This window comes from Oreochromis niloticus, linkage group LG3 (assembly GCF_001858045.2).
Source record: "Oreochromis niloticus isolate F11D_XX linkage group LG3, O_niloticus_UMD_NMBU, whole genome shotgun sequence".
NCBI lineage: Eukaryota > Metazoa > Chordata > Actinopteri > Cichliformes > Cichlidae > Oreochromis > Oreochromis niloticus.
In genome coordinates, this window is record NC_031967.2 from 58,083,322 (window position 1) to 58,227,500 (window position 144,179).

Consider the following 144,179-nt stretch of genomic DNA (forward strand, 5'->3'; position numbering starts at 1 on the left):
GGCCATCTATGGATCATTTTTGCTAACTGTTTATTCAGCTTAGGCTCACAGGGCTGCAGCCTGTGCCCTAGCTGTCATAGGGCAAGAGGCGTGGTCCACCTGCACAGGTGAGCAGTCCATCACAGGGCCAACAGAGAGAGACAGAGAAGCACTCTCTCACATCCACACCTACAGCCAATTTAGAAGCACCAGTGAACCTAAGCAGCATTTCATTGGACTGTGGGAGAACATCCAACCTCCACAGAAAGGCCAACAAGCTTCAACCTACAACCTTCTTGCTTTAAGGCACTAGTGCCAACCACTTTTCCCCATTTCAGCCCAAATCCTGCATCTTCCTGTTTCTGACTCCAGGCCAGCTCCACTAACACTTTCTCCTCAGACACTGCCACCTAGTGGAGGAAGTCTTAGTTCCATTTGAAGCTTTAGATTACAGTTAGTTCCTTTACAAAGAGGTGGAGGTGGTGGGGCCACAGCACCATCATCACTGAGTGCCATAGGACACTTAACCTTTGTTTCCATATGCTGGGAACTTCCTGTTGTTCCAAGGAGGACTGGAAAATGTGTGAAAACCTCCCAGTCAGTTCCTCACAGCACACTTCAATCATTTCCCTCCCACAGCATCAGGACCAGGGCTTTTTCTCTCTTTGGTCCCACTAAGAGATTTCCACACAAACACCTCATCAGTGGGACTCTCAGAGCTACCAGCCCTTTGTTACAATCACAAAGCTCTTCATTGAAATCAATGATATCAAAGCTGGAATCCAATGAGTCCAAGTCTTCTGCTGATTCAGCATCACATTCATCTTTGCTCCTTGTTCTGCATCCCCACCATGGACTTCATTCTTTTCCAAGCCAGCCTTGAGTGTCCTTCATTCAGCTCATCCTCTGCTTTACTTTTACACCTGATTTTAGCTGCTTTATCTCTCTTTCAACAAGTTTCTGTGCCTCAATCTTTTTCTTCTCTCCCTCATAACAAGACAGCTTCTTCTGCCTGAGAACATGTTGGAGTGATTTACTAATCCAGGGCTGCTTATTGGGGAAAATACTTCCTGTTTTCAAAGTAATCCCCATTTTTCCCAGAAAGAAATGTCAGTAGAAACCGATCATCTAAGTGAGAACATGAGCCTTTAAAAAGTCCCAGTGGGTGCAGTCAAAGCAGTCCCTCAGTCCCAGTATAGAGTCTTTGGTCCAGACTGGAACAACTGTGTGCCCAGTTTGAGCTCTCTTCAGTCCTATGACCTGACAGACCCAGAGGGGCCATCACATCACATGTAGAAGCTCCCCTAATGGAGCCACAGCACATGTCCAATACTTAGTCTGTCTTGTTGGACCAACTGGAAGAAATAATTCAAGGACTTAGTCACAGAACAGAGATTCAAATCTCCAAAATCCAACTGGCTGCATCAGGACATATAGTCTGAAACTCTGCACAGTTTCCTGTTTGAAGCTGCTTCCTGTTGGCTTCAGCTGTTTGGAGTTTCCATTTTCTAAACTTCTACATTCTGAACCTACTTCAGCTCTGAACAGATGATGAAACACTGAATGATTTCAAGCTCACACTTTGTCTAATAAACTTCTTTCATTCTTTATACAGATTAGACGACTGTGGTTTGTCAGAGATCAGCTGTGATTATCTGGCAGCAGCACTGAAGTCCAACCCCTCCCATCTGAGACAGCTGGACCTGAGTAACAACTACAAGCTGCGGGATTCAGGAGTGAAGCATCTGTGTGGTTTCCTGGAGATTCCAGGATGTGGACTTGAAACTCTGGGGTCAGTCAGCATGTTTTAGTTGTGCTGAGATGAATATGATGTGAAAGTTGTGCTGACACTAAACTGCAGACATCAGGCTGATATTATACTGATCCACACTGAGGATCTTCATGGCAAAGTCTGTTTTCTTCTTCTCTGGTTTAGTCCATTGACTGCAGCAGAACAATGTTCACATTTCAAACAGTGAGACTCAACGTATGGCCCGCGGCCCACACGCGGCCTGCCCACCTTTCCTGATTCAGAGAGAGGGGACCCTGATTAACTGTGTAGTGTTCTTCCTCACAGTTCTAAGTATCAGACACAACAATGAATAATCCACAGCTGACTGTCTTTAGCAGGTCAAAGGTCACGGCACACAGCAGACAGTGGGAAATATTCTAATTCTGATCATTTATCAGCACATATCCATATGTATAAAAACAAAGCTGACACTGTGAGACTTGATCAGAGGTGTGATCATCACAGCAGAGGCCTTTGTGTCAAAGTCACTGAGGATCAAACAGAAACACATGAAGCAGATTTTCCTCTTCTGGCTTTTTATAGCAGATAACCTTCAAAATCTTCTGCAGTCGATCAAAAACTGAAGCAAACCATGAATCAACATGTGAACATGAGCTGATGCTGCTGAAGTGAAGCAAAGTTACAGAGGTTTGATTACAGACACAGCTGAGAGTTTGTAATCTGTCAGCATTTTAAAAGGTTTCAATTTCTTCAGTATTGAACAGCAGAAATGAGGCTTTGTTTTCGGAGGCCGACAGCAGTGAACACAACAGCAGACTGGTGCGTAATAAGCAGTGAATAATGCAGAAAACAGATTTTTGAAGGTAAACTGTTCTTGAAGTACACTGAGAGAGAGAGAGCTGTGCAGGAAGTAAAGGTCAAAGTCAGAGAGAATTCATGACGATGTTCATCAAACGTAAAGCGTAGTTTGGATCTTCTTTTGCTGCTGGTTCACTCAGTTTTGGTTGGAGACAGATGAAACCTGCAGCTTCAGGATCTGTGAGCTGTCCACTTTCAGCCCCGACGGCGTGTCCGTGTACGTGCCGTCGAGTGAATGATCCACGCTCTGTGTTTCCATCTTTGTGTGTTTAGCTGCTCTCATTTACTGTTTTATCTGTTTGCTTGTTGTTGAAATACTTTTGGGAGCTTTAACCTGAGATTCTGGCAAAATACATTTATATTAAAAATCCATTCAGGATTGAATGAATCAACATCGCTTTATTCAAATTAAAACCATTTAAATAGGAAAATCCATTTTTTTACAGCCGCCTCTAATGCTGGGTAATGTCAGCTGGTCCATGTGCAGCTGGCTGTGAGGCTCAGGGAGCGTCTACAAAGTGCAACACTGAAAGAACATCATCCATAAATATTGAGGAATAACTGGACTCTCATACAGCGAGACTCAAATGCCTTTAAACATCAGCTTATCCTGCTGATCCAAGTCCAACACTGAGTTTGTAAAAACATGTTTGTCAATCATTTTGTTTGGTTTCTGAGGAAAATGATTCAATAACTTGCTGCTAATACACAACATTTCATCATATTTCCTCATAACCCTCTTTTGTCTGACTATTTGATCCCATTTGAATTTGCAATAAAGGATCCACAGAGTTTGGTGACAATAATGACAGTAGATGTTTGTGTGAAAGTGCTGGAAGCAAATGAGTGTGTGATGTTCTTTCAGTGTTGCACTTTGTAGACGCTCCCTGAGCACTGGTCTCACAGCCAGCTGCACATAGAGACCAGTGTTGTTAGTCCAGGTCAGAAGATGACTTGTTGGAATGAAAATGAGCTTGTAGTTTGTCTGCTTTAATCATGTGACTGGAAAAAGGTGTTGGACTTCAAATATGTCCATTTCTTTCACACTTCACCTTTAAAAGTGAAGCCTTGTGGTTCCTGGAAGGAAAAACACGACTTTTTCAAGTCTTTGTCCTGTTTTTATGAGAAATGTACGACTTTAATGTGAAACATTCAGAGTTTTTTCTCTTGTTGTGTTTGTTTGAAGCTGCTTCCTGTTGGCTTCAGCTGTTTGGAGTTTCCATTTTCTAAACTTCTACATTCTGAACCTTCTTCAGCTCTGAACAGATGATGAAACACTGAATGATTTCAAGCTCACACTTTGTCTAATAAACTTACATCTTTCATTCTTTATACACGGAGTGCAGAATTATTAGGCAAATGAGTATTTTGTCCACATCATCATCTTCATGCATGTTGTCTCACTCCAAGCTGTATAGGCTTGAAAGCCTACTACCAATTAAGCATATTAGGTGATGTGCATCTCTGTAATGAGAAGGGGTGTGGTCTAATGACATCAACACCCTATATCAGGTGTGCATAATTATTAGGCAACTTCCTTTCCTTTGGCAAAATGGGTCAAAAGAAGGACTTGACAGGCTCAGAAAAGTCAAAAATAGTGAGATATCTTGCAGAGGGATGCAGCAGTCTTAAAATTGCAAAGCTTCTGAAGCGTGATCATCGAACAATCAAGCGTTTCATTCAAAATAGTCAACAGGGTCGCAAGAAGCGTGTGGAAAAACCAAGGCGCAAAATAACTGCCCATGAACTGAGAAAAGTCAAGCGTGCAGCTGCCAAGATGCCACTTGCCACCAGTTTGGCCATATTTCAGAGCTGCAACATCACTGGAGTGCCCAAAAGCACAAGGTGTGCAATACTCAGAGACATGGCCAAGGTAAGAAAGGCTGAAAGACGACCACCACTGAACAAGACACACAAGCTGAAACATCAAGACTGGGCCAAGAAATATCTCAAGACTGATTTTTCTAAGGTTTTATGGACTGATGAAATGAGAGTGAGTCTTGATGGGCCAGATGGATGGGCCCGTGGCTGGATTGGTAAAGGGCAGAGAGCTCCAGTCCCACTCAGACGCCAGCAAGGTGGAGGTGGAGTACTGGTTTGGGCTGGTATCATCAAAGATGAGCTTGTGGGGCCTTTTCGGGTTGAGGATGGAGTCAAGCTCAACTCCCAGTCCTACTGCCAGTTTCTGGAAGACACCTTCTTCAAGCAGTGGTACAGGAAGAAGTCTGCATCCTTCAAGAAAAACATGATTTTCATGCAGGACAATGCTCCATCACACGCGTCCAAGTACTCCACAGCGTGGCTGGCAAGAAAGGGTATAAAAGAAGAAAAACTAATGACATGGCCTCCTTGTTCACCTGATCTGAACCCCATTGAGAACCTGTGGTCCATCATCAAATGTGAGATTTACAAGGAGGGAAAACAGTACACCTCTCTGAACAGTGTCTGGGAGGCTGTGGTTGCTGCTGCACGCAATGTTGATGGTGAACAGATCAAAACACTGACAGAATCCATGGATGGCAGGCTTTTGAGTGTCCTTGCAAAGAAAGGTGGCTATATTGGTCGCTGATTTGTTTTTGTTTTGTTTTTGAATGTCAGAAATGTATATTTGTGAATGTGGAGATGTTATATTGGTTTCACTGGTAAAAATAAATCATTGAAATGGGTATATATTTGTTTTTTGTTAAGTTGCCTAATAATTATGCACAGTAATAGTCACCTGCACACAGATATCCCCCTAAAATAGCTAAAACTAAACACAAACTAAAAACTACTTCCAAAAACATTCAGCTTTGATATTAATGAGTTTTTTGGGTTCATTGAGAACATGGTTGTTGTTCAATAATAAAATTATTCCTCAAAAATACAACTTGCCTAATAATTCTGCACTCCCTGTACAGATTGTGGGGCTGTATTTTGTCAGAGATCAGCTGTGATTATCTGGCAGCAGCACTGAAGTCCAACCCCTCCCATCTGAGAGAGCTGGAGCTGAGTAACAACTACAACCTGCTGGATTCAGGAGTGAAGCATCTGTGTGGTTTCCTGGAGAGTCCAGGATGTGGACTTGAAACTCTGAGGTCAGTCAGCATGTTTTAGTTGTGCTGAGATGAATATGATGTGAAAGTTGTGCTGACACTAAACTGCAGACATCAGGCTGATATTATACTGATCCACACTGAGGATCTTCATGGTAAAGTCTGTTTTCTTCTTCTCTGGTTTAGTCCATTGACTGCAGCAGAACAATGTTCACATTTCAAACAGTGATACTCAACGTATGGCCCGCGGCCCACACGCAGCCTGCTAGGGCTGTTCGATATAACGATATATATCGGATGACGATATAAAAACGTCTATCGTTTCATTTTACGCTATCGTTTGTTTCGTGGTGTCGCAAAATAAACTGTTTACGGCAATATTTTTTCATTATTTTGATGGTCACTGTAGTGGCTATATTAATTTCCTAAAGTTCTCTCTTTCTCTTATATTTAATATAACCACACTACAGACGGACAAGCGCTTGTTTTTATGCGTTGTCGTTAGCAACAACGACGGTAAAACCACCTCGTGTCCGCTTGTTTATTTTCTACATAAACCTTTCACAATAAAGCTCAAGATCCTGTTGAGACTTTTCAAAATAAACTGAATCACGTGAAAGATGCAGAGTATTTACGGATGAGAAGCAAAAAAGAGCCGTCAGGTGCTAAAAAATAAACGTTAGCCTCAAACGTTAGAACAGGCTTTTCCCCGCAGCACGCCGTGTAATAAATACTCACAAAGAAAACGGCGGCCGTTACGTCTAAAAATGTATCGTTTCATGCATCAGTTAAAACACTCGATTCCAGGTACGCGACGCCCAGCTGGAAACACTTCACGCAAGTCGAGCTGCCCGAGATTCACAGAATTTACAGAAAATGTTACATTTTTGTGATTTATATCGTTATCGGACGATAGATGTGTTAATATCGGGATATGAGATTTTGGTCATATCGCACAGCCCTACGGCCTGCCCACCTTTCCTGATTCAGAGAGAGGGGACCCTGATTAACTGTGTAGTGTTCTTCCTCACAGTTCTAAGGATCAGACACAACAATGAATAATCCACAGCTGACTGTCTTTAGCAGGTCAAAGGTCACGGCACACAGCAGACAGTGGGAAATATTCTAATTCTGATCATTTATCAGCACATATCCATATGTATAAAAACAAACACTGTGAGACTTGATCAGAGGTGTGATCATCACAGCAGAGGCCTTTGTGTCAAAGTCACTGAGGATCAAACAGAAACACATGAAGCAGATTTTCCTCTTCTGGCTTTTTATAGCAGATAACCTTCAAAATCTTCTGCAGTCCATCAAAAACTGAAGCAAACCATGAATCAACATGTGAACATGAGCTGATGCTGCTGAAGTGAAGCAAAGTTACAGAGGTTTGATTACAGACACAGCTGAGAGTTTGTAATCTGTCAGCATTTTAAAAGGTTTCAATTTCTTCAGTATTGAACAGCAGAAATGAGGCTTTGTTTTCGGAGGCCGACAGCAGTGAACACAACAGCAGACTGGTGCGTAATAAGCAGTGAATAATGCAGAAAACAGATTTTTGAAGGTAAACTGTTCTTGAAGTACACTGAGAGAGAGAGAGCTGTGCAGGAAGTAAAGGTCAAAGTCAGAGAGAATTCATGACCATGTTCATCAAACGTAAAGCGTAGTTTGGATCTTCTTTTGCTGCTGGTTCACTCAGTTTTGGTTGGAGACAGATGAAACCTGCAGCTTCAGGATCTGTGAGCTGTCCACTTTCAGCCCCGACGGCGTGTCCGTGTACGTGCCGTCGAGTGAACGATCCACGCTCTGTGTTTCCATCTTTGTGTGTTTAGCTGCTCTCATTTACTGTTTTATCTGTTTGCTTGTTGTTGAAATACTTTTGGGAGCTTTAACCTGAGATTCTGGCAAAATACATTTATATTAAAAATCCATTCAGCAAATGAGTGTGTGATGTTCTTTCAGTGTTGCACTTTGTAGACGCTTCCTGAGCACTGGTCTCACAGCCAGCTGCACATAGAGACCAGTGTTGTTAGTCCAGGTCAGAAGATGACTTGTTGGAATGAAAATGAGCTTGTAGTTTGTCTGCTTTAATCATGTGACTGGAAAAAGGTGTTGGACTTCAAATATGTCCATTTCTTTCACACTTCACCTTTAAAAGTGAAGCCTTGTGGTTCCTGGAAGGAAAAACACGACTTTTTCAAGTCTTTGTCCTGTTTTTATGATAAATGTACGACTTTAATGTGAAACATTCAGAGTTTTTTCTCTTGTTGTGTTTGTTTGAAGCTGCTTCCTGTTGGCTTCAGCTGTTTGGAGTTTCCATTTTCCAAACTTCTACATTCTGAACCTTCTTCAGCTCTGAACAGATGATGAAACACTGAATGATTTCAAGCTCACACTTTGTCTAATAAACTTACATCTTTCATTCTTTATACAGATTGTGGGACTGTGGTTTGTCAAAGATCAGCTGTGATTATCTGGCAGCAGCACTGAAGTCCAACCCCTCCCATCTGAGACAGCTGGAGCTGAGTAACAACAACAAGCTGCAGGATTCAGGAGTGAAGCAGCTGTCTGATCTTCAACAGAGTCCAGACTACAGACTGGAGACTCTGAGGTCAGTAGAGTGATGGAGTGAGTGGGTGGTGCTGTCAGCAGTATTGTACTAAACACAGTCAGTATGAAACAAAGATCCAGTGTTTCCTGTAAAGCTGCAGCTTCTCAGTGAAGCTGTGAGAGGAGAATGGTGACAGGCTTCAGGATTGGACACAAACACTTCCTGTTTCTGACCTTTATGGTCACCATAGTAACGGCTGACACGCTCTGATCAAACACTGTCAACAGCCAATCAGCTCTCTGAACAAAGCAGCACGCAGACCAATGACTGCATTCATTTCCAAGTTTAAAGCAGTGAAGAACACAGTCTGTAGGTGAGGAAGAATTTAGTGAGAGCAGATGTTTGGATGGAATTCCTCCAGTTAACAGCTGGAACCGTCCATCTGGATTGTTGGGCTTGTTGTTGGGGTTCCTACAGAGCTCAGAGTGGACACACCAAGCTTCTTCTAATGAATGAAAGTCCAAACTCAAACTAGGAGGGAAAAACATTTTCATCAACTTCAATAAAAATCCAAAGATTAGAAAAAGTGAAGCAACAATGAGTCCTAGTACAGTCCCAGCACTGAAGTCCCTGCTGCTCTTTATACTGGATGTGCTGCATCACTGACTGACAGCTGATGAAGAGTCTTTGGAAACACTCGTTTATCTCCTCTGCTCTTCCTTCTTCTCTCTGCAGGTGGAGGTGATGATGGTAAACAGGACGGTGTGTGTGCTGAGAGAGGAGCAGCTGTGTCCTGATGATCCAGAGAGGTTGAAGCAGCAGCAGCTTGTGTGTAGAGACGCTCTGACTGGGCCATGTTACTGGGAGGTGGAGAGGAGAGCTTCATCCAGCAGTGACTGACAGAGGAATGAAGTGCAGATGACTGTCAGTGCTGCAGAGTGAACTGCTCTGAGAACAGCTCCACTGTCAGACACAATGTAGAGTCCAGCATCATCCCTGTGTGTCCCTCTGGATCTGACAGAGGATCATCAGTGTATCTGGACTGCTCTGCTGCTGCTCTGTCCTTCTACAGTCTCTGCACAGTCTCTGTCTGACTCTGGCTTCAGACCCACCTGGATCAAACTCACCTGGAAAGACTTTCAAACATCACTCAATAGATTTGAATACAGAATAGATTTGATATATACTGTAGATGTACTGTAGAGTTGCAGTTTGTCACTTGTAAATACAGTCTGTGAGCAGCTATGAGCTGAAAGATCTTTCTAGAAACACCAAATGTTTTCACTCTTCTGTTGCTTTTTCATATATTTCCACAACATTAATATTGATCCCACCTGTCTCACCTGTTTCATGCTTTTATACATAAGAACAGGACACGTGTGATCTGAGCGCTGCTGTGGTTGCTGTGCTGCACGTCTTCATTTAGATAACAGAGACATCTAGTGGTTCAGAGGGAGAACTGCAGGAGGTGGAGCTGTGTTTTAGCATGGAAAACTTTTTATCTTTTAGGCGCAGATACAAATATGACAAGTATCAGTGTAAGATACAAAAGGTCACATCAGTCAGCAGAGGGAACAGTGATCACACAGCAATGTAAGAATAGAAACATAACAGTGAATCTGGACATGTGTACAGATGGAAGCAAACAAACAGGATGTAACACTACATTAAAGCCACAAATGGGAAGAAAACAAAGCCAAAGGAAAATATATTTGATCTCAGGAATCCAAATCAGATGCTTTAGAGCAGGGGTCGGCAACCCTGGAGGAGCAGAGACCCGAGGCGGCCGCCGGTCCGACTGAACTTCAGGTAAGAAGTTATGACCTGCAGTCTATCCGGGTCAGATATAAACCAAGTTTAGGTGGAGTTTATTTTCCTTGTGCTGACTTTTTATGGTCAGTTACAATAACTCGTACTGCGTACTAGCTAGCATGACGGAGTTTCTATACAGCTGGGTGGGTGCTATGATGTTACTGATAGTGAACTTTACAGTGGCTGCAAAAGTATTCGACCCCTTGAACTTTGTCACATTTTGTCACATTACAGCCACAAACATGATTCAGTTTTATTGGAATTCCAGGTGAAAGACCAACACAAAGTGGTGAACACGTGAGAAGTGGAACGAAAATCATACATGATTCCAAACATTTTCTACAAATAAATAACTGCAAAGTGGGGTGTGCGTAATTATTCTGTCATGGAAAAACACACTGCCATCAACTTCTGTTTTGTTTTTGTCAAAATCACTGTAATATAATCACTGTACCTTTATATACACGTGACTTATATTAATGCTGCTGCCCTCTTGTGGCTAAAGTGTAATTATGTTATTGTTATTAGGGAAAACATTTGAGAGTAACATGCCAAATGAGTCAGCACTTTGGCTTTAGCTCAAGAAATCCTCATTTTTATGTCATCAGTTATAGTTGCATGTATTCATTATCATAATTTAACCTTTAATATTGATGTCTTAAATTGATTTTACGTAAACTAGCAATAATTTTATGGTTCTATTAAATAAATACGTCACTAATGAATTATTTATTTCAATAATTCATTAAAAAATGTACATAATCAATTAAAGAATAATATTAATAATGAATTATCCATTAATTTCATTTAAAATGTTTCATTCTTTGTTTAGTTAATTAGTTAATTACATATTTAATCAATATTTAATCAATTATTGGTTTGTTTTCTATTTTAATTATTTTACTGACACATTTAATGAATTATTTAATGATGTATTTATTTAATTCACGTTGCTACTCCTGGCCCTGCATCGATGTTCATAAATACACTTTATTTGTCAGCTTCACCCATCAAAGTCAGGGGGCGGGGTTAATGCTGATCAAGTCAAAACCATTGCTTTGGTCTGGTGGGCGTTCTTTTAGTGGGCTTTTCTGTCACGGCCTGCGTGGCAGACTATGATGAGGGGAAGGAGGACCCAAATGCTGGACTCTTTGATGAGGTCAGTGCATTTATTTACAGTGATGCAAAATAATCCAAACAACAATAAATCCCCAGTGCGTTCCCGACTCTGACATGTCCTCTTGCCAGTGTTAGTGTTCTTTGTCTCCGCCCCTCAGTGTCTGAGCTCCCCGTGCTCGCTGCCCTCTCGTCTCCACACTCCTCCTGGGGAATAACAAAGAGGCAGCCGTCAGCAGCACCACAATGCGCCAGACTAACCTTAACTAACTCGCCAAGAGACTAACGTGAAGTTACGCAATGATCCAGCATCGGAGAGAGCTCCACCACACTCCTAAGTAGCTCCTCTGACGAGGCTTGATCAGCTGCAGGTGTGAGTAATTCTCCTCCGCAGGTGTGGCCAGGCTCCTGGCTGACACACACACACACACACACACACACACACACACACACACACACCTAGATACACAAACATGGAAACAGGAGACAGCAGCACCAAAGACACACATGTCCATAACTTCTTACAGGCCCTGGGTCACCCAGACCCCGGTCCCATGACAATTTCTCAAAACTAAGTAGGCCCACACACCAGGGTTTGGACATGTGTGGACCCAAACTATACTTAAACTTTACCCTTTTTTGTGTGTCACCAAATACACTTTAATATCTTCTAGACAAGAATGTAGTGGCATCATCTTTAACCTCCTAAGACCCGAACTCCTCCGTGGCATTCATTTTTAATTTCTCTTTGATATTTGGGCTGATTGGGACCTGATGAATGTAAAAACAAAGAATTACCAATTTTTATTTTTTTATTTTTTATTTTTTTTACCAATTTTTTGTTTCTAAGAAAAATGAGAGCCATATATGAGGATACTGGTCTGAAATTTCGATAGCACAGTGGCAGTATAACATCCTCATAAGTGGATATCAGGCCCTTGTAGAGCAAAATGTAGTATTTTGGTCTAACCAACCCAAAATGTGATGTCCACATATGTGGACGCCAGGTCCTAGGAGGTTAAATATCTGCTCACTTTGTCAAAATGAACCTAATCATCTCTGATGAATTCAGTGATGTCTGCCAGCTCACCTCACAAGTGGTCGAGCTTATACCGCCGACAACGCAGCACACAACTTGTAATTTTGATAATCGATTTATCGATTAAAATCGATTCTCGCTTGGATAACGTGATATCGATTCATTAAAATCCTGAGTCGATTTTTTAATATAAATTTATTTTGGCCAAAACGCCAGAATCTCAGGTTAAACCTCCCAAAGTTTCAACAACCACCAAACAGCTAAAACAGTCAATGAGAGCAGGAACACGGATTCTGCACAAAGACGTAAACACAAAGCGCGGAGCCGCCGACGCATCAGAATCAGTGAGATGTGACTTTCTCACCTGACTGCACGGACACGAGCTGAAAGCCGACAGCTCGCTGATTCTGATGTTTCGGCGGGTCCGCGCTTTGTGTTTACGCCCTTTTTGCGCTGATTCTGAAGCTGCAGGTTTCATCTCTCTCCAGACAATATTGAGTAAACCAGCAGCAAAAGAAGATCCAAACTACGCTTCACATAAACATCGTCATGAATTCCCTCTGATTGTTTTGCTGCCACCAGGATAAAATCACACTTCATGCACAGCTCTCTCTCTCTCTCTCTCTCTCTGTTTCCCGTCTAAAATCTGTTTTCTGCATTATTTGCTTGCTTGTTACGCACAAGTCCACCGTTCTTACAGCCTGTCGGCCGCTGTTTTTTTTCTTTTACTTACTTCTGAAAACAAAGCCTCATTTCTGCCGTTCAATACTGAACAAATTTAAACTTTTTAAAATTATGCAAAATTGCAAAACGCTCAGCTGTGTCTGCAATCAAACCTGTGTAACTTTGCTCTGCTTCACGTCAGCAGCATCAGGTAATGTTCATATGTTCATTGATGGTTTTCTTTCGTTTTTGATGTACTGCAGAATATTTATATAAAATCTCAGGACAGGAAAACCTTCATGTTTTTCTGTTTTATCCTCAGCTACTTTGACACAAAGGCATCTGCTGTGATGCTCACACCTTTGATAAAGTCTGACAAGTGTCAGATTTCTTTTTATAGATATAAAAATCTAGAAATGTACTGATGCATGACCTGAATTATAATATTTCTGACTGTCTGAGGCGAAATTTCCCCGAATCAAATTGAATCAAATTGAATGGAATCGTGGATCGAATCGATTCAGTCCTAATATGCATGTTTTAATAAAAGAGATAATGTTGGTGTTTCAGGCATGTAGTAACTGTTAGCTTTAACTGTACCAGGCTTGTTAGACATAATGAAACACATCGTACAGATTTCTGGATGTTAGACTATAATTTTTATTATGATTATTAATCTTGAGTCTAAAAAGTCAGTCAAGTATATCCAGGATATCTTTCTGTTAACTGGAGTCACTGACCCTAACACTGGGACCAGGATAAGCGGTCGCATGAAGCTGGTTATCAGCTGACAATCTTATTATTTAATTAATTTCATTAAGTTATTTAATTTTTCTATTTTTTCCTCTACATTTCCCCTGAAATGAAGGGATTGTGTTAAACATGCTTTAGTTCCTCACATTTTTCTGCAATCTCTTTGTTCAACCCCCTGAATTAAAGCTGAAAGTCTGCACTTCAAACACATCTGAGTTGTTTCATTTCAAATTGATTTTAGTGTATGTACAGAACCAAAATTAGAAATTAAGTTCTCTCTGTCCAGATATTTATGGACCTAACTGTATAATCTATACAGCACGTAAAAATGCTATAAATAAAGAAGTCTGTGAAAATGTGGCGCTTCCAGGTCAATTTAAACTGAAGTGATATAATCTTCTCCTGTCATGAAACGCTGTGTGGCAGGCAGAAGTTGGACCCAAGATGCAGGCACTCAGACTCGAGGGATGAACTCAAAAAACTCAGCTTTATTTGCTGACAGGGGAAAAGCATACAAAACTAAACTACACAGGGAGAATATAACCTTACGCTTTGCAGAGAGCCACACAAGGAAACACACAGCTTGAGGAACGACGCAACACTGACACAGACACACTGGGCTTAAATACACTGAGGCAGTAATCAAGGGATGAGAGACAGGAGGGAGACACAGCTGGGAGAAATTAGGCTAACGAGACAGGGGAGAGGTGAAACTGAACACACTGACATGAGACAAAGACTTTCACAATAAAACAGGAAACATGAATTACCAAACAAGCACGCAGACTTGACACTGAGAGACAGAAAATAACACATGGAACTCAAACAATACATGAAACCATAAATCCTTAAGCACGGATAAACAGAAACAAGAAACTAATAATAATCATCATCACTACGAGAATAAGAAAACAATCCATGAAGCAGAATTAAACCAAAATATCCATCCATCCATTCGCTTCCGCTTATCCTTTCCAGGGTCGTGGGGGGCACTGGAGCCTATCCCAGCTGTCATAGGGCGAGAGGCGGGGTACACCCTGGACAGGTCGCCAGTCTGTCGCAGGGCCAACACACAGGGACAGACAACCATTCACGCTCACATTCACTCACACATTCACACCTAGTGACAATTTGGATTATCCAATTTACCTATCCCCTCAAACCCTTTGGTTTGAGGGGATAAACCAAAATATAATAAACTCAAAATACTGGGTCCAACGGACCCAGAACCGTGACATCTCCCCACAGTTTGAGTTTGTATTGTCTCAGCTGCAGACAGACTCTGATATAAATTTGGAGGTGCCAACCACTATTAATATTATTAGTTATAAAGGACACCTTCCTGCCTTTAGTCTTATTCATGATGATTATTAGTTGTCTTCTAATGTCAAGAAGTCTGTATGATGTGTTTCATAGTTTCTAACAAGCCTTTTAAACTTAAGTTACTGCATTGCTGAAACATCAACATCTGCTTATTGAACAAAAACAACCAAAAGACCACACATCTGATTTTATTTTTATTTTAATAGACTTCCAAACATTATACCAGATAACTGGCCTCAGAATATAATTGAATAAACATGTTTAAAAACGATAACCTAATCCTGTCTTGACAGGCTGAGCTCTTCAGTATCCACCAACAGCATCGTCATGCTGAGTCAGACGTTTCTGCTCCTGGTGGAAATACTCTTCCTCTTTCCACATTGTACCATCCATCCATCCATCTTCATCCGCTTTATCTGAGGCCGGGTCGCGGGGGCAGCAGCCTAAGCAGAGAAGCCCAGACCTCCCTCTCCCCAGCCACCTCCTCCAGCTCATCCGGGGGAACACCAAGGCGTTCCCAGGCCAGCCGAGAGATATAATCTCTCCAGCGCGTCCTGGGTCTGCCCCGGGGCCTCCTCCCGGTGGGACATGCCCGGAACACCTCACCCAGGAGGCGCCCAGGGGGCATCCTTGTCAGATGCCCGAACCACCTCAACTGGCTCCTTTCGATGTGGAGGAGCAGCGGCTCTACTCTGAGCCCCTCCCGGATGGCCGAACTTCTCACCATATCTCTAAGGGAGAGGCCAGCCACCCTTCGGAGGAAGCTCATTTCTGCCGCTTGTATCCGCGATCTCGTTCTTTCGGTCACTACCCACAGCTCGTGGCCATAGGTGAGGGTCGGGACGTAGATCGACCGGTAAATTGAGAGCTTCGCTTTTACACTCAGCTCTCTCTTCACCACGACGGACCGGTGCAGCGTCCGCATCACTGCAGCCGCAGCACCAATCCGTCTGTCGATCTCCGGCTCCCTTCTCCCATCACTCGCGAACAAGACCCCGAGATACTTAAACTCCTCCACTTCAGAAGACCCGTATGAAAAGAACATCGAGGGAACAGTTTACCCTGCCCGGGATAGGGTTACCGGGGCCCCGCCCTGGAGCCAGGCCCGGGGAGGGTGCCCGAGGGCGAGCGTCTGGTGGCCGGGCCTTAGTCCATGGGGCCCGGCCGGGCACAGCCCGAAGAGGAGACATGGGCCCATCCTCCCGCAGGCCTACCACCCGCAGGAGGCGCCATAGGGGTCGGGTGCAATGTGTGTCGGGCGGCGGCCAGGAGCGGAGGCCCTGGCGGACCGATCCCCGGCTGCCAAGACTGGCAATAGGGACATTGTACCAAATGTTTTTAAATGTTAGTTTCAATTTAAAATGAAAGATTAAAAAAGTGTAACACATATAAACATCAGATAATTAAGACAAGCGAATGGTTCAGTTCCACATGTGCTCCGCTGAGACATTAAACTTCAGTAAAATTATGCAGTTATGAAACAACTTTAATCTAAAACAAACTGATTTGCTCAGGAGCAAAAACAGTGAAGGAAGTGAGTGTAAGTGAGTGAGCTGTGCTGGTGACTGGATATCAGATTTCCAGTCATTAGAGCAGATAAGTGGCAGAACTATATTACTGAGGTACACGTTTACTTATTTAATTGATGTCTGTCAATAAATCTATTTAATTTAAATGCAAATAGCCCAAATCCTTATTAAAGCAACAGGTTCACTTATAAAGTATTCTGTAGTTATCTTAGTGTCCATCGCCCTTCCCGACATGGGAATAAAGCAGCTGTGAGAGAATTAAACATTAATGAATCAAAGGTACGGAAGTGGAGGAAGCAAGAAGAATGAGCTGAGTAAAGTTTGACTTATTAAGTTTTGCTTAATGCGCCTTATAATCCTGTGAGCCTTATGGTCTGTAAAAGATGGTGCATTTGCAATACCAATGTGCACAATGTTGGAACTAAATTATTTTATATTGACAAACATTAAACTGTGACTGTCACCAGGTAATGTGGGCGTGTTTCCTGAATAAGCAGCAGGTGTTAAACAGCTGACAGGTGAACAGGATGCATGCAGGTAAACTCGAGGGCCCTTCGAGCTGATCGGTGGTGTCGTGAGGAAAGTTTCAGCTCATTATTCATGTTACAGAAACACAGAGGTACGAGACCAGGCAGAAGACTTTCTGATTATTTGTTTTTAATTAAAATAATTCCATTGTTGTCTAGTGATGGTGTGGTAAAGCTCTGTGAATGTGTCCAATTTTTCTGATCACACAAAGCCTCGTTTAACTGCTTATTATGAAGAACTGACATCTGCTGGTCATTTAATGTTCAGCAGCACTGCTGTGAGAATACCTGCAGGATACATACCAGTGGATATGTAAGCACATGCACAGCTGCAGGGCTAGAAGGGCCCAAATGAATTAAATAAATAGATTCTTAAATAATTAATTAAATGTGTCAATAAGTGATTAATTAAATATATTTAAAAATCAATAAATTTTCAATTAATTTATTGTAAATGTTGGAAATGAAATTACATGGCATTAAATCAATTATGTATATATTTAATTTATTAGGTATTTTGAACTTAATCCATTAATGACATTTAATTAATTATTTAATGATGACTAATTGATTAATTGTTGATGATTAATTAACCCTCCACATGATTTATCCTCTATAGAGATGATATTTTATCTAGATCATGTATTTTTCAAAGGTTCAGACCAGAAAGTTTAACATTATTATTTTTCTTAATTGTCTCTCAGATTGAGTGTCTGTAATCTCTCAGAGAGAAGCTGTGAAACTCTGTCTTCACTACTCAGCTCCCAGCCCTCTAGTTCGAGGCAGCTTGACCTGAGTAACAATGACCTGAAGGACTCTGGAGTGAAAGTTTTGTCTTCTGGACTGAAAAGTTCATATTGTGAACTGGAAACACTCAGGTCAGCATTCTTGAAAGCATTCTAGATGAGGTGTAGAGGTTTACAATCTAAGGTTTAGATTGACTAATGGCCATTTTAAATCCTGTTTCATTTTTGGCTGCAATTTCCTGTAAGCATTTAGGTCTGTGAAGGTCAGTTATCCAGGTCATTGTAGTCAAAGGAGCTTGGAAAGAAAAGCGTCTGGACTTCTTGAGTTGCTTGAAGACGTTTCACCTCTCATCTGAGAAGCTTCTTCAGTTCTAAGGATCAGTGGTGGAGAGTCCCAGATTTAAACCCAGTGGGAGTTTCCCCCCAAAAAGGGACAAAGGACCTCCTGATGATCCTCTACCTAATCACATGCGCCAAGGTGTGAAAGCGGGTGTGGGTCCCAATCAGCCAGGGTTTCGGGTGAGCTCATTGTGAAACCTGGCCCCACCCTATCATGTGATTTCCTGAGGTCAGATGGCCCAGGATGTGAGTGGGCGTTAAGGCGTCTGGGAAGGGATCTCAAAACTGGATTATAGATGGCAGACAGTTGGTGTCGTAAACCCCCGCCTCTGTTCAAAGATGGTCGCTCACAGTGGACGTAAATGGCTTCTTTCACTCCTCTTTCAAACCATCTGTCCTCTCTGTCCAAAATGTGAACGTTTGGCATCCTCGAAAGAGTGACCTTTGTCCTTTAAATGCAGATGAACAGCTGAGTCTTGTTCCGTGGAGGTGGCTCTTCTATGTTGTGCCATGCGCTTGTGAAGTGGCTGTTTGGTGGTGGGTCCTCCCGTACTTACAGAAACAGTGGGCACTTCCTACATTCACTGGTTCATTCATTCAGTGGACTTTGCATGCACAGTGCAGACAGTGTGAGCTTCCAACACCAGGATTATTCATCTTCCCTTCTAATGAGTAATAATCACTGACTGGACTCTTCATGGATGTTTCTGCTCAACAAGCTGATAAAAGTTCAGAAAAATAGAAATATTTGTTTTTTCAGTCACATCACATCTGACGGACTTGTTAAGATAAATGATTGCACTTTGTAGCTTTGCAGTGATGAAGCCTCAGCTCGACGCTCCACTGAGTCCCTGTTTCTCCAAAAATCAGCAGGAGTCCAGTTTTAAATATTTCCGTACAAATGTCCAGAGCAGCTACACGTGACTGAATCTAGGGCTGGGTATCGTGTGTGAGTGTTACTTAGAAAGCACTTAGAACAATGTGCTTGTGCGAATGGGTGAAAGCACAAGTTGTGTAAAGCGCTTTGAGTGCTCTGAAGAGTAGAAAAGCGCTTATAATATAAGAACCAGTCCATTTACCATTTACCAGAGCAGCTACACGTGACTGAATCCAGAATGATCCAAGTCTGACAAAGTTCAGGTCAAACAGAGAGACTGAGAGGCAGCTCCACTCGCCTCTCGCCTAACTTCCTGTCTCTGCCAGACTATCAAAATAAAAGTATACATTTAAAGCAAAAGAAATCAAACTATTATTATGTCAGTCTGTAAGCATTGCTTCCCATATAATACAACTCTAAGCAAGTGAGCCATAACTTTATAGTTTTAACCTTTAACTCAAACTATGTTGATCATATAAACTCCACAAACTGCATCCAGGCTCCTGCACACGTCCTTTACATGTTAGCTGTTAGCTAATGCTTGTCAGTTTTTGTAAACTGGCCTTTATGTGTGTTGATGAAATAAAAAGATGATTTTATTTGATTATTTCCTTTGTTCTAACGAGCTGGTGCACACTGTCCATCGTCCCGGGGCCTGTTACACCTGCTAACATGTGCATGCAGCTTCTTTAGCCAGCATTAGTGAAAACCTGGGAAACCCTCTGGATGGATGCTACAGTACAAATTTAGAAAATCATTGAGCTGTTTCGTTGTTTTCACAAATGCTTACGTTTGCTTTTATTGTAAAACATTTGCAGCCATAAGAGTTTGCAGTGATAAGAAGCTGTGTTTTCATTTACTTACTTAAATGTGTCCTGGCACTTTTAATGCTTTTTTTCTTTAATAAAAATGGTAACAAAATTAGAAGAAACACATTTCCCACTTTGTTCACGCTGATGTGTGTGTTAACCAGGCCTTACCAGCATGCAGGGGACATGGTGGCTGCCATTTCACTCACTTTAAAACAGTGCAACAGACCAGACCTGGCAACCCCGGCTGCTCTCGTCCTGCAGGGACTACAGGAGCTGTGTCGAGCAGAGGTACCTCGTCTGTCTCCATTTGTCTCTTTAAATTCAGGAATCATCATGTTTCTGGATCATAACGTTTGAATCTTTTCCAAAGTTCTGGTCTTAAAATAAATCTTTCTTTCTCAGGTGGTGGATATTATCTCAGCATGGAGAACTGTTTGGCCTGAGCTCAGCTGTCACTCACAGCCAGGAGTGCTTCAAGCCATCGCTGAGCTTTTGGCTCTGGTGCCTCAGCTCACAGTTAATAATAATAATAATGCATTGGATTTATATAGCGCTTTTCAAGGCACCCAAAGCGCTTTACAATGACATTATTCATTCACGCTCACATTCACACACTGGTGGAGGCAAGCTACGGTTGTAGCCACAGCTGCCCTGGGGCAGACTGACAGAAGCGAGGCTGCCATATCGCGCCAGAGCAGTACGAGGTGCGTCGTAACGTTCATGTTCCTCTGTGTTGAGGAGCTAACAGAGTGACACAGGAACTCCACCAGGTTATGTTTTTCTCTGTGGTTCTGTCTGTAAACAGGACTCTCACCAGCTGTTTGTATATCCTAACCTCACTGTAGAGTCACATCTCTACATCACTGTGTTTGGTAGCTAAAGTTAGCACATCAATGTAAAGTTGGGTAGAAGCACAAAGTACAGCCGTGTGAGGGTCCAGTCCTCAGAGTCCTGCTCTGCTCGGACTTCACAGGGTCAGTAACTAATAAATGGATCAGCGAGTGTGAGCATCTTTTTACAAACAGAAGTTTTGATAATTTGTTGCTCTGGAGGATTCAACACAGCGCAGCAGTGGCTGTCCCAGCAGATGAATCCTAGACCATGCAGTGCTGCTGTTGGAAAGCTCTCCTCCTCTCTAACAATGATAAGGCCGTACAGCTTAGGTTTGCAAAGTTGCATCTAAACAAACACAAGACCAAAGGCCAAAACCAAACATGGCGTATTAGCACAGGACACCTGATAGCAGCTGTGCAGCATGCTGAGGTAAGGTTTTGGGTTGCAGCCACAGGACCTGTGCAGCACCTTGCAGTCACTGAGTCAGCCACAAATTCCTCTGCTGTGTGAACTTAAGCTGGGAGAAAATCGCTGAATGCAAAATGCCAAAGACCCAGAGCACAGCAGCAACTCTTTCATATACATGAAAGCTAATTCTGGGTTTCATGTATATTAAGAGCGGGTCCACCTTCACTGTGTTTAAAGGAAATGTCGTGCAGATCGAGCTTTAGGTCAGTGCAGTCATTTGGCTGAATGAAAGTCTGAAGAAAACATAAGAGAAAGGTTGGAAAACTCTATTGATTCTAGTGCTTTGTGTTATGGCTGCGTGTGTGCGTGCTCGTCTGTGTGTGTGTGTGTGTGTGTGTGTGTGTGTGTGTGTTAAATGTGCATTAAAATGACTTCTTATTTTTGGTCTTTGTTATTAGAAATTAAAAGAAGAGGTGGTCAGCATTCTCTGGACTTATGCTCTGAGCGAGGTCTGTATATACTGTATCCACACACACACACACACACACACACACACACACACACACACACATAAAACATATTAAGGATTGTACATTAACATAAAACTGTTATTGGAACAATACTGAATTTCACCAGAGAAACACACACACATATATGAAGAGAGGGAGAGAGTATGCATAGTATACAAACAGCCATTATAATTAGTCATACAATGAGAACAGGACACATCAACTGTTGGCAATGACTAATTAATATTGTGCTGAACACAGTCCAAAAGATTCAGTGAGCTACATCAGTGTCTACTGTTTACTATCATAGCCAAGTGACACTTCACTATCCCTACTAACTGATGTTATCTGGTTGTATCTCTGTTGTGGTCAGTGCGATCCTCTATGGTGTTGCATGCTGGGGCAGCAGGTTGAGGGTCACAGATGCCAACAGACTAAACAAACTGATCCACAGGGCCAGTTATGTTGTGGGGATGGAGCTGGACTCTGTTAGGGTGGTGTCTGAGAGGCGGATGTTGTCCAAGACATTGTTGGATAACACCTCCCACCCACTCCATGACATACCGACTAGTCACAGGAGCGCGTTCAGTGAGAGACTGAGATTACCAAAAAGCACCACTGAATGACACAGGAAATCACTCCTGCCTGTGGCCATCTCTCTGTACAACTCATCCATCTAACACACTGTGAACACTGCAATTGTTACACCCTTTTTACACACGCTCTTTTCTACTCTGGAATATTCTCGTCAAATTTTCTTGATATTTATTTATAATCACCTCTGCCAATCCTTGATATTTATTATTGAGAGATCTGCATTTATTAGTGCTATTTCTTAATTGTGTAAAATCTGTAACACAATGTATTGTTTGGAGTTTAGTTGGAGTTTAGTCTGTTACTAAACAGTTACTAGTTTTACCATTTCTTCTTGGAGCAGCTGTAACCCACATAATTTCCTCAGGGATTAATAAAGTATTCTGATTCAGGATGACCTGCCATTATCCAATGACACGTCTGCTTACCTGTATCTTTTGCTCGTTTCTCCTCTTCTTTTCTCTTTTTTCTAAACTGAGCACCTGATGGCTTTGAACTTTTCTTGTCCATCTTGGTTTTAATTTTGCACTCCAGTATGAACACAAATCCCCCAACTCGAGGGTCCCCACAACATAACCTAACAGACCTACACCTTAGTTCACAGATTCACTTTGTCTCAGGTTTATTTCTGGGATTTCACACAACCCAGGATTCAGATCATGAATACATAATGGGCTTGGATTTACAACATGAATGAAATGTGCTCTATTTGGAAGCAGCCGGCCCCCTCCCCTGTCGACGGGTTGTGTGTGAGACTTTAAATCATCAAACTGTAAATTATACATTTTAAATTGTTATTGATCCCTTTACCCCTGGTACTAAAGTGTGTATTTATTTTCTTACTCTTCTGATATTTATTGTTCGTTTACTTGCACTGCTGTAACTGGAGCCTCGTCGTCTCGTCTCTCTATATACTGGACTGTATGTAGCGGAGATGACAAAGTTTACTTTGACTTCAGCAGCGAGCAGGCGCACGGAGGGCTCTCGCGCTCACTTTTCACGTAGAGAATTTAGAAAAAACATCGGTGCAAATTATAAGTCTGTATCATAATGTCTGGTGTTTTCGTGTTTGTTTTTATTTTGTTTTATTTTGCGAGTTGGTTATTAGATGCTGCTCCAGCCAGCCAGAGAATCCCCCGCCGCCCCGCCCTCTCCTCCCTGTGCAGCAAGCAGCAGGTGCACCTCGCAAACGGAGAAAACCGATCGGTGTCTCTGCCATTCACACTATGCGCTGGCTGATGTCAGGGCAGCATGAGTACGTGCTGCACCACGATGCCGCCCCCCCTCCCCGGGCAGCCGCCTGTGTCGCCCGTATCAAAAACCGTTACTAAAGTTACAACATGATTTGCTTACCTTGTCCGTCACTTCCGCCACTTCTTTTGGTTCTCTTCCAACAGAAAGTAGGGCAAAGTTCACACCCACAGAGGAGCGGTGTTACTCAGAGACTGACTGGATTAAACGGAACAGAAGTTTTTATAACATAACAGAGTCCAGTTCGACCACATCATCTTACTGAGGTCTGTACTACGAAGCAGGATTAGATCTTATTCAGGTAATATAAGGGTTCTTAGAGGGGTTTGTTCCCAATGGTAACTTATGCAGCTATTTTAAGGGGTGACTGCAGCTTAGGTTGCAGGCTGCTCCAGTCTGCATGCCAAATATCCTTGGGCAAGATACTAATATGGGCTCAAATTGTGGTTATAAACATTTTGTACTTGTAAATCAGGATTTGTATGTGTAAAAAGAATTTATGTGTGTGCAAAAAAGATTTGTGTGTTGTTAAATCCTCCCAATTCTATCGCTCTTTGGGCTGAAGGACGGACAATACTCAGTGTATAAATGCTCAATCAAGAATTACTTTATTACATACTATTCAACAATTTTGAGCACAAACCATCCGGATGGGGAGACATGCATGCAGAGGGTCACAGCACATCTCAAACTGGTGGAGGGTTACTCCACTTCTTATAGCCTCGAGTGGCCCCCACCTAGTCGTAAAACCCTAAACATTCACATTCTTTCTCTCAGTGAGCCTAAGTTATGACCTTGGCTTCCTGTGCAGTATGTTCTGTTCTTTTCTAATAAGATCATGACTCTCTGGAAACAGCATTTCTTATACCTCAGCAGTATAATGCATCATAAAACAATATCATTCATTCACCATAAATCAGCAGTCTAATGTAATGCAAATCAGTTTAATAAGTGTAATAATTATCACCTTCTTCTAATTCAGGAGAATAATGCAAACTAAAACTACCTGATGATTTCACAATCTTTAATTAGGGATATAACATGGCGTAAGATAATATAATAATCTCAGAATGTGTGAAAAGAATTTGTGTGTGCGTACAGCTGTAAAAGCTGCTGGTCATGATGTCGGTTTGGATATGTGGTGAGAGGGAAACATGAAGATGAAACCAGGAGATGTCCTTACTGAATCATCAGAGCTGAACAGGTGATGGAGAAACAGGTTTACCTTTTAGGTGACATGAATGAGTTGAAGGGAAGTTATGAACTGTTTCTGAGAGACAAATAACACCAGGATCCTTTTCTACATAGCTGACAGCTGGTAACTGTGCAGGGGCGGGTCTAGCAAGGTTTTGCCAGGGAGGCAGGTAGGGCATTAACAGGGAAAGGGGGGGACAAGGAAATACTTTTCTTTCTTATTCTCATTTAATTTAACAAATAATTATCTGAATCTTACAACCAAAGTTTTCATCTGATGTAAAATGTATAGAAATCCATTATTGTACATAGTAATTTTTTTAGGGTCCCATTATAATTTCTTCAGAAGTAAGTAAGTACAGTCTACTTTCGGGCACTGTTTAGAATACCAGAATAGGGAGGATGGTGTAGGTTTAAGTTTATTAGACTGATACATATATACCAACAAGACAGTGTACATCACTGTGTTAACAGCGTTTGTTTTCATTCAAAGGCTTTATGGTTTTTCCTATAATACCTGGTGGGCCGGTCACCAGTCAAAATGCCTGGGCCGATTTTTTTATCCCAGTCCAGCCCTGGTCACAGTGTGCAGCATAAAGGTCCTTTCACATCGGACGCAGGATGTGCTGCTAACGCTAACTAAAAGCCAAGGATCCAGAATTTGCTGCGCTGGCTGCTGAGCTCTGTGGGTTTTTGCAGCAGCTCTACCTGCACTAGATGCTCCTGCTCCTTGTCTTTTCTATCTCTGACTTTATGTCTTTTACAAGAGTTTCTGGGTTTTTTTTCTGGTTCTTCAAATGTTCAATAAAAACATGTATGCTCATTCATAACAAAGAAAGTCCTTGTATTTAGCACGTAGACCTGTGACACAAAAATCACCACAGACTGTTTTCCTTCGTGGTGATGAAGGAAAACGCTGGGCTGGCATGTAAAACAGCATTTATTCCCTTCAAGGACCTGAAGCTCCATAAAGAACCCCTCCAATAGCCAAACCCATCTGTTCTCTGATTCAATAGATAATTTGTGATTGACATGACATTGGCCAATCAGATGAAAGGAAGAAAAGTAGGGTCAAAATTCGCCATATACTAACCCCATGTTGCTCTCCAATGCATCCATCGGAGTGTGAATGTCTTTGAGTGGTAGACTACTTAGGTCAGAAAAATGTGAATGGGTGAATGAATTATTTGTGTAAAGCACTTTGAGCGCTCAGACAGAGTAGAAAAGCGCTACTGTATAAGAACAAGTTCATTTTCAGTCTTACTGACCATTCATTTTAAAACAAGGAGGAAATGTCTGTTTAGTGCTTTTCCTGTCACACACTCATATATTTGTTTTGCTTTTAGCTTGTTTTTAATCTCTTCATGTACTTCCCATTATATAGTTTCACATTTCTTTGTAAAGTCAGCAGCTCTGTCACCACTAGACTATTCTCTGACCCTTTAAAAACTTTAAAAACACTTAATAAATTTGGTCATCCAAGTGATTTCTACTAGAAAAACAATTCTGGTGCTTGTACAACTTGCCAGTTGTATTGAGGTGGATATTGCTGGAGATGACATCTCTCGTTCATCGTCAAAGTTTTCATTAACATGCTAACGTGTTGGTTATGAAGATGTTGTTTACACCATGCTCTAACTCCCTGCACCCAAGTGAGAGAAAACCGAACTGCTACAGTACAATGATAAATCAGGGGACTTGTTTACTTGCTAGTACCTGTTCTGTTTCCACATAATATGTAGAAAATAGGGCTGCCACAAACGATTATTTTGATAGTCGACCAGTCACCGATTATTTTTGCGATTAGTCGACTAATCAGATCATGCATCCATTGGACGTAAAACATACAGCTTATTGCACCAGCAGCATCTGCTGTTATATAACTATCATTAGCTTACAGCTTTAAGTGTTTAAGGTGCTAACTAAAAATAAAGACAAGATGATAGTTTATTACATTTTAATGAAATTTGCAGATTGTTTCAGTGAAGCTTAATAAACTCAGCCGTCTGCTCCTTGCTATCTAAAATATAACAGGACACCGGAGTATATTCTCAAGCATCTCACACTTCTAATAATCAGCTGTCTGCTTGACCAGCTGTGTAAAAATTACAACTTTAATCTCAGCCAAACTGATTTACTCAGGAACAAAGAAAATACTGAAAAAAGCCAAACAATAACATTTTTATGTTATTTAAGTGACTTATATATCATGTTTAACCTGAGTAGTGAAAGACGGCGGTGGGTTTGAAAATGGTTTGCCCGGAATCCAGTGCTCACACGGGCTCTAGTGAGCGTTAAACCCCAGCTAGCTATCGAGCTGGTGGGTAACAGACGTCTCCGAAAACGTCGGAGCGCTTTTGAAAATATGTGGTGTCTTGATAAACTGAGCAGATATTTGAGGTTAACACAGCTACATTCTCGCCTGAAAATGTGTTAACCGTTTATTTTGTGACCCAGAAAGAATAATAAGAGTAATATTAAAGCTAACTAGCTGCCGCCATTGTTGGAAACTGAGCTGGGCTGCGCTATGAATTCTGGGACACAGCTTCTTCTTCTTCGGGGTTTAACGGCAGCTGGCATCCTTGTACATGCAGTGCTGCCATCTTCTGTTTCAGTCCGTTATTACACTCTTAAATCCTACTACTTATTCCTGCGTCTTTTGGGATTTTACAAAGCTTCAAACAAATTAGTCGTCGACGATTTTGATAGTCGATGTAATCGTGACTAGTCGACTAATCGTGGCAGCCCTAGTAGAAAATAACTGATCCAATATCAGTGAAAGTAGAGCTCTATTTTCCCATGAGTGCCTCGTTAAAGATTAAATACTTTATCCAAAGTCGTCTCGTGCAAACACCCAAAAAAGAGCTAGTGGCCTCTCAGCTTTCTAAGTTCAAGGGGATTATAGGTGATTCATTGTAAAGCTTCAGTGATCAGATGATTAGCTAATTGACTGAAAATAAATGAATCCTAACTAGTTAGATTACCAATGCTCATTTATATTTTTAAGCAAATATTTACTGTGAGATTTTCATGTATTTCTTTTTTGATGTTAAAGTGAATCTTTTCAGACTGATCTGCAGGGACACTGAGAGGTCCAACTGGTGTTTTATGGAAAAAGCAAGATGATCATTTTTAAAGTGATGATAATAGTAATGTTTCATTGTAGCTCTGGTTGCAATCCATGTTAATCCTGAGACTTACAGAGACAGAACATTACTAGATAACAGATCTTTCTTTTTAGCAGTAAATTAATATTTACACTTCTATGGAAACTAAACAAGAATTTTTGAATCAGCTGAAATGTTTGGATTTTAGCTGATGTGCACATGAATGATTTGTATCGCCTCTGCAGGTGAAGGTAGAAAGTGTGTGTGAGCTGAATTGAGCAGCATGGATCAGTGTGAGGACAGAGAGGAGGGAGTCCCTCCCTCTAAAAGCACTCTGTGTGGGGAACATGAGAGCCAGACCAAAGCTCAGAGGTGAGATGACCATCTCTAACTGTCCATGACTCTTCTCCATGTCACAGCTCAGCACTCACATCACTGCTCCATCATTATTCACACTCATACCTCTGTGTGTGTTGTTTTAAAGCCCAGAGCTGTGGGGCGTACCAGGCTCAGCTGGACATAACCCTAAAACTAATCCAGAACCTGGACCTGAACCCAGCTGTGTTTCCTTAAAGAGCAACGTGTCGAAGAGTATTGGTGCTGACTTTAAAAATGAACTTTTAACTTTAGTTTAACTCTAGTTAAAGTTCTAAGTTCTAAGTTAAAGTTAAAGCGACTCCGGTTAAGTTTTTAAAAAAATCAAAAAGTTACATTTGAAAAATGTTTTCAAAAGCGCTCCGACGTTTTCGGAGACGTCTGTTACCCACCAGCTCGATAGCTAGCTGGGGTTTAACGCTCACTAGAGCCCGTGTGAGCACTGGATTCCGGGCAAACCATTTTCAAACCCACCGCCGTCTTTCACTACTCAGGTTAAACATGATATATAATTCACTTAAATAACATAAAAATGTTATTGTTTGGCTTTTTTCAGTATTTTCTTTGTTCCTGAGTAAATCAGTTTGGCTGAGATTAAAGTTGTAATTTTTACACAGCTGGTCAAGCAGACAGCTGATTATTAGAAGTGTGAGATGCTTGAGAATATACTCCGGTGTCCTGTTATATTTTAGATAGCAAGGAGCAGAGTGGTGGCACGGTGGTGAACGGGTGACGTATCCAATCATTTGAGCCGTCAGTCTCTGGGAAGTATCGGCGTAACTGCGCCGCCAGCTCCTCAAGGTGCACGTTACATTCGCGCTTTACACTTTTTGATAGTGTGAGATCATTTGAGCACAGAAAATCATGCAGCACGGGAAAGACTTCAGTGTTGTTTGCATTCATGCAGTTCTTCCAAAGGTTTAACTTCTTTATCATGGCCTCAACTTTATCTTGAACATTGAATATAGTTGCAGAAACGCCTTGTAATCCGAGATTGAGCTCGTTCAGACGAGAAAATATATCACACAGATAAGCCAGGCACGTAAGGTACTCTTCATCATGCAAATGTTTAGACAGCTCAAAGGGATGGTTACTGAAGAAAACTTTAAGTTCATCCCTCAGCTCAAAGAAACGGGTCAGCACTTTCCCTCTAGATAGCCAGCGAACCTCTGTGTGGAGTAATAAAGTCTCATGCTCGCTGCCCATCTCATTGCACAACGCAGCAAATAAGCGGGAGTTCAGCGGCCTGGCTTTCACAAAGTTAACCATTTTTACACTTGTGTCCAAAACATGTTTCAAACGGACAGGTATTCCCTTTGCTGCAAGAGCCTCTCGGTGGATGCTGCAGTGTACCCAAGAGGAATCTGGCGCGACTGCTTGCACACGCGAAACCACACCTCCGTGTCTCCCAGTCATGGCCCGTGCGCCATCGGTACAGATGCCAACACATCTGTCCCACATGAGTCCATGTGTGTTCATGAATGTGTCCAGCTTTTGAAAAATATCTGCGGCAGTTGTCCTTTCTTCCAGCGGTTTACAGAACAGCATGTCCTCCTTGATGGTTCCTTCATGAATGTAGCGCACATATACGAGGAGATGCACCAGGCCAGCCACATCCGTGGACTCATCTAGCTGTATTGCATAAAATTCACTGTGGCGTATGCGCAGAAGTAGCTGCTGTAAAACATTTTCTGACATTGCACTGATGCGCCGTGAGACAGTATTGTTTGATGATGGAATGGACTGTATCGTCTTTTTTGCCTTTTCACCCAACATTGTCCCTACCATATCTAAAGCAGCAGGGAGAAGGAGGTCCTCCACAATAGTGTGGGGTTTGTTGGTTTTAGCCACTCTGTAACTGACCATGTAAGATGCTTGTAGTCTGTTTTTATTCATAAGATCTGGCACTTGAATGCAGGTTTTACTTGTTGAAAGTGATTTTAGCTGTCGCTCAAAATATTCTCTTGGTTTATTTTTCAAATGGGGATGATTTGTCTCTAAATGTCTGCGCAAAAGTGAAGGTTTCATTGAGTTCTGAGACAATACTTTTACACAAATAACACATTGTGGCCGGGAAAATCCACCAATAGTTATACACGTGAACCCCAGCGAAACATAATTGTCATCATATTTGCGCTTCTTTGAGGAGGTTGTGTTACAGTCCAAGCTGTCATGTTTTCTCCCACTTTGACGCTCCGCATCAGACACTTCATCACTGGCTCCAGCTATGCTAGCCGCTTGGCTAGCAACAACAGATACATCCGTGCTAGCATCCAAATCTGAGGAACACATTGTTTTTGAACAATCACCTGTGCGGTCACTGGAAAATGCATCTTCAGATATGAGCTGATCGGTTGTTGTGGCCGGTGTCTCTGTGGTAGGGCCTTTTTTTCTTGTTAACCACTTGTCCATTTTCGTGCAGCACTGAATGCTTGGAGGCAACTTTAACTGTTCGGTGTCAGTCATTTGGGCAAGTCACGCCCATGTATTTTGTTAGAGCTATTTTTCGCTGAACACCAGAGGGTGGTATATAGTCATGTATTTGAGAGCCACATAAAACTGCATTAGCGCAAATTTGGGCTTTTAAAATTTGTGATCCCCATTCAAACCCCGACCCTCGCGTACCCCCTACAGCCAGTTGCGTACCCCCGGGGGTACGCGTACGCTAGTTTGGGAACTACTGGTCTAAACCAAATCAGACACAAAATGAGGCAACTAAACACTAATGGTTTTTTGTTCTTTTTTTCATTTTGATCAAAATTAACCATACGATTTTATCAATTACTTATTAATATAAGACTGATGCTTATATAATTTGTATAAAATATGAAAATCTCTTAGGACTTTTGCCTACCATATGTATAGATATCTTTGCTCATAAAATTGCCAGATTATGGGCATAAAAAGTTCTTAAGCACAGATCTAACCCACCTTGGAGATGGCCACCATGATGTGTCTCATTTTTCTGCCAGCCACCCCACCTTTGCCTCGAAAGAGCTCCATCATGCGTGGAGTGTACAAGTCTAGCTCATAAAAGAATCTAGATAGCAGCGGTACTGTCGATATGCGCAGGAATTCCTTGTCAATCTGAAAAACATGAACAATGCACTTACAATATGCACCAGAGGAAGGACATGCCAGGAATTATTAGCTGTTTTATCACTATGTTATGTCAATATTAGTGAAGCAAGAAATAACTGGTCAACCATAAACACACTCTTGCGACATAAAGCTAGACATATAGGACATGCACCTCTTTCTCGGTGAACAGAGCTGGCCATCTGCTTTTAAAATCTGCAATGAAGGGCTGTCCTTGAATAACTTCTTGCCTTCTGTACGAAAAAGTCTTCTGCATTTTCATTGTCACTATATTGTCATTGTTTCTCTTCTGAACCTCTGAAAGCAGTGCAATTCTCTCTTTTTCCAGGCTGTCAGTAGTTTCTCCTTTTGGATACTGCGGACAGTAATTGACTTCTGCTCTTCTAGGCTTTTTCATATTCAATGCTGCCTGACTTTGTCTTGGGCCTTGTTCTTTAGTGAATTTACCAACACCTCAGCACAGCCTAGGCCTCTCAGTTTGGTCCGGACATTGGCCATTTTATACTTGAGGCTAATTTTCCAACCATAACAGCCATTGAAGGATCCCTGCTCCCTCAGACAAGGATGCTGTTTGACAAGGGCTTCTGCAACTTCATTCAGGTCATTGTCAGTTGGATAGACTTTAAATGTTATTATTTCTTCACCCAGCCTTTCTAAAAGGTGGGATTTCAGTTTTGGTGAGGGGGTCAAATGAGTTCCACCAGCAATGAACTCAGCATTGGCCTTTTCAAGTTGCAGTTCAGCCTCATAGCTGAAACGAGGGACTGTGAAGACACTTGGCCACACTGACAGTCTTGTAGACGGTGATGAACCTGACGATGAAACGGGCCTTGTATTGTCTGTGTCTGCTGAAGAGCTTGAAAAGGAATGTGTTGGACTTCGCACTGGTTGACACGTCACTCCCTCATCTTCTGTAAAACTTTGCAACTGCACACTATCCAAGTATACAACCTTTAAAGTTGCTTTATCATTAATTTCAGAGATTGCAGTCAGATTTATGAACTCATTTCCGAAATCAGGATCTTGATATTGAAGACGAAAATCCAGTTGCACTCCAAAATTTGTCTTTACTTCCTGACACAATTGCTCAATGGAGTCTGAAATCCCAGCTGGTAAAATTAGTTTCCTGGCATCATCTTCTCCGAGAATGATCCTCAGTCTTATGGGCTGGGCCATCATGTTGACCTGGACAAATATCAAATATTTAAAAAATAAATAAAGATGTACTTATTGACTATTGTGCGAGTGTGTGTAACAAATCCTAATGTCAACGATAATTTGATGATGTCACCATGGCCTCTAGGATTTTTTTTACTGGAGAAGGAAAAGTGAATAGTGCATTTTCCAGATTTGTCTTGCATTCTTCTAATTAATGACAATTCTTTCATAAGATGCTTAAAAGAAATCTACTCTCAATAAATTAAGTAGCAATTGGTCTGCAAAGTATGATGTATTATTTACTGTGCCAGGTGATATAGGGGGAAAATACTTACAAACATCACTCCTGTTTACCCTGCAAGTTAGTGTGTCTCTTCAGAGTAACCAGACGCAGGCCTCCCACTGAATAGGCAGCTAACGGGTAGTCATCGAGTAGTTCCCCATGCTCAATCAGAGACACCTCTCTCACATGTGACATGTCAAGTTCAAAAGCTCTGAAGTGCTCTCGATACCAAGCAGATAACTTTTTTACAAAAAAGTATATTCTGCCATGCAAAATAAAAATCTGCAGAATTTCTGCAAACTCCGGCAAACCAAATAATTGCCCATGAACAACTATCATTCCTGTGCTGTAGTTCATGCCATTGTATGACACGCTTTTTGTAATATGGACATCAGTTTCATCAGGTAATCTTTGCTTTATAGCTACTGCGATATCACTTTTCAGAACATCAACTGGTACTGATGATCCAACATTTACCATTAAAGGTGTCTTATGGTCAGAAGAGTGCAAGTCAGAGGCAATCACGAGCTGATGTTTTTTGGCAAGTGTAACAGGTATGTTCTTAAAACAGTTTGTATGGCGAGCAATTTGTTTAAAAAAACTATGTTTCGCCTCAAACCTCATTGTCCATTTGTGGACAAGAGTCCCAAAATGCCAAATCAGAGCAGGGTAGTGCTCCAAATAATGATGTTTAGGGAGAAGACTGTTGTTTGGAAAAAGTTCTTGGTATCTCTGGCGATGTTCACTGATTTTACACTCAAGGTATGAAATCGACTCATCAGACTGGACAGGGGCTACAACAAGCTCCACAATGTCCTTCAGATCCAAAACAATATGCCATGCAGGTTCATCCTCTGGAACAAGTGGACCGATAATTAGAGGCAACAAACGAAGTAGAGACCAATTTTCATGTGCATTTCCACCAATATTTTTTTTTAATGAGAAAGTCTGGGGAATTGCATGAGGCCGGTTGGTTTTATCTGCCCATTTATACTCAAAATTTTGGATCAAGTTGTTAAGTTTTTCTAAGGTGAAATACTTTTTAGAGATTAAAAAAGAAAAACAATGCGCAAGCTCCACTGGTATTATGCCCTCTAGCAGATCATGTGCTACATCTGGAGGGTAGCCTGCAGTGACATGAAAATGGCTCAGATTCTTACTCAAAATACAATACAAGCACTTGCTGTTTCTTGTGCACGCTTCAAATGGAATTCATGAAGTTCCGGTGTTCTACGCTCAAAATCACCAGCAGTCACTGACTTTATTTCAGATTTTTAGCTGTACAGAATCTGCATATGTATTCAGCAGAAAACTTTCCACAAAACCTGCCAGCCCATGGGCTCCTAGGTTGTCAGCTATGACGCAGCTCACAGTTCCTTTAATACACTCGTTCAACTGACTGATGAACACACCATGTTGCTCCAAAGTTACCAGATCTCTCAAAGTGGATCAAAGACTTTTCAAACCCAAATGTCCTCAAATCTTCACGCTTGCAAAGGATTGCCAAATAAATGGATGAAAAGGCTGATTGAGAACCAGGTGGTAAATTGCCCAAGACCCAATATACACCACAAAGCTTGTGCTTATTCCTTGAGGTCCCAAGAGGATTACAAACCTCAAAATCATCAATATAAAGGTTAATAGAAATTCTCAACTTCTCACCATCTAGAAAGCTATTTCTTTTATAATGCTCACCATCTCGAAAAGATCTGTAAACCCTCTGATCACCGTTCAGATTCTCTCTATTTTCTTGAGCTATTTGTTCTTCAATCACTCTATCCAGCAATTTATTGTGACTCAATATTTCCTGCAATAACTGTAATAAAGGGATGTACTGAAATGTCTTCCTTTGGTCTATCGATAAGAAATACTCAACAGGCTCTACAACCCTAAAATTTTCTATGTAGTATAGTTTTCTTTTATAAGGAGTGGCAAGAGGGCCACACTTTTCCAATATTTTAGCCACAGGGTTAGAAACACATACAGAATTTGCAAGCTCTTCAATAACAGCCTGACTAATATGGAGGTTATGGCTCTTAAAAATTTCTGTAATTGTACGCTTTGTCAGAGGTACACTAGCTGGACTCAACAGAAAAACTAACTCCTCTAAGAACTCATCTAATCCTTTTGCTGGAACATGAAATATGTGTTCCAATTTCAACAATATTACTGCTAATTTCCGTTCAATTAGTTCGGGCTGATTTTCAACAGCACTATTATCACATTCTGTCACTGACTCACTTTCAAATTCACCATAGGATACATCTTCAGAACAGCTAGCCCTTACGTTATCAGAGGACTCTATCACTTGAACTGGGTCCACATGTGTAACTACACTGCCTTTAAAATCTTTAAGTGTGTGTGGATGATGCTTCCTCTTTTTGTGTGTATAAAATGTATTGTAAATATTTGTCTTGAAAGGGCAACCAAGAAACACACAACTAACTGTCTCGTTACTTCGCAGATGTGTTCCAATATGGACAAAAAAATCTCTCTCAGAGAAGACGTCACTGCAGTCACATAACTCACATTTAAAAATTACTGAACTTGAAGCTGTCTGTGTAAACTGAGATGAATGAGCTTTATAGACATGAGTGTTCAGTCCACTCCAAGTCTTAAATGTGCACGGACAATTAACATATATGCACTGATAATGTTGACCTATTCCGTAATGATGATGTAGTTTATAATGTTGAAGTAATTTGTACCTGCTGCTCTCTCTGGTAACACAATGCTTGCACTGCCACATACACGTCACTGATAAAAAATGAAATATGCATTAGAAAACGTCAAGGAAATTAAACTTCTGCATCATCCAAAAAATAAATAAATAAATAACATAATAATAATAATAATATGGCAAACATGAACTTACCATGTATTGTTGAGGAGGTGCATAAGAATCTCAGAGCATGGGGATGTGGCTTTATTTTGTGATGTATTTCTGGGGAGAGAAATTAATTAAAACAAAGTTATTACTCTGACAAATTTGTGTTAATATCTACATACTGTGAAATGTGAAGACTGTTACGGTGCATACACACCGAACCCGATAGACGCGACCAGAGCTTCAGGTTTACATGTAAAGTCAACCCCCAGTTGCGCTTCATCGTGCTCCTCGCACGATGAAGCGCAACTGGGGTCCAGCTAAACTTCAGAAGCAGATTTGCATCGCGAAAACGCTTTTCTGACGCCTTTGAAGCGCGAAGTAAAATATGCGCTGCAGTTTGTGCGGTGCATTTTGTGCATTCGCGCTTATCACGTCTACCGCTCGAGCTGGTAAAATCTGCGGGACAGCCGCGCCTCAAACTCGGCAAGGGACAGAAGGTGGTACAGCTGAAAGCGGCCGTCATCCAGACGCAGCTCCTGGAGCAAGTGGTGAAACTCACCAAACTGCTCACGCTTGTGGAAGACCTGATGGACCCAGGTACGGTGAGGACGTCCTTTACGCACTGCTGTGCTCTCCACAGCAAATAGAGAAGGGAGAGTCTTACTTCAAACGCTAGATTGACAGCTGCCATTTTAATAACATACCGTCTGGCACTACTTCCTTCCAGATCTCTTCTTCATACGCGTGAAAATTGCATATCTTAAAGCTCGACCAGTTCACGCTGGACACGCTTCGAGGTGCAAATGTGCACACGATCAGCTAGGGGCATCTATCGCGTTCGGTGTGAACGCACCGTTAGTCAGCCTTAATGCAGAGCACCAGAGAAACTATAACCCGAACAATTATCCACCTAAATCATTCTGAATTCAAAAACTAAGTGAATATATTACAAAAAAAGAAAATGCACATGCAATTATTGTTACAGATTTTTATCTTACTCCTTGTTATTAACTCCCCTAAACGCTGGTTTAGTTGAATTAAACCTTTCATCAATCCAGTTAATGCGGTTGCCCGCCACTAAACTTCACTGACAAAAACAGGAATTTTAGATAGAGCATCATAAAACACTCATAAAAATCACCAAAACCATGTCGGTCAGTCTTACCACTGCTACCAACAATCACCAACTCCGGTTAAGCAGAAAGTAACCCGTCATTCACGGAGCGAAGACATAACGGCTCTACGCGGCTTTCCCGCTCTTCAAAGATAGCTAACTCCAGAGAAAAAAAACAGTCCTAACCATGCAGATAACCATGAAACACACCTCATTCAAAGTTGACAGAAACCAAAAAAACGAACTTACCAAAGTAACCTCATCAGTTTTTGCTCTGTTGCAACTAAAGTTAAACTAGAGTTAAGTCGTAACTTTTAAATGTGAGTTATGTGACTGCAGTGACGTCTTCTCTGAGAGAGATTTTTTTGTCCATATTGGAACACATCTGCGAAGTAACGAGACAGTTAGTTGTGTGTTTCTTGGTTGCCCTTTCAAGACAAATATTTACAATACATTTTATACACACAAAAGAGGAAGCATCATCCACACACACTTAAAGATTTTAAAGGCAGTGTAGTTACACATGTGGACCCAGTTCAAGTGATAGAGTCCTCTGATAACGTAAGGGCTAGCTGTTCTGAAGATGTATCCTATGGTGAATTTGAAAGTGAGTCAGTGACAGAATGTGATAATAGTGCTGTTGAAAATCAGCCCGAACTAATTGAACGGAAATTAGCAGTAATATTGTTGAAATTGGAACACATATTTCATGTTCCAGCAAAAGGATTAGATGAGTTCTTAGAGGAGTTAGTTTTTCTGTTGAGTCCAGCTAGTGTACCTCTGACAAAGCGTACAATTACAGAAATTTTTAAGAGCCATAACCTCCATATTAGTCAGGCTGTTATTGAAGAGCTTGCAAATTCTGTATGTGTTTCTAACCCTGTGGCTAAAATATTGGAAAAGTGTGGCCCTCTTGCCACTCCTTATAAAAGAAAACTATACTACATAGAAAATTTTAGGGTTGTAGAGCCTGTTGAGTATTTCTTATCGATAGACCAAAGGAAGACATTTCAGTACATCCCTTTATTACAGTTATTGCAGGAAATATTGAGTCACAATAAATTGCTGGATAGAGTGATTGAAGAACAAATAGCTCAAGAAAATAGAGAGAATCTGAACGGTGATCAGAGGGTTTACAGATCTTTTCGAGATGGTGAGCATTATAAAAGAAATAGCTTTCTAGATGGTGAGAAGTTGAGAATTTCTATTAACCTTTATATTGATGATTTTGAGGTTTGTAATCCTCTTGGGACCTCAAGGAATAAGCACAAGCTTTGTGGTGTATATTGGGTCTTGGGCAATTTACCACCTGGTTCTCAATCAGCCTTTTCATCCATTTATTTGGCAATCCTTTGCAAGCGTGAAGATTTGAGGACATTTGGGTTTGAAAAAGTCTTTGATCCACTTTTGAGAGATCTGGTAACTTTGGAGCAACATGGTGTGTTCATCAGTCAGTTGAACGAGTGTATTAAAGGAACTGTGAGCTGCGTCATAGCTGACAACCTAGGAGCCCATGGGCTGGCAGGTTTTGTGGAAAGTTTTTCTGCTGAATACATATGCAGATTCTGTACAGCTAAAAAATCTGAAATAAAGTCAGTGACTGCTGGTGATTTTGAGCGTAGAACACCGGAACTTCATGAATTCCATTTGAAGCGTGCACAAGAAACAGCAAGTGCTTGTATTGTATTTTGAGTAAGAATCTGAGCCATTTTCATGTCACTGCAGGCTACCCTCCAGATGTAGCACATGATCTGCTAGAGGGCATAATACCAGTGGAGCTTGCGCATTGTTTTTCTTTTTTAATCTCTAAAAAGTATTTCACCTTAGAAAAACTTAACAACTTGATCCAAAATTTTGAGTATAAATGGGCAGATAAAACCAACCGGCCTCATGCAATTCCCCAGACTTTCTCATTAAAAAAAAATATTGGTGGAAATGCACATGAAAATTGGTCTCTACTTCGTTTGTTGCCTCTAATTATCGGTCCACTTGTTCCAGAGGATGAACCTGCATGGCATATTGTTTTGGATCTGAAGGACATTGTGGAGCTTGTTGTAGCCCCTGTCCAGTCTGATGAGTCGATTTCATACCTTGAGTGTAAAATCAGTGAACATCGCCAGAGATACCAAGAACTTTTTCCAAACAACAGTCTTCTCCCTAAACATCATTATTTGGAGCACTACCCTGCTCTGATTTGGCATTTTGGGACTCTTGTCCACAAATGGACAATGAGGTTTGAGGCGAAACATAGTTTTTTTAAACAAATTGCTCGCCATACAAACTGTTTTAAGAACATACCTGTTACACTTGCCAAAAAACATCAGCTCGTGATTGCCTCTGACTTGCACTCTTCTGACCATAAGACACCTTTAATGGTAAATGTTGGATCATCAGTACCAGTTGATGTTCTGAAAAGTGATATCGCAGTAGCTATAAAGCAAAGATTACCTGATGAAACTGATGTCCATATTACAAAAAGCGTGTCATACAATGGCATGAACTACAGCACAGGAATGATAGTTGTTCATGGGCAATTATTTGGTTTGCCGGAGTTTGCAGAAATTCTGCAGATTTTTATTTTGCATGGCAGAATATACTTTTTTGTAAAAAAGTTATCTGCTTGGTATCGAGAGCACTTCAGAGCTTTTGAACTTGACATGTCACATGTGAGAGAGGTGTCTCTGATTGAGCATGGGGAACTACTCGATGACTACCCGTTAGCTGCCTATTCAGTGGGAGGCCTGCGTCTGGTTACTCTGAAGAGACACACTAACTTGCAGGGTAAACAGGAGTGATGTTTGTAAGTATTTTCCCCCTATATCACCTGGCACAGTAAATAATACATCATACTTTGCAGACCAATTGCTACTTAATTTATTGAGAGTAGATTTCTTTTAAGCATCTTATGAAAGAATTGTCATTAATTAGAAGAATGCAAGACAAATCTGGAAAATGCACTATTCACTTTTCCTTCTCCAGTAAAAAAAATCCTAGAGGCCATGGTGACATCATCAAATTATCGTTGACATTAGGATTTGTTACACACACTCGCACAATAGTCAATAAGTACATCTTTATTTATTTTTTAAATATTTGATATTTGTCCAGGTCAACATGATGGCCCAGCCCATAAGACTGAGGATCATTCTCGGAGAAGATGATGCCAGGAAACTAATTTTACCAGCTGGGATTTCAGACTCCATTGAGCAATTGTGTCAGGAAGTAAAGACAAATTTTGGAGTGCAACAGGATTTTCGTCTTCAATATCAAGATCCTGATTTCGGAAATGAGTTCATAAATCTGACTGCAATCTCTGAAATTAATGATAAAGCAACTTTAAAGGTTGTATACTTGGATAGTGTGCAGTTGCAAAGTTTTACAGAAGATGAGGGAGTGACGTGTCAACCAGTGCGAAGTCCAACACATTCCTTTTCAAGCTCTTCAGCAGACACAGACAATACAAGGCCCGTTTCATCGTCAGGTTCATCACCGTCTACAAGACTGTCAGTGTGGCCAAGTGTCTTCACAGTCCCTCGTTTCAGCTATGAGGCTGAACTGCAACTTGAAAAGGCCAATGCTGAGTTCATTGCTGGTGGAACTCATTTGACCCCCTCACCAAAACTGAAATCCCACCTTTTAGAAAGGCTGGGTGAAGAAATAATAACATTTAAAGTCTATCCAACTGACAATGACCTGAATGAAGTTGCAGAAGCCCTTGTCAAACAGCATCCTTGTCTGAGGGAGCAGGGATCCTTCAATGGCTGTTATGGTTGGAAAATTAGCCTCAAGTATAAAATGGCCAATGTCCGGACCAAACTGAGAGGCCTAGGCTGTGCTGAGGTGTTGGTAAATTCACTAAAGAACAAGGCCCAAGACAAAAGTCAGGCAGCATTGAATATGAAAAAGCCTAGAAGAGCAGAAGTCAATTACTGTCCGCAGTATCCAAAAGGAGAAACTACTGACAGCCTGGAAAAAGAGAGAATTGCACTGCTTTCAGAGGTTCAGAAGAGAAACAATGACAATATAGTGACAATGAAAATGCAGAAGACTTTTTCGTACAGAAGGCAAGAAGTTATTCAAGGACAGCCCTTCATTGCAGATTTTAAAAGCAGATGGCCAGCTCTGTTCACCGAGAAAGAGGTGCATGTCCTATATGTCTAGCTTTATGTCGCAAGAGTGTGTTTATGGTTGACCAGTTATTTCTTGCTTCACTAATATTGACATAACATAGTGATAAAACAGCTAATAATTCCTGGCATGTCCTTCCTCTGGTGCATATTGTAAGTGCATTGTTCATGTTTTTCAGATTGACAAGGAATTCCTGCGCATATCGACAGTACCGCTGCTATCTAGATTCTTTTATGAGCTAGACTTGTACACTCCACGCATGATGGAGCTCTTTCGAGGCAAAGGTGGGGTGGCTGGCAGAAAAATGAGACACATCATGGTGGCCATCTCCAAGGTGGGTTAGATCTGTGCTTAAGAACTTTTTATGCCCATAATCTGGCAATTTTATGAGCAAAGATATCTATACATATGGTAGGCAAAAGTCCTAAGAGATTTTCATATTTTATACAAATTATATAAGCATCAGTCTTATATTAATAAGTAATTGATAAAATCGTATGGTTAATTTTGATCAAAATGAAAAAAAGAACAAAAAACCATTAGTGTTTAGTTGCCTCATTTTGTGTCTGATTTGGTTTAGACCAGTAGTTCCCAAACTAGCGTACGCGTACCCCCGGGGGTACGCAACTGGCTGTAGGGGGTACGCGAGGGTCGGGGTTTGAATGGGGATCACAAATTTTAAAAGCCCAAATTTGCGCTAATGCAGTTTTATGTGGCTCTCAAATACATGACTATATACCACCCTCTGGTGTTCAGCGAAAAATAGCTCTAACAAAATACATGGGCGTGACTTGCCCAAATGACTGACACCGAACAGTTAAAGTTGCCTCCAAGCATTCAGTGCTGCACGAAAATGGACAAGTGGTTAACAAGAAAAAAAGGCCCTACCACAGAGACACCGGCCACAACAACCGATCAGCTCATATCTGAAGATGCATTTTCCAGTGACCGCACAGGTGATTGTTCAAAAACAATGTGTTCCTCAGATTTGGATGCTAGCACGGATGTATCTGTTGTTGCTAGCCAAGCGGCTAGCATAGCTGGAGCCAGTGATGAAGTGTCTGATGCGGAGCGTCAAAGTGGGAGAAAACATGACAGCTTGGACTGTAACACAACCTCCTCAAAGAAGCGCAAATATGATGACAATTATGTTTCGCTGGGGTTCACGTGTATAACTATTGGTGGATTTTCCCGGCCACAATGTGTTATTTGTGTAAAAGTATTGTCTCAGAACTCAATGAAACCTTCACTTTTGCGCAGACATTTAGAGACAAATCATCCCCATTTGAAAAATAAACCAAGAGAATATTTTGAGCGACAGCTAAAATCACTTTCAACAAGTAAAACCTGCATTCAAGTGCCAGATCTTATGAATAAAAACAGACTACAAGCATCTTACATGGTCAGTTACAGAGTGGCTAAAACCAACAAACCCCACACTATTGTGGAGGACCTCCTTCTCCCTGCTGCTTTAGATATGGTAGGGACAATGTTGGGTGAAAAGGCAAAAAAGACGATACAGTCCATTCCATCATCAAACAATACTGTCTCACGGCGCATCAGTGCAATGTCAGAAAATGTTTTACAGCAGCTACTTCTGCGCATACGCCACAGTGAATTTTATGCAATACAGCTAGATGAGTCCACGGATGTGGCTGGCCTGGTGCATCTCCTCGTATATGTGCGCTACATTCATGAAGGAACCATCAAGGAGGACATGCTGTTCTGTAAACCGCTGGAAGAAAGGACAACTGCCGCAGATATTTTTCAAAAGCTGGACACATTCATGAACACACATGGACTCATGTGGGACAGATGTGTTGGCATCTGTACCGATGGCGCACGGGCCATGACTGGGAGACACGGAGGTGTGGTTTCGCGTGTGCAAGCAGTCGCGCCAGATTCCTCTTGGGTACACTGCAGCATCCACCGAGAGGCTCTTGCAGCAAAGGGAATACCTGTCCGTTTGAAACATGTTTTGGACACAAGTGTAAAAATGGTTAACTTTGTGAAAGCCAGGCCGCTGAACTCCCGCTTATTTGCTGCGTTGTGCAATGAGATGGGCAGCGAGCATGAGACTTTATTACTCCACACAGAGGTTCGCTGGCTATCTAGAGGGAAAGTGCTGACCCGTTTCTTTGAGCTGAGGGATGAACTTAAAGTTTTCTTCAGTAACCATCCCTTTGAGCTGTCTAAACATTTGCATGATGAAGAGTACCTTACGTGCCTGGCTTATCTGTGTGATATATTTTCTCGTCTGAACGAGCTCAATCTCGGATTACAAGGCGTTTCTGCAACTATATTCAATGTTCAAGATAAAGTTGAGGCCATGATAAAGAAGTTAAACCTTTGGAAGAACTGCATGAATGCAAACAACACTGAAGTCTTTCCCGTGCTGCATGATTTTCTGTGCTCAAATGATCTCACACTATCAAAAAGTGTAAAGCGCGAATGTAACGTGCACCTTGAGGAGCTGGCGGCGCAGTTACGCCGATACTTCCCAGAGACTGACGGCTCAAATGATTGGATACGTCACCCGTTCACCACCGTGCCTACTTCGTTATCACCGTCTGACCAGGAGAGCCTAATTGAAATCGCCACAGATGGAGCTCTAAAAGTTGAACATGCTCAAAAGACCCTGGCGGATTTCTGGATAGGACTGCGCACTGAACAGCCCGCGCTGGCTAAGCGCGCTGTCAAGACTCTGATGCCTTTCGCCACCACATACTTATGCGAAAGGGGATTTTCTGCTTTAACAAACATGAAAACAAAATACAGAGCAAGACTTTGTGTGGAAAACGATTTAAGACTCAGCCTTTCCCAAATTGAGCCAAACATTGAAGAGCTGTGTGCCTCTGCTCAAGCACATCCATCACATTAAATAAAATTCTGTTTAATGAAAGTTCATATCTGGCCTTTATGCTCTCGACAAAATGGTGAATTCTAATAAATCTTTTGATACACTGCTGATTTTAAGTAGTAAAGTTCGTTATCGAAATTCTGTCATTACTAAAATATATTAATAAATTCATTTGGTGGTGAAAAATAATCGTGCAGTACTTATTTGTATGCATGTGGTATTGCGATGTATTTTTAGACACTAATTAGGAGTTCATTCGTAGCAGGGGGTATGCGGCTGAGGCTGACATGTCTCAAGGGGTACGTGGCTGGAAAAAGTTTGGGAAGCACTGGTTTAGACAGATGTTTTGAGGTGGCTGTAGCTCAGGTGGTAGAGCAGGTCAGCTACTAACCAGAAGGTTGGCGGTTTGGTCCCAAGCTCCTCCAGTCTGCATGCCAAATATCCTTGGGCAAGATACTAACCCCAAGTTGCTCACCGATGCATTCATCGGAGTGTGAATGTGTATGAATGTTAGACAGTAAGCACTAAACCCGGTGGCACCAGTGTCCGGCAGCCTCGCCTCTGTCAGTGCGCCCCAGGGTGGCTGTGGCTACAATGTAGCTGCCATCACCAGTATGTGAATGGGTGGATGACTGAATGTCTAAAGCGCTTTGGGGTCCTTAGGGACTAAGTAAAGCGCTATATAAATACAGGCTATTTAAACAGTTTAGAAAAAGTGATTGGGTGAATGAATTGTTGTATAAAGGCAGCTTTGAGTGCTCCGAGTAGAAAAACGCTATATAAGAACCAGTCTATTTACCATGTGGCCTTTTGGACTCTTCCAAACCAAGTATTCCTTTTTCAAACTGCTGCCTAAAAGCTAAATATTGTCATTATGGATTCCCTTTTTTTCTTAGGATGACACAATACATACAAGGCGAGCATGCATCCTGAAGTCCTTGTGTGTCTACCTGAATGAAGACCATGAGAAACTTGTGAAGGAATATACGGTGAGTTAGATTCACAAGATGTTCTGTGTTATGTAATTTGCTGCAGGAGTTATGGGTAATTTCGATATATGAAATGGTAAAATGTGACACCAGGTGTGAATAAAAGATATTGCAATTGGTCCTTGTTTTGTTTCATGTCAAATTTCTGAGGTGTGAAACCAGAGACATAGAATTTAGTAAATATATCAGCATATTCACGCTGATTGCTGAATTCCTTTTTTTTCATATCTAGACTCAAACAAATGTATTATTATATTTTATGTCACAGAACACTGAGGCCAACACTGAAGCCATGGAACAAACTGTGATGGGAGTGTATGTCATACATCAGGAGGGTGCGGAGCCTGGAGATGACCCAGAGAACATCGGTGTCCTGATTGAAGGCGTTGAGGTTCTCACTGGTTTGAGGAGCATTGCAATTGCTTGTGCTCTGTTATTTGGACTGATATACTGTCTGAACCTAAGCTACCCACCGGAGCTCAAATGCACTTTTGAAGTCTTGCAAAAGATTATCATGAAGCTGGATGGGCAGAGGTTGTCATCCAAGGCACAGTTCCTAAAAAACAAGCTAATGGGGTGAATGAGCTTGAAACAGACTCAGGCATGCCAGACATTTTTTTCAAGGTTTCTGCAATGCAAATATGTGTTTACCGTTTTAAAGTTTAATTGTAAGTTATAAAATGTTCATATAAACTATGTGGTTTGCTCTGTGGCTATTAGACAAAGATTGTTCGTTCATAACTTAAAGTCTTATACACTTGAAGTGTAAACACGGATTTTTGCCAGATGGGCAATTGTTACAAAGGCAAATGCACACTGGTTTTCACAAATTGTTTGAGTGGAGCAGTTATACTCAAAATTGAATGTTTTCTCCACACGTTAAATAGCATAAAGTCACTATTAATGGATACAGCCTGATTAAATGGAGTACTAATGTATGCAAGCAACATAGTAATGTTGAATGTTATGTCTGAGCTTTAAATTGTGTTAAAATACATATTGTTGTTTGCAATGCATATTTTACTACATTTTACAAAAGTTGCTTTAGGGATAATATTTTTTGTCTGCAAACTATTCAACTGACTTATTTCATTTTTATTATTAGGGTTAGGGTTATTTTATTGTATTTTTTTGTTTCAGTCAGCATGTCTTGATCTGGAAGTTCTGTGGTCTTAGTATGAGATGGTTAAAGGGGAGAAAGCTAGGCTGAACTGGGATCCTGCCAACTGTTTTAAGAATGTTCAAGCAAAATAAAAGAGATGGTTTTGCAAGTTATCATTTATGTATTATGTTTCATTAATTTAATTAAAAGTAATGTTTACATAAGCAATATAAACACTAACTGAAACATGATTGGTGTAAGTACTACAGACATAAATTACATTTGTTCATTCAACAAGATTAACATTGGTGTAACAAACAAATATTTTACTAGTTCATGTAACAAGACTGACTTTTGATGTGCCAAGGTGTTTAAACAATATAACATGAATTTAAATTAATTTAATTAGACTAACTTGGTACAAACATGTTAACTGAATAAAAATCAAATTAACTAAATGTTAATGTTTAAATTATGTTACACTTACAAACAGTGTTGGTCAAGTTACTTGAAAAAAGTAATCAGTTACTAATTACTGATTACTTCCCCAAAAAAGTAATCCCGTTACTTTACTGATTACTTATTTTCAAAAGTAATTAATTACTTAGTTACTTAGTTACTTTTTAAAAACACAATTTACAACCTGAATAGGTAATAAAGCGATAGATCTTTCAGCCCAATTCTACTTTTTCTGCATAATCCATCATACAAAATGCAATCAAATGGAAAAGTCTCTTTTTAAAACTTGTTTTATTAGTTTTAATCTTTTAACTTCAATTATATGCAACATTCTCTGACTGGAAGAAATTTGTTTAACATTTAAACCTATTTTCTGCACATTCCAGCACATAAAATAAAATATTTTTTTTGTGTTTACACTCACTCTTTCAAATAGATGCAAGTAAAACACAGCAGAAAATAAATAAAGTCAAAGACTAGTTGCTCTATTTTCACCTGTAAAGCAGGAGGTTTAGGTGGAGGTTTGCCCTGGTGCAGGTGTGCTGCAGCGGTCAGTTGAAGACTCCGCGAGTTTCTCTGTGAATTTCCCATTACAGTCGTAGCACATTCGGTGCTTGCTTGGAAGTTTAGGGGTTTTTTCGCTGTAAAAAGAAGTTTTCTTCCCACGCACAACGGACACTAATGTTTTTGTCACTTTTTATGGAATCAAACTCCAAATAAGGTCAGTACTTCCACGCTTTAAACGCTGCATGCTCATACTCTCTCCCACACTCGATATATTATCCGTTGTTGATCTGCAGACAGCTGTTGTCACTAACGTCGCACTCGCTTACGTCACTGTCATGAGACATTCTCGCAAAAAACTCACGGTTTTAGTAACGCAGTAACGCAGCGTTCCTACGGGAAAGTAACGGTAATCTAATTACCGTTTTTGCAATGGTAATCCCTTACATTACTCGTTACTTGAAAAAAGTAATCGGATTACAGTAACGCGTTACAACGCGTTACTGCCCATCTCTGCTTACAAACATATTTAGTGTTGAAACAACACAATCAATATGGATTAATATAACATGATTTGTTTAGATGGAATATAGGTGGCAAGATAAAATTAGGTTCATCCAATGAATTATTTTTTTGAGTGTAGTGAAGAGGCTGAGTGTCTGTAGGACTCCAGCTGCTCCAGCAGGTGTCTCCTTTGTGCTTTGCTTCAAACACAGTGTAGGGAGGAGCTTCCACTCAGGTGTTTCAGGTGTTGCTGGATGGAGGAGGACAAATAGTTTTCCCCTTCAGTGACACTTCAGCAGCTCAATGTTCTGGGGAGATGTTTGTCTTTATGAAGGTTTATGGATTATTGTTCTTACTTTGGTTAAACTGAGCAATACATTTTCCATCTAACATTTAAAGTAAATTTCCAGGTGAAACAAAGATCTGCAGCTGCAGCCTCTGTGATGTTTCACAGTCTGAAAGTAACAAATTCAACCAGAGTTCAAACAAAGGCTTAATATACGTGTGTGTTTGATATAATGCCAACAAGTACAAATAGGTGTTCTTACAGGTCTTAATCACAGAGCTCTGATAAGTCTGGTGACTTTCACAGTCAGCAATTTTGCTGCCTGTTATTCAAAGTCTCCCACATTCATACAGAGCTTTTAACACCAAACTCCTTTACAGTCCTTCTCCTCTCACACACCATCACACGACTGATTTGTCTGCAGCAGCTGTGTTACTGCTAGTATTTTATTATGTGTGTAATCTCCTCATATTGTTCCTGTGGTTTAGTTTGACTTCCTTCTGCAAACTCAGCTGCTCTGTTGCTGATACACGTCTCCATCAATATGATTGATCAGATGCTGCCAACACCATGTGTTTCATGTGAACGCTCAGCTGAAACCCTGGGTTGACTTATCGAGTTAATAACAAGCTTCACGTGGCTGTGAATGCTAAAGTGAATCCAGATAAAGGAAAGAGACCCTGCTAATGTTGGACTCACTTCTTAGTGTAGATCCCAGGAGGAAGTTCAACATAGCAGCCATTCTTTGTGCGAGCTCGACCAAACCTGAGACCACAGTGCAGGATAATGATTATCATCTGTCTCTGTCAAGGACATTTAAAATCCACAAATAACAAAAATAATTATATTTGATCATTAAAAATCTCTTTTCAATTAAAAAAGCATGAGCACACTGGTGGATTACAGAAACATGAAAACTCGTTAACAGTAAAGTTAATTTAGGCGTAAACAAAGAGGCAAACATACTTAAGTAGAAGGACTGATGTTAGTGTTAAAATAGCCTCTTAAAGCTCAAATACTGATTCAACTTCTTTACTCAAGTAAAGGTAAAAGAGTCCAGGCTCTGAAATGTACTCACAGTGTTAAAATAAAAACTCCATCTTTGAAGGAAATTTCTGTAAGTTTTTTTGCAAAGTTACCTGAATTTCTACCTCCAACATTAATATGAGAAAATTATCTGAACTTTTATTCTAATGAATTTAATCAGCTTGAACATTTTGTAGCACAAAAGCAGAAAAAAAAATCCATCCATCCATCTTCATCCGCTTTATCCGGGGCCGTGTCGCAGGGGCAGCAGCCTAAGCAGAGAAGCCCAGACCTCCCTCTCCCCAGCCACCTCCTCCAGCTTATCCGGGGGAACACCAAGGTGTTCCCAGGCCAGCGTGTCCTGGGTCGTTCTTTCGGTCACTACCCACAGCTCGTGGCCATAGGTGAGGGTCGGGACGTAGATCGACCGGTAAATTGAGAGCTTCACTTTTACACTCAGCTCTCTCTTCACCACGACGGACCGGTGCAGCGTCCACATCACTGCAGCCGCAGCACCAATCCGTCTGTCGATCTCCGGCTCCCTTCTCCCATCACTCGCAAACAAGACCCCGAGATACTTGAACTCCTCCACTTGGGGCAGAAAGGTAGTGAATCGCTACCTTATTGTGGTGGAGGGGTTTGTGTGTCCCAGGGATCCCAAGGGCTATGTTGTCTGGGGGCTTTTGCCCCCTGGTAGGGTCTCCCATAGCAAATTGGTCCTGGGTGAGGGACCACACAAAGAGCGATTCAGAAGACCCTTATGAAGAAAACATCGAGGGAACAGTTTACCCTGCCCGGGATAGGGTTACTGTAGCTCCGCCCTGGAGCCAGGCCCGGGGAGGGTGCCCGAGGGCGAGCGTCCGGTGGCCGGGCACAGCCTGAAGAGGGGACATGGGCCCATCCTCCCGCAGGCCCACCACCCACAGGAGGCGCCATAGGGGTCGGGTCAGGTGAGGAGCAGGATTTTGAATTCTGGATTTAACAGGAAGCCAATGAAGGGAAGCCAAAACAGGAGAAATCTGCTCTCTCTTTCTAGTCCCTGTCAGTACTCTTGCTGCAGCATTTTGGATTAACTGAAGGCTTTTCAGGGAGTTTTTAGGACATCCTGATAATAAAGAATTACAGTCGTCCAGCCTGGAAGTAATAAATGCATGAACTAGTTTTTCAGCATCACTCTGAGACAGGATATTTCTACCTTTAGAGATGTTGCGCAAATGGAAGAAAGCAGTCTTACATATTTGTTTAATATGTGCGTTGAAGGACATGTCCTGGTCAAAAATGACTCCAAGGTTCCTCACAGTGTTACTGGAGGCCAAGGTAATGCCATCCAGAGTAAGAATCTGCTTAGATACCATATTTCTAAGATTTTCAGGGCCGAGTACAATAACCTCAGTTTGATCTGAATTAAGAAGCAGAAAGTTAGCGGCCATCCAGGTCTTTATGTCTTTAAGACATTCCTGCAGTTTAACTAATTGGTGTGTGTTACCTGGCTTCATGGACAGATAGAGCTGCGTGTCATCTGCATAGCAGTAAAAATGTATGCTATGTCTTCTAATGATGCTGCCTTGGTGATTTCAACATCCATGTCTGCTGTGACTCTAAACTTCTGGTCAAGGACTTTTTAAATATTATTGACTCTTTTAACTTGACCCAGTGGGTTACTGGTCCCACGCATGAAAAAGGTCACACACTAGACTTGGAGCTTTCCCACGGGCTGGATGTGTGCATCACTGAAATGTCTGAGTTGGGCATCTCCGATCATTTTCCTGTGTTGTTCACTGTAACGCTGCGCTGCTCGGTAGATAAGCCGTGCGCCTCAGCGCGTAAAAAGCGAGCGCTTAATGCTCTAACAGCGCCGCTTTTTCTGCTGCCTTTATGGACTCTGGAATAATGAACTCCAGCTGTTAAAGTGTTGAGGACCTTTCGGACACTCTTCGTTCTACCTGCACTGATATTTTGGACTCTATTGCTCCGTTCAGGACTCTGCGCGCTCAGCATTTATCAGAGCTGTGGTTGAATGAACATACGCGCTCCCTCAGACGTGACTGTAGACGCGCTGAAAGGAGATGGAAAAAGGACAGATTGTATGTTTCTCTACAGATTTTAAGGACTTTCTGTCTTTCTTCCCAAGAAGCTGTAAAAACTGCGGTCACAGTTTGTCTTAAACTTAGTGTCAGTAAACAGTCACAGGCCTCAGGTACTTTTTAATGTCCTCAATCGTTTTCTTCGTTCACGTGATAATGTCGGAGTCATTTCTTCACCAAGTATTTGTGATGATGTTTTAGCATTTTTAACAACAAGGTTCTATCTATTAGGGCTCTTGTCTCGCCGACTGCTGCCTCAGATCCGAGTCTTTCTCCTGTGTGCTCAGCTGTCTTAGAGCAGTTTGATCCCGTCTCCCTTAATGACTTGACTGCGGTAGTTTGTAACCTAAGATCATCACACTGCCCCTCTGATTGTCTCCCCCCAACTACTCTTCCAAGGATTGTCAGGTTGGAGATTGGCCTATAATTAGCTAAGACAGCTGGGTCTAGGGATGCTTTTTAAGTAGAGGTTTAACTACAGCCAGCTAGGGATGGGCACCGTTTAGATTTGAAAACCTGCTGAATCAGAATCAGTTGCTGATGATGGCTTTTTTCTTTTACATTAATCATGTATAATCTTAACTCAAAGTGAACATAGACTTGATTGAAGTAACTGTTACGAGTTCAAAATATTGGGGATGGATACAAGAGGGAAAACCAAAATAACAACACTGGTCCGGCCGGGTCAAGTCAAAACAATGATTTTAATGAACACACGTGTGGGAGATGAATACTGCACGCAGACAGCAAAAGATCTCTCCCCAAAAAACATACAACAACAGTTTTGTAAAAATCAGGGTATTAGAACGCCCCCTCATGCGTCAAACAGGTACAATATAATCAATGTTGACAACTTTTGATATAACAAAGGAACATTCTCTCCGTCTCGAGGGCAGGCACTGACTCCCCCTTATCTCCTGGAGCCAACTGTCCCTGTGAAGACACAACATGGCAGCTACAAGGTTCTGCGAATTGTTAGTTGATCTCTGACCTAAACCTGAACTCACTAACTGTGTGTGTGTCTCGACCTCAGCCTTCACTCCGTCTATAAGGACAGAGGCCAACTCTTCATGTGTGCAATAACCTAACTGAAATCATACATGTAATATGTTGAATAAATGCTCTAATCAAACGCCACTATTCAAAGCTTAATAAAGGAATATAAATGAATAAAGGATAACAATAACTGACATAGTATGTGTTTTGTAAGCGTGTTCTTTCTATAGCTCAAGATCCTTAGCACAATAGATTGTTCGGTCGCCGAACAAAGTTTCTGACCCTCCACTAGTTGACCGAGCCCCCCCTCTTTGGCAAGCACAAAAATACAATGCATGTATATAAAAATGATTATCACTGCACCTGTAATAGAAAATGTTAATATGGGATTATGACGATACCTGTAATAGAAGATGTAACATAAGGCCGACAGCCTAAAGAGATTCTTTAATGAGCTAACAATTAATGACGATGATTAAATGAAATAATGACTAATCATTGCAAATGCACACTACTTAAAGTTTGACAAAAGATATAACTGAATAAAAGACCATAAAGAATAACATGATATAAGTGTTTGTAAGCGTGTGCGGCCTTCCAGCTTGAAGTCGCTTTACTCAATGGATCAGCCAGACATCCCGCTGACTGTAGCTTTTAACCCTTATTAACTTGAGCACAACTCTGTAATGAGCACAAAACTGCAATGTGTGAAAATGATCACGGTTACACCTGAAACAAAAGATTATATGATTATACCAACACCTGTGAAATAAAGATTATGGTTATACTAGTTATAACAATCACTGTAATACAAACTTTAATGTAATGTCACTAGCTTCAATAAATGCTTGTTGTATGATTTCTGATGCAATAATAAAATAACAGTAAAATATCCCTTCTCATAACTCAGATCAGCCAATTCAAAATGCTAATTCAATCAACTCTGAGTTTATGGCTAGACTCAGTTTGTTGGCCCTGCACCTTAAAACTATTCCCTGTTTCAGCCCCATAAGGCGGACAGCTGAGCCCTGAGAGAATGGGGCCCCTTTATTCCCCGCTTTGCACTCAAATAGGTTATGATTGTGGATGGAACCGGACCTGCCGGTGAGAGGACCGGAACTCGGGCTTTCCTGGCCCCATCTTTATATATATGTGTATATTTACTCTTTATTCTCTTTCCCCCACAGATTAGGTGTATGTTATAACTTTTAGTGGTTTTTGTTTTTGTTTTTTGGGTTTTTTTGTCTTTTTTTTTGTTTGTTTGTTTTTGTTTTTGTTTTTGTGTTCCTTTTCAGACTTTTGTCTGCGTGTACTGTTAATTTGGAAAAGCACAAAATAAAAAGTTAAAAAAAAAAACAAACTATTCCCTGTTTGTCCCTCATGTTTTTTGGATATTGTTTTCACATCTTATGTCACGGCTAGCGGGGCGAGCCATGTTGAATTTAATGAAGCACCCAAGATGCCGACACTGCTGTGAAGTGAGTGAGCTTTATTGAAACGGTGAAGTGCAGTGGAGATGGCCTGTGCAGGAGCTAAGATAACCTCTACTGAAAAAACTAAAAAACTAACCTGAAACCTTAAACGGAGACACGGGGAGATAACACAGACGAACCGGCAACAAGCAGGAGAAAACAAAGGGCTCATATACACAAAAGAGCCATCAGGGAATGAGAAAAGGGAGACACAGCAGGATTAACTGGACACAACCAGACAAGGGGAAGCAAACTAGACACACTAACGTAGGACATGGCACTGTCAAAATAAAACAGGAAGTGAACACAGAGACACAATACTAACACAGTACAGAGGGAACACAGAAACCAAAACCTCAGAACTAGAAAATCTTAATCAGAATGAAATTGTAACAAAAGACAATAACAATCAAAACAAAAGCACTGAGTCCACAGACTCGGGACAGACATCGGCTCAAACTGTGCTCATAAATATTTTGTAAATCAGACTGTGTAGTTGTGAACTGAGTTTTGTAACATTGTAAAACAAAATATCTGAAAAGTTTATGTTTTTGCGTTCATTGATTTGTGTGTGTAAAAATGTAAAAAGTGTAATAAACATTAGAACTACTTTTGCTGACACAAAGTTTGGCGAGCACTGCAAGTTGTCCCTTTAAACCAGTCACTGATATAAAGAGAGCACCTTGTTCCAGGGCATCTGAGCATGGAGGCAAAGCTTTATGCAGGAGATGGTAAGAGCTGTTGGGACTAAAGAAACTGAGCAGAAAACTACAGACATCTGGAAACTGAGTTGTTAATTCTCAGTGGGATCACCAGGACTAGCAAAGCTTCACCATGACAGTCATCTGATTGACTGAACCCATCCAAACATCACTTCATGGACCTTTAGCTTGTGTCTGTGTGTGGACAGACATAACATGAGCTAATTATTCATTACTCCTCCACAGAGTGGAGCAGGAGAGAGCAGAGGTTTCCACTGGTCAGTCTGCACAGCAACATCAAACACACCTGGACTCTGTGGTTATGGTTTGTAGTACTACGTTTACATTTGTTCTTTTCAGTCACCTCTATGCTGCACTTTGTGGACCAGAGGATTGTCAGTGTGTCCAACAGAAATCAGAGTTTGGGCTCCATGATTTCAGTCAGATTGGGGTGACTGTAGCTCAGGAGGTGAGCAGGTCAGCTACTCGTCAGAAGCTTTGTGAATCAAACCCTGGCTGACAAATGTACTGGGTAACGTACTAAACCCAAGCTGCCCTCTGATGCATCCATCAGAGTGTGAAAGAAAGTATTTAAGCACAGAACAATGTGCTTGGTTGAATGAGGCATGTTGTATAAAATGCTTTGTGTGCACAGAGTATCACAGAGAGCTGTATAAGAACCAGTCCATTTACCACTGGGTAATTCATATAGTCTTCTTTTCCAGCGGCTGGAGGACAACATCACCATGTTTGTGAAGAACGAGCTGAAGAAGATCCAGAAGCTTCTGAGTCCAGATCACCCAGAAACTTTAAAGAGCCAGATGGAGGATGAGGAGATGTTTGAAGGTGAGGATGAAGATGAAAGAAAGAGCTGCAGAGAAGCATTTCTGAAGATCACACTCCACTTCTTGAGGAGACTTAAGCAGCATGAGATGGCTGACCATCTGCAGAGCAGTAAGAGAATTTCTCCAAATACTCAATATGCAGATAGGATTCATCCTTTCAGGGTACAGAAAGGCTGTGATATTTATTATAATTAATTCTTCTGAATTTCTTATTTTCAGAAATATTTCCTTCACTCTGTAAACGTAACCTTAAATCTGCTCTGAAGAAGAAGTTCCAGTGTGTGTTTGAGGGCATCGCTAAAGCAGGAAACCCAACCCTTCTGAATCAGATCTACACAGAGCTCTACATCACAGAGGGAGGGACTGCAGAGGTCAATGATGAACATGAGGTCAGACAGATTGAAACAGCATCCAGGAAACCAGACAGACCAGAAACAACAATCAGACAAGAAGACAACTTTAAAGCCTCACCTGGAAGAGACGAACCAATCAGAACAGTGCTGACAAAGGGAGTGGCTGGCATTGGGAAAACAGTCTTAACACAGAAATACAGCCTGGACTGGGCTGAAGACAAAGCCAACCAGGACATCCAGTTCATATTTCCATTCACTTTCAGAGAGCTGAATGTGCTGAAAGAGGAAAAGTTCAGCTTGGTGGGACTTGTTCATCACTTCTTTAATCAAACTAACCAATCAGGAATCTGCAGGCTTGAAGACTTCCAGGTTGTGTTCATACTTGATGGTCTGGATGAGTGTCGACTTAATTTGGACTTCAACAAAACTAAAATCCTGACTGAAACCACAAAGTCCACCTCATTGGATGAGCTGCTGACATACCTCATCAGGGGGAAACTGCTTCCCTCTGCTCACCTCTGGATAACAACACGACCTGCAGCAGCCAATCAGATCCCTCCTCAGTGTGTCGACATGGTGACAGAGGTCAGAGGGTTCACTGACCCACAGAAGGAGGAGTACTTCAGGAAGAGATTCAGAGATGAGGAGCAGGCCAGCAGGATCATCTCCCACATCAAGAAAGCTCGAAGCCTCCACATCATGTGCCACATCCCAGTCTTCTGCTGGATCACTGCTACAGTTCTGGAGGATGTGCTGGAAACCAGAGAGGGAGGACAGCTGCCCAAGACCCTGACTGAGATGTACATCCACTTCCTGGTGGTTCAGGCCAAAGTGAAGAAGGTCAAGTATGATGGAGGAGCTGAGACAGATCCACACTGGAGTCCAGAGAGCAGGAAGATGATGGAGTCACTGGGAAAACTGGCTTTTGATCAGCTGCAGAAAGGAAACCTGATCTTCTATGAACCAGACCTGACAGAGTGTGGCATCGATATCAGAGCAGCCTCAGTGTACTCAGGAGTGTTCACACAGATCTTTAAAGAGGAGAAACAACTGTACCAGGACAAGGTGTTCTGCTTTGTTCATCTGAGTGTTCAGGAGTTTCTGGCTGCTCTTCATGTCCACCTGACCTTCATCAACTCTGGACTCAATCTGCTGGAAGAACAACAAACAACGTCCATGTGGTCTAAACTATTTGATAAACCAAAACTCCAATCTCTCCACCAGTGTGCTGTGAACAAGGCCTTACAGAGTCCCAATGGACACCTGGACTTGTTCCTCCGCTTCCTCCTGGGTCTTTCAATGCAGACCAATCAGACTCTCCTACGAGGTCTGCTGACACAGACAGGAAGTAGCTCACAGACCAATCAGGAAACAGTCCAGTACATCAAGAAGAAGCTCAGTGAGAATCTGTCTGCAGAGAAAAGCATCAATCTGTTTCACTGTCTGAATGAACTGAATGATCGTTCTCTACTGGAGGAGATCCAACAGTCCCTGAGATCAGGACGTCTCTCCACAGATAAACTGTCTCCTGCTCAGTGGTCAGCTCTGGTCTTCATCTTACTGTCATCAGAAAAAGATCTGGATGAGTTTGACCTGCAGAAATACTTTGCTTCAGAGGAGGCTCTTCTGAGGCTGCTGCCAGTGGTCAAAGTCTCTAAAAAAGCTCTGTAAGTTATAAAGTTTTTATTATTTAATTTGGTTGGTATGTTATGGAAAAACACACTGCCATCAACTTCTGTTTTGTTTTTGTCAAAATCACTGTAATATAATCACTGTACCTTTATATACATGTGACTTATATTAATGCTGCTGCCATCTTGTGGCTAAAGTGTAATTATGTTATTGTTATTAGGGAAAACATTTTAGAGTAACATGCCAAATGAGTCAGCACTTTGGCTTTAGCTCAAGAAATCCTCATTTTTATGTCATCAGTTATAGTTGCATGTATTCATTATCATAATTTAACTGTTTAATATTGATGTCTTAAACAGATTTTACGTAAACTAGCAATTATTTTATTGATGTATTAAATACATACATCACTAATGAATTAACTATTTCAGTCATTAATTAAAAATGTACATAATCAATTAAAGAAATATATTAATAATGAATTATCCATTAATTTCATTCAAAATGTTTCATTATTTGTTTATATACAATTCAAATTAGTTAATTAAATAATGTAAGAGATAATGTTGCCGTTTCAGTTTCAGATTCAACTGTACAGTGCTTGTTAGACATAATGTCTTCTAATGTCCAGAAGTCTGTATGATGTGTTTCATAGTTTCTAACAAGCCTTTTAAACTTAAGTTACTGCATTGCTGAAACACCAACATCTGCTTATTGAACAAAAACAACCAAAAGACCACACATCTGATTTTATTTTAATTTTAATAGACTTCCAAAATTATACCAGATAACTGGCCTCAGAATATAATTGAATAAACATGTTTAAAAACGATAACCTAATCCTGTCTTGACAGGCTGAGCTCTTCAGTATCCACCAACAGCATCGTCATGCTGAGTCAGACGTTTCTGCTCCTGGTGGAAATACTCTTCCTCTTTCCACATTGTACCAAATGTTTTTAAATGTTAGTTTCAGTTTAAAATTAAAGATTAAAAAAGTGTAACACATATAAACATCAGATAATTAAGACAAGCGAATGGTTCAGTTGCACATGTGCTCCGCTGAGACATTAAACTTCAGTAAAATTATGCAGTTATGAAACAACTTTAATCTAAAACAAACTGATTTGCTCAGGAGCAAAAACAGTGAAGTAAGTGAGGGTAAGTGAGTGAGCTGTGCTGGTGACTGGATATCAGATTTCCAGTCATTAGAGCAGATAAGTGGCAGAACTATATTACTGAGGTACAAGTTTACTTATTTAATTGATGTCTGTCAATCAATCTATTTAATTTAAATGCAAATAGCCCAAATCCTTATTAAAGCATCAGGTTCACTTATAAAGTATTCTGTAGTTATCTTAGTGTCCATCGCCCTTCCCAACATGGGAATAAAGCAGCTGTGAGAGAATTAAACATTAATGAATCAAAGGTACAGAAGTGGAGGAAGCAAGAAGAATGAGCTGAGTAAAGTTTGACTTATTAAGTTTTGCTTAATGCGCCTTATAATCCAGTGAGCCTTATGGTCTGTAAAATATGGTGCGTTTGCAATACCAATGTTCACAATATTGGAACTAAATTATTTTATATTGACAAACATTAAACTGTGACCGTCACCAGGTAATGTGGGCGTGTTTCCTGAATAAGCAGCAGGTGTTAAACAGCTGACAGGTGAACAGGATGCATGCAGGTAAACTCGAGGGCCCTTCGAGCTGATCGGTGGTGTCGTGAGGAAAGTTTCAGCTCATTATTCATGTTACAGAAACACAGAGGTACGAGACCAGGCAGAAGACTTTCTGATTATTTGTTTTTAGTTAAAATAATTCCATTGTTGTCTAGTGATGGTGTGGTAAAGCTCTGTGAATGAGTCCAATTTTTCTGATCACACAAAGCCTCGTTTAACTGCTTATTATGAAGAACTGACATCTGCTGGTCATTTAATGTTCAGCAGCACTGCTGTGAGAATACCTGCAGGACAGGGGCGATTCTAGGATCAGAGCTTTGGGGGTGCTGAGCACCTGGAGAGCTGCCCAGCCAGGCAAGATAAACTTTACTTGTCACAATGAGACTTGTCACACACGACTGTGTTGCTAAACACGAGTCCAAAATCATCATCAAGTTTGCGGATGACACAACCATCATAGGCCTCATCACAGACAACGATGAGACGGCCTATAGAGAGGAGGTGATGGCACTGTACGAGTGGTGTCTGGAAAATAACCTGACTCTCAACATCAGCAAAACTAGAGAAATGATAGTGGACTACCGGAAACGACCAGTCAGAGAACACCAGCCCATCCACATCAACGGTGTAAAGGTCGAAAGGGTCAGCAGCTTCAAATTCCTTGGAGTCAACATCACCGAGGACTTCTCCTGGACCCTTCACACAGACACTGCTATCAGGAAAGCTCGCCAGCGGCTTTACTTCCTGAGGAAGCTGAGGAAGTTTGTCATGAACGCCAGCATCATCTCAAATTTCTACAGGTGTGCGATCGAGAGCTTGCTGAAGAGCTGCATCACAGTTTGTTATGGAAGCTGCTCTGCCAGCAGCCGTAAATCACTACAGAGGGTGGTGAAGGCAGCAGAGCACATCACTAGCATGAAGCTTCCTGCCATTCAGGACATTTATCTTCAGCGATGCCTCCGTAAAGCACACAGCATCATCAAGGACCACAGCCACCCAGCACATCAGCTGTTCTCCTTGTTACCATCTGGCAGACGTTACAGGAGTCTGTCTGCTCGGACTACAAGACTTACCATCAAGCAACTGAGTGCATTTTTTGGACAGAGATTCTCTTTTAAAGTGTATGTATAATACAGATACATAAAAATACACTCCAAAAATAGAAGAGTCCTTTCAATGTACAAAAGATTAATTATAAAAATTCTAAAAATGGAGGCAACTGTGCCTATGGTACAATGTATGAAAAGATTTACTGCAGATACTACTAATATGGTGCTGCAGAGTTTTTCTTTTATTTAACCTATGTCACCTCACCTTGAGGTTGGCAAATCTATCACTGTTTGGTGGTCAACTCTCTCAAGCAGTTTAACAGTTTCTGTTGTGCCTGTCACTGTTCCCAGTCTGTTTTCTTACCTGGTTCTTCCTGACCTTGTACTTTCTCCTCACATTCCCCTCTTTCCTCTCTCCCTCTTTGGAATGACAATCATACCCAAATAGATTGTATTAGATGAAAAAATTAAATATGAAAAAAATACTATTGAAATCACTAATAAAAAAGTCCTCTCTCAGTGTACTTTCAACCAAAAGGCAAATAACCAAACCACATGTACATCTAATAAAAGATATAAACACTGATCCACAACATAATCCTTTATTGACAGATTATTTGTTCTTACACTTTTACCTGAATGTGGCTCCTTTTTTGAAAAAACTTCCTTATATCCATTATGGCCAGCCATGACCTGGCTCTGTACACACACACACACACACACACATCAGGAGTTATAAGGTTAATGGGAATCCAGTCAGTTAGATAGCAAGTACCTTGGGTTTAATATCGGCACATATGACCAAATAAGCAGCTTCTCTAATTCCTTTTCAAACAGGACAGTGGTAACAACAGCAGGCTACAGATCATTTTAACTATTAGATTTTAAATAGGCTGTATACATTTCAATGGGAGCAACAGGACGGTCAAATGTCGCTGATTTTACTACAGAGCAGGGCGGATTGTAGGGTACCAAACATCGTCGGAAAACACGTTTTCAACACTGCAGGTTACCTGGGTGTAATGTTTTTCAGCTAAAAAGAAACATGGTCTGACTCCTACCATCTATATAAAGAGTAACTGAAGGTTAAATGCAGCTAACATGTCCTGTTTTAAGGCAGGCACTCCACCTCCGCTCCGCTGCGTCTCAGCCACCATTGTTCTGGCAGAAAGGGCTCTAGAGCCAGAGTAGGGGAGAGCCGAGCTGGAACAAACCATTTTGGGAGGGGGGTTTCTATACTTTTGTTGTTAAAATATTACATCTCAACCAAGTACTGTATGCTTTTTATACTTTTTGTTGTGTATCACACAAACACCAAATATTGTCAAAAACTTAAGAAATCTTTGGGGGTGCTTTGATTCATTTTGGGGGTGCTGAAGCACCCCCAAAATGGGCTAAAATCGCCCCTGCTGCAGGATACATACCAGTGGATATGTAAGCACATGCACAGCTGCAGGGCTAGAAGGGCCCAAATGAATTAAATAAATAGATTCTTAAATAATTAATTAAATGTGTCAATAAGTGATTAATTAAATATATTTAAAAATCAATAAATTTTCAATTAATTTATTGGAAATTACATGGCATTAAATCAATGATGTATGTATTTAATTTATTAAGTATTTTGAACTTAATCCATTAATGACATTTAATTAATTATTTAATGATTTCTCATTGATTAATTATTGATGATTAATTAACCCTCCACATGATTTAACCTCTATAGAGATGATATTTTATCTAGATCATGTATTTTTCAAAGGTTCAGACCAGAAAGTTTAACATTATTATTTTTCTCTTTATTGTCTCTCAGATTGAGTGTCTGTAATCTCTCAGAGAGAAGCTGTGAAACTCTGTCTTCACTACTCAGCTCCCAGCACTCTAGTTTGAGACAGCTTGACCTGAGTAACAATGACCTGAAGGACTCTGGAGTGAAAGTTTTGTCTTCTGGACTGAAAAATCCATATTGTGAACTGGAAACACTCAGGTCAGCGTTCTTGAAATGTTCAGTAGATGAGGTTTAGAGGTTTACAATCTAAGGTTTAGATTGACTAATGGCTATTTTTAACTCCTGTTTCATTTTTGGCTGCAATTTCCTGTTTGCATTTAGCTATTTTGCTTTTCTCTAAGAGTATTTGTCATGTCTGCAGGCTGTCAGGCTGCCTGATCACAGAGGAAGGTTGCAAGTCTCTGGTCTCAGCTTTTAGCTCCAGTTCTTCCCATCTGAAAGAGCTGGACCTGAGCTACAATAACCCAGGAGAGGCAGGAGTGAAGATGCTTGAGCAGCTAAGACTGGACACTCTGAGGTATGTAGATGGCCGTTACAGCCACAAACAGTGTCTGATAGATGAGGAAACTGGCTCTGTCTGATTACTTAATGCTGGAAACCAGTGTTATTTGAACAATCACACATATAGGAACATTTTCCCATTCAGGTCTAATATAAACAGTAGATGTCTGTATGGGGTCTCAAGGACAAAATCTCTGTCAGCAACAACGGTGCAGCCTGTTCAAACTGATCTCTGGAAAGGAACTGACATTTTCACTCTTTATTTATTTTAAGTTTCATCTGTGTGCAGAGACCATGTCCAGGACATGTTTAGCCTGGCCCAACTAGAATTAGGGGGAAGTTGTTTCCCCAGCTTAGAAAAACATATTAGTAAAAGTAAATGGATTACTAGGTCACTCAACTTAACTGGCCGCCTACTAAAATGGGCTATTTTGCACTGCTAGTTTGCTGCTTCTGAGCGTTTACTACTGAAACTTGTTTGTGCTAAAACATCAAATTGATCTTCTGGACTTTGTGATAATAGTTAGTAGAAAACAACAGAAAAATAGAATGCAGTCAAAGTGAATTAACTTTGGTCGATCAACCTTGAAATTATAATTATAATAAGAAATAATCATTCCAACAGAAAGCAAAGCTTAAGAAACAAAGGGATGGAGCTGGTGGAGGAAACCGGGTCACTGGTTGGGTGTTAGGCCCAGACTAGTGGGTGTTTTTGACTGTAAAGTGGATGTAGCATTAACAACCACTGGTCCTGTTACCCTGCAGCCTGCACTGCAGGATATGTGTTGCAGCACTGAGAGCTCCAGAAAGAGCCTTCATGGTGGCCCTGCAGCAACCAGCACTTCAGTCAAATGCTGTCAAAAGTGCTCCCAGAGACACTGTTAGCTGTAACGACAGGCGACAGGGTCATCCGGGTGATACCCGCGACAGAGAGGGACAGTCGTTAATAATCAGTGGTCAAGCACCACTTTACTTGCACCGTTTGACTGACAGGGCGGGGTCCCGGCCGTAACCATACAACGTGACTGACAGGTAAGCTTTAAGTAAAGCTGTAAGACGCAAGTGGATACTTAGACGCTGGAGGTGGAGCTTCCTGTCCAGCCGCGGGAAGCGGTTATAAATTAATTAGGGCCTAGAAATTTGACCGCTATCGGAGAGGGCGTTCCCGAAGCGGGTTGATTGACCAGGAAGGGGGGCGAACCTGGGCCTCAGAGGCTTTTAAATTAGTCGAAACGGTAGGATGACTAGTACTAGAGGAAGATGAAGTGAAGATGTGAATATGGTAATGGAAATAATTTATCTTGGCAGTTACTGGCAGTCTTTTGTTATATATAAATGTGTGAATGTATAAGTGAAGTGTAAAATTGTCATTTGGATGAAGGATTAAAGATGCACATTGTTTTGAGAGAAAAGTGTGTGTGAGACGACGAAGTTCAGGGAAGTGTGTAAAACGATGATGAAAGTATTGCGTGAATGATGCGACAAAACTGAGCTGAAAGAATGATATGTGTGGAAAATTGTTAATTGTCCTGATGTCTGAAAGAGCTCTGCTGAGCACGCTGAAGACTGTGATGTGAATGCTTGCAAAACCAAAGAGCTTAGTATATTTAAAAGTGTGTGTGTGTGAAATAAGGGTGCATTGTTTTTGGATCAAGAATTAGCAGAATTACAGAGGGTTTGTAGACTGTAAATATAAAAAACAAGAGTTTGATTTGTCTGTAGAAACAGGAAAGAGAGAAACAGAAAAATATGGGTCTGCGCTGCTGTGTGTGTGAGAGGAACTTTGCATGCCCATAAAAGGAAACTGGTTGATGTGTGTAGTGTGAGATCAGATAGAGGAGACTTGGAAGGAATGTCTTAAGAAAAAGTGATAAAATGAAATTAATTAAATTCTTTAGTGTGTTAATACAGGTGGACTTCTCTCAACCTGGAAACTTGAGTACAGCGGCAAAATGATAGATTAACAGAATTGGGAGGAAAACAGGCTTTGGCTTCAAATTTGACAGCTTCACCTCTCATTGTCTCCTTATCCTGAGAAGAAGCTTAAAGGACAGTCGATCTCCTGATGAAGATGAAGACAGACAGAACATCGTGTACTGGAAGAATTAACAGCAGGCAAAAAGACAGTGCAGCTGAACTATAACACTGAAGACTCCAGAAGCAGCATGTAAGAAAACACGTGATGGAACATGCACGGTGATTTACAGGCTGGGCAGTTGAACAGTGGGATAAATAATTGTGTGGAAGCACTGGACACTGAGTTTCATATTTGCCATGCTTGGAGTAATCCTGAAAGAAAAGACTGAAAAGATCAAGAGAGAAGCAGTGGAGAGAAGAAACAGCTGATTTGGGCCTGTGTTGATCTGCGAGGCCACACAGGAAACTGTGAGAACAGTGAGAGGTGAACCTGGACGTCATATAGTGAATGCATATGGGAAAACTGGATCGAAGGCTGAACTCATGAAGGTTTAGAGATGTCCACCACATCACAACAAAGAGGTAAACAAAAGGTAAAAATAAAGAGAGAAATTAACTAACAATTACATGAATGAATAGAAAACACACAATACAAATTGTTACATGAAATTATTTTTGGAGAGAATCAGAAGCGAGATAGTTTGAATCCACAGCTCAGTGCAAAGAGGCACGAGTTAAACCTGATGATAAAATACATATGCAATGAAGAAACAGCTTACACTCGATTAACATGACCACATAAACGCAATGAAGAACACGCCTACACTATCAAGGTGAATACATGAAATAAATTGGTATTTCTGGCCGGAAAAAGAGAAGTGGGTCGTTTAAGCACTCATGATAATAATGAAAATGTCTCAGTTTTGTTATTTTTAGGTGCAAAGACCTGGATCAATTTTCCACATGCAGCGGTCAGAAGAAAGTTATAGGTTAACATCACTGGCGTCACTAATTCGGACATGAGAGCTCTAACTCCTGGCTGAAGACAAGGAATGCTGTTATTTAAGGTGGGAAATCTAAATTTGGGTTAGCAAACCTGGGAAAGAGAAAACTGACTGCTTAAGTGGGAAAATTGTGAAGGAGTCTGAAACACTGCAAAAAGAAACATATACAACATCACACACACAAACAGAAAATGCATTAACCTTACAAATACAAGAGAGCTCATGAGGATCAGACAGCATGTTGAGCATGTGAGTGTGTTTATCAGTGTTAAAATAGTGTGAGTTTAACACACTTAAACCCTGAAGTCGAGGAATGACTCAGGAAGTTCCGTGATGAGGGAGTGACGTTGGTGAAAATGAAAAGTGAATAAAAGTTTAAAGTAGTTTTAAAATAGTGAATTGGAAGTGCTCCTGTGTCGACTGAGCAAAACAAGTGATTACTCCAGGAAGAAAAGAAAAGAATTTAATAATGTGGTGAGATTTAAATATGCCTTTCTCTTGTCACGGCAACTTCTTGAGATATGACTCAGGATGCAAATGAGCTGAAATGAGTGGTGACAAAGAAGCTTCCTGTTTGCTGTGTGACTGAGGCGTCAAATGGAGGAAGCAGAGAATCACTTGGTGAAATATATAATGGTAAAGTAACAGGATAATTAAATAAGGTGGTCAGGTCTGTTCAGAAGTGCAGAGTTGGACAAGAAATGTATAATTTAGTGATGATACATTGTTATAACGGGTTTATATCTTATGCTAAATCTAAGTATGTTAAAGTGCTTAAAGGGGAACATTATTGTGTGCAAATTGTGGCTTTTAACAAGATTTTTTGTGTATTTAGCAGGTGAAGTTATGTCATTTGACCTCAGACTCTCAGGACGCTGTGGAATCTGAGGCCAACCACTAGATATGATGTGGGGAAAATGGACAGAGGGAGCGAGCTGAAGTCTGATTTCAGACTATGTAAGTATTAATTAAACCAAGAGTAGGGCGAAACTTTGGTGGCCCTGAAGTTCTAATCCCAATAACATATCGATAGATTAACAAGTGAAATTTTTCTGTGTTTAAGATTTTTGGGGTTGTTGTTTGAGTGATGGGTGGATTCTGTCAGTTAGGTTTGGGCTGTTTTTATTTTAATAGAGGGACTTTTATTAAACATGGACATGTCTAGAATTGGGCCCTTTAAAATTGTAACAGTGCACTTAGAGAAAACCTGTCAGGTGATGATGTTTTGTGTTTTGATGAGCTAATCATCAGCTCTCTTTTTTCATGATTTTTTTTTGTAAGCAGGCCTGCAACAATTAATTAACAGCGCTGAAATTTTTTTAAATCCTAAATCCTAATCCTAAAAGGATTGCTGCGTGTCAATCCAGACCAAAACTGATAGACAAGTGTTTTTTCTTTTGAGTGACTGCGTGTGAGTGAGTGGGTGACTGGACTGTGACTGGACTGTGACTGGACCAACGTTACCATGAATAAAGGGGAACAAACAGTTGACTAAGTTGGGGAGAGAAAGGGGATGCTTTGCTTTGCTTTGCTTTGCTTTGCTTTGCTTTTGCCAGGAGCAGGAGGAGTGGAAGACATCATTTTGGGGATGCTGATTTTGGGTTGCTGGTGTTTGCTTTAAGTAAAGTCTGTGTTATTGACGGGGTTTAGATTAGGGAACTAGAATATATTGTTGGGAAAATGCCAAATGCTAAAGGGGAGAAACTTTTTGATATAATTCATGTTACCACTAACAAAATAGGCCGCTGTACAAGTGAATTACATTTTATATAGGAAAATAATTACAACCAAAGTAAGATTTATGAGTCACATAGGGGATTGCTAGACTTTTCATATAAAATGCAGTTATAGAATAACAAACAAGGTTTTTTCCTTTAAAGCAGGAGCAAAGTAAGGAAAGCATATCTATTTTGGTTAAGTCTGGTAAAGTATAATTAGAATGTACTGTTACATTAAGAGGAGCAAAATGAAATCAAAATATGCTGTATCAAGAACATGTTATAACACAGGAAATGTTAGTTTTAAAATGAAGTTAGTGTTAACACACAGGTGTTGTTTCTAGGCAGCTTTTAGCTATGATAAAACTTACGCATAAGTAATTGATTTTATTAGGGATGCACCGATACCGATACTGGTATCGGGTATCGGGGCCGATACTGTAAAATGTGTGCGTACTCGTACTCGTAAAAGTTAACCGATACCATGAACCGATACTAATGTAGCCCGAATTTGGGAGTAGATACTCATAATTCCCATGGACTTGAACGCCACGGTAACATAAGGTGTTCACAGTTATGTGATGTAACTGTACCCTGAATTTAATTTGCCCTGTAATATGTCACAAGGTAAATACAGGTAATTAGAGCAATCAAACTGTTATGTTAATCATAAAAGTATTATTTTATGGTATGTAACTCTGAAGGGAGTTAAAATATTGTTCAGAGTTCTAATTTTCTGGAGGCCCGTGAAGGTAGCATAAAACGGGACCTGTGTATCTGTTGCAATGGAGGAGGAGAAGAGAACGGCATGGAGAGATGCACGAGGTTAGCTGAACCAAAGTGAGAGACTCGGCTAGTTTTACTGAGGTTAACTAGCACAAAAGAGTGTGTGACTAGAAAGCTAACCGTGTGGGAGCTTCGCAACAGAGTGTGGGTGAAGTGACTTTTTGTTTCAACGGTCGCACCACCGTGGAAAACTGTGTTTCCAGCTACGATCGCCGAGGCTAAAGGCTAGCCCGGACTGCTTGGCTGCACCACGGAGGCAGCCGTTATGGACTGTCGGAGAGCTGGACAGTGACTGGCTAACGCGCTGTAGCTGAGACAGCATCGGGTCCGCAGGGAGTGGATTTAGTGTGGGACTGGTACACGGCGACCTACCGAGCAACGGAACTGTAAGTCAGACTTTTGTGCTCTTACTGGGGAGAAGAGGATTTTTCTCCATCGTCCAGCGTGAGCAGCAAACAGGCCTGCAACAAGTGTGAATGTGAGTGTGTGTGGGGCCCATGTGTGAATATTGTATGTTTAGTGGAGTTATATAACGTGTTTTGGAGTGTATATTAGTGAGTCACTTACCAAAAGGTGATAACATAAGTTGGGTTGTTTAATATAATTTGAAAGGGAATTATTTCATTTATACAGTGTATTTCATTTGGTTAAGGAATTGGAATATCATTTGAGTTTAAAAAAGGGATGTGTTGTACAGTATTTGTCTCTGCCCTTACGTTCAGTAAACGTTTCGTTTGTGTTAAAGAGTTGTCTGGGGTCGTTTCTTTACTGCTGGTTAAGTTTAACTTGTGTGTGGTAGAAGTATCGGATTTTGTACTCGGTATCGGCAAGTACTCAGATCCAAGTATCGGTATCGGATCGGTTTGAAAAAATTGGTATCGTTGCATCCCTAGATTTTATGCTTAAACTTAATCGATTAAAGTGTTTGTTTTCTATTTGATCTTTTAGTAGAATAAGCGGTTCTAATGATTTCCTTGTAATCTGTTGTGAAAGGTGCCAGGGTGTAAGAGGTCAATGAATATGCTTGCAGAGAAAGATAACATGTGTTGTGACTTGTAGATCAGAGTTAAAGCACTTGCAGAAGGGACAGTTTTGTGTACAGGATGTTGATAATCAGATAAGAGAGAAGAGAGCGAGCAACAGGAAGCACCTGGAGGGACGTGAAAGCGGCGCTTTAAGTGTGTTAAAGGTGTTAAAATGTTGTTACATTGAAGAACATATATAAATATATATATAAATAAAAGTCAAAAACATAATTAGGTTCATGCTTTTGATTAGAGAGTCCTAAACATGATAGGTTGGACCAAGCTGGAATAATTAAGAGACCAACTGATGAACATAATAAGGTAAGGAGGCGTAGTAGGGAAAGGTGTTTTGTTTCCTTTGCAGGAGGTTTTGGGACCACAGCAACCACAGGGGTGGCCAGACTCCAGGGAGCACCGGATCGAATGGACCCACCAGAGAGGGGCACCCATAAGAAGCACAGAGCACCACAGTCGAATAAGATTTGTTGTTTAGGAGATTAGAAGCTTATTAAGATAAGATAAGATAAGATGGCCTTTATTAGTCCCACAGGTGGGAAATTTGTTTTGTTACAGCAAAAGTGCAAAGTTATGTAGCAGAAATTAGAAAACACTGGAATGCAATAAAATACAATAAAATAAAATAAAATACTATATACAATAGAATAAAATAGAATAGAATAATATATACAATAGAATAAAATAGAAATACAAATACTATATACAACTGAGTAGGAAAATACAAAAACACAACTTCGTCAGAAGAAGAATTGCACGTATAGCAGTCTTATTGCACATGTGTGGGTTTGTGTGTTTGATCAGCTGCAAAAGTCTTTATTGTAGAGTCTGACAGCAGTGGGGAGGAAAGACCTGCGAAATCTCTCCGTCCCACACCGTGGGTGCCGCAGTCTCCCACTGAAGGAGCTGCTCAGTGCTGTCACAGTCTCATGCATGGGGTGGGAGATGTTGTCCAACAGGGATGACAGCTTAGCCACCATTCTCCTGTCACTCACCACCTCCACTGGGTCCAGAGGGCATCCCAGAACAGAGCTGGCCCTTCGGATCAGCCTGTTCAGTCTCTTCCTGTCCCCAGCAGAGATGCTGCCGCCCCAGCAGACCACACCATAAAAGATGGCTGAGGCCACCACAGAGTCATAGAAGGTCTTCAGGAGTGGGCCCTCCACTCCAAACGACCTGAGTCTCCGCAGCAGGTACAGCCTGCTCTGCCCTTACCTGTAGAGGGCGTCTGAGTTATGAGTCCAGTCCAGTTTGTTGTTCAGATGAACACCAAGGTACCTGTAGCTGTCCACAGCCTCGATGTCCATACCTTGGATGTTCAGTGGTTGCAGTGGAGGATGCTTGTGCCTGCGGAAGTCTACCACCAGCTCCTTGGTTTTACTGGCGTTGATCTGGAGGTAGTTCAGCTGGCACCAGTCCACAAAGTCTTGAGTCAGTCCTCTGTACTCCTTGTAGTCCCCATCAGTGATGAGGCCGACTATTGCAGAGTCATCAGAGAACTTCTGCAGGAAGCACTGGGTGGAGTTGTGGGAGAAGTCTGCAGTGTAGATGGTGAAGAGGAACGGAGCCAGAACCGTTCCCTGTGGGGCCCCCGTACTGCAGACGACCCTGTCCGACACACAGCCCTGAGTCCTCACATACTGTGGTCGGTCGGTGAGGTAGTCCAAAATCCAGGTAGTGAGGTGATGGTCCACTCCAGAGTTCTCCAGCTTGTCCTTCAGAACCGAGGGAAGAATGGTGTTGAAGGCACTGGAGAAATCAAAGAACATGATTCTCACAGTGCTCCCAGCGGTCTCCAGGTGAGCGAGGGAACGATGTAGGAGGTGAATGACGGCATCATCCGCTCCAATGCCAGGCTGGTAGGCAAACTGAAGTGGGTCCAGTGATGAGCTCACAAGGCGCCGAAGCTGAGCCAGGACCAGCCGCTCCAGGGTCTTCATCAGGTGGGATGTCAGAGCCACCGGCCTGTAGCTGTTGAGGTCCTTGGGACGTGAAGTCTTTGGCACTGGAACAACACAGGAAGTTTTCCAGAGCTGTGGGACTCTTCCCAGCCTCAGGCTCAGGTTGAAGAGGTGCTCCATCACACCACACAGTTGGTCCGCGCAGGACCTGACGACCCTCGAGCTGATGCCATCTGGACCTGCTGCCTTCTTGGCTTTAATCCTCCTCAGTTCCCTCCTAACCTGGGTGGTTGAGAGAGACAGGCTGGAGCCTTGTGTTGAGTGTGTATTGGATGCTGTTGTTGGGGGTGGGGAGGAGTGAGCAGGGTGAATAGAGGAGGTGTGAAGTGTCTGAGGTGTCAGAGGTGGAACAGCAGCAGTGGGGGTGGGTGAGTCTGCAGCCGATGTTGGAGACTGCCTCATGGCTGAATCAAATCTGTTGAAGAAATGATTCAGTTCATTTGCCCACCTCACATCCCTCCCAGGCAGAGAGTTCTGATGTTTGTGGCCTGAGATGGTTCTGAGGCCTCTCCAGACTTCACCAACATTGTTTTGCTGAAGCTGGTTCTCCATCTTCTGCCTGTAGCTGTCCTTCCCATTCCTTATCAGTCCCCTCAGCTCTCTCTGCACCCTTTTCAACTCCTCTTTGTCTCTGGATTTGAAGGCCCTCCTCTTCTGCTTGAGGACAGCTTTAATTTCTGAAGTAATCCAGGGTTTGTTGTTGGAGAAACACCGTACAGTCCTGGTAGGTACGGTGTTATCCACACAGAAATTAATATAGTCAGTAATGCATGTAGTAAGGCTGTCGATGTCCTCTCCGTGGTCGTCACAGATCACCTCCCACACAGTCGACTCAAAACAATCCTTAAGAGCCTCCTCGCTCTCCTCCGACCATCTCTGCACTGTGCGGGTGGCTGGTGGCTCCCTGCGCACTAAGGGCTCATACACAGGGACAAGGTACACCAGGTTGTGATCAGATCTGCCTAGGGGAGGGAGAGGTGATGAACTGTATGCCTCTTCAGCATTGGCATACAGTAAGTCCAGTGTTTTATTGTCTCTGGTTGGGCAGGTCACATACTGGGTGAAGGTGGGCAGTGTGGAGTCCAGTGAGGCATGATTGAAGTCCCCTGATATTATGAGAAGGGCTCTCGGAGATTGTGTTTGCAGTCTGCTGACCACTGAGTGGAGAGAGTCACAGGCTGCATCCGCGTTGGCCCGAGGGGGGGACATACGCTGTTATCGCGATAACATGCGAGAATTCCCGGGGCAGGTAGTATGGACGCATGCTAACGGCTAACAGCTCAATGTCTCTGCTGCAGAGTTGTTCTTTTACAGTGATGTGCCCAGGGTTACACCGTCTGTCATTCACAAACAGGTTAAATGTGAGCATAAAAGTAATGAAGAGTAATGAGAGCAACTTTAGTAATAGTTTTCAGGATTTAGGTAAATTGTCCAAGGAATAGTGCTAAGACTGGATTTATGTTACCCGAAGAGGGGGTGTGGTCAAAAATAGAAATTAGAAGTGGGTTTAGAGCTTGATTTATGGGTGTGATTTGTTTCGTTACATTCTAGTTATTATTTTCATATGCAAGTAAATTTAATGGGATAAATTAGGGTTTATGACGTCTTTTAGAAAAAGACGAAAAGGGGAAACTGTTGAGTTTAAATTTATAATCTTAAATGTTTATATGCTGATTATATTGCTTTATAAGAAAGGCCCAACTCTTAGTACAGTTTGTGCCGACAGGATTGACAGGAAATTACATGCTTTTGCAGGCGGAAAGTGAAACTAAGCAGAGTGTCTGATCGAAACTTAAAGTATGTGTGACGTCTAGATGGAGTATATAAATATAACTAGGCTTCCTGTTTGTGCTTCAGACCTGGGGTTTTGTGTGCGTGTTCAGGTCTCCATATCCGGACATGTAAAATAAAGATCATTTTTAAAGTAAAAGGACCACTTCTGAGCTGTGTCTTCTTTGGCTGTAAAGAATGCAAAGAACTGGGATTTAATACCATCAATGATCAAGAATTGTGTCATTTAATTCAGGGTTTCCCTGTATTATTGTTCGATATCATTTCTGAATAAATAAATCAAGATGACGAGCCTTTAAATGCACTTATGTTAGTATAAATATACAAAAATAAAAGATAATTTTCCTGTTAGGAGAATAAGAAATAAATATATTCATCACATGCATCAAATCACAACCTCCTCCTGCAAGAGTGCAGCATTGTGATTGGTTGATGCTGTTTCCATCATTTATGTTTGTTTACCTTCAACAAATTTGCTCTACAGAGCATTTAATAATAAGAAGGATTATTAATAAACATCTTTTTCTGCTGCTTTTGGTGGAGTGAAACAATAACTCCTATCTCCAGAGGTCCACAGGTCCACTGGCACCTGGTCCTAACTTCACCCATGTCTGCACCCTCAGACATCCCACTGTGGAGGCATCCTGGCCTGGACCAGTGGCTGCCCTTGTGAGACAGACTTTATGGTCACAAACAGCCCTAATCTGAGAATGAAGGCTCCTTTACATAGAAAGCAGTATGTGGTGTGATGACCGCTGCATTAGCTCAACATATGTGATGCACTGGCTGCTGCACTCTACCTGTACTGGATCAGTTTTTGTAGCCAGTCCCAGTCTTTACATGTAATATGCACCCACTCCCTGACAGCATGAATGTCACAGTGTGTTGAACCTTGACTGTGGCACATGTCAATGCTCCCTGGACATCGTGCTTAATAAAGGAGATTAAATGTGATGTGATTATGAGTTTTGCTCTTTTGAAGCTTAAACATTTATGTGTCAAAATGTTGGACTGTTCCTTTATCAGTGTGTAACAGTGTGTGTATGAGAGCCATGTAATGTCCATGTGTGCATGCTAACTGTGCTGCTCTGACCCCTCCTCCTTTCAGGGTGGAGCCTGCTGGAGTCCGATGGTTGAGACCAGGTCTGAGGAAGTGTAAGTGTGTTTTTAATGGGATTCATGAAAACAAAGCAGCACACATTCAACCATCTTCATCATGTCAGGAGTCATCATCAAAGGGTCAATCAATGAACAGATGATGGATCAATAACTGCAGCTGGATTGTGTTTGTTCTCTCCATCAGATTCCTGTCAACTCACAATCGACACAAACACAGTGAACACAAAGCTCCAACTGTCTGACAACAACAGGAAGGTGACACATGTGGAGGAGGTTCAGTCATATCCTGATCATCCAGACAGATTTGATGTTTATCAGCTGCTGTGTAGAGATGGTCTGACTGGTCGCTGTTACTGGGAGGTCGAGTGGACGAGGAGGGCTTGGATATCAGTGAGTTACAGAGGAATCAAAAGGAAAGGAAGGAGTGATGAGTGTGTGTTTGGTGGAAATGATCAGTCCTGGAGTCTTTGCTGCTCTGAATATTATGGTTCCTATGTGTGGCACAATAAACGAAGAACATCCTACTCTTCCTCCTCCTCCTCATCCTCTGTCTCTAACAGAGTAGCAGTGTATGTGGACTGTCCTGCTGGCACTCTGTCCTTCTACAGAGTCTCCTCTGACACAGGGGCGGATCTAGAGAAATTTTCTTAGGGTGGCATGAGGGTGGCAAAGAAATCAAATGGGGTGGCAAAATCGAAGCCCTTTTTTTCATACACATATGCAGGTGGTTATATATGGTTAAAATAATCCAAATGCAGTAAGTATACACGTTTTTCATATAAATAAAGTCTATAACTTAATTATTGTCTGTAGCCCACATAATTAAACACTTTAGTTACATAAAACATGTAAGTTTTGATGTTATGTACTGTATAGCCTGTATGATAAATAAATATGGAGCCCAATAAGTATAAAATCCAGAAAGCTACACAACATGGGGCGGTTCATTTACAAACACAAGTCTAACTTAAGTTTCACAGTTTTTTGTTAGAAAACAATCACATTGTTACAGCTTAAATTACACAAAATGTCAGAAATCTGCACTGTCATGAACAAAAATTTAAACCTAATTTTTCATGATTTGTTGGATTCACTCACTGAGGTCTGAAATACAAGTTTTGACTTCTTTTGAGTTTACGTTTGTATTTCACCCTCAGATTGTTTCTTTTTATTTTCCTCCTTGCCTTGTTTGGTATCTTTTCAGCTCAACTGAATTTAGTTGTTTTTTCACTGACATACTGCATTAGTATCACTGATCTGAAATCACACAAAGAACTTAAAATCCTAGTAGTATTTTTTACTGTAAAAAAACCACAGACATGTTGAGTAAATTTTTATAACTTGAAATGCAAACATAAAATGTACATTTTGTAAACAGATACAACTATTTATGTAAAAATGCAGCCAATACACCTGACGTTTTTTTTTCTCATTTTGTATAAGAATTTAAAAATATTACTAAAACTAAAATGAGAGAACAATCAGGTGTGGCAATAAGATGCCCCACAAATGATGTGTGCCAGTAAAAAACAGTTTGTCCACCAAAAGACAGAAGAGCACAGGGACAAACCTGCAGGCCTGACAACAGCAGGTGTATCACTCCACTGGTTTTCTACTGACAGTGTTTACAAATGTGCCTCTGTGACATTCATTAGTGCCCTCACTGACACACAAAACAAAACAACGACTACACAACACAACACACTAAGTATACACTCCACACTAAACGTCACAAATCTCCCACATCTAAAAACTCTCTCTCTCACTTGCTCGCTCTGTCTCGCTCCCGTTACCGTCACTCCCAAAACTTTTCCCTTTTCCTAAACCAAATCCCACGTGTTGACTTTTTTTAAATTGGTCGATTGGTACATTTTTCCACCGACAGGAAAGAGGTGGCTTTTTCCCTTTCTTTACTGTTTTCGTGCTGTCCTTAGAAAACGCTTAAAACCCAAACACGACGACAGTATTTAGAATGGTAAATGGACTGATTCTTATATAGCGCTTTTCTACTCTCCCAGAGTACTCAAAGCGCTCTATACAACATATCACATTCACCCAATCACACCCATTCACACAAGCACTTTATCTGTACTTAGTGCTTTTTCTAACTACATTCACACTCCGATGGATGCATCGGAGAGCAACTTGGGGTTAGTATCTTGCCCAAGGATATTTGACATGCAGACTGGAGGCGCCAAGGATTGAACCACCAACCTTCCGATTAATAGGTGACCTGCTCTACCTCCTGAGCTACAGCCACCCCATTAGAAAAAATTAGAAAAAAGTGTGGCTTATATATATCATCATAACTGTGGATTTACTGGCCTGTAATTAAAATTAAAAAACTTTGAAGTCCGAACTTTCAATACGGGCTGAAACAGAGACTCAGCGTGGCTGCAGCTTGTTGTTGTCAGCTTACATCAGTCATGTGATTTGGAGGTGCAGCGTGTCCGTGGACCACGAGGGTTAATAACACTCACCTTCCTTCCATTTCCAGAGTGTAACATCCACCCACCTGTGTAAAATCCGAAATTCCCATGGTGTTGTTCAAAATGTGCTCTGGCACAATCATAAACATCGCTTGTTACTGAAAACAAGAAAAAAGCCATCCTGCTATGGGCTGAACCATTTGTTACTGGTGGAGGGGGGAACACTATGCAATATATTCAGTTTTAGCATTTATATTCACTGTTGACTGTAACTACGCTCAAACTGTTAATGCTATCTTATTTTAATAAACAACACTGTCATATGCAAAACTGGGGTGGCACTTGGGGTGGCAAGGGATCATTTTAGGGTGGCACTTGCCACCCCATGCCACCCTTCTAGACCGCCCCTGCTCTGACACTCTGATCCACCTCCACACCTTCAACGCCACATTCACTGAACCTCTTTATCCTGGATTTGGGTTCTGCATTCAGTGTTCCTTTACATTTTGGCAAAGAAGTATGTATCAGCAGTTAAAGGACATTAAAAAGTAGAGAGGCAATTTTGATGTCAGTGACTCTGTGTAGTTAGTCTGACCTGTTAGAGAAACAGGTCAGTCTGTACATGTCTGTGTCTTTCACTCTGAAACACATGATGAGATTCATGGATTCAGTCAGTTGATGTTTTAAACTAAACGATTCACAAATTCTTATTCAACACAAGTTTGGTGAGCAGCAGGGCTCATCCTGATTTTTGTTTTTGTGCATTATAATGATGAAATAACTTTGTCATGTCTGTGGTGGCCTTTGGAGAATTAAACCATCCTTTAGAAACTAGATATAAATGTCATATTTTCCAACACTGATTTTTTCTGTGTTTCAGACGCAATGAAAAGATAAAGAACAGTCTGTAAATCATAAGTTATCAATTCAAATGATTATTAAAGCCACAAGAGAAGCTTCCTGTTATTTGTACCACTCACCTGGTCATGTGATCCAGCTGTGCAGCCAATCATAACTGACATCACTTTCTACTTTGATATTTCCATGGTGAATGGACTGATTCTTGTTTAACACGTTCATACTCTGATGGATGCATCGGAGAGGGTTAGTGTCTTGCTCAAGGATACTTTGTGTGCCAGCTGAAGTAGTCAGGGATTGAACCACCAACCTTCTGATCATTAGATGCCTTGCTCTATCTCCTGAGCTACAGCATCATCAAAGCTCTTTCTTAAATCCTCTCTGAGAGGAGCTCAAACACGAGGAGGAGACGAAAGTGAGGGAAGAGAGTGGACTCATTAGTAAAATGAAAAACAGCCAGCATGATGTTTAAGACAAGTGAGGTAACAGAAATACTATATATGGCAGTGGTCACCATGGCAACATCAATGTCGGTTGCTACGTATTGTATTGATCCTGATCTGTGAGCCTCATATCAGGATATGCTGTTGTTTGTATTTGTTTTCATTGTTACCATTTTTGTGTCTTTTTTAACAAACTACTTTTATCTTGCCATCGTTTGTCAGAGAGTCAAACTAAATTTGGTTCATCTTTCTACAATAAAAACATATCTTCATCTTAATTATTGTACGTGCAGAGTTGTAGTTACTCACAGTGACCACTGGAGGCATGTGATCCTGATAGTTTCCCTGGAAGCGTCCAGTTCATCCACATTAATGAAGCTGTTGGTGATTAACGCTCATCTGTACAACTTTAACAACAATATTAAACATTTAATCGCTCTACAAACAGTTTGATGTATAAACTGTGTCTTAAAGGGTCAAAGTAAACGTCACATTGAAAGCAGATTTCACTGTAATGTACTCTGTTTGAAATATTCCAAATATAATCTGGCTTGGTAATGATTTACTCATATATTGTCCACGCAGACTAAAGCAGTAGGAGATGAGATGGAAAACAATTAGAAGAATCTTTACTCTTTAATGTCACAACTTCCTGTTCCTCTTTGTATGTAACATAACAACATACATGATACAGCTGCAGCAGCTGAGGCGAGGAGAGAGGCAGCAACAAGAAAACTGGAAGAAGGAGACCAACAACACCACCTGTGGAAATCTTTCCCCAATCAAGCGTCATCATATCAGCATTTCATCAAAAGCACACATGCTCCGACCTGACAATGCAGAGGTGTGGCAAAATCATTGAAATCATTTATGAAACAAATGAGTGCATCAAAAATAAGAGTGGAGCTGCAATGAAAGAGAAGTGAACTTTCTTCAGTTAACACAAAGTTTTCCCTGACAGGTGACATTTAATTAAAGTGACTTTATTGTTGTGTTTGTGGATATATGACTGACCTTAATTATCCATAAAATCATCACATTCTCTGTAAGATTAAGGTCGACTATTGTACAGTGTATATTTTAAAGTAAAGGCTTTAAAACCAAGTAAATGCTGAAAGTACAAACGTCACTAATGTCACATAACTTTGCCGACATGTGGCCAACAGTAATGTTTTAATGTTCTTCATTATTAAACATTTGCACATAAATAAGTGACATAATATTCAGTACTTACTTTAAAAGTTTACTCTTCCGCCGTTTTTTTCGGCAAAATTATCCACACCCACCGCCGCGCTATGAAGTCTGGGATATGTTGGGCCACGAAGTCTACACCGCCACATCCTTAAAATTCAGGGAAATGAAGGACGCATTTGAGGGCCGCATTTCGAGCAGCCTTTGAATTGGGACAGCCTTTGTCGCGTCGCTGTGATGTAATCGGCCTTAAAATGCGCCCTTTAAGGCTGCAAACCCTGAATTGGGATACAGCCACTATGTGTTAATAGACCTCTCTGCACTGAATCATACTTGTTATTAATCTCTGTCTCTCTTCCACAGCATGTCTTTGTCCTGTTTTCCTTCTCTCACCTCAACCAATCACAGCAGATGGCCCCGCCCCTCCCTGAGCCTGGTTCTGCCGGAGGTTTTTTTCCTTCCCACTGTGACCAAAGTGCTTGCTCATAGGGGGTCATATGATTGTTGGGTTTTTCTCTGTATCTACTGTACAATATAAAGATTTGACGCTATATAAATAAAACTGAATTGAATATTTGATTAAAAATATATTAAATATCAATCGTGATGTACAGCGGGTAAAATAAGTATTGAACATATCACCAATTTAAATATATTTGTAAATGTGCTATTGACATGAAATTATCACTAGATGGTGATAACACTGTCCAATCATCAAATGCAAAGAAATCAAATGTTACGTAAAGCAGTTTCACCCCGGTTCTTTTTATTCCTCGGGCATTCAGAGACAGCACCGGACTCAGTAGTCATTTTACAAAAACCTTTATTCATCTTCAGTTACGCATGCATCTTCTAGAAGAGGAGATGTGCAAGGCCGGTGTCCCTCTGCAGATCTCCCCTTCTTTGTTTGCAGTGTTGGGAAGGTTACTTTTAAAATGTATTCCACTACAGAATACTGAATACATGCCCCAAAATGTATTCTGTAACGTATTCCGTTACGTTACTCAATGAGAGTAACGTATTCTGAATACTTTGGATTACTTAATATATTATCCTGCTGTTTACAACTACGTGAATGTACTATTGCTGTGATTTATTACTGTTACTGAAGGTCCGCGGCTCCGAACCGTAGTAAAGGGACCTCTGGCTAATACAGTGGGTTCCGTGTCGGGCTGGTAGCCGAAAAATAGCTTTACTTTGTTGTCTGGGTCACTTTGCTTGCCAGAGACAGAGAGAGGCCTTGAAAGGCTGCTCCAACGGAACTTATTTTTTCCGGAGGAAAACACGAACACAGTGTACAGTTGAGTCTTAATAGCTTACTTACAAATGGGCTCGTCAGGCACTCTTCTTGGCTGCAGTGGTTATTATTATATTTACATGCTTCCAGCTCCCGTTTTTGCTCCGTGACAGCTCGGACTTTTCCTTTCTCTCCCTCCCTCGCTCACAGACACATAACGTGTATGGTAGTCCATTCTTCCTGCAGCACGGACTACACTGCCCATGAGGCTACATTCTTTAGGGCCATGCCTGTAGCATTCTGCCTATTAGCTTAGCACAACAACAACAACAAAAAAGCGCTCTCTCACCCAGGAAACACGCAGAGAGAGAGCGTCACCCTGTAACCATGGCAACCGTAACGCTGCCGCCTGGAACAACAGAACATAGCTGTCAAACAAACCCAAACAGTCCTGACCCGCGATAATATGAAACAGGAAAGTACCGCCGTGTAATCCATTTATTTCAGCAAAGTAACTGTATTCTGAATACCACCTTTTAAAACGGTAACTGTAACGGAATACAGTTACTCATATTTTGTATTCTGAATACGTAACGGCGCTACATGTATTCCGTTACTCCCCAACACTGTTTGTTTGTTACAACCACTCTTATAGAAGCGACCCCATCGTACAACCCCCATGGTGTGTTGCAAACTCTGTTTGTGCATGTATGTGCGAGCAAGTGAGTGCCTGTGTGTGAGAACTACAGGCTTGGAATGCATGTGTTTGGGCTCCTTGCATGCTGTGATAACTTAAAAGACATGGATGATGTCAGGGCTCTGTGTGCGGCAGGCGGAGGTGAGGATCCAAACGCAGGACTCGTAAAACCAGATTTCAACAGAAAACCACAGTTTTATTGCTGGCAAAGCACAAAACATGAACAGAACACAAACACTGAGAACCGGGAACACACAGGCATGATCTGATGGTACGACACGACACCGAGCACGGGAAAACACAGGGCTTATATACACAGGGTAGTAGTGAGGGAATCGGCAACAGGAGGGAGACACAGCTGGGAGAGATCAGGGCTAACGAGACAGGGGGAACAAAGCTGCATACACTAACGTAAGACAAAGACTTTCACAATAAAACAGGAAACATGAATCACAACTCAGAGAGACAGACAGAAAATGACACATGGAACTGAACTATACATGAAACCACAACTCCTAAAACATGGATAACAGAAACATGAAACTCTAATCATCATCATCGTCATCGTCATCACCACAAGAGAATGAGAAAACAATCCAAAACACCAAGATAACTGAAACACAAAGTACCAGAGAAACAAAGAATAATCCATCATTCAAAATATAAACCAAAACATAATAAACTCAAAATACTGGGTCCAACGGACCCAGAACTGTGACAGATGATGTTGTCCATAGTGCAGCAATAGTGTTTTGCAGTCCTTGTAGTGGAAGGAACGTAACAAAACTACAACAACTTGAAAATCCTTATGCAAAAAAGGGGGACCCTGGATTTGGATGAAAAGACTGTGATTGCTGAGGACTACAAGGTTAGCTAAGATTTATTATTTAAGTGATCATATTAATAACTTTATTACTTGTGTCTGTCCCAAATGAATTAATGAATTCACATTATTTTAAAAATATATATTTTAAACCACAATAACATTTTATATAATACATTTTTCTTTGCTTTGATAACTTACTGAATATAGATATATATCTGTTTTACAGACTGATGTTCAGAATGCCCCCTTGAAGACCCATTTCCAGGAAATTGTTGACAATGCAACACTGGACTGTGAGGGTGAAAGAAACATCTTTCATGCACCCAAATTTGTTGCTGGTCTGGTAAATCACCTTCTACCACATGCAACTTTGTGGTCATCAATGATGCTCGGTACATTTTTTTATTTGTTGTATTACTATCTTAAATTGTCATTTATTCATAAATGTAAATGTGCTAAATGTTGAATTACCTATTTTAATTATGTTTTTGAATTACTTGTATTCTCCTTAGGGGATCTTGGACGTCATGGTACTGGTCCTGCTTACCAGCAGCTCAGTAAACTCTATGGTGACATTCAGCAATCCAAGAAGCAGGTATCATAGCGAGAAGAATAAGTGAAAAAGAAACATAAATTATATATAAATTTACAATACATAGATACTGAATTAAACAATGTACTATTGCATTTAAGAATTTTACACAAGTCAACAGAACCCAAGGAATCATGGAGAAAAGCCAGTGGGATTTGAAAAGAATCTGTATCCAGAGAAGGAGACTGACAAGGCTTGATGACTTTGTGGAAATTTATCAAAAAATGCATGATGCCCTCCTGCTTGAATATGCAGACATGAAAAAATCAAGACAAAAGGTATGAATAACTTCCTAATAATGAAAACTGTGTTTTATACAACTAGAACAAGAAACTAAGAAAAAGTGAAAACATTTGGCTATGACTGTAGAATTAAGAGATGATAAAATAAGTAAGCATTAAAAGTATGTATGTGTAATCAACAGTCTTTTGGCGTGGAAATGGAGAAATGGAAAGACAAAGGCATTAAACGAAAAGGTGTGTACGTGTCACCGTTAGTGACAGAACTGCCACTGAAGAAAAAGCAAACTGAGGTAAGTCATCATGTTCCCATTATTTTCAATAATTAAACCTTGTGATGTCCTCCCGATGGCCATACTCCTTTTGTCCTCTGGGGTAAAGCGTCCGCTTTGACTATTTATAAAGCATCAATTATAAATTATCATCCGTCTCCGTGTTTCAATGTTTTATCAAACTGTATTCCAACTGATTACCTGAAATCTTTATGTTTTTTGACAATGTATTACACCTAGGCATGGGCCTTAGTGAACCCCCACTTTAATGACAAAAAATGCATGTCCATAGGTGACACAAGTGCAGGAGGAAGCTCAGGTTTTTTGCTTTTTGCTGGTCACACCATGTACAGCTTTGTTTTCAGCAGTTGTAGGCCAAGGGCATATGAATTAAACAAGCTTTCAAGGGTGATCATTGTCTTTTGGAGACCTACTGTATTAAGCACAGCTCGCGTGGCCTGACTGCAGGCAAGCAAGTTTGCAATCGTACACTAGCATGTTCTCTGTACAGCTGGACCGAGCATCACATACTGCCCATGTTTTTATCTCATAGTTCCTCTGTTTACTTGGGATGTAATGTTGGACAGAGTCCTTTAAGGGGACTAGGCACTCATACACAGTCATATCAGTGCCTGTATGGTACACCAACAGCAGGACAGATGCTCACTCGTTACATACATCTAAAATCAGAACAAGTTTGTCTCATTCATGACCATATTCTATTGTCTATTATATTCTATTATATAAAGTCATTCAAAAATGTTATCTGTTAACAGATAAAAGGGAAGACCACTGTTCAAACCTTTAAACAGGAACAGCACAAACAACATGATGCTCGTCAAACATTTTTAGAAATGTTTTTAATGTCTACATTTATGTTTTGTGTGTTATTGTCATAAATGATTCTGAAAATTGACATGTGTCTATCTTTGTAGGATGACAGCCAGGAACAAATAGCTGTTTGCCAAAAAACTGCAACATACATGGCTAATAAAGTGTCGGTCACAGTATGGAAAGGAGATTTATGTGCCTTCAAAGTGGATGCAACTGTGAATGCAGCTAATGAAAGTCTCTCTCACATGGGTGGACTTGCAAAGGCACTGTCTGCTACTGGAGGACGTACTATCCAAGCAGAGAGTGATGTTTTCATTGCCAAAAATGGCAAATTAAAGGCTGGACAAGTTGCAGTGACCACAGCAGGCAAACTGCCTTGCATGAAGCTGATTCATTTGGTAGGCCCGTGTCTGCACAATGACCCAACAGTGCACATGATATCCCATGCAAAGAAACTTTTAACTAAAGGTATGTTGAATGTCATGACATGTGCAGAAGAGCACAAATTTTCATCTGTTGCCATTCCAGCAGTGAGCTCTGGAATATTCAACTTTCCAGTCTCAATTTGTGCTGATGTTGTAGTCACCACAATCAAAAAGTACATTGAACATAAGAACCCCACAAGTCCTCCATTTGAAATACACCTGGTAAACAACGATGATCCAACCGTGAAGGAAATGGAAAGGGCCTTCAAAGAGATCCTTTTGGAGCCACTCTCTGATGTCAGGAGGACAGTGAGTACACCCATTTTTAAAGTTTAATTGTCATCTTTAGTGTTAGAAAAAATGATAACAATAAACATGAATAAATAATTATTATGAAATAACAAGTGAAATTTAAGAATTAGAGCATCTTTGATGCATAGAATAACCCTTTTCAAATTGTGCAATAAAAATGAGGCCACAAAAAGTAGCAGTCATTAAATACATTCAGGCTATGTTGTTCTTCTTCATTTGTTATGATTTTGTAATCACCGCACTTAGTGAGTATTATGTGAAATATATCAGCATTAATAACGTGTAATTGATGCAAAAGGTAATGCAATGTTTTAATTAATAAAACATTACTTAAAATGTAGTAACAAATATTTTTGTTTAAATTCAACCCACAAATCGAGGGGCCAGAGGATTCTCCATCTACACTGGAAAGGACAGAGCACCTTGAGAGAAACACAACCGGTGTGACAAAGGACACTGCATCACAGGTGATGTTTCACGAACAAACTCACTCACAAACAATTCAATAACTATGTCATGTGTTTGAAAAACCAAGTTTGTTAGTACATATTTTTGTAATTATATATTAGATTTTATTATATGTATGTGTTGATGAATGAAAAGTACAGACCACAGAAAAGTGACAAATGTCAGTCCAACAATAAATGTAACTTTTACATGTTACTGGCCTTAATATTACAAAAACAACAGTAACTGACTCAATTTTGAATTTCTTAATGTAGTTTAACATCTCAAATAAAGTCCATTAAAATCTATGTCAAATTTGGAGATGTTTTCGTGTTGTTGCGTCAGGTACATAAAATACTTTTAAAAATTAGATTTAAAACCATTGTAATCGATTACATAAATGTTCTCATAAGAAGAATTTTTTGAACTCATATTTAGTTACTATTGTCTTATTGAAACACAGGTCGCATATTTGTGGAAACAACAGGAAACGGAAGTTGTTGTTTCTGTGGTCCCATCTCAGATTAGAGGTAACAACTTTGTCATACGTCACAGTGAGTTCCTGACCCTTAGACCACACAGCTGGCTTGTTGGAGAGGTATGTATCCAGGTATTAACCCCCTCCCCCAAAAGTACTGCATAAGGTTAACGTTAAAGCTGGGGCAGAACATTAGTTGTTCCCTACACAGTCAGTAAGTACTGCTTTAGATCTACATTCCAGGCATATCCTCATGACTGAATACTGAGTATACGTAAGTAAAAAACTCTTTATTAACCTTTGTATTCCAAAACTTTATCATGTTTACAAAGTAATAAAAGGTTATTTGTTATACTCAGGTCATTGAAAGTCTCCTGCACCACTGGGCCATTCGGCTAAATCTGGGGAATAATATCTACATTATGAACCACTACACGAGCGGTGTGATCCTCTATGGAGAGAGAGAACTAATCAGGAGACAAAGCTTGTCCAAGGTAAAAAAATTTTAATATATTCTAGAATTAATTTTTTTAAAATTTTATTAATGTCTCGAGATAAATGGAAAAAGTATTGTTGCAAATTTGTAATTAATTTCTAATATGTCACAGGTGAACTTTGACAACTACCGAGCCATTTTATCCTTTGTGAACATTGGAAATGTACACTGGAAGTTTCTGGTTAGTACAAGCAGCATTTCTGTGAAAAAAAGTTTGTTTCAATAACACATTCTTCATAATTTATGTACTTTTAAAATTTATATATCTATCGCAGTACATAAATGCAGATGACAGCTGTCTGTATTTGGTCGATCCTTCAAGAAACTCTTTGGAGCAGGAAGAGTCTGACCGTGCAGCCAAAAGATTCCGGTAATTATGCGTTATTACATGTATATAATAATAACATAAAATATTTGGTACTCTGTAATGCCATTAGAAAAGTGACAGGAGGACTTAGGAGGTCTTTTTCTAAAGGTGAACATATGGTTGTAGATGAAAGTGTAATAAAATCCGTGGTTCTTTAAAGAATTTAAAATATTACTTCAAAATCACACACATATGTAATTTTAAATAATAAAAATACCCTGACAGTGTTTAAGCAGTGAGACATTTGACACAGTTACCATTTGTAGATTTAAAAGAACATGTTATTAATTTTGATACTTCATGCAACATAATCTAGAGCACAGGGCTTTCTGACACACCATTAAAAACACAGTGATATGTATTATATGTGTCTATGTGATTTATGAAAAAGTACAGAATGTTCTTTTTCTGTGTGACGTTTATCTTTCATTTGTATATAAATGTCATGTACATTATGTTCACACAGTGAATCCTTCAAAATGAGGAGGACATGCTACAACAAAACAGACTGGGTGAATGTGAGACTTCGAGGAGTACTGACACATCCATTTCAACGGGATGGTTCTAGCTGCGGGGTAATGGTCATCATGGTATGGTACCGCATTAACGCAATAATATTGTTCTGTAAAATTAGATAAGAAGATGGGGTGGGGGGTGGGGGGAGTTAAAATAATCTTAAAAGGTTAAATTGTGTAAACAGGAAGTGTAACATTTGCAGATGTTTTCAATGAAATGTTATTTTTTGTTTTGATTTCAGATGGCCAAAGCAGTAATTCAAGCATTCCCAAATAAACCAGAAATGACATTTTTGATGACAAAAAAAGAGATGGCCCAGGCACGAAGGACATTTGCACAGACAATACTTGAGGCCTCAGGTGTGTAATATCTTCTTCAAATGGACATATTTGTTTGTGTCAAACTGATGAACACTAACATATGTATATATTTATGTTTTAGTATTTGACAGTGACACCAACTGTGCCATGTGTGCAACGGAGAAACCACCCAATCCAGGACCCTCCATCACTGACTGGGTATAGTGTTTTTAAAAATAGTTTTATGTTATCTACAACAAAGTATTTGAGTCTGTGTCTTTAAGGATTGTAATTTATTAAAACATAGAATTATTTACTTCATGTGTTTATGAAAGTTCATATGTTTTTGTTTACAGATCCAGTGTGATAACTGCAACTGCTGGTTCCATTCTGAATGCCTGGACATGACAAATGAACAGCTCAGCAGCGCTCAGAAGACAGAGTGGAAGTGTGTGCTTTGTGTAACCTAATTCCACATGCAGTGAAAGCTACTTGAATAATCTGCTTATAGTTATTATTGGTGTTTTGAGGAACACATGTGTAAAACACAATGTGTATAACATTCTTGCTTTGTGCACGTACAGTTTATATGTAATCTGAGGTCAAAGATGAAGATATTAACAGTACAGTACTGTATATTGGGTAAATTTTATTGTTAATTTTCTCTGAATCGTACAGTAATTTGGGCTTTGGATCATGGGGTGAAAAGTGGAGATGAACCAAAACTGGGAGTGGATTGTGAAGTAAAATAGTGTCAGGACACAAAAGACTGCGTTTCTAAGCCGGTCTTCATCCGTACCGTAATATGCGTAAGAGTAGTGCAACCACATTTTAGGTGCGGCTGGCGGTGCGGCTAGCTTGACCGTGACTTCGTAAGTGAGGGCTCACTTGACCGCAGTTAAATCACGGACAAACTATCCCACAGTTGTTTATGTTTTTAAACCCATTTTGCACAGAGAGGCATTGTTTGAAAAATGTATTGATAGCAATGTTGAATATTATTACACAGGGAAAAAACAACTACATGTAAAATAATCACACCGTGACGCCTCTGCCTTTCTAAATGCAGGGACAGTAACTGTGTGTGTGTATGTAAGCCTGTAAAACCTGCAGATAGATTAACAGTATTTTGTCTCTATCTGCTATTCTGCAATTCGTCTCATGTAAACAATAACGTGGCGCACAGCGTGACGTGAAAAAGGCACATTTAACGTTGCGTGACGAACTCTGTATTCCTCGTCCACACGTAAAAAAAAAAAAGGAGTTTTAAAAAATCTCTGTTTTCGGTGATTCGAAACGCCGTTTCCGTGTGGACGAAACAGCTGCGTTTTCAAAAATACCCGTGTAGGTGCGGACGCAGCGTAAAAGAGTTAGTAGTTTATTTTCTTACTACCTGCAGATTACTTGTATTTGCTTAATTGTTTACTAAATGTTTGAGGTGTGAAATAAACCACAATGGAGCAAAATATGAGTGTGTGTGGTTGGAGGATGTGTCAGTGCGTGCGTGTGTGCCTGCGTGTGTGTGTGCGTGCGCGAGAGAGGGGGGCGCGAACATTTTTCTTGTAAAACAAAGGGGGGCCTAGCGAAAAAAGTTTGGGAACCACTGAGCTAAAGGATGCTGGATACAGAGGTGCCATGTGACAGAGAGAGAATGGAGTCCAGGAGGGGAGGGAGGTGGTGAGCGTCCAGGCATGAGCTCTGGAGAAACCAGGTAAAGAGACTGGTGAACTGGAAACAAGGGAAAAACAGGGTTAATGCAGAAGAGCTAAGAAAACAAGAAACAGTGGCTTCATTCCCACTTGATAGAGTGCATACCACAACATCCCAGATTATCACACAGTTTCATAAATGTCTGCAGTGCTGTAGCAACACATGCAAAGACTCTGTTCTTTACCACAATGATGTGCTGAGCTGTTGTACTCGGGGCGGTCCCACACAGTCCTGGCCTGGCAGACTCCCACTGCAGCCTTCAGGAGACCCCCTCTGTATGGCTGGGCATGCTCATTCAAGTCTGACAGAGAAACATATTCATGTGCTGTATATGAGATCTGGCAGCCAAGAGAAAAGTGTTGATCATCTGTTTTCACACATTTAAACAAACAGGTATCTGCATTCATAAAATAACCAAATGGTGTAATGAAGTCAGATTTTTCACCAAATGAATAGATTTGAATATATGAAATGCACAGAGGCCCAGGAAAAGAAAAGGAAGCATTTTTTGTTGTTAAGTTATGAAGTTATTGTTCAAACACAGAGCTGAAAATGATCAGAATATTTTCACTTTATGTTCAGATTGTCACGGCCCGTGGCTCGGCATCCTGGGAGCTGTGGGAGGCTGCGGTGGCCACACCCTCGGGCTGGGCCGCCTCCAAACCACCTGCGTCTCATCTAAGGCAATCACCGGAGGACTACTTCAGCCAGCTCGGGCGGCTTCTCCTCGCCAGTCCGTAAGTCTCCTTCCAGTGTGACCAGCATTCAGCGTGGAAGCCGGTGGCCTGCCTGTCCTCCTGCCTGACTGCCTCCCTCCCTAAGGATTCTCTCCCGGGCATCACTCCCCTCCTCGCTCCACAGTCCTGCTCTACCTGTAAGCCTCGGCAACTTATGAAGTCTAGCTTTTCATTTTTGGCAACCTGCGTGCTGTGAACTGTGTCTCCCCTTTCTGTTGCAGTTTCCCCACGGTCCCGATTACGGCGCTCCTGGGCTCCACGCTCCTCGTTTCCCCCCGTGGCATGAGCCTTAGTTTTTCGTTTCCAAGCTTTGTTAAAAGATTCCTCAGTTAAATAAACACTTGTACATAGTTCTGAGCTGCGGTGTGCTGAGTCTGCTTTGGGGTCCTGCTACCTGAACGCTCCGTGTTTTGTGACGCAGATGTTGAGAAACTCAGATGAGCGACTGGTTGTCATAGCGATGGTTGAGAACCTCTGACCCCTCCTGAGTTCATGCTGTGACTGTTACACTCTGGTTTCCTTTCTTGCATTCATGCAGGCTGCAGGATACAGACTGAGTCATTTGTCAACATTTCAAATGTGTCACGATTTGAAGTGATGAAAATGTAGAAACTGCAAAGCTGAACGCTCTCACTCTGTGACAGCTGTGACAGGATCCAACGTAGAGGTGGAAAACCAGAGGATGTTAAACAAACAATAAACAAATGAGAGAACTTTTTTTTTTAACTTCATAAAAAAGAAGAAAAAAAACTTAAAACCTGAGTTTGTGTCCAAATTGGGGTCAGCCTTCATCTGACTTTTATCAGAAAGCACTTGCTTCCATGTTGCCTCAGTCTGCACGTCCTCCTTCACCACAGTCATGCACTTTGTCTTTGGTCTCCTCTGTGTTCAGCATCATTTGTCTGACATCTCTCTCTCTGTGTGTCCAAACCATCTCTAGAGAGGATGATCATTTCTGACCCCGTCAAAAATCCCAGTATAAATTGTAGCATTAAGCACCACAGTCAGAGCAATTTGAGGATTTTTTTTCTGCATTTGGAGCCTATTTATTTACAGAGATAATGAGCTGAAGAGAAACTTTACATTCTTCATGAGACACTAAAACTTCTGAAGCCTTTTCAGGCAAAGCATGAATAAAAAAGCATTTGTCCTCCACTTCTACCCAAACAATCTCCTCTGCTCTGCTTCTGTTTGTCCATCTGTGCAACCGATGTTTAAAAAAACATGTTGGACAGACTGGATAAGGCACAAGTAGTAATATACCTGTAGCTTTTTTGCCCCCCCCCACCCCACCCCACACCCCCACACACCCACCCCTACCCCCACACCCCCTCCCCTATCCCCTCCGCGTCCATGTGCGCGCGAACGGACCTTGCGCGTGCATGTGCGCGCGAACGGACTTGCGAGTTCAGAGATCGTATGTTTACATGTGTTTAATAGCGTTTTATTTAATGAAACCATTATGTGTTTTAATTAAACTCTTTTTTTAAAGGATTGTATAGGTCTCAGAGTTCTGTTATTTAGACATAGATGATTTAATTTAACTAGTTAAGGGGTATTTTTCTTTAGGGCTCTGAAACACACAGAGGCTAATAGTTTTTAAACAGAAAGTTTTTTCCACCTTCTAAAAACACATATTCACACACAGCATTTAATTTAACTAGTTTTAGGGGTATTTTGCTTTTTCTTTAGGGCTCTGAAACACACAGGGGTGTAATAGTTTCAAACAGAATACCACAAACAGCATGCATTCCTTTAGAAATGGGATTCTTAATTCTGCAACTGCTAGACAGAGGGGGGTTACAGTTAGACCCCCTACAGTCAGCAGAAGAGGTCATCCTTATCAAGAGCATCTCAATTGTACTGCCATAGTTTTCAATACAAACAGTCTCCTTTATCTTATGGCAGAGTGCCGGCGGTGCCAGGTCCATCGGTGCCACCATACCTTTTATCATGCCATTACACTTTCTACTGACCATCCTCCAAACAGGCATCACCTTTTGTTTACACCTGAAACCAACCCCAACCCCAAGGGACTGTAATGACACCTCCTAGAGGACTGCTCCAATACATATAAAAACGGTCTCTTTCACCATTTGGAACATCAACAGCGCAACCTAAAGAACACCTCTAACTAGCTAACTAAGGAGTGCAGGATGACGTCGGCATCAACCATGACGAACAGCCAGAACATCACCCAAGCCACAGAAGCTCTAGGTACGTGTACAGGTGTATGTACCCGATGCCCCCTCATCGTAAAAAGCAACGCTGTAAAAACGTCGTAGATGGGTCTAAATTTAAGTTAGAATAGCAAGGCAGTAATAGGTATGTGTATACCGTTAAATATAACAGCGGAGCAGTTATACTTCGCGTAGATTGTGGTGAGGGAGTGTTTGCGCTGTCTTGGACAATGTAGTCATCCCAGAGATGCTGTATGTTTCCCAGTGGAACAGTCCAACAGGCCCTGAGCTTTACAGTGCGAGGCTGATCGTTTTAACCGTAGACCCGATGACTTTATTATTCTCAGGGTATGTGATGACAGGGAAAGTCTTGTTGGTGCCAGAGGGGTTGAAAACTGGAGGTTAAATCCTTACCCTCTGAGCATAGAAGAGCCGCACTACATGGTTTAAGGATATGGTTTTTATACAGTGGCATAAATGTGTGTGCGTGTGTGTGTGTGTGTGTGTGTGTCTATGCAACAAAATATAAAATCTTTTTTATTGTTCCCATTTTCAGAGCGAGACATGCAAGCGTGGGACCTCTCAGACTCCCCACCGCCTGCGCTGCTAATCCAGACCCCACCACATCCTCCCCCCTCTCCTCAGCTGCTGCAGGATCCTACAGGATCGGGTCTGTGTGAGGAAACCATTATCGACATCAAGCTTGCAACCCATCACATGGTGATGTTGGCATTAAACGCCTTTCTACAGGAAACATGCGGATGTCGAACAGCTCAACCCAGTCAGGTGCAACACAGTTGTTTGCTCGAACTGCACGAGCATTTTACTTTTAATTTAACTAGTTTAGGAGCATTTTGCTTTTCTTTACCGCTCTGAAACACACAGAGGCTAATAGTTTTCAAACAGTGTCACAAATAACATGTATTCCTTTAGAAATAAACTATGATACTTCTAAAAACAAACAAACACATATTCTTTCCTCATCACTAGCCAATTCACCATTTTATTTAAATATCTGAATTTTCGGAATAATGATCCAAGCGGGACACAGAGGCTGCTAGTTTAACGCACCAGAATGCAAATATAAATAAATGCATGACTATCCTGAGAGCTAACTGCAGCGACACCTTTCTTTCAGACGGATGCCTGGATGTGCGTTGGAGCCGACTTTGCTACCCGCACACAGCGTTTCTGACCTACGGGCGCTGCTTATACAACAGAGAAAAGCAACAATACAGCGTGTTTCTCTGCTCCAAGACATCGGCGGGCCTTTCACACGGTAAGCATGTCTGTTATACCCAGCGCATAAATGTCTGTATGTCAGTGCTGATTATACAAACCCTGTTTAAAATGTGACACATATGTTGTCCGAAAACAAATCCTCTAAATTTGCAAAGTTACTGATTTAAAAATATATTTTCGAATTTTTAGTTGCATGACAAACATACGATAGACTCTTGAGCGTATTTATTTATATAGCTACATTCACAACGGTACAACCATGCTAAATAAAAGATGCCCAAGCACCAAAGCACTCTAATGCAAGCCTCTGAACTACATGTTGATAAGTGCATGAAGTTAACCTCTACAGCTGAAAACAGTTTGTATCCGCACTCTGAGGGTCTACTGAATTGTTTTTAATATTGCGCTTTTTCACGAACTGCAGATGATGAATTCCTCTTTATTGGACATAATGTCCTTAAGCTATTGTTGCTCATACTTACAGAGTTCCCTAGCTAGTTCTTTACTATGTCAGTAAACTTTTCGAAAAGGAAGGTGTTGTAGATTTAAAGAAACATCCTAATTGAAGCAAAGGCAAAAAATTGGAACGAATTTTATGTGACTGTTCATATTAAAGCCAACAACAAGTGAAAATCCAAAACCGACTCCAATGCTTTGTATTAATGATCTCCCCCTCTCTCTCTCTCTCTCTCTCTCTCTCTCTCTCTCTCTCTGTGTGTGTGTGTGTGTGTGTGTGTGTGTGAGTGTGTGTGTGTGTGCCCTCACAGAAGGAAGGTCACAGCAGGAGCTTTTTCAAACGCGTTTCCAATCATCTTTACAAGAAGTGTAGCTCATACAATGGTATTATTGTATTATTTGCGATACTTTATAAATATGAAACTCTAAAGATTTGGAGTTCATGCAAATTGTGAAACAAGAATCTAAATATTTGTGTCACAGTGATTTCTATAAAAACATGTTGTTTATGGGGATAATGTAACAAATCTTTTGTGGCCCTATTAATGATCAATGGTAATTGAAGAGGAAGCTGAACCCCGGCTCTGGACATTTTCAGGACAAGCGACAGCGCAGACATCTACTAATGAGAGAACATGTTTTATCATCATAAACACTGTGATATGAAGCATCGTTAAAGTGTCACTTCAGTAATGTTTTAATAGATGACTTTAAAACACTAAACTCTAATTTCTGTGGTTTATTTTAAGTTTACAGAATATAACATGTGGTAAGACGACGAGTTTTACTTCTCACAAGTTGTGATATGTGTATCTATTATCATGTATGCTACTTTGCTCTGTGGACTGTAAAATGTTTCATTGTGTTCATGAAATAAACCAAACTTTCACCGTCTGCATCTTTTACTGTTTTTCTGCTTTGTACACTCCAAGTTTGACAAACCCACAGACATCCAGAGTTAACTTGCTAACAATGTGGAGCAGTCTCAGTGTATTTAGCAGCTTTCCCCTAAACACAACCAACTGAGAGAAACGCTTGTAGTCCTCACTTTGGTCATTTTGAACGTTGAAGGAGTTTTGTTCCATAGACACCTTATACTAGTGTTTCCTGCACTTAATCCATCACTACTATGTTCTATTTAAATTCAGATTCCTTTTATAGTTTGCAGTTTCTTTACTAACACATTTGTAGATAAGTTATTGCTGAACCACACAGCTAGCAGTCTCACTCACTCTCTAGGTTTTGAAGTTTTGTGTGTAATGGTTTTAGTCTATCAAACCTTATCCTTTTCTCCCCAGTATCACAACAGTATGACTCCCAAAGTACGGATCAGTAAACAACCAATGATTCTAAAGCCAGAACAGAAAGATACAGTTGGAAGATGCATGATTGCGTTTTTATGAAGCGTAGTAAAACTGGCCCTCTTCTTCTTCTCTGTGTTGTTGTTGTTGTTCTTGTGTGTGTGTGTGCCTTAGAAGTCAAATAATACATTAGCCACACTTAAAAAATCAAAAAACATTTGAATTTCATTTAGAACTGAGATTCTAAGTTGTAAGCAGAAATCTTGTGCTCAGCCACAAACATGTTTCCCCACTTTCACAATGCTGAGGTGTCAAATCCACAACCCCCAACAAATGGTTTGTTACACGCGGGGTGAAGGGCAAGCTTTACTTACACAGCCTCACACACAGTAGATTTTTAAAGTTTTTGGGTACAGTGGTTTAGCCACAGATGCAACTTCCACTTTTGATAAAGATCACTCCACCTGCATATTTCTTAAGAAATTAAGCATCTTTATTAAGCTCTTATTTATACATGTCTACACAATAATAGACACTGTGTGCTCTGTGACATTATAGTCTTCTACTGCTGCTTCCATTGGTTTGCATTTTAAACTCCCAACCTTTCAGGTTGTTATGAACGACTTATATTTCTAACATTTTGTGATATAAAAGTGAACCATGTGGGTTTTTTTAATTTCTGTGTGATGGAAGGACTTAAGACACGAGTTATTTAAACAATTCTAAATGACAGTATGATGGCCATAGTACTTATGCGGGCCAAATATGTTAAGGATAATGTTTATCAATGTAAAATTGCAAAGAACCTTTGGATAGATTATAACATTTTGTAAACAGTTACCTCAGAAACTGTACTGTCAGCCCTATGTATGTAAGGTGAAACTTTCCACAGTACTTACACTTAAGTAACTAAACACATAAAGTCACCCTTTACCAATAATCCACTGCTCCTTGAAAAAAGTAGCACAAACAGACAACTGACTCAGCAATGATGAGTAGAGCTACCCCGAGGCCGAGACTCAAGCAGAAGAAAATTAAAAGTTTTGGTTTTTGCGGCTCGAAAAATTAAAGAAAGTATGTTTAATAATTCAACAAGACCTACACTTTCAACACACGTACATTCAAATTTTGGATCAGACTAACATCGATGTTGTTCAATAGTTTTTATCCGTTCAAAAAAGCCATTTTACGGCTTTAATGTTTCCAGCTGATAAGGAGAATGAGTGCATTTCATCAAATGTGCGTCCAAAGGCTTTAAACATCCGCTTTGTCTGTAAAGACAGTATCAAACTACAGAGCATTGTTTTTACTAAAATTCAACATTTTCAGATGAAAATTTGGCTGCTTTTTTTCACTGTAACACCCCCCTCAATGCCATTTTTAGGATATTCTCGGTGATCCCATTTTTATCATATTTATGCTTTCGGGACTGAGGGTATCTAATACGTACATCGTCACAGTGTATTGTACTACCAACTGTGAGGGCTCTGCTTTGCTTTGAGCAGACTGTTTTTTATTTTGTCTCCTGAGTGTGTGTTTTTCAAACGAGATCCTCCTCCTCAGTTTGATTTTGTTACCACAAACTTTGTGTAAAGTTCACAACAGAGGTAAAGAGATTTAAACACCCAGTTTGAGGAGGCAGGGGTTGGACCAGCTGCACAGGGCAGGTGAAACAGAGAGTGTCAGGGGAGATGTGCAACAGAAGCAGAGGGAACATTTTACAAGATGATAAATGTCACATTTAGGTGATTAAGGATTTGTTGACAAGATTAAAAGACGCGGCAGTCAGAGTTCAACAACATTACAGTTTGATTAAATAAAAAGTTTTAAACTACACAAGGTTCATTTTCTCCTCTGATAGTAATCATATTAAACATGTCAAGAAAGAAAGAGTACAAAGGAAAATAGTAAAGGTGTGTCTAATTCAACTCTTCCTGTGAACCTTATATGGTGAACCTTATATGGTGATGGCCAGAGGGGCCGATGGCGCGATATGGCAGCCTAGCCTCTGTCAGCCTCCCCAGGGCATCTGTGGCTACAACAGTAGCTTGCCGCCACCTGTGTGTGAATGTGAGAGTGAATGAATAGTGGCATTGTAAAGCAATTTGGGTGCCTTGAAAAGCGCTATATGAAATCCAATCCATTATTATTATTATTATCATCCTTAATATGTTCGGTGTTACAAACTTGAAGAATCAGAGAAAAGATCATCAGACATTAATCTAATCAGTTTTCAGCCTTCATTCATTCATATTGAAAAGTTGGAAATCTTCCCTGCTAGACCAAAGTGCAGCGTTTAACACCGTTGGCCATAACATTTATTATAGCTATTATTAAATGAAGAGGCCTCTTCACACACTGAGGTTAATTATGAAGCTCCACAGGCTTCTGTGCAAAGACCAGTTCTGTTTACATTATACGTGCTTTAGAAGACATAGCGTACATTTTCACTGCTATGCATATGATACCCACTTTTATCGGTTAAACTGCCGGGATGTCTTAGACACATAATGAGCTTTAATTTTCTGCTTCTAAGTTCAGATAAAACTGAGGTTATCGTAACGGGGCGTAAAAATCTTAGAAACACTGGCTAACAAAATCCTTACTCTGGACGGCATTGCCTGAGTAGTCTGTTGTAGTCATTTGGCACATTATAAGTAAAATTGAAACATACAATCCCATAGCACAACATCAACATTTATTTATATACAAAATAAAAATGCTTTTTACAGAAAAGAATTGTAACTTCATATTTTATCAACGATTACGCGGGTACATGTTTTAAAAATGCACTAAATGTAGGATACATTGTTTGGTAAAATGCAGGTTACACGTTTTAAGAAAGAAAAATCAGTCTTTCAGAGAAAGCATTAGCAGCCTCCTTTGTAACACTCTGCGACCAGCCGTAACTGTCTGATTTTCACCATGTCCAACCCACCAGATTGGTGTATGCCTCGGCTATGGCGTCAAAGACTTTCCTTTCCGATTTCAGTTCGTGCAAGAGAGTTTCCGCCACCATGCGGACTTTGACGTCGTCCATTTTGATGTTGCGAGCAATCAGAAGCCGTTGAATAGATGGAATGAAACGTGGGGTGAAGTCTTTTTCTGATGCTGTGATAATTTCAGCGTAAAAGTCATCCTCCAAGACTTGCACACACTCGTGTTGTTTCTGGCGGGGTTGATCGGACTTACAGCCGTTGCATTCGTCAGTGAGGTACCTGTTGATTACTAGGTTGACTAGATGATACACCGCGGTTTTCACGGTATCGATGAAAAAAGAAGATGCCCAACCGTCAAGCTCGTCGGCATGCTGCTGCTGCTTCTCCAAGGGGCGATAGTAACCGGGCGTGTCGGGTACTATTGTGCCCTCAGCCGCAGAACTTTCCTCCTCCGCAGTGTGGCGCAGGGCTGTAGAGGCCATACTTCTGGTTTTTGAGCTAAAACAAGGTTTGAAGGAATGAGACGGCGGTCTTCTTTTTAAAATAACAGAAGGGGGCGTGATCTGGAAGTGGGTTGATCTTAAAGGTTGTGGGTAGGAGTGGCAACAATTTTCAAAAACCGTAGAGTTGGCCACCGTGTCTCTCTAGCAGTTGCAACTTTGGAAAAGAGCGGTAATTTTCATCTGTTGGGCTTGAAATTCTCCATGAAAATGGCATCTTCCAGCCCTTCTGTTCAATCAACCATCAAAGTGGCTGAACCTGGTACATACTTGGTACTTGGTACTATCAGTGATGCTGGGCAATCTTTACTCTCTGAAGAGCCATACACTAACCCTGCATTTGAAGATTGGAGTGAAGACGCACCGTATTCACCAGTATCAGAGTGGAGCCCACCCCCTTCACCACCACAACTGTGGACTATGGACACTGACAACGAGGAAGATTTTTTGTATTTCGGCGACTCTCCCGACATTGATGAGGTAGACTGGGCATGGCCACCCTTCCAAGGTCCTGAGAGATTACCGGAGCCGCTATGGGATAATGATGAGGACTTACCCTATGTACCCGCGTAATCGTTGATAAAATATGAAGTTACAATCTTTTCTGTAAAAAAGCATTTTTATTTTGTATATAAATAAATGTTGATGTTGTGCTATGGGATTGTATGTTTCAATTTTACTTATAATGTGCCAAATGACTACAACAGACTACTCAGGCAATGCCGTCCAGAGTAAGGATTTTGTTAGCCAGTGTTTCTAAGATTTTTACGCCCCGTTACGATAACCTCAGTTTTATCTGAACTTAGAAGCAGAAAATTAAAGCTCATTATGTGTCTAAGACATCCCGGCAGTTTAACCAATAAAAGTGGGTATCATATGCATAGCAGTGAAAATGTACGCTATGTCTTCTAAAGCACGTATAATGTAAACAGAACTGGTCTTTGCACAGAAGCCTGTGGAGCTTCATAATTAACCTCAGTGTGTGAAGAGGCCTCTTCATTTAATAATAGCTGTAATAAAATGTTATGGCCAACGGTGTTAAACGCTGCACTTTGGTCTAGCAGGGAAGATTTCCAACTTTTCAATATGAATGAATGAAGGCTGAAAACTGATTAGATTAATGTCTGATGATCTTTTCTCTGATTCTTCAAGTTTGTAACACCGAACATATTAAGGGATATAATAATAATAATATGGATTTCATATAGCGCTTTTCAAGGCACCCAAATTGCTTTACAATGCCACTATTCATTCACTCTCACATTCACACACAGGTGGCGGCAAGCTACTGTTGTAGCCACAGATGCCCTGGGGAGGCTGACAGAGGCTAGGCTGCCATATCGCGCCATCGGCCCCTCTGGCCATCCCATATAAGGTTCACCATATAAGGTTCACAGGAAGAGTTGAATTAGACACACTTTACTATTTTCTTTGTACTCTTTCTTTCTTGACATGTTTAATATGATTACTATCAGAGGAGAAAATGAACCTTGTGTAGTTTAAAACTTTTTATTTAATCAAACTGTAATGTTGTTGAACTCTGACGGCCGTGTCTTTTAATCTTGTCAACAAATCCTTAATCACCTAAATGTGACATTTATCATCTTGTAAAATGTTCCCTCTGCTTCTGTTGCACATCTCCCCTGACACTCTCTGTTCACCTGCCCTGTGCAGCTGGTCCAACCCCTGCCTCCTTAAACTGGGTGTTTAAATCTCTTTACCTCTGTTGTGAACTTTACACAAAGTTTGTGGTAACAAAATCAAACTGAGGAGGAGGATCTCGTTTGAAAAACACACACTCAGGAGACAAAATAAAAAACAGTCTGCTCAAAGCAAAAGCAGAGCCCTCACAGTTGGTAGTACAATACACTGTGACGACGTACGTATTAGATCCCTCAGTCCCAAAGCATAAATATGATAAAAATGGGATCACCGAGAATATCCTAAAAATGGCATTGAGGGGGTGTTACAGTGAAAAAAGCAGCCAAATTTTCATCTGAAAATGTTGAATTTTAGTAAAAACAATGCTCTGTAGTTTGATACTGTCTTTACAGACAAAGCGGATGTTTAAAGCCTTTGGACGCGCATTTGATGAAATGCACTCATTCTCCTTATCAGCTGGAAACATTAAAGCCGTAAAATGGCTTTTTTGAACGGATAAAAACTATTGAACAACATCGATGTTAGTCTGATCCAAAATTTGAATGTACGTGTGTTGAAAGTGTAGGTCTTGTTGAATTATTAAACATACTTTCTTTAATTTTTCGAGCCGCAAAAACCAAAACTTTTAATTTTCTTCTGCTTGAGTCTCGGCCTCGGGTAGCTCTACTCATCATTGCTGAGTCAGTTGTCTGTTTGTGCTACTTTTTTCAAGGAGCAGTGGATTATTGGTAAAGGGTGACTTTATGTGTTTAGTTACTTAAGTGTAAGTACTGTGGAAAGTTTCACCTTACATACATAGGGCTGACAGTACAGGTTCTGAGGTAACTGTTTACAAAATGTTATAATCTATTCAAAGGTTCTTTGCAATTTTACGTTGATAAACATTATCCTTAACATATTTGGTCCACACTAAGTACTATGGCCATCACACTGTCATTTAGAATTGTTTAAATAACTGTGTCTTAAGTCCTTCCATCACACAGAAAATTAAAAAAACCCACATGGTTCACTTTTATATCACAAAATGTTAGAAATATAAGTCGTTCATAACAACCTGAAAGGTTGGGAGTTTAAAATGCAAACCAATGAACGCTGAAGTAGAAGACTGTAATGTCACAGAGCACACAGTGTCTATTATTGTGTAGACATGTATAAATAAGAGCTTAATAAAGATGCTTAATTTCTTAAGAAATATGCAGGTGGAGTGATCTTTATCAAAAGTAGAAGTTACATCTGTGGCTAAACCACTGTACCCAAAAACTTTAAAAATCTACTGTGTGTGAGGCTGTGTAAGTAAAGCTTGCCCTTCACCCCCGCGTGTAACAAACCATTTGTTGGGGGTTGTGGATTTGACACCTCAGCATTGTGAAAGTGGGGAAACATGTTTGTGGCTGAGCACAAGATTTCTGCTTACAACTTAGAATCTCAGTTCTAAATGAAATTCAAATGTTTTTTGTTTTTTTAAGTGTGGCTAATGTATTATTTGACTTCTAAGGCACACACACACACACACACACACAACAAGAACAACAACAACACAGAGAAGAAGAAGAGGGGCCAGTTTTACTACGCTTCATAAAAACGCAATCATGCATCTTCCAACTGTATCTTTCTGTTCTGGCTTTAGAATCATTGGTTGTTTACTGATCCGTACTTTGGGAGTCATACTGTTGTGATGCTGGGGAGAAAAGGATAAGGTTTGATAGACTAAAACCATTACACACAAAACTTCAAAACCTAGAGAGTGAGTGAGACTGCTAGCTGTGTGGTTCAGCAATAAACTTATCTACAAATGTGTTAGTAAAGAAACTGCAAACTATAAAAGGAATCTGAATTTAAATAGAACATAGTAGTGATGGATTAAGTGCAGGAAACACTAGTATAAGGTGTCTATGGAACAAAACTCCTTCAACGTTCAAAATGACCAAAGTGAGGACTACAAGCGTTTCTCTCAGTTGGTTGTGTTTAGGGGAAAAGCTGCTAAATACACTGAGACTGCTCCACATTGTTAGCAAGTTAACTCTGGATGTCTGTGGGTTTGTCAAACTTGGAGTGTACAAAAGCAGAAAAAACAGTAAAAGATGCAGACGGTGAAAGTTTGGTTTATTTCATGAACACAATGAAACATTTTACAGTCCACAGAGCAAAGTAGCATACATGATAATAGATACACATATCACAACTTGTGAGAAGTAAAACTCGTCGTCTTACCACATGTTATATTCTGTAAACTTAAAATAAACCACAGAAATTAGAGTTTAGTGTTTTAAAATCATCTATTAAAAACATTACTGAAGTGACACTTTAACGATACTTCATATCACAGTGTTTATGATGATAAAACATGTTCTCTCATTAGTAGATGTCTGCGCTGTCGCTTGTCCTGAAAATGTCCAGAGCCGGGGTTCAGCTTCCTCTTCAATTACCATTGATCATTAATAGGGCCACAAAAGATTTGTTACATTATCCCCATAAACAACATGCTTTTATAGAAATCACTGTGACACAAATATTTAGATTTTTGTTTCACAATTTGTATGAACTCCAAATCTTTAGAGTTTCATATTTATAAAGTATCGCAAATAATACAATAATACCATTGTATGAGCTACACTTCTTGTAAAAATGATTGGAAACGCGTTTGAAAAAGCTCCTGCTGTGACCTTCCTTCTGTGAGGGCACACACACTCACACTCACACATACACACACACACACACACACACACACACGCACACACACACACACACACACACACACACTCACACACGCACACACACACACACACACACCCAGAGAGAGAGAGAGAGAGAGAGAGAGAGAGAGGGGGAGATCATTAATACAAAGCATTGGAGTCGGTTTTGGATTTTCACTTGTTGTTGGCTTTAATATGAACAGTCACATAAAATTCATTCCAATTTTTTGCCTTTGCTTCAATTAGGATGTTTCTTTAAATCTACAACACCTTCCTTTTCGAAAAGTTTACTGACATAGTAAAGAAGTAGCTAGGGAACTCTGCAAGTATGAGCAACAATAGCTTAAGGACATTATGTCCAATAAAGAGGAATTCATCATCTGCAGTTCGTGAAAAACAAAGCGCAATATTAAAAACAATTCAGTAGACCCTCGGAGTGCGGATACAAACTGTTTTCAGCTGTAGAGGTTAACTTCATGCACTTATCAGCATGTAGTTTAGAGGCTTGCATTAGAGTGCTTTGGTGCTTGGGCATCTTTTATTTAGCATGGTTGTACCGTTGTGAATGTAGCTATATAAATAAATACGCTCAAGAGTCTATCGTGTGTTTGACATGCAACTAAAAATTCGAAAATATATTTTTAAATCAGTAACTTTGCAAATTTAGAGGATTTGTTTTCGGACAACATATGTGTCACATTTTAAACAGGGTTTGTATAATCAGCACTGACATACAGACATTTATGCGCTGGGTATAACAGACATGCTTACCGTGTGAAAGGCCCGCCGATGTCTTGGAGCAGAGAAACACGCTGTATTGTTGCTTTTCTCTGTTGTATAAGCAGCGCCCGTAGGTCAGAAACGCTGTGTGCGGGTAGCACAGTTGGCTCCAACGCACATCCAGGCATCCGTCTGAAAGAAAGGTGTCGCTGCAGCTAGCTCTCAGGATAGTCATGCATTTATTTATATTTGCATTCTGGTGCGTTAAACTAGCAGCCTCTGTGTCCCGCTTGGATCATTATTCCGAAAATTCAGATATTTAAATAAAATGGTGAATTGGCTAGTGATGAGGAAAGAATATGTGTTTGTTTGTTTTTAGAAGTATCATAGTTTATTTCTAAAGGAATACATGTTATTTGTGACACTGTTTGAAAACTATTAGCCTCTGTGTGTTTCAGAGCGGTAAAGAAAAGCAAAATGCTCCTAAACTAGTTAAATTAAAAGTAAAATGCTCGTGCTGATGAACGAAAGTGTTATGCTCTCAATGACCGATGTAAAGGGTTAGTGTGGCTGCTTAGGGCATTTTTATATAGGTGTGGGGCTTGGTTTCAGCTGGCCTCTGAGATGTAGAGATAAAGGTGTAAACAAAGGTGATGCCTGTTTGGAGGATGGTCAGTACAAAGTGTAATGGCATGATAAAAGCTGTAGTGGCTCCGATGGACCTAGCACAGCCGGACCTCTGCCATAAGATAAAGGAGACTGTTTGTATTGAAAACTATGGCAGTACAATTGAGATGCTGTTGATAAGGATGGCCTCTTCTGCTGACTGTAGGGGGTCTAACTGTAACCCCCCCCCCCCCCGTCTAAATGTTGCAGAATTAAGAATCCCTGTTTATTTCTAAAGGAATGCCTGCTGTTTGTGGTATTCTGTTTGAAACTATTAGCCTCTGTGTGTGAATATGTGTTTTTAGAGGGTGGAAAAAACTTTCTGTTTAAAAACTGTTAGCCTCTGTGTGTGTTTCAGAGCCCTAAAGAAAAATACCCCTAAACTAGTTAAATTAAATCATCTATGTCTAAATAACAGAACTCTGAGACCTATACAATCCTTTAAAAAAGAGTTTAATTAAAATACATAATGGTTTCATTAAATAAAGCGCTATTAAACACATGTAAACATATGATCTCTGAACTCGCAAGTCCGTTCACGCGCAAAGTCCGTTCACGCGCAAGGTCCGTTCGCGCGCACATGGACGCGGAGGGGATAGGGGAGGGGGGTGTGGGGTGTGGGGGTAGGGTGGGGTGTGGGTGGGGGGGGGGGGGGGGGGGGGGCAAAAAAGCTGTAGGTATATTACTACTCAGAGTGGGTAACTAGATGCTTCTGTAAGTTTCGACGTTGAGCAAAAGCTTTACCACACAAGTCACAGTAGTGTGCTTTAACTACACTGTGGATGAGTTGGTGTTTTTTTAAGCCCTCACGATATGTAAAAGACTTTCCACACAAGTCACAGCTGTACGCTTTAACTCCACTGTGGATGAGTTGGTGTCTTTTTTAAGTCTCCAGCCTCGGTAAAAGACTTTCCACCCAAGTCACAGCTGTAAGGTTTAACTCCCCTGTGGATGAGTTGGTGTTTTTTTAAGTCTCCAGCCCGGGTAAAAGGCTTTCCACACAAGTCACAGCTGTAAGGTTTAAATCTACTGTGGATGAGTTGGTGTTTTTTTAAACCTCCAGCCCGGGTAAAAGACTTCCCACACAACTCACAGCTGTAAGGTTTAAATCCACTGTGGATGAGTTGGTGTGTTTTTAAGTGTCCAGCCCGGGTAAAATACTTCCCACACTCATCACAGCTGTATGGTTTAACTCCACTGTGGATGAGTTGGTGTGTTTTTAAGTGTCCAGCCCGGGTAAAAGACTTCCCACACAACTCACAGCTGTAAGGTTTAAATCCACTGTGGATGAGTTGGTGTGTTTTTAAGCTTCCAGCCTGGGTAAAAGATTTCTCACACAAATCACAGCTGTAAGGTCGAACTCCACTGTGGATGAGTTGGTGTCTTTTTAAGTCTCCACCCCAGGTAAAATACTTCCCACACTCATCACAGCTGTAAGGTTTAAATCTACTGTGGATGAGTCGATGTCTTTGTAGGCCTACAGCCCGGGTAAAAGACTTTCCACACAAGTCACAGGTGTAAAGTTTAATTCCACTGTGGATGAGTTGGTGTGTTTTTAAGTGTCCAGCCCGGGTAAAAGACTTTCCACACAACTCACAGCTGTAAGGTTTAAATCTACTGTGGAGGAATTGGTGTGTTTTTAAGCTTTCAGCCCGAGTAAAAGACTTTCCACATAAGTCACAGCTGTAAGGTTTAACTCCACTGTGGATGAGTTGGTGTCTTTTTAAGTCTCCACCCCGGGTAAAATCCTTCCCACACTCATCACAGCTGTATGTTTTCTCTCCCTTTCTTCTGTGAGGTTTGTCGGCCTCCTGAGAGCGCTGACTTCTCGCTCCATGTTGGTCCTGCAGTGACAGAGATACAAACAGAGGCAGTGAGTGAAATGCAGTCGTGGAACAAACTGTAACTCCCTCCATCAGTGGAATCAAACATGTCAACAAACACATTGTAGGTGTGTTACCATCAGTTTCTGGTGATAGTATCACATTTCAATGATGTGCTACAATGACAGTCGTAATGAAAAATACATATTGAAGAAATATTGATAAGTGGAGAAAATATTTTACTCATAAAACATTGTGAGTTCAATTTTTGATATTGTTGTTTCAATGTGTGCCGATAAAAAATTATGTTTGTATCTTCTTGTAACATCTGAGTTTTTTGGTTGTGAATTTAGATTCCGTGTATATGGAGGAGCCCGGGATGGAAAAGATAAAGCTGCTGTTAACATGTTTTTAAAAACCAACCAGCTGAGCACACAGTTTCAATAACAGTGTAACAGTGACATTTTTCTCACCTTTTGTGTTGAAGTCATTGTTTCCTCTGTAGTGGCTGAGCTGAGTCCAAATGGCTGAAATTGTTCCTCTGTTGCTCCACCAGACTCTTCTCCTGTTACTCAGCTGTGACACAAAAAGTATATGCATTTTATCCCTGATAAAAAAAGCAGAGCAAATAAACATGACTAAACTCCTCAGTGACAACAATACCTATGAAACTTCAATGTGGAACCCGAGAAGCAGCTACAACAAGAAAGTCATCAGTTGACACAAGAACCTGAAAGGGAAAAAGCCACTGACCCCCCGCATATCACTGCCTTTACCCAGTGGATGCTACACTCTGTATATATGGACCTCTATAGATCCACAAGTCCGGCTCACACTCAATGGTAGCAGTATAAACTCAGCCACCTCAGGGCTCACAAAATTTCAAATCCCCGGTAGCCCTTCGGGCAGGGACTCTTCAGTTTTTGGTAGATCAAAATAAATTTAAGTAGCCCAAATAAAAAAAGGAGCAATTTTTTCCTGTTTTGCTTCCGTTACAATATTATACTTTAATGTACAATATTGTAACGGAAACAAAACATTAATCAAAAAATTGTTGAAACACAAATTACAATATTGTATAAAAATTACAATCATCAACTCAAATACTTGGTTGTAATTGAACAGAAATTTCTATGAACTTGTAAGAACTGTACAACAGGAATCAGTCTGGGTCAGATCCTAAATTTGAAATTTCCACTGAAATCACAGGTAAGAGGCAAGTGGCACCAAGATCGAGGCCATTTGCTTTTTGAAGTTTGCAAAGACTGCTAAATTTTGCCAGTGGTAGTTCACTCTTTGCAACATAGTAGGCTGTTCTAAACAGATTTTTCAGGTTGATTTTTAGTATGTTATTTGCAGACTGAGCAATAATCAATTTCTTGCATTTCTCATGGGTTCTAATGGGGGCCTTTCTTAAAATTACTGGTCCCAGTAACAAAGGCACTTGTCGACTCAGAAATCGAGGGAAACCAACAACACACCCGGCAGAACATTATGTTATTTACACGGGTGCACATAAGTGGTCCGCATGTGCGCATTCGCTGTCAAAATAAAAGACGCGCACAAGATAAGAAGTTGCAACGCGCGTTTGCGTCCATATAAAAGGCCCTGTTTTTGTCCGCTAGAGTGGGATTTTCACGGCATATTCTGCACCAATTCTCTGTGCGTTCATCATTGAAGCCAGGTCTGGTTCCGGGGCAACGAATCAAAACAAACACACTGTGTTATAACGGCGACTACAAGAAAAATGCTTAAAAGTAGCTCAAAAGAGTCAGCGAGTAAAAGTTGTTAGTGCTGGGCGATATGAAGATATATATCGTGTGGACGATAGAAAAGTGTCTATCGTGCCATTTGTCCTCTATCATTTCTAACCCAAATTTGATAAATTATTATATAAATATATAATAAACCCTTTACAAACGGTTGGAGCAGGCACACTCCGTTTTCCCTAACTATTTTTAAATCCCTGTAGAACTGGAACCACGTATGGCAGTGCAATATTTTTTTTTGCATGTGAAACCGGAAGAGTTGTACTTACATCTTATGCCATTAGCTTGTCCTAGGTCACGGTTTCCTTCCACATATAGCTTTGCAAAAATTGCATAAGAAGCACTTGCAGCAACAAAAACATAATATTCCAGAAACACGCTTTGCCGATGTTCATAACACTTCCTACGTTGGCATATACGTCAGCGCGAATTGTTGCATGTCCACCATTACCTGCCCGAAACCGGAAGTGACGTTATTTTTGCGAAAGGGCCTTATAAGCCAATGTTGATGTTTTTAAAAGTCATGTTTGACTTTATGCTTTTCTGTATCGTTTCTGGGATGCTTAGAACTCAAATTACACTGTTGGAAATATTATAATGCATCAAAATAAACTATTTATTTTCATTTTTCCTGTAGTATCTAAAATTAGTGTATCTCAAAAATAAAACTATGAAGACACTCAAAATAAATTTCTCGTGGTTGGAAACTCTTGTATTTACAGTTTTGAGGGATACACCTCTTAAATTTTTTTTTACTAAAAATATATGTAAAAAATAAAACAAAAAGATCATCAGTTTTTTGTAGTTTATTGCACTACAAGTTTTTCCAATTTATGTAGTTACTATGGACCTAATGCATACATATGCACACATATTATTAAAATTTGGGCTATAACGGTTGTATTGATATATAGAAACTTGAAATGCTCCCACAAATGGCACTACAGCATGTAAAACATAAAGATAAGCTCGGGCGGACTTGGTTCTATGGTAGGTCTTAAAGGGTTAAATAGCCTGTGGCAATTAGTTGTCTTATTAGTGTCATTAGTGTTGTCTTCTCAATATACATGCTCCTAACTTTATGCAAGAGAAAATAAAGTAATAAAAAAATGATATTTTTCGCAAAGAAACTCCATCTTGTGGTTTGCGAGCTGGTCCTGCTGTACGTGCACCCAGATTTGCGACATACTTTACAGTAACTCAAAACAAAGACTGCACCCTCGGCACTTGCTTTTTATAGACTGCGTACTTTCTAGATGACCACAGGTCAGATGGTATATCGTGATATATATCGTTATCATGATATAAAATAATTCATATCGAAAAATGAAAAATAACATGTATGTGCTAACTTTCTAAACACTTTGTTACATTTATGATAAAGTAGACAAAACATATTTGTGTTGGCTCATTAGTTTTTGTCTTTAAATTAACTTTGTCTGTGTGCGTTTCAGGTACTGCACTCTCAACGACTGAATGAACCAGCATTGCAGCCATAGGTCACTGTGAGCATCACAGGGAAGATTGAAGCTGCCCACTGCACTTGGATGGTCGGAGTCGCGGAGACCTGCAGCCATGTCGCTGCTCTTCTGTCTAATGTAGAAGCAACAGTGCGGATCTGTGGCACAAGGACTGTTACAGATGAACCTGCATACTGGGTTTTGCTGGGTAGTATGACCAAGTTACAGCCAGAGGTTGGCCATAAGATAGACCTCTCCTCTCCAGCTGCCCAAAAAAAGGCTCTTGATCAAAACATAAACAGACCATTATTGATCTAATACCGAAGCCGTACCAGTGGTTCTCACCACACCGCAGTCAAGCACAACAGTAATCTCTAACGCTGACGATCTAAAGCCCTCTTCCTCGGCCAGGCGGTGACTACACGAAGCGATCTTCACGGGTGGGCAAACCGATCTGGTCGATATGTCCCCATAGGCCGTTAAGGCGCTACCGGCAGAGGATGACAGCAATGTCAGTGTTAGCACGCTGAACGCTATGCTGGAACAGCAACGGGAGTTTTACAAAGATCTGATTCACCAACAGCAAGTTAACTTTAAGACATTTGTCCAATTAATCATGGATGGAACTAACAAACGGTTGGACAGCATTCTAAGGGATGTACAGGATGTTAAATCCAGCCTGCAATTCACGGATGGGGTTGTCACCGAGCTGCAAACTGAAGAGAGGTGCATTAAAAGCAAACTAAAAGAGTTTGAATCGGCGGTCAGCAGCATACGCCAGGAACACAGAGAATTAACAACCAAGATGGATTAATTAGAAAATCAATCGAGAAGGAACAACATTGTGGTGGATGGATTAATAGATGAAAAAGCAGAAACGTGGGAAGGATCAGAGAAGAAAGTCCGACACATGCTGAAGAACAAGCTGGGCCTGGATAGTGACAGCATTCAAATTGAACGCGCTCACAGAGTCGGTCCATACAAGGAAAATGGACGAGCCAGGCAGATTGTGGTCAGACTACAAAGATTTAAAGATAAACTAGGGCTGTGCGATATGACCAAAATCTCATATCCCGATATTAAGACATCTATCGTCGATATAACGATATAAATTACAAAAATGTAACATTTCCTGTAAATTCTGTGAATCTCGGGCATCTCGACTTGCGTGAAGTGTTTCCAGCTGGGCGTCGTGTACCTGGAGTCGAGTGTTTTAACTGATGCATGGAACTATACATTTTTAGACGTAAGTTGTAACGGCCGCCGTTTTCTTTGTGAGTATTTATTACACAGCGTGCTGCGGAGAAAAGTCTGTTCTAACGTTTGAGTCTAAGGTTTATTTTTTAGCACCTGGCGGCTCTTTTTTGCTTCTCATCCGTTAATACTCTGCATCTTTCACGTGACTCGTTTTATTTTGAAAAGCCTCAACAGGATCTTGAGCTTTATTGTGAAAGGTTTATGTGGAAAATAAACAAGCGGACACGCCGTGGTTTTACCGTCGTTGTTGCTAACGACAACACATAAAAAACAAGCGCTTGTCCGTCCGTAGTGTGGTTATATTAAATATAAGAGAAAGAGAGAACTTTAAGAAATTAATATAGCCACTACAGTGACCATCAAAATGATGAAAAAATACTGGCGTAAACAGTTTATTTTGCGACACCACGAAACAAACGATAGCGTAAAATGAAACGATAGACGTTTTTCTATCGTCATCCGATATATATCGTTATATCGAACAGCCCTAAGATAAACAATTAATTCTCTCATCTGCCAAAAAACTGAAAGGTACCAATCTTTAAATCAACGAGGATTTTTCAGGGTCCATCAGGAAGAAGAGGAAAGAACTGTTACCACAGCTGAGAGCGGCCAGAGACAGAGGTGATATTGCCGTCCTGAAATATGACAAATTAATTGTTAAACCGAGGTCACAGAACGCTGGAATTAATATTTAGACTTCAGCAATGTTGTCATTTGTAGCTGTTGAGATCGATAGGTCTGCAAATGTCTGACCCTGTACTTATTACCGGATTCTCCGGCGAAGATTTTTCAGTAGCTCATGTCAATATTTGTAGCCTTAAATATAAGATTCAGGAAATTCAGTCACTGTTGTCAACAAATAATTTACTGTATCTCTTGAAAAATTACCGCTATTTATACAGCAAAGACTTTAGAATATTTAACAGGAGCAAGTTTCATTTTCCCCTGGTTTTACTACCACACTGTTCACTAGAGCAGGGCGATATGGCCAAAAATATTTATCACGATATACATTTGAAAATTTGCGATAACGATATAACTGACGATATAATTGATGCGAGACAAAATACAACTCCACAACTTTACTAGCGCAAAAAAACCCCCCATTCATTTATTTTCACTTAAACAAGCAGCTGTTTTTTTATATGCATTAAAGCTATATAAAAATTTAACAGTGCAAATGCAAATTCCTTGCTGAAAGTTTAACCAAAAGGCATTTCCAGTAGAAATGGGCTGACATATCCTGAGCATAACCATGTATAATATCCACTGAAGTTAAAAAGAGGTGCTTTGCAACATTAAACTGCAGTGTGCCAAATAAAAAAGCCAAATATGTATTTTTCGGACCATAACGTGCACGGGATTATAAGGCACATTAAGCGAAACAAAGCAGTCAGATGAATCAAACTTTATTCAACTCATTCTTTTTGCTTCCTCCACTTCTGTACCATTGATTCATTAATGCTGTATTCTATCACAGCTGCTCTATTCCCATGTTGTTGCAGTATATTAATGACTAACCTCGTATTGTGGATGGATTATCTCAGTTGTTCTCCTGACTGAAGTTTGGTCCGTTTACAGCATCCTGCCATGCGATTGCATTTGTCCCTAACCACCAGGAACCCTCGCGTTAACTTTTATCGAGTGGAAAAAAGTTAGCGTTCATCCTCCAGCTTCACTGTTTATGTTATGCTAACATAGCTGTGTCGCTAGCGATCACATAGCACATCATTATATACCAGCTAGCCCAACTTCAGTAACCCTACAAACGTCACTGCTGTTTAGTTTCCTGTCTTCATTTATGTTGGAAGTGATAGAAGAGCTGTACGTTTGAATTTTTTCAGAAATCTCTCAGTCAGAACATGCTATATCATGCTTAGGTAACTAGCGAGCTAACTTCCGCTAGCTTCCTGCTAACTTCTAACTCCGTTAAATGTAATAAATTCTGTTTTCATGGATGCCAGGATGTTAAACACCTGGTAAAGCAGCAATGCTGATCGTTTTATTAAAGATGAAAGAATTTAGACAGTTTTTAACTCTCAGTGATGCTGTGTGTTCGTTTGACTTTGGGACCTGAAGCGGACGGAGTTTAGGACCCAGGTTACTCCCAGATTTACGAGCATCTTAGTCCGACAAATACGGCAATAACGACGGCCCGCTTGCATGTTCTACAAAAAAAATGTGCTTTGTTGTGTATCTGATGGACAAACACCAAACCAGTTCCACATCACTGAAGTTGCACCATTTTTACAAACCAATTCTGGTTCATCCGTTTCACTCAACAATCGGCCATGTGCGTATGAAAACAAAGGCACTGCGCATGCGCGTTTTACCCATATTCTATCGCGATATTTCATTTTCTTATCGTTGCCCAACATTGTACCGGTATTACCGTGAACGGTATAATATGGCCCAGCCCTACTGTTCACCCTCACATAGAAGAAGTAATCTGATTGGCATGGTGGTATGTTTGAAGCAGGTCCCTTGTGTAGCGCTGGAACTCAGTCACAATGTGTTTCATCCATTTCATAGGCTGGTTTGCCTGCAATAATGCCAAATAATTAGCAACTGTATGAATAGAAGGTAGTTCTGCAAAATCCCTCAGTAGGATGTTTGTTCTAATTTGCTATGACCACAGAGCGTATCGAAAATAAAACTAAAAGGCTATAAAGAGTGATATGAACATATTTAGAACTTACTGGAATGAAAATGTCTGTAGTACACCAACAGATATTTGGAGATGGAAGAGAACTGGATATCAGCTCGTCTCACAGCTGCTATCCAGGCTAGACGCAGTAACATCCATTACACGAGCTGCCTCGTGTTGCTTCCAGGTTGGGAAAGAATGAAAAGCTAAACCATTTTCAAGCTTATTCTCTTGCCGGTCGGGCGATCGAACCTTGCAGCCGACCACACAGCAAGAACAAACCATAGCTGATGTTATCCATGTGCTTTCGACCCTCTGTCGCTTGAGCTTTGCCCCGGAAAATGGCGCATCAGGCCAAAATCCTTTCCACGCCCACCCCTGTGACATCACGCTCCAAAGCCCTTTGCCCCCCTTCTCAGCAAGCTTCCACTACTCTCACCCTGGGGTTGCGCTCCCCCACGCTTGTACCTGTGTCTTCATGTCCTGGGGGTGGGGGTTGGTTGTTCTCCTGCCCTGCACCTTTTGTTCATATTCAAAGACTATTTTTCTATATGTATTCTTTCCCCCTAGCAACCGCCATATTATGATGTTGCAAGCAATCACAAACTCTACAGTCTGTCTAACTCCAGTGTATACCAAGCAATCTATTATTCTCAACAGAGCTAAAATCAACATAAACTGAACCCACATTAAAGTTAGCTCGGTGCTTACCTTTAGATGAGCCCACAAACCGAGAGAAACTCCGTGATGAAGCTGGACGTCTTAAGAAACAGATCAGGGAGCAGAGACCCACGTGGTTCACGCTGATCTGAGCTAGGATTCACGAGACAATTATGTGCGGATCGATGCAGATATCGATCCCAACGTTGGTAGTGGTATATGTTCCTGTAAGTTCACTACTTTACTCCCGTTTCATGAAAAAGCAGCTCTCTCTGCTCGACTCCTCTCCTGCACACACACACTTTGCTCCGCCCCCTTTTACCCGGCTCCGCTGTGATTTGTTGCTGTGCGGTCACGTGACTCAGCTGCACAACGTAACCCCGTGGAGTGTTATTTCAAAAGTAGCGCCAATCTCCTTTTCCTAAACTCTTTTCCTTGGCCTCGATGAAAATGACATCGGGGGAGGACTACGGTGGCCCTGAGAAGCCAAACGGACTGCAACTTCAGAAAACACTTGCAAAAAGAAAAATGCTGCAAAAAGAAAAACTCTGCAAAAAGAAAAATGCTGCAAAAAGAAAAACACTTGCAAAAAGAAAAATGCTGCAAAAAGAAAAACGCTGCAAAAAGAAAAACACTTGCAAAAAGAAAAATGCTGCAAAAAGAAAAATGCTGCACAAAGAAAAACGCTGCAAAAAGAAAAACGCTGCAAAAGCACACAAAGCACAACGGAAATAGGAAAAAAGACAACGGAAATGTTTCTGGGGAGACAATAACCGGACGGACCAGTTGCACGAACCAAAACATGTATGTATGGCTGTATCCCAATTCAGGGGCTGTGTCCCAATTCAGGGTATGCACGCTTGAAGTACGCACACTACGCGTACTACGTACGGTGCGTACTACAAGTACGGGAAGTGCGGAAGTGAGAGGCTTGTGAAATGGGACGGTCTAGCCTTCGTCGCGCTGATCAGGTTGCCTAGCAACCATGATACTAACCGCGAGAAATGTTTCATACAGCTTTGTGTGACAGAAATGAAGGAGAAAAAATGTTTTGTTGTTCATTCATTTTTGTCCTGACATCACTTTGATTAGTTGAGACCACAGGACTGTAAAACATGATAGTTGGGCTTCATTTCTGTACTGAACAGTCATTTCAAGATTAGTTAGTAAATAATAATTAGCTAATGTTATTCATGAGACTAAAGTCATCTCACTGTGGTAATGTTAATATAATATGGACAGTATTATATATATCGTCAGATATATATATATATATATATCTATATATATATATATATATATGTATATATATATATATATATATATGAGCTTGAACTCTGGGTCAAAGATGCAAGTAGCAGTTAATTATATTTCCTATCACCTTAAATCTTCACTCAAAGACAAGTATCTCTGACAGTGTATATACAGATGTATTATATATAAGAGACAAATATTGTTCCTTCAGTATGTTGGCATTACTAAATTTGGCTCAATGCTTACATATATGTATAAAAAGCAAATGTACGAGCTGTGATAACTGTTTCTGATAGAATGAAGATCAGACTGATATATGAAATATTCCTTTATTGGGTGAGAAAATCAGACCATGTCATAACTGCTTTAAGTCATACAGAATAGATATCAGAGCCTTAAACAGGCTGACTTCTGCTAAATGGGTCAAACTGGGCAGAAACTATACAAACACATAACATCCTTATAGAATATGATGTAACACTATAGATCAACTTACCTCAGAATATATAAAGCATATAAACAATTACAGCAATATGATGCAACAAACACAGCAGTGCTACTAATCCAAAATACTCAAAGCTTCATAGAACTGAAACAAACATTTATTTTCAGGTCCCTTCTGCTGCTGATAAAATTAGTTGAACATTACCTAATAAGACTGATTCTGGACAGATAGTTAGTTATGTTAAACTTTTCTAGCAGTCCTTCACAAACAGGGAACAGTCTGTCTATTCTTTCCATCTGTCAGCTGGTGCTGGCTCTTCCTCTTCCTCTTCCTCACACACTGTTGAGTTTGTCCTGGTGGATCATCAGGGGTGCAAAGCCTCACAGATGATGTGCAGCAGTGAGTCCCTCAGTCTGTCCTCACTCTGGACACTTGCAGTCGTCACACGTGGAAATTAAATGTGTGATAAGCTGCAGGATTCAAACACAAGTGTAACTTATAAATACATGTTCATACTTTTACTACACAATCAGAGAGAAAGAAACAGAGAGAGAGCAGGACAGAAAGACAGGTGACAGTCTCTGGTGTATACACAGGTGTGCACTGATAAAACACCGTTGTTTCCATTCAGGAAATGACCCCAGCTCCTGCAATCCTGTGACCGCAACGGGGCCGTCTACTTCCTGGAAGGTGGAAAAGTAGCGGGAGACTGACTTTTCTTAGTCCCGCCATTTTCTGCGTTCTTTAGAGACATCGGGGTGGGGTTCTGTGCTTTATTTTTTTTTTTGGAGAGTTTAAAAAAAGAAAAAAGAAGAGATACATTGCTGAGCCATGGCAGATTTTCCCAGTTTTGGCAGGGGAAGGGGGTCAGTTGGTTTTACCCCTCTGCAGTCATTTGGCAGAGGCAGATCAAGGTTGGTGACAGCTCCAGTTTCATCCACACCTAAGCCTGTCCTTACTGAGTTAAATGAAAGCCCTATTGAAGTGAACTGTGATGATCTACAAAATGCTACATCAGAAACCAGTCCCACAAAAGAGAACCTTTATGCAGAGATTGCAACGCAAATTGGGTTTTCTATTGGGGAAAGCATTGCCTCTTGTCTTGAATCTCGCTTGGGCTTTGGAGTGGGAAACAGCGTTGTTGGGTCTGCCAATAATGTGTTATCAGGACCCTCAGAATGTGATTGTAAAGTCTGATGTTAAAGAACCTGTGTGTTTTAGAGGGGATGGCTGTGATACATGCAGTGTTCAGGAATGGGAGGAAATGATGATGACTTTTTTTAAGAGAAGAGGGGTACCAGTTGCTGAACAAGCTGATGATGTGCCAAGTAAACTGCTGGGGAGGGCACGAGAAATAGTCAAGGTGGGCATACGTAGTAAGCCATCTGTGTGTCTTGAGAGGGGCCCAGAGCCCATTTTTGAGATCTTAAAGCAGCACTTTAGTGACACTGCCTGTTCAAGCATGCCTTTAGCTGACTTTTATGCAAGACTACCCAACTCCGGTGAAACACCGTTTGATTACTGGCTCAGGTTGAACAGAGCAATGGAGGTGACAGAAGACTGTCTGAAGAGACAAAATAAGTCCTTTGCATATCTGACAAAAGAGCTGACTGCTATGTTTATCCGTCATTGCCCAGACTCAGAACTGTCTCTTATTTTCAAGTGCAAGCCCCTGCAGCAGTGGACGGTTGCTGATGTGCACGAGAAATTGCTGGAGCATGGCAAGGACCAGAAGTGCACCCCTCAGTTTAGTGCAGTCAGTGCCTTGAGTTTTCAGCACCAGGAGGTGAGTCCTAATGTGCAGCAGATGACATGCAGCAGTAAGTGTATTACACCATCATCAACCTCTACCTCAGCACCACTTGTCGACTTTAATGCACAACCATCTACTGATCCTCTTGATCATGTGATAGCCCTGTTAGAGAAAGTCCTGGAGCGACAGCCTCGACAAGCAAAGCTGCCTGCTAACGATGATGTAAGGGCCCCCTGGAACCAAACACACAAAATCGTGCCTTGCGTGATTTGTGGTGACAGTGAACGCTCTACATATTACCACTGTAGAGCCCATCAGCTGTGTTTCATCTGCCATGCTGGCGACCACACACGGGCTCAATGCCCCAGGGCCGTGTCTGTCAAAGTGAGGGGGCCTGAACCAGCCACCCAGGAGCTGGGAAACTAGATGGCCTACATGTGGAGGGGGCAAGTGTTAGGCCTGAAATTGCCCCCAAAAACGGGTGATTTTGATGATTTAGAATCTGTATACCACACTGTTTGTGAGGAGCACCAGTTAAGTCGGCGACCGATTTTTCAGAACACACACAGACTAAAACAGCATGATGAGCTGTTCTATGAAAATGTGACCCTGTGTGGCAAAGTGTCTGTTAAAGCCATGCTTCACAGTGGCTCTATGGCCTGCACCCTCAGTACCAATATGATGCCCCAACTATTACATCATGCAGTGCTGCAGACCCCCACCTTGCAACCCACTGATGTTGTCCTGATTGGCTGTGGTGGTTCGAGGACAGTTCCATCAGGTGTGTGTGACATTACGGTGGAGATGTATGGTTGCAAAGTTGTGCCAATGTTGGTGGTCGCAGGGCAGAGTGAGGACCTCATTCTGGGCAGTAACCTAATGAGATATCTGGGTAATCGCCTGAGGGGAGAGGGAGATTTAGGAGAGGAATGCAGCAAGACTCTGAGTGTTGAAGAACAGCCTAATAAAAATCTGTTGAGTTCAATGTCAGGAGTGGTGGCCCCAGGGCATGTTGGTGATAAGATCAGAACTGTCAAGCTAAAGAGAGCTGTAACATTAGAGCCCCTGACAGAACACCTGGTTTGGGGCAGGCTGCAGCTAGTGAATAGTGGGGAGGTGGGCAGTGCTGTAGTTGTAGAGCCCATTGGGTCGAGGTCTGGTCCGAGGTCAGTTATGGTTGGGAGAACTGTAGCGCATCTAAACAGTGATGGCTGGCTCCCTGTGAAAGTGCTGAATCCCTTTGACAAGCCGATAACCCTGAAACGGAACATGAAGCTGGCTGACGTGTCCCCCTGTGCAGAATTTTAACCCCCAATGGCTCCTACTTGGAACAGAACATGCAACAGTCTACTGGCTCAGCTTGGCGCCATGATAAGCAGAGTCTAGTCACCAATGTTTCCACTCTGCCAGATGATTCACCCTCACAGGAGGTGACAAGTGGTTGTAGCAACTTACATGCAGTACTGCAAAATCTGGGGCTGTCTGATATCGGCATTGATTCATGTGCAGTTTTGCCGGCTGGCAGAGAGAAACTGGTTGGCCTCATAGCCCAGTTTGAGTCTATCTTCTCGAGAGGCAAGCTGGATTGCGGCAAGGCTAACGGCTGCCTACATCGAATTCGAGTTGTGGACGACAAGCCATTCCGGTTGCCATGCCAATGTGTGCCGCCGACGCATTATGGAAAAACTAAGACAGGCTCTGAATGACATGGAGGAACGAGAAATAATTCGGAAGTCTTGCAGTGAGTTTGCATCACCACTGGTCTTAGTTTGGAAGACGTCCGGTGAGTTGAGAATCTGTAATGACTTTCACTGGCTTAACGCTAGAACTGTCAAAGATGCTCACCCACTCCAGCATCCGGCTGACGCACTGCAGCTGAGGGAATACAAACTCAAATTGTCGGAACAGGTTCGATCATGTATTCATTTGGTGATTTATTAAATGTATAACTTTTATTCTAATCTGCTGCTGAGTCTCATACACTGATGAAAATGGAGAAAACACAGATCACGAACATCTGTTCAACCAATTACTTTCATTCCACTTTGATCTGCGACAAAATGACACGTTCATCTCTGTTACAGTGTTGCGTTAGACTGATATATTCTTTTGTTCTTTATGCTGTAGATTAAACCACTACATTCTCGGCTACAAATAATTTAAGACGGTATTTGGTGACACACAAACAGGGTTTTTCAAAGTTCAGTTCTGTTAGTTTCCACATGCCGGTTGTTGTGTGCTAAAAACAATGGCCACCAGGCCAAAGCAATGGTTTTGACTCGATAAGTCAAAAGTTTGATGGGTGAGGTTGACAAATAAAATTATTTCATGGTGAGACCTGAAGGAGTCAACTGTGCCAAAATGAATTAACTAAATACACCATTAAACAGTTATTTAAATGTGGAAATAATTGTGTAATTAATTAATTAAATATGTCAATAAAATGTGTAAAATATTAATTAATTACATGTGTCGTAACTATTTATGTAATTAATTATTTCCGATTTTAAATAATTATTACCACATTTAATTAATTATTTAATGGTGTATTTAATGAATTCATTATGGCAGTCCTGGTGTTCCATAGCTCTCGCTCTCCAGCTGATTTTTACTGCACTGGAGTGACTTCTTCATAGAGAGATTAAAGCACACTGTTAGTAGATCATCCTGCAATTGTGACATCACAATAATTTGCCTCGCTTTATAAATCTGTCACTTCTATAACATATAAAATTAAATACATAATACAATAAGTACTTTGTAAAGGACTTTGCTGACATCTTGGCTGAATACATGCCAAAATAAGATCGTGTTCCTATTGTTGGGGGTTTTAATATCCATGTGTGTTGTCCTGATATGCAAAGGGCTTTTAAGTGTGCTGTCCCACACATGAACGTGGACACACACTTGATCTTGTTTTATCTCATGTTGTGTTTTGGGTTTTTTTTGTTTTTTTTTTTAATGTAGAGATCTGTGATGCTGTGTTTTGTGACCACAGTGCTGTGATGTTTGAAGTTCCTCTTGCCTGTACCTCAGTTAAACTCACAGTGCTGCTCGACGAGTTTTTAACTCCTCCACTGCTGAGCAGTTTTCAACAGTTTTAACCAGAACTGCAAAATCCCAGAGATTTTATGCAGCCAGACCACAGAACTGAGCTCATGGTTTTATTCCACCTGCCAGACTGCTTTGGACATGGCTCCATTAAAATCCAGGCATTCTAAAACTAAATCTGAGCCCTGGCTGAACGACACGACCCGAGCTGTCAGACACGAGTGCCGTTGAGCTGAGCACATGTGGAAAAAGGACAATTTACAAGTGTCATTCCATATGCTAAAAGACTGTTAGCGTCAAAAAACAAACAAACAAAAAAACAAAAACACAAAACAGTTATTTGACATTATTGTGTGAAACTGTAACAACTTGCATGTTTTATTTAAAACTATTAACTTTCCTCTCAGTGCACCACATACCGACTCTATCAAGCTCTTCTCTGCAGCCTGAGAAAGTTTTTTTCACTGGAAAAAAATTTACAATTTTCAAATGATGCTGTCTCTCTTAACCTCTTATAAGAGGTGTTACCTACAGTTGGACCTTTGGTTCTCAAGCTGGTAAACTGTCTGAGTCAAAATTGAATTTAATCAAATCGATTATAGAAATCAGTGACGATACTCAGCCCTAGTGAGTAGCCTAAGCCCGGCAGAAGTGGATGTAGCTGTGGGTAATGAGAAAAGATGAAAAGGTTGATAACACATTACATGCCGCGGTAAATGCACTGCCTGATTGTTACCTCTCCCCACTGCCTTCAGTGGCAGGCAGCAGGAAACAGATCAGGAGGCCGAGATGATGTTTAAGTTTGACATTACTCACAATATTGCCAAAGAGTGATAAGGAATGCACAAGCACGTTTCAGTAACTTATCTTTCTTGTAGATCTGTGCTCCAAATAAAGAAGTTTAGATTATTAGTTAAAATCACAAATTTTAAGTTACAAATCAATATTGTCTGCATGGACAGATATTCCATATATATTCCGTTTTGAAATTTCGCACATTTTAAAAAGTTTGAATTTGTTTAGTATCCTATTGAACAGCAGAAATGAGACTTTCTTTTCAGAAGTAAGTAACAGGAAAAAAACAGCAGTTGACAGCGCTGTAAACAACGGCAGACTTATGCGTAATAAACAAGCGAATAATGTAGAAAACAGATTTTTTTTGACGAGAAACTGTTCTTGAAGTACACATAGACAGAGAGAGAGAGAGAAAGAGCTGTGCATGAAGTGTGATTTTATTGTTGTGGAAGCAAAACAGCAAAAGTAAGAGGGAATTCATGACAATGTTTACGTGAAGGGTTGGATCTTCTTTAGCTGCTGGTTTAGTCAATATTGTTTGGAGAGAAATGAAACCTGCAGCTTCGGAATGTAGTGGAAAAAGGGCGTGAACACAAAGCACGGACCCACCGAAACATCAGCGAGCTGTCGGCTTTCAGCCCCGACCGTGTCCATGCTGTCGGGAGAGAAAGGCGACATCTCGCTGATTCTGATCTGTCGGTGGATCCACGCTTTGTGTTTACGTCTTTGTGCAGAATCGAGGTCCTGCTCTCATTTACTATTTCAGCTGTTTGGTTGTTGTTATTTGTTAAAATTTTGTGAGATTTAACCTGAAATTCTGGCATTTTGGTCAAAATAAATTTATATTAAGAAATCAATTCAGGATTTTAATGAATCGATATCAAGTTATCCAAGCTAGAACCGATTTTAATCGATAATCACAACTGACCCCTATACATAACTTTGTGGACATGTAGCCAACAGTAATGTTTTAACGTTCTTCGCAGATATATAAGTGGCTAAAATTTAATTCTTGCTTTTAAAAGTTTATTCTTCTGCCGTCTGCTGTTTTGTTTTGTTTTTTTGTTTTTTTGAAATAGCCACAGCCACCACTGCACTATGAATTCTGGCCTATGTTGTGACGAAATCAGCCTTCAAATGGGGCCTCGAAGGATGCAGACCAAGTATAGATAGATAGTATAAGTGTAGATACTTACATGAAAAAAACCATAATAACTTCATACTGTCACTGGGTTTAAACTAAAGGAGTGTTCACAAGAAATCATCAGTATCAAACTGTGACAATGAAAAATGTTCATTAAAGCAATCAAGAATGGGATGAGTTTGATGTAAATCTTTGGTAATGCATGGGGGAAGCTCTGTGCCAATTTTATCAACAACTAAGGTGTTAAGAGAAAACTCAGGAGGCAAGAAACACAGACTCAGCGCTTTTTACATGTACATGGCCAATGCCCCAACACAGTCTCCACACAGCAACGTGTACAAGACGTGTCACGGAGGATCCGCGCCGAGGCATCTGTGTGTTCTTTATTATATAGGCAAAAAGCTTGTATCATATTCTTAGCATACAAAGTATGAAAAACAACTCCCTATATGGAGACTTAAGATATGGAGACTGAAGATACGTGAGTTCGGTGAGTTCGTTGGCCATATCTGTATGTGGCCTTGAACATTTCTACTTTTATTTGTGCAGCTTCCTCCCTATGGTTTCAATCATACTCCTCATGTCATACACACACACTAAGTTTAAATGAAGCTAAACACTATGAGAGTACAGACAGTAATATAAGAATACAAGTTTCCTTTAACATATTATTGGTACAAGTTTCCTTTAACATAAGGATGTTATCCTTTTCTGGATGCAATACCGTGGCCTCAAGTAACACTATACAGAATCTTAGAGTCATTTTGACCAGGAAATATGGAAATATAAAGCAAATATTTAAGACTGCTTTCTTCCATTGCTGCAATATCTTTAAAATCAGAAATATCCTGTCTCAGAGTGATGCTGAAAAACTCGTTCATGCATTTACTTCTAGTCGGAATTATTGTAATTCATTATTACCAGGATGGTTTTTTTTGCGTTGGGACAAAGGCAGGATGCGATGGCTGCTGTTTTATCTACGTGTGGATCCACATGCCCAGCTCTAAATTGCACCCAAATACTCTAGGTCCCTCCATCCAACCACACACTTTCGGGACCGTGACCACCCACTGCACATGCTCCAACGAGGTATCACTATGAATGACAACATCATCCAGGTAGCAAACAGCATATGCAGTGTGAGGTAAATGGCCTGTATTTATATAGCGCTTTACTAGTCCCTAAGGACCCCAAAGCGCTTTACATATCCAGTCATTCACCCATTTTGATGTCAAGCTACATTGTACCTTGAGCCACGATCGCCCCTGCCTCACAGTCATATGCAGTGTGAGGACGCAGCTATCGCTACAGGAGGTGCTGAAAAATGCCCGCGGCTTCAAACAAGCCTAACAGAAGTGTGACGAATAGTACGAACCATACAGAGTAGAGAAGGACGTTTTTGTCTTTGGCCTCTGCAGACAAGGGAATCTGCCAGTAGGCGTTAGTTAAATCCAACATCATAAAAACAAGCGCACTGCTTGTTTTTATGACGCTTATACAGTCAGGTCAACCCGGGGCATGGGATAAGGATCAAACCATGAGACCTTCACTTTGTGACAATCATCACAGAACCGTATAAAACCCTGCGCTCACTTCTTAATTACCTGGAAGCACCTTAAAGACAACCGGCCCCTCTCAACAGCTGGGACAAATCATCTGGCAAACAGATAGGAGACCAAACACTGAGGAACAAATCCTCATTTCATCCTATGATAACAGCATTTTCACCATTTCAGCCAATTCCTTTTGCACAATTTGTCTCTTGTGCTCAGGCAACCTGTAGGGCCATGAACGCACTTTCACACCAGGCTGCGTTTGAAATTGGTGCTGCATGAGAGTCTTGCAGATGGTCGGGGGAATGAACACATCTGCAAACTACTGTTGCAATGCAGGAACATCTGCTTTATTGGAATGTGTGAGATGTTAATCACAAAGCATCTTAAACACACTGTCTGAAAACTTCATGCCCACATCTTGTTTTTAAGAAAAATCAAACATCTTTTCCTTAAGATCATTTCAGGGTTTTTAATGAGCTGCATGTACCGTGCCGAGAGCAGCCAAGTCTCCTCCTCTGATAAACCTCCACATGTACCACTAAAAACATTTAAATTAGTTTGAATCTGAAATCATGGCTCAAACTACTTGTTGTGAAACCATTTGTTTATTTTTCACACCAAACTGTTTAATAAGATAAACTTTACACAGAGTTCATCAAATATAACTAACGCTTTAACATTATCAGGATTTCATAATACAAACTTCAGATCAACAGGAAAACAACCACAGAACATGTGGATCAAAATGAATTCATTAAAAAACAACGTGGACAAACAAAGGATACAGTAAATACACTAAAGTGAAAGGAGGAGCCAAAAAAAAGATGTTTAATAGGATTTGAATTAACTAAAAGTAGTCACATGTGATCTTTAAAATGGTCCTGATGTGTGCTGCTGTTTTTAACATTTAACAGTTCTTTGCTGCCACTGTGAATATTGTGTTCCTTCCCTAATTAAATTAAGGTTACACAGCCTCACTGCTCCATCTTCTGGTAAAAAAAACCCATGGAATTACATGGAAGTACAGCCCAAAACCAGTTCAGCTTGAGTTTCTTTTTTCTGGACATAAAGTCACAGCAGCTGTTGTTTCAAAACTGGTGGACAGATTTAGTTCATTTTGGAAGTTTTAAGAGCAACTGCTGTGTAATAATTTGCAGTTTTGGGAGAAAAATGATTTAAGAGAAGATTTTACCACAGCAAAAGATTAAATATGAATGAAGAATTGAAATTTAACTGAGGTGAAACATGCAATGAATACATAAAAAATAAGTTAATTTTGGAAAAGCTAAAAAAGCTCAAATAAAAGAAATGATTTACATATCCATATGTGATTTTTGATAGAATACCAGTTTGGTTAAACAAAGAGAAAAAAAGACATTCCTACTATACATTCCTTCCTAAACGTAACATTCAGGATTATTCACTGCAGGTCCAGAAATCAGAGCTACCTCATCAGATCCAAGTGTGACATCAGCTGACACTCTTTACAGGAGATTCCATCTGAACTCTGGAGCCTGATCTCAAGGTTTTTAAGTCTGACCCTGAAACCAGAAGAGGATCTTTCTCTCTCTTCAGATTCATTGTGATCCAGTGATTTCAGTCCTGCATGATCAGGCTGATGTTTGCACAGAGCAGATAATGAAGTGAATGTTTTTGCACATTGGTAACAGTGAAACAGTTTATTTACAGTGTGGAATCGTTTGTGTTCGGAGTATGAACTGAGATTCCTGAAGCTCTTGTCACACTGGTCACAGCTGAAGTTCACTTCCATGTGTGTACGTTCATGTTTGTTACGATGACCTGATTGTGAGAAGCTTTTGTCACAGTGTCTGCACTTGTATGGTGTCTCTCCTGTGTGAATTCGCTTCTGCTTTTTCTTTAAGCTCACGTGCAGTGGTGAAGGATGACCCAGACTGGTCACATATGTGCTTTTTGACTCCACTGTGGAAGAGTTCATGTATTTTTAATGTACTTGGTGTGTGGAAGCCTCTCCCACATTCTTTGCAGTAGTTCATTTTGTCTGCAGTGTGTCTACGTTGATGTGGTTTTAGGTCCCGTTGATGATTGGAGGTATTTCCTCAGAGGTTACAAAGAAACTCTTTCCCACCACCACAGTGACGACAGGGCTGAGAACTGGATCCATCTCTGCCAACGTTCAATTACATTTTACTGTTTACATTTTAACACTCAGCATACTTGGCAAAATGTGACTCTACTTTTTCCAAACAGTTCATTCAATATTTTCATCAGGTCAGGTTTCATATCAGGTTTTCTGATCAGGCTCGTCCAAAAAATCAGGTTAAAATTACAGGATAAAACATAAATACATACCTCACAGTAACTGCACTTGTAGAGTTACTTGCTGGTGTGGATCCGTTGGTGTTTTTTCAGGTGATGTGGAGATTTAAAAGTCTTCTCACACAGGTCACATTTATAAGGTCTCTCCTCAGTGTGGCTAAACATGTGTATTTTTAACTGTGCTTCTGTTGTAAACAGTTTCCCACACTGATCACAGAAGTAAACATCATGTCCAGTGTGAATCCGCAGGTGAATATTTCGGTAGTGTTTGTTGCTGAACCTTTTCCCACAAAGGTCGCAGCTGTACGCCTTAATTCCAGAGTGGGTAACTAGATGCTTCTGTAAGTCGTGCCTTTGAGCAAAAGCTTTACCACACAACTCACAGCTGTACTCTTTAACTCCACTGTGCATGACATGGTGTTTTTTTAAGCCTTGACAATGGCTAAAAGACTTTCCACACAAATCACAGCTGTACGGTTTAACTCCACTGTGGATGAGTTGGTGTGTTTTTAAGTTTTGAGCCAGTCTAAAAGACTTTCCACACAAGTCACAGCTGTATGGTTTAAATCCACTGTGGATGAGTTGGTGTGTTTTTAAGCCTCCAGCCAGGGTAAAAGACTTTCCACACAAGTCACAGCTGTAATGTTTAACTCCACTGTGAATGAGCTGGTGTGTTTTTAAGCCTCCAGCCCGAGTAAAAGACTTTCCACACAAATCACAGCTGTAAGGTCTAAGTCCACTGTGGATGAGTTGGTGTCTTTTTAAGGCTCCAGCCTGGGTAAAATACATTCCACAATCATCACAGCTGTAAGGTTTAAGTCCACTGTGGATGAGTTGGTGTCTTTTTAAGGCTCCAGCCTTGGTAAAGGAATTTCCACACAAGTCACAGCTGTAAGGTTTAAATCCACTGTGGATGAGTTGGTGTGTTTTTAAGCCTCCAGCCCGGGTAAAAGACTTTCCACACTCATCACAGCTGTAAGGTTTAAGTCCACTGTGGATGAGTTGGTGTGTTTTTAAGCCTCCATCCCGGGTAAAAGACTTTCCACACAAGTCACAGCTGTAAGGTTTAACTCCACTGTGGATGAGTTGGTGTGTTTTTAAGGCTCCAGCCCGGGTAAAAGACTTTCCACACAAGTCACAGCTGTAAGGTTTAACTCCACTGTGAATGAGCTGGTGTGTTTTTAAGCCTCCAGCCTGGGTAAAGGAATTTCCACACAAGTCACAGCTGTAAGGTTTAAGTCCACTGTGGATGAGTTGGTGTGTTTTTAAGTCTCCATCCCGGGTAAAAGACTTTCCACACTCATCACAGCTGTAAGGTTTAAGTCCACTGTGGATGAGTTGGTGTCTTTTTAAGTCTCCACCCCGCATAAAATCCTTCCCACAGTTATCACAGCTGTATGTTTTCTCTCCCTTTCTTCTGTGAGGTTTGTCAGCCTCCTGAGAGCACTGACTTCTCGCTCCACGTTGGTCCTGCAGTGACAGAGATACAAACAGAGGCAGTGAGTGAAATGCAGTCATGGAACAAACTGAAACTCCCTCCATTAGTGGAATTAAATATGTCAACAAACACATTGTAGGTGTGTGAGCACCACCTTCTGGTGACAGTATGACATTACAATGATGTGCTACAATGAGAGTTGTAATTTAAATGACATTATTGAAGAAATATTGATCAGCGGAGAAAATCTTTTACTTCATAAAATTTTTTTGAGTCTAACTAATGATATTGTTTTTTCAGTGTGTGCTGATAAAATATGTTCTTTGTATTTTCTTGTAACTTCTGTGGTTTTTGTTTGTAAATGTAGATTCTGTATATATGGAGGAGCCATATATGGATGGAAAACATAAGGCTGCGTCCACACTAGCCCGGATAGATTTGAAATAGGTGTTTTTGTCTGAAAACGCTCCGCATTCACACTAGCACTTTCAGTCTTTTTCAAAGAGTTGCGGGCTCACACTAAAACGACCAAAAACCCTGACGTTGAAGTTCCGCGCATGCGTGAAACGCAAGATGACTCGACCTGCGTCATTTCCCTCTACCGTTTATTTACATTCTGGCTCTTTGAAAAGTGGCGGTGAAATGGCGAGACAAAACACCGAATTTCTCAAGTGGACTGATTATGAGGTGGAGTTGCTGCTCCGAGTCACCAACGTGTACAAGGTTTCCAAAGCAAGGAAGAACATTGACTGGGAGACGATCCAGAACACATACGCCGAAATATTGGACCGCCCCAATGGTCAGTATGCTGCAGACAACATGGCCTACCCCCACAGGACGACCTCACAAAACTAGTAATTACGACAAAATTGAAGGCTCAAATACAGGCACGCAGTAGACTGCGGAAAAAGAAGCGGGCATGGAAGAGTAATTATCTGTGTTAAATCTGTTTCATGGCCATTTATGGTAACAGCCCTTTTTCTCATCTTGTTGTTTTCTGACAGATGTTTGTATTTCACATAAAGGTTTTAGTTTCACATATGGCTAATAAGTGTATTTTTCAATAGTAAAACATGAACAAGAAGTATGTATTTACTAGGGGTGCAACGATACACAAAATTCACGGTTCGGTTCGATACTTTGGTGTCACGGTTTGATATTTTTTCGATACAAAAAATGTTCATGCCTTTTTAATTTTTCATTTATTAAAATTATAAATATATATTTTAACTCAAAAGTACAGTTTTTAAATGTAATGTTGCTGAAGCAACAAAATAATTAAAAAGTAAAATAAATCTATCTGATTGAGAAATCACTCATCTTTGGAAAAGACAGTTTATAACAGAGAAATGGCTCCTTCCAAAATACTATACGCTTCTTCTGGGGTATATTCTCAGCAGTATATTAAACATATCAGGTCCCCATAAGTAAAATCTTGTGCTAACAGCTGTCTAAATGACTCGGGTAAAGTTTGTAGCATACGTGTGGGGCTGGGCGATATGGCCTAAAATCCATATTGCGATATAATTTGAAGCACGTGCGGTAATGATATATATCGCGATATATTATTTTCTTCTGTATAATGTATTTTCCACACTATAAGGCACACTTAAAATCCTTTAATTTTCTCAAAAATCGAGAGTGTGCCTTATGTATGAATTCTGGTTGTGCTTACTGACCTCAAACCGATTTTGGCGTGCAGAAATCTGTTAAAAATGTTTTAGTACAACTTTGGTAAGCCGCACTGCTTGATGGATTGTCAGAGCATTACGGCTGCCGTAGTGAGCTCCGCGGAGTAATCTGGGTCCAAAACTCCACCCTCTTCAGGTCACAATGTCAAACGAACACTAAGAGCTAAAAACGGTCTAAATTCTTTCATCTTTAATTAAATCATCAATGTCAAATCAAATCACTTTTATTGTCACGTCACATGTGCAGGTACACTGGTACAATACATGTGAGTGAAATTCTTGTGTGCGAGCTTCTCAAGCAACAGAGTTGTGCAAAAATACAATAACGTAAAACAAGCAAATATAAAAATGGCTAATCTAAAAAGTAATAAATATGTGTACAATATATAAAGGTATATACATTACTGAACGTGTGTACTAAATATGTTTTTCTACGTGTGTGTGTGTGTGTGTGTGTATATAGTGTGTATATACATGTTTTACAAATGAAATAAAGTAAACAATAAAATAAGATATATAAAATATACAGAGGTTGGTATGTGCAAAACAGTGGCATTAATGTACAGTATGGAGTGCATAATGTTGAAGTTCCAGTAGTGAGGGTGAGGTGTCTATGACGTGTTCAGCAGTCTGATGGCCTGGTGGAAAAAGCTGTCTCTCAGTCTGCTGGTACGGGACCGGATGCTGCAGAACCTCCTTCCTGATGGAAGTAGTCTGAACAGTTTGTGGCTGGGGTGACTGGAGTCCTTGATGATCCTCCCCGCTTTCCTCAGGCACCGCTTCCTGTAGATGTCTTGGAGGGAGGGAAGCTCACCTCCAATTATCCGTTCAGCACACCGCACTACTCTCTGGAGAGCTTTGCGGTTGTAGGCGGTGCTGTTGCCATACCAGGTGGTGATGCATCCAGTGAGGATGCTCTCAATGGCACAGCGATAGAAGGTCCTGAGGATGCGGGGGCTCATGCCGAATCTTTTCAGTCTCCTGAGAAAGAAGAGGCGCTGCTGCGCCTTCTTCACTGTTTTGTCTATGTGTACTGACCACGTAAGATCCTCAGCCAGATGTACACCAAGGAAGCGGAAGCTGCTCACTCTCTCCACAGCGGCCCGTTGATGGTGATGGGGGTGTGTACTCCTCTGCACCTCCGGAAGTCCACTATCAACTCCTTTGTCTTTGCGACGTTGAGGGTGAGATGGTTGTCTTGACACCAGTGGGTCAGGGCACTGACCTCCTCCCTGTAGGCCGTCTCATCACCGTTGGTGATAAGACCCACCACTGTAGTGTCGTCCGCAAACTTCACAATGATGTTGGAGTTTTTAGTGGCCGTGCAGTCGTAGGTGTAGAGTGAGTACAGGAGAGGGCTCAGTACACACCCCTGTGGAGCACCAGTGTTCAGTGTGATGGGGGATGAGGTGGTGCTGCCCAGTCTGACCACTTGGCGTCTGTCAGACAGGAAGTTAAGGATCCAGCTGCAGAGGGAGCTGCTCAGTCCTAGATCCTGCAGTTTCCTGTCCAGCTTCGAGGGAATGATGGTGTTGAATGCTGAGCTGTAATCTACAAACAGCATTCTCACATACGTGTCTCTCTTCTCCAGGTGTGACAGGGCAGCATGGAGTGTCAGGGCTATGGCATCATCAGTGGACCTGTTGTGGCGGTATGCGAACTGTAGAGTTGCTGCTTTATCGGGTGTAACAATTAAGTTTAACATCCATGCATCCGTGAAAACAAAATTTATTAAATTTAACGGAGTTAGAAGTTAACAGGAAGTTAGCTCGCTAGTTTCCACCTAAACATTTCATACCATGTTCTGACAGAGATTTTTGAAACTAATTAAAACGTACAGCTGGACTACATGGTATATAATGTTGTGCTACGTGATTGCTAGTGACACAGCTATGTTAGCATAACATTAGCACAGTGAAGCTGGAGGGTGAATGCCAACTTTTTTTCCACTCGATAAAAGTTCTGGTGGTTAGGGACAAATTAATGAATCAATGTTACGGGAGTGGAGGAAGCGCAGTTTTTGGCTTTTCCCATATTTCAAAGTGCTTCGCCTCTTTGCTATGACTGTCGCCCGGCATAATTTGCAGATGATAATGGTTTTAGCCGCTGCGATGCTTTCGACCAAAACAGGCGCAGCTTGATGACATCATCAACATGCACTATCGCGATAGAGTGATATAGTCAAAATCTCTATCGTTGGCCAAATTTATATTGTTTATTATTTATATTTATATTGCTTGTTCTTTTTTTCCGCTTTCACTTGTCTTTGCACTAGGATGAACGAAAACTATGTGTTTTCAAACGAAAATGCATTAGTATGGACGTAGCCTAAAGCTTGGTTAACCAATGTTTTAAAAACCAACCAGCTGTGCACACAGTTTCAATAACAGTGTAACTGTGATATTTTTCTCACCTTTTGTGTTGAAGTCATTCTTTCCTCTGTAGTGGCTGAGCTGAGTCCAAATGGCTGAAATTGTTCCTCTGTTGCTCTACCAGACTCTTTTCCTCCTGTTACTCAGCTGGGACACAAAAAGTATATATATATATCTATTTTATCCCTGACAAAAAGAAGCAGGGCAAATAAACATTACTACACTCCTCAGTGACAACAATACCTATGAAGCTTCAAGGTAAAACCTCAGTAGCAACTACAAAAACAAAGTCATCAGTTGCATACAAGAACTTGAAAGGGAAAAAGCCACTGACCCCCCCCCCCCTTGCATATCACCGCCTTTACCCAGGGAATGCTACACCCTGTATGAAATGTTTTCAGCGGTTAGTATCATGGTTGCTAGGCAACCTGAGCAACGCCACAGAGGCCAGACCATTCAATTTAACAATTCTTCTGGTCTTCGAGGACGAGGCCCACATAAAGCGCGTCCTCCAAGGCTGCAGACCCTGAATTGGGATATAAAGGTGTGTGTATGAGAAGTACACCTCAGATCCACTTGGTGTTTGCTGTGACCGCATCTAGTGGGATCAATGCGCATTGGTAATAAAGTTTTGATGAAAAATACTTCAGTCTCATCTGAGCCTTCTTCTCCAGCTGGGATATCAAAAGAATCTGTGGGGTCAAGACGAAGTGAACCTCCACAGCACCTAGCCACAGGAGGTACGATCACTTTTACACTTTTGCTTTTGCTCCAGTGGCGTGTCCAGCGGTTTGATATTTGATATTTTATTGAATTTTATTGTTTTAGCTTCGGGGTGGCACCTGGGGTGGCCAGTCTGGTTGGGGGGGGGGTTAACATAGCTGGACTGGCCATCGGGCATACCGGGCATTTGCCTGGTGGGCTGATGACTTATTTATTTATTTCTTTTGTAACGGCATGAACAATGAGAGGTGGTGGATTGGCCAGATGCTGGCCGATGTGTAAAAATAACTCAGTTGGTTGGTGGTGGCTATCGTGGAGCTTCCACAGAGGCCAGCAGGTGGATGAGGGAAGGGGAGGCAGGAGGAGGAGAGACCCGAGGCAACTGCCAGTCCGAGTGTCAGGTGAACTGAGCTTCAGATAAGAAGTTATAACCTGCAGTCTATCTGGGTCAGATATAAACCAAGTTTAGGTGGAGTTTATTTTCGTTGTGCTGACTTTTTACAGTCAGTTACAATAACTCATAATAGCTTTGCTAGCTAGCATGACGGAGTTTCTATACAGCTGGGTGGGTGCTATGATGTTACTGATGTTGAATTTTTTTTTTATTCATAAGGTTAGTTAGTAGAGTTGCCAACCGTCCTGTAAAAAATGGAATGTCCTGCATTCAGATAAAATATTACACGTTTCGTTTTGAGCTCAGAAGTAGGGCTGCCACGATTAGTCGACTATCAAAATCGTCGACGACTGATTTAATAGTCAACGCGTAGTTTGAAGCTTTGTAAGATCACAAAAGACGCAGGAATAAGTAGTAGGATTTAAGAGTGTAATAACGGACTGAAACAGAAGATGGCAGCACTGCATGTACAAGGATGCCAGCTCCCATTAAACCCCGAAGAAGAAGAAGTAGCTCTGTCCCAGATTCATAGCGCAGCCCAGCTCAGTTTCCAACAATGGCGGCAGCTAGTTAGTTTTAATATTACTGTTATTATTCTTTCTGGGTCACAAAATAAACGTTTAACATATTTTCAGGCGAGAATGTAACTGTGTAAACCTCAAATATCTGCTCAGTACGGTGGCCCTGAAGTGCAAACCACAAAAACAAAAAACAAAACGCACAACAAATTGAAAAGCGCAAAAACAAATTGAAAAGCGCAAAAACAAACTGAAAAGCGCAAAAACAAATCACAAAACGCACAACAAATTGAAAAGCGCAAAAACAAATTGAAAAGCGCAAAAACAAATCTCTTAACGCAAAAACAAATTGAAAAGCGCAACAACAAATCACTTAACGCAAAAACAAATTGAAAAGCGCAAAAACAAAAACCAAACCGGAAGAGGTAGGTACCAATGCTGCAACAACAGGCATCACTGATTGGATGATGGATCCGGTAGCCTTTTGAACCGGAAGTTGTTCTGTTTGGAAGTTTGGTGACTGCTCTACCAACTTTTTTCCACAACTTGGACAAAACATGTTGGCTGTATCCCAATTCAGGGTCTGCAGCCTTAAAGGCTGCATTTTTAGGCCGATTACGTCACAGCGGCGCGCCGAAGGCTGTCCCAATTCAAAGGCTGCTCGAAACGCGGCCCTCAAATTCGGCCTTCATTTCCCTGAATTTTAAGGCTGTGGCGGTGTAGACTTCGTGGCCCAACATATCCCACAATTTATAGCGCAGCAGTCACTGTGGATAATTTTGCCGCAGACGGCAGAAGCGTAGCGGCCGAAGAGTAAACTGTTAAACGTAAGTACTGAATATGATGTCACTTTTTTATGTGCAAATGTTTAATAATGAGGAACATTAAAACACTACTGTTGGCCACATGTCGGCAAAGTTATTTGCCATTAGCGATGTTTGTACTTTCAGCGTTTACTTTGTTTTAAAGCATTTAAAATATAATAATACAATAGTTGACCTTAATCTTACAGAGAATGTGATGATTTTATGGATAATTAAAGTCAGTCATATATCCACAAACACAACAAGCTGAAAGTCAGTGATGCTGCTCGGTTTGCAGTCCTGAATATGACGGCACAAGCAGGATTCACTGCACTGTTAATGTTAGCTATGTTATATTGCTGCCTCTGTTCGGTGGTGTCGAGCCAAACGGACTTTAACGTGTGTTTGAACGAGCTGACGGTTCACTCGTTAAGCTGAAAGAAAGATGCTTTAATCACAGGAGTCACACATGTGTCCACTGGACCATCTGGGAACTCTTCTTGTTTAGCACTCATAATAACACAAACACTAAATCCTCCTTCTCTTGTGCTGTTTTGTAGCAGTGTATACACCTGAGACTGTCACCTGTCTGTCTGTCCTGCACTCGCTCTCTGTTTCTTTCTCTCTGATTGTGGAATAAAAGTATGAACATGTATTTATAAGTTACACTTGTGTTTGAATCCTGCAGCTTATCACACATTTGATTTCCATGTGTGACAACTGAAAGTGTCCAGAGTGAGGACAGACTGAGGGACCCACTGCTGCACATCATCTGTGAGGCTTTGCACCCCTGATGATCCACCAGGACAAACTCAGCAGTGTGTGAGGAAGAGGAGGAGGAAGAGCCAGCAGCAGCTGACAGATGGAGAGAATAGACAGACTGTTCCCTGTTTGTGAAGGACTGCTAGGAAAGTTTAAAATAACTAACTGTCTGTCCTGAATCAGTCTTATTAGGTAATGTTCAAATAATGTTATCATCCCAGTGTTTTCAGTGTGGAAGAAAGTACTCAGGGCCTTCAAGTTACACACTATGAAAGGCAGCAACAAGTTTAATATTCAGAAACCTAAAGTATGTATCAGCAGCAGAATGGAGCTAAAAATAAATGTTTGTTTCAGTTCTATGAAGCTTTGAGTATTTTGGATTAGTAGCACTGCTGTGTTTGTTGCATCATATTGCTGTAATTGTTTATATGCTTTATATATTCTGAGGTAAGTTGATCTATAGTGTTACATCATATTCTATAAGGATGTTATGTGTTAGTATACTTTCTGCCCAGTTTGACCCATTTAGCAGAAGTCGGCCTGTTTATGGCTCTGATATCTATTCTGTATGACTTAAAGCAGTTATGACATGGTCTGATTTTCTCACCCAATAAAGGAATATTCAATATATCAGTCTACTCTTCATTCTATCAGACAGTTATCACAGCTCGTACATTTTCTTTTTACACATATATGTAAGCATTGAGCCAAATTTAGTAATGCCAACATATTACACGGACAATATTTGTCTCTTATATATGATACATCTACATATACACTGTCAAAGATACTTGAGTGTCTTTGAGTGAAGATTTAAGGTGATAGGACATATAAATAACTGCAACTTGAATCTTTACTGAAGCTCAGTATTAGACACAGAGTTCACTCACATGAATTTCACTCACATGTGCTGTACCAGTGTACCTGCACATGTGATGTGACAATAGAAGTGATTTGATTTGAGAGTTCAAACTCACTGCTGTAATAACTTGTGATTAATATAATAACTATGATATTGGCCATATCATATTTACACTGACTTTAGTCTCATGAACAACATTAGCTAATTGTTATTTACTAGCTAATCTTAAATGACTGTTCAGTACAGATATGAAGGCCAGCAATCATATTTTACAGTCCTGTGGTCTCAGCCTCAGATACGTATTAAATTACACAAAGCTCGTGTAGAAACAAACACACGAACAAAATATGTTCTCCTTCATTTCCGTCAAAGCTGTATGAAACGTTTCCAGCGGTTGGTGTTATGGTTGCTAGGCAACCTGGGCAGCGCAACGGAGGCTAGACCGTCTCATTTCACAAGCCTCGCACTTCCGGCCTTAGCGTTTTTAAGTACGTGGCCCTTGAGGATCGTTGAGGCTGCGTACTTTAAGGCTGCAGACCCTGAATTGGGATACAGCCGTTGACTGCTCTTTCTCATAACCACGTTCGGCAGAACAACTTCCGGTTCAAAAGGCTACCGGATCCATCATCCAATCAGTGATGCCTGTTGTTGCAGCATTGGTACCTACCTCTTCCGGTTTGGTTTTTGTTTTTGCGTTTTGTGATTTGTTGTTGCGCTTTTCAATTTGTTGTGCGTTTTGTGATTTGTTTTTGCACTTTTCAATTTGTTTTTGCGTTAAGTGAATTTGTTTTTGCGCTTTTCAATTTGTTTTTGCGTTAAGTGATTTGTTGTTGCGCTTTTCAATTTGTTTTTGCGTTAAGAGATTTGTTTTTGCGCTTTTCAATTTGTTTTTGCACTTTTCAATTTGTTTTTGCGTTAAGTGAATTTGTTTTTGCGCTTTTCAATTTGTTTTTGCGTTAAGTGATTTGTTGTTGCGCTTTTCAATTTGTTTTTGCGCTTTTCAATTTGTTGTGCGTTTTGTGATTTGTTTTTGTGGTTTGCACTTCAGGGCCACCGTAGCTCAGTTTATCAAGACACCACATATTTTCAAAAGCGCTCCGACATTTTCGGAGACGTCTGTTAACTACTAGCTCAATAGCTAGCCAGGGGCAAGGCTCACTAGCGCCCGTGAGAACACCAGACTCAAATCGCAAATCGCTTTCAAACCCACCACCGTCTTTCGCTACTCAGCTTTAACATACATAAGTCACTTAGATAACTTAAAAAAATTATTGTTTGGCTTTTTTAGTATTTAATTTGTTCCTGAGTAAATCGGTTTGGCTGAGATTAAAGTTATAGTTTTTACACAGCTGAATAAACGTCACGCAGTCAACTGGTTATCAGAAGTGAGATGCTCCAGAATATACTCCGGTGTCCTGTTATATTTTAGATAGCAAGGAGTTTATTAAACTTCATCGAAACAATCTGCAAATTTAATTAAAATTTAATAAACTATCATCTTGTCTTTATTTTTAGTTAGCACATATCTTAAACACTTAAAGCTGTAAGCTAATGATAGTTATATAAGAGCAGATGCATGCTGGTGCAATAAGCTGTACGTTTTTCGTCCAACGGATGCATGATCTGATTAGTCGACTAATCGCAAAAATAATCGGTGACTAGTCGACTATCAAAATAATTGTTTGTGGCAGCCCTACTCAGAAGAGACGCAGTTTGTCCCGTACTTCAGCTAGAATGAAATTGGAGTTATTCTGTCATTACCCTGCACAGCTGCCTCTTCTTCTCTCATTCTCCCCCCTCTCTCTCCTGTTCCTACTTCAATCATGAAACTGATCAATGATGAGCTGATCGGCTTTTCTCTCTTGTTTGTTTATCGCCCATTTTGCGCCAGAAAGAGGAAACCAGCGGAGGTTGCGCTAAACAACAGCAGCACGTTTAAGCTTGATTAGCTGTTGTTAGCAGTAGCGGTTTTAGATACGGGCGACATGGGCGGTTGCCCGGGGCAGCATTGTGATGGGGGGCGGCATCACGGGCATCGGAAAAAAAAAAAAAATGCTCGTACTCATGCTGCCCCGACGGCAGCCAGCACATATTGGGAATGTCGTAGGCACCAATCGGTTTTCTATCGCCCATTTGCTGGGAGTAAGGGCGCCCTCCGTTTGTGAGGTGTGCCTGCTGCTTGCTGTACAGGGAGGAGAGGGCAGGGTGGCGGGGGATTCTCTGGCTGGCTGGAGCAGCGTCTAATAGCCAACTCGCAAAATAAAATAAAAACAAACCAACAAACACGAAAACACCAGACATTATGATACAGACTTATAATTTGTAGCGATGTTTTTTTCAAAATTCTATAAAAAAGTGAGCGCGAGAGCCCTCGGTGCGCCTGCTCGCTGCTGAAGTCAAAGTAAACTTTATTGTCATCTCCGCTACATACAGTCCAGTATAGAGAGACGAGACGACGAGGCTCCAGTTACAGCAGTGCAAGTAAACGAACAATAAATATAAGAAGAGTAAGAAAATAAATATATAATTTAGGACCAGGGGTAAAGGGCTCAATAACAATTTAAAATTTATAATTTACAGTTTGATGATTTAAAGTCTCACACATAACCCGTCGAAAGGGGAGGGAGACCTGCTGCTTCCAAATAGAGCACATTTCATTCATAATGTTGTAAGTCCAAGCCCATTATGTATTCATGATTTGAATCCTGGGTTGTGTGAAATCTCAGAAATGCACCCTAGACAAAGTGAATCTGTGAACTAAGGTGTAGGTCTGTTAGATTATGTTGTGGTGATCCTCTGGTTGAGGGATGGGTGTTCATACTGGAGTGCAAAATTAAAACCAACGGAAGATGGACAAGAAAAGTTCAAAGCCATCAGGTGCTCAGTTTAGAAAAAAGAGAAAAGAAGAGGAGGAGTTTTCGCCCAGGGCGCCAAACAGGCTAGGACCGCCACTGGTTGTTAGAATTTATTTAATATTAATTTCTAGTATCAGCTGATGTTTGCTGGGGCCACAGCTGTAAAAGCTCCTGGTCATGATGTCGGTCTGGATATGTGGTGAGAGGGAAACAAGAAGATGAAACCAGGAGATGTCCTTACTGAATCATCAGAGATGAACATGTGATGGAGAAACAGGTTTACCTTTTAGGTGACATGAATAAGTTGAAGGGAAGTTAGGAACTGTTTCTGAGAGACAAATAACACCAGGATCCTTTTCTACGTAGCTGACAGCTGGTAACTGTGCAGGGGCGGGTCTAGCAAAGTTTTGCCAGGGGGGCCATGTAGGGCATTAACAGGGAAAGGGGGGCACAAAGAAATACTTTTTCTTATTCTCATTTAAAATATCTAGCTTTTAATAAATAATTATCTGAATCTTGCAAACAAAGTTTTTATCTGACGTAAATTGTATAGAAATCATACATATACCAAAAAGACAGTGTACATCACTGTCACAACAGCGTTTGTTTTCATTCAAAGGCTTTATGGCTTTAATACCTGGTGGGCTGGTCTCTAGTCAAAATGCCCAATTTTTTTGTCCCAGTCCAGCCCTGCAGGTTAATACTGGGAGTGTCACCATGGCAGCTGACTGTATTTCATCACCAGCTAGTGTTGTTCTTTATACATCAGTATTACCAAAGTTTACCATAAGGCAGCATAGAAAGTATTTACTTGCTTTCAGGTTTTATTCAAATGTTAGTCTTTTAATTTGTTTCCCCACTTTTTTCCTGTTTCAAAATCAAACACCAGTTTGTGAGAAGATTATCTTCTTTTTTTTAATAGGCAGATAAAGTTTTGCATTGGCTAATTTGCCAATTGTATGTTAAAAATGTTGTATTTTAATATTCAAAAATGTTTTTACCCAAAACATATGTGCCCTATATGTCATTAAAAATACTATGCAAATATTGCTGTCCTTGAATGCTGAATAAACACTGATAAAGCACTGATTGTATCTCTTGTACATTATCAGTATCTAAAAACTTTGCACCGTAGTGGTTAAAATCTCATTCTAATAAGAGTTAAAAGCACATTCAGTTATTAGGTTTATAGGGTTATAGAATTATGGTTAACGGTTGGTAGATTTTTTTTTAACATTATCTGCCAATTACATCTGCCACCCTTCTCCAAATCTGTGCCCCTACCTGGACCCCCCAACAAAAACTTTCTAGACACGCCACTGTTTTGCTCAAACTGCACGATTGACTTGCAGGGATTAGAAGTTCGTCGGTCATGCAGGGTCTCACACTATGCTCTGATGGGACCTGAGTGCTCACACTGTGCGTCCATAAAATTAAGGCTATAATGCAAATTCTGTCGTTTTCTCTCCCTGTCTGTCTTTCACTCACACAGACACGCACACCACCATCATCAACTTTGCTAAATTGATAATGAAAAACATTGATCAAGCAGCTGTGATTGAGCAGCAATGTAGATCCAACTATTTTCACGGTTGTTGTGGTCGTGATAATTTTGTAATGCTACATCGAAAAGGCTCAGATGAGCTTGCCAAAATGCTGCTCTTTTCACTTTCATTTCTGTGTTTGCGCGTGCGCAGCGTGAGAGACTGCCGTGACACCCTCAGGACATGAGGATTTCAAACCACGACCAAGCGATTGATGATCGGGAGTTGGTCGTGAGGTGTTAATCGCTTCTCGTTAGACCACGTATACTACACGATGCACGACACACGGTGAAGGCCAAACTCGGGTCCATCAACAAAACAGTCGCACGACTGAAAAATCGGCTCAAAATGAGCCCAAAATCGCACTGTATGCCGCCTCTCACACTGCGCACACTGAGCAGCAAGAGACCTCACCCAGGACATGTTAAATTACGCCGACTTCACGGACTCTTTCTGATGCTATCTGGTGTTCTAGACTTTTACTTCCAAAATCAGACGTCTTTTTTAGCACCCCTTCTCAGTAGGTTTCCACTACTCTTTCTGTTGTTCACCCTGGGGTTGCCCTCTCCCAGGCTTGAACCTGTGGCTTCCTGTCCTGTGGGTGGGGGTTGGCTGTTCTCCTACCTTGCACCCCATCCTTTCGTTGATATTCAAAGACTATTTTTCTATATGTATTCTTTCTATATGTATTCTTTAACAACCGCCATATCATAATGTTGCAAGCAATCACAAACTCTACAATCTAACTCCAGTGTATACCAAGCAATCTGTTATTCTCAACAGAGGTAAACTCAACATAAACTGAACCCGCATTAAAGTTACCTCGGTGCTTACCTTTAGATGAGCCCACGAACCGAGAGAAACTATAGAGAGAAATATCCAAACGTTGGTAGTGGTATATGTTCCTGTAGGTTTACTACTTTACCCCCGTTTCATGAAAAAGCAGCTCTCTTATCCACTCCTCTCCTGTACACACACTTTGCTCCGCCCCCTTTACCCGGGTCGGGTGCTGTGTTTGTCACGTGACTCAGCGCACGCTTGAAGTACGCACTACGCGTGCGGAAGTGAGAGGCTTGTGAAATGGGACGGTCTAGCCTTCGACGCGCTGTTCAGGTTGCCTAGCAACCATGATACTAACCGCGAGAAACGTTACATACAATGTGTGACAGAAATGAAGGAGAAAAAATGTTTTGTTGGTCCTTCATGTTTGTCATGACATCACTTTGATTAGTTGAGTATCTGAGGCTGAGACCACGGGACTGTAAAACATGATAGTTGGGCTTCATTTCTGTACTGAACAGTCATTTCAAGATTAGTTAGTGAATAACAATCAGCTAATGTTGTTCATGGCACTGAAATCATCTCACTGTGGTTATGTAAATATAATATGGCCAATATTATATGTATTGTCAGACTATTATTCAAGTTGCAGTTATTTATATTTCCAATCACCTTAAATCTTCACTCAAAGACAAATATCTTTGACAGTGTATAGATGTATTATACATAAGAAACAAATATTGTTCGTTTAATATGTTGGCATTATTACATTTGCCTCAGTGCTTACTTATATGTGTAAAAAGGAAAATGTACGAACTGTGATAACAGTTTTTGATAAAATGAAGAGTAGACTGATATATTAAATATTCCTTTATTGGGTGAGAAAATCATACGAGCATCATAACTGCTTTCAGTCACACAGAATAGATATCAGAGCCTTAAACAGGCTGACTTCTGCTAAATGGGTCAAACTGGGTAGAAAGTAGTACTGCTGCAACAAACACAGCAGTGCTACTAATCCAAAAATACCCAAAGCTTCATAGAACTGAAACAAACATTTATTTTCAGGTCTCACGGATGATGTGCAGCAGTGGGTCCCTCAGTCTGTCCTCACTCTGGACACTTGCAGTTGTCACACATGGAAATCAAATGTGTGATAAGCTGCAGGATTCAAACACAAGTGTAACTTATAAATATATGTTCATACTTTTATTCCACAATCAGAGAGAAAGAAATAGAGAGAGAGTGCAGGACAGACAGACAGGTGACAGTCTCAGGTGTATACACTGCTACAAAACAGCACAAGAGAAGGAGGATTTAGTGTTTGTGTTATTACAAGTGCTAAACAAGAAGAGTTCCCAGATGGTACAGTGGACACATGTGTGACTCCTGTGATTAAAGCATCTTTCTTTCAGCTTAACGAGTGAACCGTCAGCTCGTTCAAACACACGTTAAAGTCCGTTTGTCTCGACACCACCGAACAGAGGTAGCATATAACATAGCTAACATTATCCTTGAACGAGTAGTTGTCAAACAGCTAACAGATCATCTGCAGAGGAATGGCTTATTTGAAGAGTTTCAGTCAGGTTTCAGAGCTCATCACAGCACAGAAACAGCTTTAGTGAAGGTTACAAATGATCTTCTTATGGCCTCTGACAGTGGACTCATCTCTGTGCTTGTCCTGCTAGAACTCAGTGCTGCGTTTGATACTGTTGACCATAATATCCTATTAGAGCAATTAGAACATGCTGTAGGTATTACAGGTACTGCACTGCAGTGGTTTGTATCATATCTATCTAATAGACTCTGTTTTGTACATGTAAATGGAGAGTCCTCTTCACCCACTAAGGTCAATTATGGTGTTCCACAGGGTTCGGTGCTAGGACCAATTCTATTTACATTATACATGCTTCCCTTAGGCAGCATCATTAGAAGACATAGCATAAATTTTCACTGCTATGCAGATGACACACAGCTCTATCTATCCATGAAACCAGGTAACACACACCAATTAGTTAAACTGCAGGAATGTCTTAAAGACATAAAGAGCTGGATGGCCGCTAACTTTCTGCTTCTTAATTCAGATCAAACTGAGGTTATTGTACTCGGCCCTGAAAATCTTAGAAATATGGTATCTAAGCAGATTCTTACTCTGGATGGCATTACCTTGGCCTCCAGTAAGGCTGTGAGGAACCTTGGAGTCATTTTTGACCAGGACATGTCCTTCAACGCACATATTAAACAAACATGTAAGACTGCTTTCTTCCATTTGCGCAACATCTCTAAAATTAGAAATATCCTGTCTCAGAGTGATGCTGAAAAACTAGTTCATGCATTTATTACTTCCAGGCTGGACTACTGTAATTCATTATTATCAGGATGTCCTAAAAACTCACTGAAAAGTCTTCAGCTGATCCAAAATGCTGCAGCAAGAGTCCTGACAGGGACTAGAAAGAGAGAGCATATTTCTCCTGTTTTGGCTTCCCTTCATTGGCTTCCTGTTAAATCCAGAATTGAATTCAAAATCCTGCTCCTCACATACAAGGTCTTAAATAATCAGGCCCCATCTTATCTTATGGTATATGACACTTATTATACAGTTACTGTGATGATTTTAATATACCATCAATTTTGAAATAAGCTCAGTTGTCTCCCATCCTCACTCTGATTGGCAATTATAAAAGTCAACAGTTATAACTGACCTTTAACCTCTCTCCTCTGTGCTTTTCCTCTTTTTGTTTTTTTTTTGTTTTTTTTTGTTACCAGGATGAGAATCATCCTTTAAGAACCGGGTGAATCTGCAGGACAGACAGATGAAGGATGGAGACGTGTCTTTGGTTCAGATGAATGTGAGTTTTGGTGTTGATGGAACATGCAAGTGTCGTGTGATCATGAGAAGAACATACTGGATTAAATACATCATCAACCTGGTTGTTGTTCCTCCAGGTGAGTGAGTAGAGTTGAGTGTGTGTGTGATCAGAGGTGAAGCTGCTTCCTGGTTGTTGATGTTTGTTTCTAAAGATGTTGTTGATGAGAGTTTGTAGAAAGCAGCTGGTCTGAGTGATGTGATCAGAGTGCAGTAGATAATGTCTGACAGCAGTTTGAAGAGGAAATGGATTCTGTTCTTCACTCATTATTTTATTTGTTTATTTGTGTAAAACTATGTTAAAAGACTGCTGTCTTGAACTAAAAATAATTAATAGTATAATAAAATATTATTTAAATAAAGGAATGTGATGTCTGTGTGTAGGCAGGCAGGAAGAGAGGACCCAAAATGCAGGGCCATGACAAGGAAACAAATAACCAAAGAAAAGCAAACACAGAGGCACTCAGTGGATCGGTATATTGGGTTGGATACAGCTGATGGATCTTTAAAAAGAAAGAGGGGTCTATGGGTCTTTGCCTCGCAGTGATGTCATTGGTCCCAGGATCTGGCCTTCAAAGTAAACCAAGTTTTTGTTTTTTGTTAGGGTACTGTTCTGTCTGAGCAAGAAACAAAAACCTATGTCCGAGCTTTCAAACGTCAATAAAATGCGGCGACATTAGTTACTTATAGTTACTTATAGTTTTATGCAAACCTTGGATTTGATCAAACCAGTATTGAAAGTTGGTTATGGACGTTTCAACAAAGTCTTAAAATGCGTGTTATCCCAGCCTGAGTGTGGGATCAGGAGCTAAGAACACGGACATGTCTGCTGTGACTGCGTGGCGCTGCTCCACTTTGCTGTCTGTCGGACTCTTCGTGTTTGTCTCTGCAGGTGAGATTTAACCGCTACAAACCAAACCGTTATCTCTGAGATGGAGAGGAGTGAGGAGGATCGGCCTGGATCACACGTTAGAAGTATTTCACCAAGACTGATAACTGCATCAGTGTAAAAGTTCTTTAAAAAGAAAGGAACCAAAGATCTTTGGAGTCTTTGTGCTAACCTCTGAGCTCAGAGTCCCACTGACAGTAACTGTAACCTCCATCCCTCTGCTCTCAAACATGAGCTTTAGACGTCTGAGCAATTTAAAAGAACAATGAGAAAAAACAACAGGACACATTGAACAGAACACCAAACATATGTAGGAGAGCTGATGTGATCTAAAAGTTAACTCCTGTTTTCATCTTTAGCCTGTGATTGAAGCTGTGAGTGTTTTATTGGTGTAACCCAGACATACTTTTCAGGTCACATTTGACAGCAGGACGATCCCCCACATTTTATTATTTGAGCCTGAAATTTAATGAGTTTTCCTAAAATTACTCACAAAAATCAAAATCTTATTGTAAAGAACACACAGCAGACACATCCACATATTCCTGCATACTTTGCTATTATTCACCAGTTACATGCTATGGCTTTCCAGTCGCTGGCCCAAGATACACAACAACAACACCATCTCAGGACCCAGTACGGTGAGGCATGATTGCAGATTCCGCACCATTGCATCTATCTCGCCGCAGCCACAACCCGCGACAGTCACATTTGAATACTGTTTTTATGATGTACGGGTGCTGCAGATATTTCTGACCTATTGAGGTCGATTTTGTCTCCACAAGCGTGCATTAAGTCAGGGAAAATTATCATTTACTGAATCTCAGACCTGTGACACTGTTCATGTTGTGTGTGTGTATTTTCTTCGTGGGGCAGAGGTGACAGAGTTTTGGCATTTAGGTGGAGTGTCCTCAGAGTAAGAAGAGTCCTGGTTCAGTTTTGACCCACTGCAGGTTTCCTCTGTCCCGCTTCTTTCTTGATGTGCTGAGAATAAACAACCAATACTCAGAGCAGGTCCAGTCAACAACAATTATTTATTACACATATATGCGGGAAATCCACACAACACCACCTAAAGCACGGTCCGGTAGATCTCAACGAGGAACTACACAGGCTTCACTATTTAAAGGGCTGTACATTCCCTGTCTGCATAAGCAAAGTGTATTATCATGCAACAGTAACAATTAATTTGACCCCTCCTACGCAGTATGCTTGCACGTCACTAACAGTCTCAACGC

General features: G+C 40.8%; 5 protein-coding genes and 8 long non-coding RNA genes across 19 annotated transcripts in view; 10 read left to right on the forward strand and 3 right to left on the reverse strand.

Annotated features, from left to right (window-relative positions):
• The window catches only part of LOC109200232 (ribonuclease inhibitor), a gene marked incomplete at its 5' end in the record, with an annotated part of 12,212 nt that extends 3,250 nt beyond the window's left edge, over positions 1 to 8,962 (forward strand). The window contains 4 exons of the mRNA XM_025905743.1: positions 1,595 to 1,771; positions 5,491 to 5,667; positions 8,063 to 8,239; positions 8,915 to 8,962. Of these exons, the coding sequence (XP_025761528.1) occupies positions 1,595 to 1,771; positions 5,491 to 5,667; positions 8,063 to 8,239; positions 8,915 to 8,924 (541 nt within the window). The remainder of the gene's footprint in view (positions 1 to 1,594; positions 1,772 to 5,490; positions 5,668 to 8,062; positions 8,240 to 8,914) is intronic.
• A 14,375-nt stretch (positions 8,963 to 23,337) lies between these two features.
• On the forward strand, positions 23,338 to 27,895 carry LOC109200240 (uncharacterized). The gene is made up of 3 exons (XR_002060430.2): positions 23,338 to 23,612; positions 27,561 to 27,642; positions 27,858 to 27,895. It is a non-coding gene; the product is annotated as an uncharacterized LOC109200240 (long non-coding RNA).
• Positions 27,896 to 27,921: 26 nt separating this feature from the next.
• Positions 27,922 to 28,188, forward strand: LOC112846284 (uncharacterized). The gene is made up of 2 exons (XR_003219179.1): positions 27,922 to 27,984; positions 28,097 to 28,188. It is a non-coding gene; the product is annotated as an uncharacterized LOC112846284 (long non-coding RNA).
• A 461-nt stretch (positions 28,189 to 28,649) lies between these two features.
• Positions 28,650 to 35,613, reverse strand: LOC109200235 (zinc finger BED domain-containing protein 5-like). 4 transcript variants are annotated; one of them, XM_025905725.1, is made up of 3 exons: positions 31,241 to 31,495; positions 30,477 to 31,074; positions 28,650 to 30,399 (listed from the first exon to the last, which is right to left on the reverse strand). In XM_025905725.1, exon 3 carries the CDS (start codon positions 30,397 to 30,399, stop codon positions 28,669 to 28,671), a length of 1,731 nt encoding a protein of 576 aa, XP_025761510.1. In that variant the 5' UTR covers positions 30,477 to 31,074; positions 31,241 to 31,495; the 3' UTR covers positions 28,650 to 28,668. The 4 variants fall into 4 exon arrangements, 3 of the variants coding, with proteins under 3 accessions (XP_025761510.1, XP_025761509.1, XP_025761508.1); XR_003219174.1 differs by lacking the exons at positions 28,650 to 30,399; positions 30,477 to 31,074; positions 31,241 to 31,495 and adding exons at positions 32,142 to 32,271; positions 35,236 to 35,284; positions 35,403 to 35,613; XM_025905724.1 differs by lacking the exon at positions 31,241 to 31,495 and adding an exon at positions 35,403 to 35,613 and having other exon boundaries at positions 28,650 to 31,074.
• Positions 35,614 to 38,662: 3,049 nt separating this feature from the next.
• LOC109200239 (uncharacterized) lies at positions 38,663 to 45,723 on the forward strand. Its single transcript, XM_019355732.2, has 5 exons — positions 38,663 to 39,271; positions 39,580 to 40,611; positions 40,778 to 40,933; positions 44,356 to 44,448; positions 44,717 to 45,723. The coding sequence occupies exons 1-5, from the start codon at positions 39,266 to 39,268 to the stop codon at positions 45,026 to 45,028; spliced, it is 1,599 nt and encodes a 532-aa protein (XP_019211277.1). The 5' UTR covers positions 38,663 to 39,265; the 3' UTR covers positions 45,029 to 45,723.
• On the forward strand, positions 40,940 to 43,982 carry LOC112846276 (zinc finger BED domain-containing protein 5-like). The gene is made up of 2 exons (XM_025905722.1): positions 40,940 to 41,375; positions 41,453 to 43,982. Exon 2 carries the CDS (start codon positions 41,453 to 41,455, stop codon positions 43,478 to 43,480), a length of 2,028 nt encoding a protein of 675 aa, XP_025761507.1. The 5' UTR covers positions 40,940 to 41,375; the 3' UTR covers positions 43,481 to 43,982.
• A 7,297-nt stretch (positions 45,724 to 53,020) lies between the features above and the next one.
• Positions 53,021 to 54,672, forward strand: LOC109200243 (uncharacterized). Its single transcript, XR_002060431.2, has 3 exons — positions 53,021 to 53,907; positions 54,308 to 54,536; positions 54,647 to 54,672. It is a non-coding gene; the product is annotated as an uncharacterized LOC109200243 (long non-coding RNA).
• A 6,136-nt stretch (positions 54,673 to 60,808) lies between these two features.
• Positions 60,809 to 72,962, forward strand: LOC109200236 (uncharacterized). The gene is made up of 4 exons (XR_003219187.1): positions 60,809 to 61,126; positions 61,290 to 61,445; positions 72,755 to 72,801; positions 72,950 to 72,962. It is a non-coding gene; the product is annotated as an uncharacterized LOC109200236 (long non-coding RNA).
• A 6,616-nt stretch (positions 72,963 to 79,578) lies between these two features.
• Positions 79,579 to 82,504, forward strand: LOC102077333 (uncharacterized). The gene is made up of 6 exons (XM_019355725.2): positions 79,579 to 80,488; positions 80,673 to 80,838; positions 80,959 to 81,041; positions 81,140 to 81,316; positions 81,463 to 81,570; positions 82,326 to 82,504. Exons 1-6 carry the CDS (start codon positions 80,429 to 80,431, stop codon positions 82,446 to 82,448), a joined length of 717 nt encoding a protein of 238 aa, XP_019211270.2. The 5' UTR covers positions 79,579 to 80,428; the 3' UTR covers positions 82,449 to 82,504.
• Positions 82,505 to 82,791: 287 nt separating this feature from the next.
• LOC102077275 (uncharacterized) lies at positions 82,792 to 85,633 on the forward strand. Its single transcript, XR_003219176.1, has 7 exons — positions 82,792 to 83,117; positions 83,495 to 83,587; positions 84,031 to 84,165; positions 84,405 to 84,539; positions 84,654 to 84,722; positions 84,817 to 84,911; positions 85,375 to 85,633. It is a non-coding gene; the product is annotated as an uncharacterized LOC102077275 (long non-coding RNA).
• Positions 85,634 to 85,688: 55 nt separating this feature from the next.
• LOC109200238 (uncharacterized) lies at positions 85,689 to 86,299 on the forward strand. Its single transcript, XR_003219184.1, has 3 exons — positions 85,689 to 85,783; positions 85,866 to 85,942; positions 86,080 to 86,299. It is a non-coding gene; the product is annotated as an uncharacterized LOC109200238 (long non-coding RNA).
• An 18,011-nt stretch (positions 86,300 to 104,310) lies between these two features.
• LOC109200237 (uncharacterized) lies at positions 104,311 to 112,436 on the reverse strand. Of its 4 annotated transcripts, none has more exons than XR_002060429.2 (3): positions 112,200 to 112,436; positions 104,826 to 104,959; positions 104,311 to 104,373 (listed from the first exon to the last, which is right to left on the reverse strand). It is a non-coding gene; the product is annotated as an uncharacterized LOC109200237 (long non-coding RNA). The 4 variants fall into 4 exon arrangements; XR_002060426.2 differs by having other exon boundaries at positions 104,826 to 104,928; positions 112,200 to 112,419; XR_002060427.2 differs by lacking the exon at positions 112,200 to 112,436 and adding an exon at positions 111,541 to 111,810 and having other exon boundaries at positions 104,826 to 104,928.
• A 13,312-nt stretch (positions 112,437 to 125,748) lies between these two features.
• LOC109200233 (uncharacterized) lies at positions 125,749 to 139,400 on the reverse strand. Its single transcript, XR_002060423.2, has 3 exons — positions 139,241 to 139,400; positions 129,987 to 130,092; positions 125,749 to 125,914 (listed from the first exon to the last, which is right to left on the reverse strand). It is a non-coding gene; the product is annotated as an uncharacterized LOC109200233 (long non-coding RNA).
• Positions 139,401 to 144,179: the final 4,779 nt, after the last annotated feature.

Bases quoted from the DNA above. Each gene is read 5' to 3' on its own strand.
- LOC109200235 (XM_025905724.1), bottom strand. From the start codon at position 30,453: ATGACTGACACCGAACAGTTAAAGTTGCCTCCAAGCATTCAGTGCTGC.
- LOC109200239 (XM_019355732.2), top strand. The intron at 40,612-40,777 runs GTGCATGTCCTA...CATGTTTTTCAG, and splicing joins CTCTGTTCACCGAGAAAGAG to ATTGACAAGGAATTCCTGCG. The intron at 44,449-44,716 runs GTGAGTTAGATT...TTTATGTCACAG, and splicing joins AACTTGTGAAGGAATATACG to AACACTGAGGCCAACACTGA.
- LOC102077333 (XM_019355725.2), top strand. From the start codon at position 80,429: ATGCAAAAAAGGGGGACCCTGGATTTGGATGAAAAGACTGTGATTGCT. The intron at 80,489-80,672 runs GTTAGCTAAGAT...TCTGTTTTACAG, and splicing joins TGATTGCTGAGGACTACAAG to ACTGATGTTCAGAATGCCCC. The intron at 81,317-81,462 runs GTATGAATAACT...TGTAATCAACAG, and splicing joins TGAAAAAATCAAGACAAAAG to TCTTTTGGCGTGGAAATGGA.
- LOC112846276 (XM_025905722.1), top strand. From the start codon at position 41,453: ATGGACAAGTGGTTAACAAGAAAAAAAGGCCCTACCACAGAGACACCG.